The 126,325-nt window shown below is 34.1% G+C and overlaps 9 protein-coding genes across 11 annotated transcripts; 4 read left to right on the top strand and 5 right to left on the bottom strand.

Moving 5' to 3' along the window:
- Positions 1 to 3,812: 3,812 nt before the first annotated feature.
- Positions 3,813 to 51,757, top strand: LOC130447141 (calexcitin-1). Of its 2 annotated transcripts, XM_056783805.1 has the most exons (7): positions 3,813 to 3,998; positions 43,620 to 43,724; positions 45,340 to 45,412; positions 48,856 to 48,908; positions 49,125 to 49,244; positions 49,689 to 49,901; positions 51,321 to 51,757. In XM_056783805.1, the coding sequence occupies exons 2-7, from the start codon at positions 43,647 to 43,649 to the stop codon at positions 51,429 to 51,431; spliced, it is 648 nt and encodes a 215-aa protein (XP_056639783.1). In that variant the 5' UTR covers positions 3,813 to 3,998; positions 43,620 to 43,646; the 3' UTR covers positions 51,432 to 51,757. The 2 variants fall into 2 exon arrangements, with proteins under 2 accessions (XP_056639783.1, XP_056639792.1); XM_056783814.1 differs by lacking the exon at positions 43,620 to 43,724 and having other exon boundaries at positions 3,847 to 3,998.
- On the bottom strand, positions 36,250 to 40,021 carry LOC130447130 (leucine carboxyl methyltransferase 1). 2 transcript variants are annotated; one of them, XR_008910211.1, is made up of 3 exons: positions 39,838 to 39,995; positions 38,214 to 39,750; positions 36,250 to 37,982 (listed from the first exon to the last, which is right to left on the bottom strand). XR_008910211.1 is itself a non-coding variant. In XM_056783791.1 (2 exons), the coding sequence occupies exon 2, from the start codon at positions 39,741 to 39,743 to the stop codon at positions 38,799 to 38,801; it is 945 nt and encodes a 314-aa protein (XP_056639769.1). In that variant the 5' UTR covers positions 39,744 to 39,750; positions 39,838 to 40,021; the 3' UTR covers positions 36,250 to 38,798. The 2 variants fall into 2 exon arrangements, 1 of the variants encoding a protein (XP_056639769.1); XM_056783791.1 differs by having other exon boundaries at positions 36,250 to 39,750; positions 39,838 to 40,021.
- Positions 51,758 to 52,634: 877 nt separating the features above from the next.
- Positions 52,635 to 55,523, bottom strand: LOC130451964 (retinol dehydrogenase 12-like). The gene is made up of 4 exons (XM_056791323.1): positions 55,347 to 55,523; positions 53,822 to 54,180; positions 53,637 to 53,766; positions 52,635 to 52,972 (listed from the first exon to the last, which is right to left on the bottom strand). Exons 1-4 carry the CDS (start codon positions 55,465 to 55,467, stop codon positions 52,635 to 52,637), a joined length of 948 nt encoding a protein of 315 aa, XP_056647301.1. The 5' UTR covers positions 55,468 to 55,523.
- An 8,878-nt stretch (positions 55,524 to 64,401) lies between these two features.
- LOC130443103 (DNA-directed RNA polymerase II subunit RPB2) lies at positions 64,402 to 72,344 on the bottom strand. Its single transcript, XM_056777573.1, has 11 exons — positions 72,198 to 72,344; positions 71,712 to 72,140; positions 71,000 to 71,648; positions 70,252 to 70,371; positions 69,868 to 70,199; positions 68,588 to 68,757; positions 68,264 to 68,522; positions 67,460 to 67,904; positions 66,354 to 66,570; positions 65,924 to 66,142; positions 64,402 to 65,140 (listed from the first exon to the last, which is right to left on the bottom strand). Exons 1-11 carry the CDS (start codon positions 72,214 to 72,216, stop codon positions 64,472 to 64,474), a joined length of 3,528 nt encoding a protein of 1,175 aa, XP_056633551.1. The 5' UTR covers positions 72,217 to 72,344; the 3' UTR covers positions 64,402 to 64,471.
- A 378-nt stretch (positions 72,345 to 72,722) lies between these two features.
- LOC130445773 (uncharacterized) lies at positions 72,723 to 75,261 on the bottom strand. Its single transcript, XM_056781630.1, has 4 exons — positions 75,007 to 75,261; positions 74,788 to 74,938; positions 74,205 to 74,297; positions 72,723 to 72,989 (listed from the first exon to the last, which is right to left on the bottom strand). Exons 2-4 carry the CDS (start codon positions 74,866 to 74,868, stop codon positions 72,771 to 72,773), a joined length of 393 nt encoding a protein of 130 aa, XP_056637608.1. The 5' UTR covers positions 74,869 to 74,938; positions 75,007 to 75,261; the 3' UTR covers positions 72,723 to 72,770.
- A 287-nt stretch (positions 75,262 to 75,548) lies between these two features.
- LOC130453039 (rac GTPase-activating protein 1-like) lies at positions 75,549 to 79,832 on the top strand. Its single transcript, XM_056792630.1, has 5 exons — positions 75,549 to 76,150; positions 76,210 to 76,393; positions 76,925 to 77,106; positions 77,165 to 77,536; positions 77,979 to 79,832. The coding sequence occupies exons 1-5, from the start codon at positions 75,649 to 75,651 to the stop codon at positions 78,587 to 78,589; spliced, it is 1,851 nt and encodes a 616-aa protein (XP_056648608.1). The 5' UTR covers positions 75,549 to 75,648; the 3' UTR covers positions 78,590 to 79,832.
- A 4,592-nt stretch (positions 79,833 to 84,424) lies between these two features.
- On the bottom strand, positions 84,425 to 97,556 carry LOC130452009 (zinc finger protein 568-like). The gene is made up of 9 exons (XM_056791371.1): positions 97,501 to 97,556; positions 95,604 to 95,977; positions 92,716 to 92,808; positions 91,677 to 91,859; positions 91,507 to 91,616; positions 88,842 to 88,984; positions 86,345 to 86,571; positions 84,701 to 84,898; positions 84,425 to 84,444 (listed from the first exon to the last, which is right to left on the bottom strand). The coding sequence occupies exons 1-9, from the start codon at positions 97,554 to 97,556 to the stop codon at positions 84,425 to 84,427; spliced, it is 1,404 nt and encodes a 467-aa protein (XP_056647349.1).
- Positions 97,557 to 101,823: 4,267 nt separating this feature from the next.
- On the top strand, positions 101,824 to 104,250 carry LOC130452359 (uncharacterized). Its single transcript, XM_056791572.1, has 2 exons — positions 101,824 to 102,003; positions 103,488 to 104,250. Exons 1-2 carry the CDS (start codon positions 101,950 to 101,952, stop codon positions 103,824 to 103,826), a joined length of 393 nt encoding a protein of 130 aa, XP_056647550.1. The 5' UTR covers positions 101,824 to 101,949; the 3' UTR covers positions 103,827 to 104,250.
- A 6,434-nt stretch (positions 104,251 to 110,684) lies between these two features.
- Positions 110,685 to 122,373, top strand: LOC130452366 (glutamine-dependent NAD(+) synthetase). Its single transcript, XM_056791584.1, has 11 exons — positions 110,685 to 111,032; positions 111,090 to 111,345; positions 111,506 to 111,614; positions 111,666 to 111,952; positions 112,800 to 113,003; positions 113,888 to 114,038; positions 114,100 to 114,268; positions 115,870 to 116,196; positions 117,661 to 117,936; positions 120,369 to 120,516; positions 121,390 to 122,373. The coding sequence occupies exons 1-11, from the start codon at positions 110,887 to 110,889 to the stop codon at positions 121,501 to 121,503; spliced, it is 2,187 nt and encodes a 728-aa protein (XP_056647562.1). The 5' UTR covers positions 110,685 to 110,886; the 3' UTR covers positions 121,504 to 122,373.
- The last annotated feature ends 3,952 nt before the right edge of the window (positions 122,374 to 126,325 follow it).

Below are 126,325 nucleotides of genomic sequence, written 5' to 3' on the forward strand. Positions count from 1 at the left end.
CAAATTTCCTTGTATATACATGACACTGTAATCTCAAACTCGATGTTTTAGAATGGATTTTTTCTGCTCATTCAATTTGTCTGTTTCTATGTGTTTTTCTGAGAAAGCTCCCAGCAGTATAATTTTTTAGTTCCAAATTAGTTTCAAAATCTCATTTTTAACCCCCTAACTACTATACATTTTATTTCATTATGAGAAATTTACTCTGCGTTATCAAATAATTATTTGAGGAATGAAAATACAAAAATCTGGACTTGGCAACTAAGGAAAAAAAGGCTCTTTCCATAACGTTTAAATCAAAATCGTCTGCCATATCAAAAATTTATTTTCGTGAAGGACTTTTCTCACGAAGAATTTGCTTCAACTTCATTCTTGTAAATGTTTGAAATAACATTATTTAAATTAATATCAAAATGCAGTTTTTTCATCTTCTTTTAAATGGACGTTGCCAACACAAATTACAAGTTTCTTCAGCTAGCTGATATGTCAAAAATATTAAACTTGAAACCTCGTATATGTAGCGATGTACCAAAAACAATTAATTGAAGTAAACTCTGATTGGCCAGCGTAAAGAGACATGTTTATTTTAGCCAATACATTCGTGGTGATCATGCTTTGATCACGCGTTAATTGTTGTTTGGATCACTCTGTTTGTTGGACGGATTTAGTTTTTCGAATGATTTGACCCGAGTTATAATATGTGTGATTTTGTGAAGTATGGAAGTTTTTCACTCAATAAATAGCAAACAATTTGGTCAATTATCACACGAAACAAAAAAAAATAAAAAAGAATATACAGAGTAGTAATGAAAAAAAGAATTTTGAGTTTTCGGTCTTGATTGAACATTACTTTTCACGTTAAGAAGCAATAGAAGAAATTGAGGAAAATGTACGTGATTATTGTCCTGAAAATGCTGCATCCTTCGGAAACGTTTTTGATGTTTCACAAATCACAAAACAAATATCGACATTCTATTAAATCACGAACATACCTGTGTATATATATCTCGTAGTTAACGCGTTTTATTTAACGATAATGTAGCTGACTAATTTCATCTTTAGTTTTTTACACAGTGCTGATGAACACCTTGTTTTGCTGGAGAGATGTTCAGGTCCTCTATTATATCGTTTAGTATAGTAAAGATGCCTCTGAAATGGAGCATGACCACGGAACTTTTCATTAAAATCATTAATTAGACGCAGAGAAAAGCTTCATTAATTTTAGTCGGAGCAATCATTCTCTTACCTAGATTACATAACTATTGACGAAGCCGTAAAGCATGACATTATTCTTTTTTTTTTTTGTCGAGTAAGATAATCCATGACCTAAAGAGTATTCGAATCGTGGAATTATCTTGTGTACGAAGTATGTGTGACGAAAAATAACGTATCAATCTCAAATTTCTCGTTAAAATGAAAAAAACTCCGATTGAGTGCTATAAATTATTGCAAGAGGCCTTGGGGATAATTCTCTATCTCGTGCGCGTGTTTTTGTGTGGTGTAAGCGCTTTAGTGATAGCACTGAAGATTACCAGCACCCAGGTCACCCTGTGACTGTTCAACTCCGGAAACAATGACAAAAATCAACCAAATTGTGCGTGCAGATCATCGAATAAGCATCCGAAGGCTATGAAAGAGCAAAAGAGATGATACCGATGAATTAACAATTAATGAAGAAATGAGAAAGGTGATTGAAAAAAATTGAATAAACAGTTGAAGTAAAAATATTTCATACGCAGATAACGTAATTATAAAAAAGAATGTTGAAGAAAATGTTAACAACGAGGGAAGAGATACAGAAAAAATAGATTAAATCACCTGGGGCACCTTTTCGAGACATTTATTCGAATAAGTCAAAAAGTAGTTCGCAAAATATTCTGTAAAAAATTACTATTATTACCTCGAATTTAGATAATCTAGTAATAGTAAAATTGTGACGAAAATTGAGTTTCGGTGTACACAAAACTCTTTGAGCTGCTCTTCGATCATACTTATATATCATTAATAACTGTAAGTTCAATATAAGAAATATTACGAAGCGCTAATGCCCGCTATTCAGTTTGGAATATAAGTATTTTGATGGATATACCTACAAGGAACAAAATTAAATGAAACCTTATCAGAAAATTTCCATTTTATTCATCACATCAACAAAAAATACAATTAAAACATTCTGGTTTTCTTTTCTTGTTGTCAATTCACTTAAATGCATAATACTTTTTATATTCAAGTCTCGATTTCGACAGCAATAGCTTTTCGTTCACGGTATTAGCATAATTCGTGATTTCAGGAGGAGTATTTCCATTTTCACATCGAAATCACTTGATTTTTCAGTCCCTCTGTTCAAATTTCGTTAGAAAAACAGCATCGAGTTTCACAATCCATCTGGCAAAGAGATGATAGCTTTTTAATATAAAAAAAAATTAGTAGAACGCAGAAAAAAAATTTTGTTAAAAGCATTCAATGATTAAAAAATGTCTTAAGACCTTGTTTTGCATGCTACAATTAAAAAATATTCAATAACGTGCGTATTTTCAATTGAAAACATGTCATTAGTTAATTATAATATCTACAATGTTTTTAATTATTATAAACCGACCAAAATGTTTCATAATGTAAAAATTTATATTCATAACGTCATCCTATCAAAATAACTCTAGTTTGACAAAAGTTTTTTCTAAACTTTTTATCCGAAGAGTAGTGAAATGGGCACTATCAGTTCCCTTACAAGACAGATCAGTTACAGCGCTCCGGTGCTTTTTTTTGTAGTTATTTCACCATTTCACAGAATGGCCGTTCATCACTCAATTTGCATTTGCTCTATTTAGCCATCATTCTGTTTCCTCTTTAACTGTTGCTTTAAGTAGTTCAGTCATCGATCAAATTGTTTTCTTTTCATAAAATTATTTCTTCATACTCAGCTACAGCGCTCCGCTTCTTTTTTTTTTTCGTGATTAGTCCAGTATTCCATAGAATAGCTGTTTATCACTCAATTTGCGTTTGCTCTATTTACCCCTCATTCTGTTTCCCCTGTAACTGTTGTTGTAAGTAGTTCAGTCATCGTACAAATTGTTTCCTTTCCATGTAACAAGTAACAATGTCTAATTTTCCTGGTTTAGTAGGTCGGATCAGAAGTACCTGTGAACCAAACGGTACTTAGTTCACCTCCCCGTCATTTCTCTCTATCCTCTATTTTCTATCTACCCTTTGGAAAGTGGTAATAGAGGCCTATCTCGTATCGTATCTCTGCTGCCACTGATCCATGACCTCGATTTCTTGACGATCTCATCGACTTTTTCAGCGTTTCGTGTTCTCTTGTACATTATTTTGCGTTGGAGTGCTAGTATGATTCCGGCAATGGTTCAAATAGCTGGTTCTGATACGGATTCCTATGCACTGCATACTCTAAGAGCAGCTCCGCTTCCCATCCTGGTTAATATTTCGAGGTGTTTCTCTTTCTTCACTATCTAACTGACATCAACAGTCTCTGCCAACAAAAACGAAGTAGTTTCGATGTTTCGATGCGAGGGGTACGCCCTCGCACAACAACGGTTTTTTTCTACATATCTTTAGTGGTTCCCATTACGATAAGCATCATTATCTTCATTTGAGCCGTCTAATGTTGAATTAAAATAAAAATATATTTAATTATGAATCTCTAAATCTAGGGAATCGAAAATGTTCAATCAAACAGACCAAAGAAAATCGTTGATTGTAAATTTGAATTATTGCAATTTCATTAAGCAGCATTCTAAAGGATCCGGCGCAAGCCAAGAATCTAGTACTATAACGGACCGTCGCATTTAGCGTCCACAGTCGTCTAGAATTTATTCTTTTTCCGCTTCTGATCGCAATATCTGACGCGCTACCGCCCGGTCTGGTTATAACCAAGCAGTGAGTTGTGTGGAAAATCTCTTTTCGGCTCGCGCATCCTCGTGGTAGATAAACCTCCAACTCCCACACAAGTTTTCACCCAAACTTGCCACGAGATTTTAAGGGTAAGTTTGATAATTTCATAAAATAAATTAAATCACCAAAATATCAGAAAATTCTATTTAATTTCATAATATTAGCTTAATACTATTCGAAATAATAATTAAAATAATATTAGATACGAGGTGCGAGTGAAAAATAGTATCTATGATATATAACACCATCGATCTAGAAGAGCCGGAGATGATTTGGTTACCAGGTCAAAAACTGTGTTCCTTGTGCATTAGGAAAAACGCTCATAGTTGTTTACAATGGAACAGAGAAGGTCAAATGTGGTGTTATTACCAAACAGAGCTACAGAATGAAAACATTGTAACAAATCCGGTTCAAACCATATTTCAGTAAAGCCGCCGGCAATGATTTGGCAGATAGGTAAATCTCAATTTTAGAAGAAATCTTGATAAAAATAGAAGTAAAACTTATAATGATGATTGAACACCAGACAACAGAACAACTGGTTGAAATATTTGCCGATAAAGAATTAAATATCAAAACAAATTTGTTACTAGTTAATTAGAGCTCAATTTTTTTCAATAATTTTTCCTAATATTCTTGGCAAGAAGTGAATTGAATTTCGACAAATATTTCTATTCAAATTGAGGTCTTCCCAAGATTCCCTCTGTCCTTTTTTTCACCAACCCCCTCCATATATTTTCAATGGGATTTATATCTGGACAATTTGTCGGCCACGGTAGTTTATGGTGTTGAGAGCTGGACTTTGAAAGTCTTCAGCATGCGTAAGGTGGAAGCTTCTGAAATGTGGCTCTTTAGACGGATCCTTAAAATACCATGGACGGATCGGGTGACCAACGAAGAGGTGCTAAAGCGAATGAGCAGAGAACAAGAACTATTAACCATTCTAAAGAGGAGGAAAGCTTCCTACTTTGGCCACATTTTTAGAAATCAAAAATATGCCTTGTTACAGCTGATCATGGAAGGGAAGATAGAAGGCAGGCGCGGCCTGGGTAGAAAAATATTTTCATGGTTGAAAAACCTTCGAGATTGGTTTAATACGCATGACTGAAGATCGTGAAGAATTCCAACGGATGATTCATTGGAATGGTAAATGAAACCAGGCCCATCAAAACTCATTGAAGCCCAAATATTTACAGAAAATTTTTCGGACTTTTCCGTCAACATATTCAACGAATGTTTTTCCATCTGCGAAGACAATTCGTTCCCAAAACTCCAGATTATGATACCTGGAAAGCTTATTGCATATACAGTATCTCCATCTCTGCTTAGTCGTTTATAACTACGTGACAACACGGAAGATTTTTTAAATGCGACGCCCCGTATATTGTTAAATGTTCACTAGCTGATTAAGACAGAAACCATCGACGAACATGTATAGGAGGAGCTAGAAACCAAATTTATAATGTTGTTTTGAAATTGTGTATATATAATTTTGTCTTAAGCATACATCAATTATACAGAGCAAAAATTACTGGTTTCCCTGTTTGTTCTATGCTTGTGTTTCTTGCCAATCGTTTATCTTATTGTCTTATTCTCTGCGCTTGGTTTGACTTCAAACTCTATGGAACTAAATCATCTTCATTCAGGGATCCACCGATAAAGTAATAATAAATATCGAAAGGTCTGCTTCTAATATATTCCTTCCTAATCTGTGTGGTGACTATCGATCGTCATAATCTTTTCTTTGTACGTGCCAATCATCATACACAAACTGATCGGCTCTGCCTATGGAGCAAAACACACTACAATAAATAAAACATGACAACGCTATAATCTTTTATCTCATCATCGTTCTCTTCTTAATGTAGAAATGGTTGCTACATAATTCATTATGTAGATGATTTTCCTGTTCTAAAAAAACATTTTTCCTTGGAACAAAAACCAAATATCATTTGGGTGTTAAAGAGAAGTGTGTGTAAAAGGGAGGACATGAAAAATACGTACATCAAAATAAAAGCAAAATATATTAAATGCGTCGATGGTTCCACTTTTCCTATATAGTATGCTGCTGTTATCAGAGGAAAGCTTTTAACAGAAGAAGATGTTTACACAGATACGTCGCTTTTAAAATGTATACAAATGGACTGACTGATTGAAATCCATAAATACATTTACACAAAGAAATTTTGTTGCTTATATTGTATTTTTTAAATACATAAAACACTCTCTGGATACAAAACGTTTACTTGCATCTAGAATATATAATTAGAAATATCATGACTGAAGGCATCTTAGAGCGAGCAATAGATAGTCCTGGAAGTCAGCGAGTATTGAGGATTCTTACCTTCATTATTAACCTCTCGCTGATCGCTACGCTTGTTAGCAATGAAAATTCTATTCCTGGTCATCCTGAGGAAACAAAAACTCTCTGGATACAAAACGTTCACTTGGATCTAGAATATTTAAACAGAGATATCCTGAACGAAAGCATCTTAGAGCGAGCAATAGATAGTCCTGGAAGTCAGCGGTTGTTGAGGATTCTTTCCTTCATTATTAACCTTTCGCCGAGTGCTACGCCTTTTGGCAAAGAAAATTCCATTCCTCGGCATCCTGAGCAAAAAAACTCTCTGGATACAAAACGGTCACTTGTATCTAGAATATTTAAACAGAGATATCCTGAACTAAGGCATCTTAGAGCGAGCAATAGATAGTCCTAGAAGTCAGCGAGTGTTGAGGATTCTTTCCTTTATTATCAACCTTTCGCCGGGCGCTGCAGTTTTTAGCAAAGAAAATTCCATTCCTCGGCATCCTGAGGGAAAAAAACTCTCTGGATACAAAACGTTCACTTGCATCTAGAATATAAAAACAGAGATATCCTGAACGAAGGTATCTTAGAGCGAGCAATAAAGTCCTGGAAGTCAGCGAGTGTTGAGGATTCTTTCCTTTATTATCAACCTTTCGCCGGGCGCTGCAGTTTTTAGCAAAGAAAATTCCATTCCTGGTCATCCTGAGGAAAAAAAACTCTCTGGATACAAAACGTTCACTTGGATCTAGAATATTTAAACAGAGATATCCTGAACGAAAGCATCTTAGAGCGAGCAATAGATAGTCCTGGAAGTCAGCGGTTGTTGAGGATTCTTTCCTTCATTATTAACCTTTCGCCGAGTGCTACGCCTTTTGGCAAAGAAAATTCCATTCCTCGGCATCCTGAGCAAAAAAACTCTCTGGATACAAAACGGTCACTTGTATCTAGAATATTTAAACAGAGATATCCTGAACTAAGGCATCTTAGAGCGAGCAATAGATAGTCCTGGAAGTCAGCGAGTGTTGAGGATTCTTTCCTTTATTATCAACCTTTCGCCGGGCGCTGCAGTTTTTAGCAAAGAAAATTCCATTCCTCGGCATCCTGAGGGAAAAAAACTCTCTGGATACAAAACGTTCACTTGCATCTAGAATATAAAAACAGAGATATCCTGAACGAAGGTATCTTAGAGCGAGCAATAAAGTCCTGGAAGTCAGCGAGTGTTGAGGATTCTTTCCTTTATTATCAACCTTTCGCCGGGCGCTGCAGTTTTTAGCAAAGAAAATTCCATTCCTGGTCATCCTGAGGAAAAAAAACTCTCTGGATACAAAACGTTCACTTGGATCTAGAATATTTAAACAGAGATATCCTGAACGAAAGCATCTTAGAGCGAGCAATAGATAGTCCTGGAAGTCAGCGGTTGTTGAGGATTCTTTCCTTCATTATTAACCTTTCGCCGAGTGCTACGCCTTTTGGCAAAGAAAATTCCATTCCTCGGCATCCTGAGCAAAAAAACTCTCTGGATACAAAACGGTCACTTGTATCTAGAATATTTAAACAGAGATATCCTGAACTAAGGCATCTTAGAGCGAGCAATAGATAGTCCTGGAAGTCAGCGAGTGTTGAGGATTCTTTCCTTTATTATCAACCTTTCGCCGGGCGCTGCAGTTTTTAGCAAAGAAAATTCCATTCCTCGGCATCCTGAGGGAAAAAAACTCTCTGGATACAAAACGTTCACTTGCATCTAGAATATAAAAACAGAGATATCCTGAACGAAGGTATCTTAGAGCGAGCAATAAAGTCCTGGAAGTCAGCGAGTGTTGAGGATTCTTTCCTTTATTATCAACCTTTCGCCGGGCGCTGCAGTTTTTAGCAAAGAAAATTCCATTCCTGGTCATCCTGAGGAAAAAAAACTCTCTGGATACAAAACGTTCACTTGGATCTAGAATATTTAAACAGAGATATCCTGAACGAAAGCATCTTAGAGCGAGCAATAGATAGTCCTGGAAGTCAGCGGTTGTTGAGGATTCTTTCCTTCATTATTAACCTTTCGCCGAGTGCTACGCCTTTTGGCAAAGAAAATTCCATTCCTCGGCATCCTGAGCAAAAAAACTCTCTGGATACAAAACGGTCACTTGTATCTAGAATATTTAAACAGAGATATCCTGAACTAAGGCATCTTAGAGCGAGCAATAGATAGTCCTGGAAGTCAGCGAGTGTTGAGGATTCTTTCCTTTATTATCAACCTTTCGCCGGGCGCTGCAGTTTTTAGCAAAGAAAATTCCATTCCTCGGCATCCTGAGGAAAAAAAACTCTCTGGATACAAAAATTTCACTTGCATCTAGAATATAAAAACAGAGATATCCTGAACGAAGGTATCTTAGAGCGAGCAATAAAGTCCTGGAAGTCAGCGAGTGTTGAGGATTCTTTCCTTTATTATCAACCTTTCGCCGGGCGCTGCAGTTTTTAGCAAAGAAAATTCCATTCCTCGGCATCCTGAGGAAAAAAAACTCTCTGGATACAAAACGTTCACTTGCATCTAGAATATAAAAACAGAGATATCCTGAACGAAGGTATCTTAGAGCGAGCAATAGACAAGTCCTGGAAGTCAGCGGTTGTTGAGGATTCTTTCCTTCATTATTAACCTTTCGCCGGGCGCTACGCCTTTTAGCAAAGTCCATTCCTGGGCATCCTGAGGAAACATACAATGGCTATCGATAAAAAAATTTTGTCAGTACGGCTTCCAAAATGAGTTGTCGTTGGTTTCATACGTAAGAAGAAAATTAATTGTGTAGTTTTGATTTAAACTAAACATAATAATGATGAAATCGACAGACACCAAGAAGCTAAAAATGAATATGGCTTAAAATATAACCGAAGGAATTAATACTGTCGACAAATTATTTTTATTATTAATTTTACGAAAAAAGTTATTCTTTATAAAAAGTTGTGCATGGTCCAAAACCTAAAATTCAATCATCAGACGTTAAATTTTTTCACTCGTATACGAGGTTTGTCAAAAAATGTGACAATATCGAAAATTGTTATGAAGAAAAGATATTTGGAATTGAAAATATCCTTCAAATATTCAACATTGTCTATTTAAATTAAAAAAATATTTTTCTCTACATTTTCTCTGCGATTATGTTGGAAATTTCAGTTTGCACATTAATCCATTGCATTTATTAATTATAAATTTGATTAAGCAATTCTAAATAAACTTTTAAAAACAATTATCTCTCAATTTTTATCGAAGAGAGATCATGAAACACAATAAAATTGTATGAAGAGTGTTCAGAATTCCAAAATAATATGCGAACATTGTTTGAATGCCATGGATGGCGTTTATTTTTTTAAAGCAAATTAAATCATCATTAAGAGTGAATTACGCCCTAAATCCCATTAAATAAATTATTATTATGGGTCTTCAAGTTCCAGTTTCATTAAGCATCCTCGAAATGATACTTTGGGATAAAATCACATGATTTGCAGTAATCATCTGTAATCGGGAAGTATCTTCAATAGTTAAATATCGTCTGGGTATTTGGAGAATTAACCAATTCAATTAAAAGTTTTGTAATTTTTAATTCAGTTGATCGAGAAATATTATTAACTTTTGAATAGTTTTATGGGTCTTACATCATGATCCTCCATTAAAATTATGTTCCTGTTATTTTCGACGAAATCCCAACAAGCGATTTCCTTTGTCAGCGATTCCCGACTTTCTATGAGCAAGTGGTTTGTTTCTAAATTGACAGTAAGTCTTTCTCATAATCGGAAATTGATGATTTGCAGTAACGTGAAACTTTTTAATTTTTCAACAAAAATTTTGTCTATTTCAGTTTTCATACTCCTTTTTCTAGGTGTTATCGCAACCAGCCTTAATTTCGTGTCCTTCCTCTGGTTGAATTAATAAAATTCATGTACAAAAAATTTAATTATAATAATATAATAATTTTGAATATGCTTAAAATAGCAAAATACGAATATTAATTTATAAACCTAAAAAATGATGTAAATTGAAACAATAATAAATTAAATCTTGACCCCAATCACTATAAACAATTAATGAAATCAAAATTGGTACTACAATATTCGAATAATTCGATATTTCAAGAGATAATATTCTGTTATATTCTTCCGCTGTTGTAAGTTTAATTGTGTCAAAGAATATTTATGTCTATCATAATCATATAAATTTAATAAAATTGTAATATCGCTTTTCAAAATGTGCGTGCTAGCAAATATTAACTGAAAATTTGCACATTAAAAAGTTGTGAGCAAGATGGGTGCCGCGTTTGCTCACAATAGAACAAAAACAGCGTCCTGAAGATGTTTCGTAACCATGGATGAAACGTGGGTCCATCATTTCACACCCGAAACCTAACCTAACCTAACCTAACTCGAAACTGCATGCAAGATCGGTTTTTTTGGATGTGCGTGGGATAATTTTCATTGAATGTTTTGGAAAAGGGAAAAACGTCCGCATTTGGTTAACAAAAAAGTATTGTTTCATCAAGACTTATTGAACATCGCTGGGAAAAGTGTTTGGAGATTACTTCTGGGACAATCCTCGTAGATGTAGAAATAGCATTTCAAATTTTCCTTTACCGGAGATAAAGAAAAAAGGACGTTTACCTCTATGGTCGACATTAAGTTATATCGACCTTTGAAGTAAAGGTTTTGGGGGATTTACAAGCCAACTGTTAATTTGTATCGGCTCTATTTGATCTCCTAACTCAATCTATATGCCTACTGGATTTCAGGATTGATTCAACATACCACGTTATATAATTTCAACCTGGGTAATTCGGAGAATTTCAAATATTCAATAATCAAGAGAAGTTTTCCCGAAATTAAAAATATCTCACATAAAATATTTCATTATAATATTATTTTCAATTTGAGAGGGTATTAAATCTGCTCGTTGTTATGTAGCATAAAATGATATATGACGCATTTCACGATTTTTACGATTACTGCACTTAACTTTATACAGGAGTATTTTTTATCAAGTTAACCATCAGAAAATCAGTGTAGTAATTAGCCAGATACTGGTGACCCTGAATAAAGATCACACTTACAGAATCCAAAAAATGTATGACTATGACCTAATTTACGCTTTATTGTCTTACTGGCACGTTCTTAAGACGTAATTTATTTGCATTACATTTGATTATATCTAAATATTAATTTCAAAAACGAACCATCTTTTATTTAGCAGTAAGAAACAAGTTCCTTGTACTAATTGTGAAGTTGTCTACCTAGGACAGACATCTCAGTATTTAGAAAACAGAGTTAAAGGTCATCAATACTATATAAATGATAAAACTGCATTGACCAACCATGAAATATCAAAAAAAAACATTTCATTATAAAGATTCACAACGGAATTTAATACACGAAAAAAAGAAATGGTAAAAAAATTATAATAAAGACCTAAATAATTTAGGTTAAATTTATATCTCTATTTAGGATTTATACTAGTATTTTCTTGTCTTAAAATTGTCTTTGTCTTGTGGTTCTTGAACTTTTCAGTTTCCTGCTAATATTGATTTCATATGTCGCAAATGATTTTGAACTAAGTCGCGGGCTTTTTTCAGAAAATTAAATTCACCACTTTATAAAAAATGTCCATTGATTACTTCCTAGTTCAACGACTGCAGGGATACGTACGTGGCAAATGTTTCATCGATTGCATCAACCCCTTTAGTTGAGTTCTCAATCAAATAAATTCAGTAAGTTATCAATAAATGAGAGAAAATTAAGAAACTTCTTGAAAATCCATCCCTTAAGGGTGCAAAATGAGGAATATACAAAGGATTGTACAAAACTGTGCAAGTAAAGCCTTGAGCAAGAGTTAGTTGTAAAATTAATGATGAAGGGATGATTATAAATTGCGATAAATTACCATTGATTAGGGGGAAGTTATATTTATTAATCATTTCGAAAAGAATATTTGGGCTGGTATAATGAATGACAGAATAATTAGAGTTGAAATGTTGGGTTGTTTCGCTTAGATTTCTCATCAAATTAATGCAAACGAATTGTTCCATTGTAGACATTTTGTAGGAAAACGATCGATAATTTCGAAATTATGAAAATTATCCAAAATAGTTATGATAATAATATAAACTGTCAATTCTTGGTTTGATTGAAGATGGTTTTATACTATTGGAGAATATTTACGTCCAATTTATAACTAATGTTGTGTTGGCGTGATGTTTACTCGTGTGGGGATTTGTTCTAATGGCTTGCAATGCAATACATTGGTGGTTACAGTCTTTTTTATTCGAGTTTTTTATATACAACTAATTCAGTACGAATCAATCGATCCAATAATTCATCAAACGCTTGTTTGACGCTGTTGATATATCCTGGACGCAAATCAACATTTCACGATAATGCTTTTGACGAGGAAATCCAAATATGCAAAAGGAAAATCCAAAATATGCGCATAAATATGCAAATCATTTAGTCAAAATATGCTCAATAAGCAACAAAATCTGATATATTTAATTGATTCACTATAAAATAAAGAAACTTCTTAATTTTTTACTAAAAGTACTAAACTTTTATATATTTATGCGATTTATCTTTTTTATTTTTTGTTATTTTTTTCTGTCATTATATATGCAGTATAGAACTATCGGAATTTTTGAGGCTAGGTGTCATTTTTGTCGTTACATGCTATTCATTATTTTAGATCTCACTCTTTGGTTTTAATTCTTACTCTGTTCTTATGTAACACGAAATAAATAATCTTCGATTGACGCAGAGCTGAAAAGACAACAGCAAACAGAGCGACAGAATGTTTTGAGAGCAGCTGAAACTCCTCTTCAGGTACGAGTTCGTTTAGAAAGACAAGCTACGCTGCAGACAACTAGAAGAGCGATAGAAACACCAGAATAATCGTAGGCGAGAAGAATTCATGTAGAAATGCAGACCACGAGCCGTTGATTGTTATTGGCTTAATAAAAAATGTCACTATTGTAATGTACTTAAATGGAAAGATGAAACTGTTGGAATGTGCTATTCCTGTGGTAATTTCCTTTACTTGGTTAACCAAAAGAGCCTTTGAAAACTTTATTGTTAAGTTTTACAGATGATTTCTTAGCAAAATAAGAAATTATAACTCTTGTTTTCAATCATATTGATTCATTCAATCAAAATCGAAGGCCATAGTTAATTTTCAAGAAAAAAACTTTTTGTTTTTATTATTGATTTTTCTTTTACAATTATTATTCGTTGTGATTATGAGAAAATTTTGTCAACTTTTAATGTTATGACTCAAATATTGAACTTTGATAAGATGATATACGAGGCATATTTTTTAAGTAAATACCGTTTTGCGATTCCGCCGCCGCAACCCCAAGGTCGGCGTTCCGCACATGCGCGCTGGTTACCTACATCTCTTGTCTACGCACTGACGCCATTACAGTCTGATTCTTCATTGTGTACGTTGTTTACTGAGTGTTTAAGATGCCTGCGACAATCGCGAGTCCCGCCGATTATGAAGTACGGGCTGTTATACGATTTGTTAGTGCTAAAGGCGTAAAACCGATCGATATTCATCGTGAGATCTGTGAAGTTTACGGACAAAACATTATGAGCGATGTAATGGTAAGGAAATGGGTGAGAGCATTTAAATATGGGCGCACAAAAGTGCATGATGAAAAACGGTGGGCGTCCTTCGGTCGTTAATGAAGACGAAGACGTGCAGAAAATGGACGAAAAGGTGAGAGAAAACGGACGCTTTACAGTTGCATCATTTGCGACTACTTTCATCAATATTCTCGTTGTGTTTTGTATCGCATTGTAACCGAGAACTTGAAATACCGGAAATTATGTTCCCATGTGGCTAATCGGACCAAAGATCTCATCAAATCTTTTCAATGGGAAACTCTAAATAATCTTCCCTACAACCCTGATCTGGCGCCCAGCGACTACCATTTGTTCCTGGTCGGTCAACGTCTTTAAGACGATAACGAAGTCAAAGCAGTTGTGATACAGTGTTTAATAAGTCAGGCGGCAGAATTTTATGAGGAGGGTATTCAAAAACTGGTGCCACGTTATGACAAGTGCCTCAATATTCACGGAAATTATGTAGAAAAGTAGATTGAGGTACAGGCTTTCATGTAAACATAAAATTATTACGATATCTTTGCACTTCTTTTTTTAATTCCAAAACGGTACTTACTTAAAAAATATGCCTCGTACATACCCCTCCGAATTTTTTTACTGTGGAGCGATGTGCCTGAAATTTTGGAATTAGGCTCATCTTGCCCTTAACTTTAAAAGTGAGAATGATCTGAGCTCAGACTATTAGTTTTAAGGGGTGTAAACAACCCCTTAATGGAAAAATTGACGTTGAGCTATTTTATCGACAGAAAACTTGTTTAATTTATGAAATCTTGGTAGAATTGTACTTTACATAATCTATCAGTTAATTTGGTGACAATTTGATCGATTTTTCACTTAAATAGTTGAAAGAAACTGATTAAATTAATACGACAATAAGCTTAAAAATCTACCAGATATAATCCGGGCAATACACATACTTACCTTCATTCAAATGTGTTAGATATACATATATGAACGTTGGTATGTATTCATACCTACTTTTCTAAAATATATGTGCCGTAACATGTATATATATATACATAAGACGATAGTTTTGGGTCTCTATTACAGTGTATTTTCACTTTGCTTCAAGGCCCGTTTACACGAGTTTAGTGAGCAAGTATTTAGTACAGGTACTAAACACTAAAATGTCTGTTCGCACGGCTTAAAATTAACTAAACACTCAACTAAATACTTGCTCACTAAACTCGTGTAAACGGGCCTTCAAATATTCACACTCCGAAATTTTCAGTTTACTAAGTAGAAAAAAATACGATTAGCTTTTGGACCATAACTCCTTCAATTTTGATGCTATCTCAACTTATAAAAAACCACAACTTTTTTTATTACAATTTATAGTGAAAATTCTTTTATTTTAAAACGGTGAAGGGTCAAAGGGCTCGAGAGAGATTGTAATTGCGCTGCCGCGCGCTCTTTAAACAATCATATCTCCGTTAATTTTTGTGTGACAGAAAAAAAGCCAAATTTCAAATTTTTATTCAGAAAAATACCTACATTTTTCATCATTATACTTTTATACGTATCTTTCATCATTTTTGAGATATTATGAAAAGAAGAAGGTTTTTTTAAAAATTCGAATTTTTTTTCTTAAATTTTTTTTGAAAAATAGGTGTCCTAAAGAAACGAAACTTCTAGAATCCATCAAACTCTTTATATTAAAGTTAATTCTAAACGGAATACGATTAATTTTGATTTTGGTGGAAATGACACTTATGAAACCCAATGATTTAGAAGAAAGACTTTTAACAAAGCTCATTTTAAAGCTTATTTCAGGTACTATAAACCCATATTTTATTAGAATGCATAAAATGTATCTGCTCTCTTTTAATATTGCACTTAGAACACTTTATAAAAATCCGATTTGTTCAGTTTTTTACCTGTTACAATTTTTTTGTCACAAAATTTTCGTTAAAATGCTTATTTTTGGAGATATCTGCAAAAAAACGGTTGAAACCTGAAAAATTCCGAATTTTCAATTACCAATAACTTTGTATTGGGTTTTTTGAAAAATTTTATAAAACATTTTTTCTCAAAATTAGGCCTTCTATCGATATCCGAGGTTATTTTTGGAAAAAAATACACCATCGAGACAGCTGATATACTCAAATTTAAAAACTTGAATTGACTATTAATATCTATTAAAACAATAGATTAAAAAAAAACAATTGAAATAAAACAAAAACATTTTTTTAACCAGTATACATAGTCGTGGGCTCTTTAACTATTACAGATATTCAAAATCGTTTAAACATTTCTATTCTAGCACTAACGGTTTGTTTGATCTTTTTTTTTTTTAATTTTTTATTATACAAAGTTATTCTGAATAATTTAGTCATTTTCTGAATAACTCATCAGTAAATATTCTAATTTACGTGATGGTTCGCAATGCGTAACGACTTTTGGGACGTTTCCAACCCTTTTAAGGTCAACTTCCTCTTTAGAATTCTCGCCTTTTTATTATTATTCATAATGACGTTTTCATATAACATTATAATTCATATTATGTGTCAATAATCTGCTAATAACACTCGGTGTGATAGGAAAGTTTCGATTTTTCAGAATAATAAATTGATTGTTCACCATTAGTGGCGTAAACCGGGTGGGCAAATAAAAACGACCGTCGGCCATATCTCAGAAACTAATTATATCTCAGCTTCGGGGGAGACAATTATATAAAAATGCCCCTAAAAACACGTATAAATGATTTTTATAATTTTAAATTAACCAGTAATGGTAGTATTTCATTTATTCTATCTGTTCAAATAATAAATAGGGGAGAGTGGGATTTTGTTATAAAAAAATGCTAACAAGTCCGGTTCTGCTTAGCCAATTTTTATAAACTTGATATTACGTGGAAGAAATTTTGTCTAGTGATACAAAATATATAGATTCTTAGCAATTTAATTAGGAACGTTAAAACTACAGAGCGTTGTTTCACATATTCTAGGTATTGTGATTTCTCTTGATAAATTTCAATGAAAGCGTAAAATATAAGTAGATCTTTTAGAAATAAACTAAATGAATATCTAAATAACGAAAACCGTATGTCAATATCTTTTTCCAGTCCCGAGATATCTCAAGAAATGTGTAAACGAAGAGAAATTTTCTTCGCGCGCTTATTAAACTGGTTCGCCCCAACGGAAATTAAAAATTTATACTGGATGGAAAGTTCTTTTATTGCAGAAATTTAAACTTATCCCTCATTAATATTATTAACAATGAAAACAAAAATCGTTAAATAAACAAATCCAAGAATAAACAATTTAGATTTAGAACCAAATAATTAGTGGCGCGTCTCTGCAGACGATAACTTGGTTATCGAAACGCCAACGTTCCAGAACTTTTAACTTAGTTCTTTCGATCAGATCGTCTAGTGGTGAGAGAACGAAATCTAAACGAATTAGGTCTGGAAACCAAGGTGGCAAATACCTACATGAAAAACGATTATGTTAATTGGAGTTCAAGAAAAGCAGGCTTTGTGGAATATGTCAAAATAAAATTAAAAGTTTGCAGTGGGTTAAAGATGATAGAGAGTTTTATGGAGTGATGAGTCAAAGTTTATGGTTTTAGGGTTTAAGAGAAAAGGTTTATGCAGATGCTAGATCTGTGTGTGATATTAAAGCACGACGGAGTTTCGTTGATGATTAGGAGATGTTTTGAAGCAAGGGCGATTGAAAGCTGGGAAGATTTTGGAGGAAAAACTCTATAAAAAACTGTCAAAGGAAATTTATTACGTTCTGGCCAGCAAAAACTTTATCTTTCAGCATGAAAACAATCCCATACATTCCTCGAAGCTGTGCAAATGGTATTTGAAAGAAATAATCTGCTAGAAGTAATAATTTGGCCATCACAAACATCCGATTGTGTTGTTGTGAATATATAACAATTACAAAACAGTGTGGGATATTACGCTCTATTCGATAATACAGCATCGAACACTTTAGTTTTAGTTTTTTAAATCGCTGATTACAATATTATGTAGGTAGAAATTTCATCAATTTTTATCGCGAAAAGTTCAAATATACATATACGAGGAGCATTATCGAAATGAAAACGTGGCGAGCTTCAACAACGCACCTTCGTACATCCCATGTTGTTTAAATGAAACAAGAGGTATAAAATTTTACGATCTACTCTTTTAAAATAAAACCTACTTCCATTCTACCTCAAACAACAATTTTAGAATCGTAATGACAATCCGTTTAGAGTTAATAGAAGATATAAAAGAGAAGTAGCGATAAGTCCTAGGATAAATTACTCAAAATGCGTTGGAAAAGCGCGATAGGAAGGAAAAAGCATTCACTAGATTCAATTAAAGTATTTTCTATCAATTAACTGTGTGTGTTTTTTTTTGATAATATGAAGTTTTTCTAAACCTCATTAATATAAAAGTTCCTTCGTAACAAACCCAGATAGCCAGATATTATTTTTGCACAATTAACAAAAGAGATTTCTTCATCACTTTAGCATACCATTATATTAATGTACTGTAAACTTTTTGCATCCAACAATAGTTCATGTTAGATTATTTTAGTCCAATTATTTTCGTAGTTATTTTGATCTAAGATTGGTTGTCTGGGATCTATTATATTTTAAACGTATTATCCTAAGTTATTTATATAGTTTTTGCCCACATTTCGCAATAACTAATAAGAGTTAATAATAAATCATGTAATTACCTATTATAAATCAAAGTTCTCTCCCACGTCTGCCTGTTTGTTCGCATTAATCTCAAAAATTACTGCACATATTTTCACGTTGTTTTCATCAATAGATAGAGTGATTCATTAAGAAGGTTTAGGTACAGACTAAACCGAGGTTTTGTCTAAATTGTTTGAAATATGACGATAATTGTCGAGACTGAATTTAAAGCTTTCATCGAAAATCCTTTTGAGATGTAATGAAACAATGCATTGAGGGATATTTCTCCATCGTAGATCCACATAATAACCACGATAATATATTTTTTTCCAGTATACTAGTTGTCAAACATATACAGACAAAGAAAGGACTATAAGTAAATGTAGTCTTCTAGGAGAAAATTTACCGCGTCTAATAATTTCTGAGAATAAATTCGATAAATATTGATATGAATCCTGAAATATAATGAAATACTGAAAGTTTAGAGACTGTTTGGATCAATTGAAACCGACAATGCATGATCGTTTTCCTTTTATGCGAAACCATTGGACATTATAGACTTTTCTAATATGAGTAACTAATAGGAAGTTCATGGAATTCTTCTAGATTACCAAATAAAAGTATTTCGTTTGTAGTCATCAACTATCTAGTATTTATTATCTTTCCTGGATGAATATAAACTTAATCTTAACATTTTCCTGATGACACAGCAATCTATCCAGACAGTTCATCAATACGTAACATAAATTATTGAAGTGAGCGACTAAGCTGGGCTTCTAGAAGAGTTTGTTTTGATATCATTGATTATTCCCATCGCAATTCGATTGCAATTAGTTGTTATACCTTTTCGTCAATATATACATACAAAATTAATAGCCCATTCTTCTAAAACAACAGCATTTCAGTGTCTTCTAAAACAACAGCATTTCAGTGACCTTTGTTCTATGCTCTAAGCTGTTGAAGTTTTTGGTCAAATCTGGATCGCTTATAAATCTTCTAATCTAAGATTTTGGGCCGACTTTTCGACAAAGGTACTTTCACAAGGCTGAAACTTTTTCTATAAGTTATTTAGTATATTTAAAGTAGAAAAATCAACTTCACAAATCTGGCTTTCGAGTATATTTTTAATTAGACAATGTTTAGTATAAAAAAAAATTGCCAGATGATTTGCTCTATTGCAAGTTATCTGTAAAATGGATCGAAAGTTGTTAAGACGGCTGGTACGATCTTCCAAATCTAATTATAATAAAATATCATGATACTGGTAATTTCTTCAATTACGAAAGCTTATTTGTTTAATTACAATACTTAAGGAATTTTTTTCCCGATAATTAATCATACGTGTCCCTGGAAAATCCATTTTACAGAGCAAATCATCTGGCAATTTTTTTATACTCAAAATTGTCTAAATAAAAATATACTCGAAAGCCAGATTTGTGAAGTTGATTTTTCTACTATAAATATATTAAATAACGTATAGAAAAAGTTTCAGCCTTGTGAAAGAGCCTTACTGACCAGCTCTCCCACTATTGAATCCAGCATTCTTAAGGTATGCTGGGTTTTGCAGAGGTTCAGAAGTTGTTACAGATTATATGAAAAAAGGCTTCAAGCTTTTGTGAAGCCGTGTTAGCTAATTAAGCCATATTTTATGTATAGATAGAACCAAATTCTGAGCTGCAGTATCAGGCTACTTTACAGAAACAGCAACCTGGGTATTTGCTACATTAACCTCAATCAGACTGCGTTTCGCGAAAATTCCACGGTCCTGTCTAAGAATGTCACACTCTCTGGTAATTACCCATTTCTTTTGAGCTAGATGATTGCGAATCTACTTTCGGTTAGTCATCACGTTTAATTCTTCTTTTTTTCCCAAATGCTTCACAGTTTTGATATCTAGTGGTGCTATAATCATAGTTCTGGTACTTTCCCAATCGGTTAGAAAGATTCTTCCATCCTTTGGAACCTTTCTTTTTTTAAGTAGCAATGTAACGCATTAACGCACTCCAATTTCTTTTCATAACCTCTTATCTTCTGTATGAGTTGTTCAGCTTGGTATCACATCGAGGATTTACATGTTGGAAATTGTTTAACCTACTTTCCAACGCGTTTTTTTATATTAATGAAAGAGGCGGGTTATTTTTTATCATATCGTGAGTTTAAAAAAGCTTAAATAACGTCTGCATTCGTAAAAAATACAATACATTTCTGTTGGGTAGCTAAATATAGGACAAATAAAAAATTTTCTACCTGGAAGACTGCTTGAACACATTCTATTTTAGTAAATTTGATTGTATTATCATCTGAGAAATAATATCTCAAGAAACCTCTTTTGTACCCACTATTTGACAATCTAATAAAATTTAATATATACGGGGCGGCATAAAATGAAAAGAAAACACTTTTTCAAACTTTTGGAATTTATTTCCACCACGGTCGTAATGAAATTATTAATTGTATTAAGTGGTGCATTTGAAGGAACGATTTAGGTCCTGGTTTCTTAACGACTGAATCTATTATCATGAAATCATTACCTTTAAGACAAAATCTTACCAGAACTGTGACAAAACGTTTCTGGATGATTTTTTTCAGGATATTTCTTGTAAGTATCACATCGTGTCAAATATCTAATTACCCGAAAGATTACGTTTTTAATGATTCTTTTAAATGGAGTAACAAAAAAAAACGATTCGTTATATTAAAGATTACATAGTTAAAAACACATTTCTCAGTCCTCAATTCGCTTTTATACGAAAAATTATTACTTTGACTGTATTGATCGATAACTGAACCCGATTTCGGTTGATACCAAGTTTAGGTATGGGTAATAAATATTTATATAGGAATCCAGGTCAGTATTAAGTTGGTGTGTGAATGAAATAAAGTTAATTTCTTGTTTACTATTCTCCAGCGAGAATAATTCTTTAATACTACCATAAATTATCCCTTCATGTTCGAAGAATAATGAGATGGTTTAGAATATTGTTACTAAAGAGGAACTACAGGAATTGCTCCTTCTTCCTGTTCAATCAAGTTTAATTGATATATAGTAACATAGCATAATCAAAATATTCTAGAAGGAAATTTATCACGACGTAATAAATGTCAGTTTTATTGCTTGGTGTAACCCTTTCGGATATTTCGCAGACGCATCAAATCTCCCCTTGCCTCTACCCAAGCGACTTTAATCTCAAACGCAGTTGGAGTAAACGATGTAAAACAAAACACTAGTGACGAGAAAATTAACAAGATTTCCTCAAGACCTTCTAGGATTAAAACATTTACTTCGAAGTTAGGACGATGCTCGATATTTTTTGTAGGATAATATGAAGATCAAGGATTTTTGTATGACTGTCCTCACGAATTTGATCAATGTAATAGTTCAGACAACAAATAGAATGTGGATATTCTCTATTCAATCTGACGCATTGGAAACTGAGAATTAAGGACGAGAGAATGATTGTTTTCCTTTATTGCATTAGTTTGGTTCCTCCAATAAAATTAATTTGCTCATCACCTATTATCAGAGTTTATAGAAAAGCTCACAAAAAACTTTGGACCAGATGAACTCAATCCCATTTAGAGCCAAAGCTGAATCTAAATAAACTCAAAAATTTGTAGATACAGCTTTTTTTATAAAAATTTTTTCTATATTCTATAATTTAGAAAGTAATAAAACTTAATTACTTATTCAAAACTTAATTTTCATAAATTTACCTGAGCTATTACATTTTTTCGTGCTTTTATTGTAACCATAAACTGTACAGAACAATATTATAAATAGATATTTCAAATTTTGTTTTATTTTAATTGTAAGAATCTCTCCTCAACAAATTTCATCTAAAATGCGATTTTACATTTTTTCATATAGTAGAAAGGTCCAAGTTGTGAAACTTGACAGTTGACAAATGACACTTCTGATGCACAGCACTTTCAACTTTGTCATAGTTAATCCATCTCATTCATCAGATCTGGCTCCTGGTAAATTTTTTTTGTATCTTTACTACTAAATTTAAAGACGTTATCATACGCGTAAATTGTATAAGAAAAGAGAGAGAAATGATTTGTTGTCAAAAAGCTTGTAGTCCATGTTGTGTTTCCTTGACAGTTGACATATGAAACTTTTGACGCACAGCACTCTTGCTTTAAACGCTGTTTTTATATCTTTACCACGAAGTTTAAAGACGTTATCACATGCGTAAATTGTATAAGAAAAGAGAGAGAAATGATTTATTGTCAAAAAGCTTGTAAACCAGGTTGTGTTTCCTTGACAGTTGACAAATGAAACTTTTGACGCACAGCACTCTTGCTTCAAATACTGTACCTCAAAACGTTAAATTACCGTCTTTGCTACATTGCCATGGCTAACATAAACTTATTGCACTTCGAGTTAACTCCATCTCATTCATCGGATCTAGCTCCTGGTAAAATTTTTTTGTGTCTTGACTACGAAGTATAAAGACGCGTTATCACACTAGTAAATTATATAAAAAGAGACAGAGAAATGATTTATTGTTAAAAAGCTGGTAGTCCAAATTGTTTTTTCTTGACAGTTGACATATGACACTTTTGACACACAGCACTCTTGCTTTAAATGATGTAGCATAAAACGTTAAATTGCCGTCTTTGCCATATTGCCAAGACTAACATTCACTAATTGCACTTCTATTAAATGGTAATTTTTTTTGTGACTTTACCACGAAGTTTAAAAACAAAGAAATGCTTTATTGTCAAAAAGTTTGTGAAAACTAAAAAACAAACAAAAATAACTAAATAAAGATTCAAATAAAATAAAATTTCCATATACAGAAAAAAACCACAATGAGTAACAAAATATAGATAATAATTAGTATATAAGTCATTAGCAAAAATTAAACCAGTATGTAGCATGCCCAGAGGTCGTTTATAGAGGAAAAGACACTTTCCAGTAAATACGCCCTCAAATTATTGCGAAATGCGAGAAAACATAATATCGGTTCGATTTCAATTGGCAAGTGATTGTGCATTTTTTTTGTATTGTAAAATATTGAGCCCTTAACTAATTCTGAACGTGCAGTAGATAGGTGAAGATCGTGCTTCGCGTTCCTGAGTGGATAGCCGTGCAACGACTTTTCTGAAATTGGATTAATAAGATGAATAAGGAAGTAAGAGTCAGAATTTTCAATCTTTGAAAGAACTCTCTGCAGAGAGACCTGCTATTAAGTCCTACAGCTCTCTTTTGTAGTTTAAAGATTAGCTCAAATTGAGTCGCACTACACGTACCTCAGAAGGGTATATTGGAGATGCGACTCAATAAGAGAGGTGGATGAGTTCAATTCTTTGTGAGTATATCAAGAAGGTAATTGATTTGACGCTCATCCTCCACGTTTTGATTGAAGTCATTCATGATATCACAAATGCATCTTGTAATGAGTCTACTGTTCCAGCAAATAATTATTTCTAATATATTCTAACCCACCATCCTCACTATATAAGACGTTATTCCTTCGCATTAGTCTGAAGCTATGAAAATTGATTTTGGCAGAGCTTCAATTCTCGTTCTCTTTCATCCCGATCGTCTACAAAATGAAGTTGAATTTTGTTGCAAACAAAAGACTTCTGAACGATGAAATTGATGACCTGGCATATTTTTAATGATTTATTTTCCCATAAATACAATATTCATGAGATAAATTTTAGAATATAAAGACATTTGTCTAGTCCCCGTAACGGTGACAAAACTTTACGGTATACGTCAAGAATATACTCTATAGCAGGGATTTAGAAAGTGGTCCGCATCGACTCCTTGTGTCTGGAATCTGTTTCGACAAGATAAAAAACTCTCGTGTCGTGATATACGCGATCTAATACGAACAAAATCATGGCAACTGTATTGTTGTTTCTGGGATATAACGTTGTACCCCAATTATGGTTTTTTTCAATACCTAAAAGGCTGAAGAAACACTTGGTTATCAATTTTTTTCTCAGTGTAGACATAAATTATTACTCCATGAAAACAAAATCATAAAATGACAAGACTCAGAACATCTATGATCAAACTAACATTATTTTATAACTAACTAATTTTATAATAATTTTAGATACCACACACTATAAGCAATTGATGAAAAATCACACTGTACAGATAATTCTAGGTATATACAGTATAATGTGTAATGTGTTTTGTCTACGCCCATGTTTGTAAACGTCAAAAATCGCTCTGTCAACATTCCTTGTAAATGACATTTGACAATAACATGCGCATGACGAGATCTCATAATATACACGTGCGTTTTGAGAAGAAAATTTAAACTTTTTGGTTTAATTAAATTAGAATCAAGTTTATATTAACGTAAAACTTTATTTGGTCTATTTACACAAATTTAGGCAATTGAAAAACATAAAAACTTCTAACATTAGCGAGATATATTTAGGATTCAAAGAATGATGCCCCTAAATGTAGGCAATACATTATACAATTTGTTATAATAAAGTTTTAATAATTGCGATGTTTTTTATTTAATGGAAAAAAATGGGCGTAGAAAAAGTATAGTACGTTACAAGAGTTGTTACAAGCCCATCACGCATTCATGAAATTTATTCCAAACTTCATCGAAACAACACATACGTCTTTGGCTTAAATTATTATTGACACCACGATTATCAGTTTCTTTCGAAATCGATTGGAAATTCTAAACTCTCTCGCAAGCTAGATTGCTATATTGCCTTGAGCTAAATTGTTGCTAACTGGCTGCTTGTGTGCTACGTCTACCTTTCGAGTAGATCTTGCAAATACTGCTCCAGGTGAGGCAACTTTTGGATTGAGTCGAATATCCTCAAGGTATGTTTAGGAGACGAAATCCAAAGACCGACGAATTTGGGTCTTGTAGAAGCTATTGCTGAGTATACAGCATTTGGTCTTAAAGATGGCTTTAAGTTTATGTGAACTGCTTTAGCTAATTCACCCACGTTATTACCAACTTCAACACCCAACAAGCGCATTTGTAGTAATGGTGATATTTTATGTCTAGAGAGGACCAAATCCTAACCTGTAGTGCCGGCTTTTTTGTAAAAACTGCAGTTGGTAATATTGTGCAAATAATTAGTGAATTCGTACAAATTTGGCATAAATTCGCACACTGGGAAGTTAGCACACACTTAATTTACCTTTAATTTTTGAAGACGATAACTTGGTTATCGAAACGCGCGTCAAACAGTGTAATTGTGAGTGTTGGTGTAAACAACTTTACACAGATACTGGATACTTCATGTTCCGTTCGTAATTATAATAAAAGCGTGTAATTAAAAACCTTACATAAAGAAATTTCTTACTACATTCCATAGTTTAAATCAGTATTTATGGAATATGAAATCTGATATAGAATAGTTCAATATCTCAGTTCAAGGCCCGTATTAGCATATTCCCATTAGCTCCTTGCAATATCTCGAATCATTGAAACCAATTAAGTCACTATTGGGCCATCCAATCAGTTACGTGACCTATTAAACCTAATAATTATGGAGCCAGGGTCGACAATGAACTAGACATTTAGCGACGAAGATTTCTTGAGAAAATTAACTTCGCAAATGGAAAGGGCACTGTAGTTTAAATACATTATAAATTTTCTATAAATTGCTTTGTTCAACACATAATGACATCTATTATATCTCCTCTCCCAAGACTTTTTAATGATATGTTATTCCAAAGTTTTTCAATTTCATCATTACCAATTGATCCAGCGAACTATGTTCTTCTTTAGGTACTTTAGAGCGTAGGAATTACTCTGGATCTAAAACTACTATGGCACGAACACGTAAATACCAATAATAAGATGACATGGTCATGAAAAATAGCCTAGGTAGATAGGTATCACAGGATCCACGGTACGATCTCAATTAGTCCATTTTAGAACTAATGACACAAATCTAAGTCATATAGGATGTAGCAACGAATCGCAGATTGTAGCAACAACCAGTACCAACTGGCGCCTGTAATCATTGAGCTTAGGAACACTCAACCTATGATATTGAATAAAGAAGCGACATGGTACACAAATTAATGAGAGCAAGCTTCTACAGAGGACATATCAAAATACATGCTACCCCCTTCCAAGTCAAATATTTCACCGTAATGAAATTTTCACGTGTGATACTTGATCCCACTTACTTTTATTAGACGATTACTGAGTCTAAAGGCACGGATTTTATTGATTATTTTGATAGTAGTTACAGAAAATGATGGTTCCGGATGTTTAGCTGTATACGTGTTCTTATGAACACTCACAAGCATTCCATTGTAGAAAGTATAATATTTTTGTAACTTTTCTTCTGTTTCTTGCATTTTCTCCAAGTAACCAATATTTATTTATCACTAGATAATTAATAATTTGTGTAAAATTGGATAACTAACATCATGTCGAGGTGAACCTCTACAAAATCACTCTTCAATCATTTTTCCTGCGTTCATACCAAAACTACAAAGATGATATAAGAAAATCTAGCTCAATATAGATATGTTCAAGTGTGATACTTGATCCCACTTACTTTTATTAGACGATTACTGAGTCTACAGGCAGGGATTTTATTGATTATTTTGATAGTAGTTACAGAAAATGATGGTTCAGGATGTTTAGCTGTATATGTGTTCTTAATAACACTCACAAGCATTCCATTGTAGAAAATATAATATTTTTGTAACTTTTCTTCTGTTTCTTGCATTTTCTCCAAGTAACCAATATTTATTTATCACTAGATAATTAATAATTTGTGTAAAATTGGATAACTAACATCATGTCGAGGTGAACTTCCACAAAATCACTCTTCAATCATTTTTCCTGCGTTCATACCAAAACTACAAAGATGATATAAGAAAATCTAGCTCAATATAGATATGTTCAAGTGTGATACTTGATCCCACTTACTTTTATTAGACGATTACTGAGTCTACAGGCAGGGATTTTATTGATTATTTTGATAGTAGTTACAGAAAATGATGGTTCAGGATGTTTAGCTGTATATGTGTTCTTAATAACACTCACAAGCATTCCATTGTAGAAAATATAATATTTTTGTAACTTTTCTTCTGTTTCTTGCATTTTCTCCAAGTAACCAATATTTATTTATAACTAGATAATTAATAATTTGTGTAGAATTGGATAACTAACATCATGTCGAGGTGAACTTCCACAAAATCACTCTTCAATCATTTTTCCTGCGTTCATACCAAAACTACAAAGATGATATAAGAAAATCTAGCTCAATATAGATATGTTCAAGTGTGATACTTGATCCCACTTACTTTTATTAGACGATTACTGAGTCTACAGGCAGGGATTTTATTGATTATTTTGATAGTAGTTACAGAAAATGATGGTTCAGGATGTTTAGCTGTATATGTGTTCTTAATAACACTCACAAGCATTCCATTGTAGAAAATATAATATTTTGTAACTTTTCTTCTGTTTCTTGCATTTTCTCCAAGTAACCAATATTTATTTATAACTAGATAATTAATAATTTGTGCAGAATTGGATAACTAACATCATGTCGAGGTGAACCTCTACAAAATCACTCTTCAATCATTTTTCCTGCGTTCATACCAAAACTACAAAGATGATATAAGAAAATCTAGCTCAATATAGATATGTTCAAGTGTGATACTTGATCCCACTTACTTTTATTAGACGATTACTGAGTCTACAGGCAGGGATTTTATTGATTATTTTGATAGTAGTTACAGAAAATGATGGTTCTGGATGTTTAGCTGTATACGTGTTCTTAATAACACTCACAAGCATTCCATTGTAGAAAGTATAATATTTTTGTAACTTTTCGTCTGTTTCTTCCATTTTCTTTACGTAACAAATATTTATTTATCACTAGATAATTAATAATTTGTGTAGAATTGGATAACTAACATCATGTCGAGGTGAACCTCTACAAAATCACTCTTCAATCATTTATCCTGCATTCACACTAGAACTATAAAGATGATTTAGCTCAATATAGATATGTGAAAGGTCCTTGACACTGCCACACGATCAGCAGATTCCAAAGAACAATATGTAGTGAGCGGATTCCAAAATACGGATCAAATAAATATAAGTTCATTGCAATAAATCGAATTCATCCGTTATTTTGTTTATATTCATTGTTAAAGTATTGATTTGTCTGTAAAGTTATTTTCTGTAGAAATTATAAGTTTGTGTGTGTACTCTAAATACTTTTTTGACTCGCTCGACTCCGAATAGAGTGAATGATTGTGGATGGAGTAGCACAAATAAATAAATCCTCTTTAATCATGGTTTTACTCGTCCAAATACTTCATGTAGGGATTTGAATTTCCACTATTCCAATTCTATATTTCTGCGTTTTCCCGGACCTAATATCATTTGTAAAAGGCTTTCGAAATTCCGATGCAATGGTCTATAGCTATCCGTCAGTGTCGATCCACCTTATTGTAGCGGGTTTTTCAAAAGATCTTTTAACTTCCGTCAAAGTTTTGGTCCTAATTTGTTTTTAAGTAAGGAGAGTTTTTCATGTTTCGAAAGTCATTTTCGTTTTAGAAAAGTCCTCGTTGAAGTTGAAATGAAACGAATTTGTCTTTGACATCTAGAAAATTCTGCTAGTGTATTGAAAACGTTTTTCATTCTTTTGACTTGTATACGGGTGTATAGAGGAAGTCGGACATCGTTTCATGATAAAATCGGTCATTCAATATGAAATTAGACCGAATATATGATATGTACAACTCAACTTTCTCAAAAATTTGCGTTTTGGGTACTATTCTTTCTTTATTATACTTAAGATTCTACAGAAATCTACTACACACAAAACTAGAACAATAATTGAAACTTTTAACGCCATGGGACTAACTTCCAAATGAATAGTCAAAGAAGTTGAAAATAAGAAAACGAATTATGATTTTTAAGACTGCTAAATCCTACAAAAAATTTTTGTTATAACCTATCTTGATGGTAACAATCTCTACAATTTATTAATAGTAAAATTCGGATAAAAAATTATCTCGTAATTTCAGAATAAAACAAGAATTTATTAATGAAATTAATCACAATTATTAACTAATAGAAATGTGTGAAAAATGAAAATACAATTATATACAAATCTATCATAGAGTTTTTAATCAAACTACTAACAGCCGGCTTCATAAACCCACCCTTATTGGTACTTTAACTTAAAGTTCCTTTAGATCAAAGCACCCTTTAAGTTAGTTTTCAAAGTGAATATTTAGCTGTCAAAAAGATTTAGATATCACATATTTTGACAATCGTTCAAAAAAAGCAAAGAAATGGTGGAAAAATCCAATCGCAATGCTTCAAAAGACCTCAGTATGGATCTTTCAAGACCAGCGAAATCCAACAAGAGTTGTTCGAGCACCTAGAAGCAAATGGTCGACTGTTTTTTTAGAATAAACCAGTATTTGTTTGTGTGTGATGAATCGTTCGACAACGCGAGCTCCCACACATCAGTTCAAACAAAAACCCATAGAGGAAAGTTCCAATAGCCCAAGCTTCGCCCAACTATGTAGAACTCTGGGCCAAGCTTGTAAGCCAGTCTTGGTAAAACTCTGGAGTGATAACGATGGGCCAGGCCTGGTCCAAGCTTGGATAATCATTGGAATGGCCGAAGCTGAGTTAAGTAGCTTGGCCTACGCATGGGTCAATAAAGATACGTCGAAGCTAGGCTTCCCAGGACTGGCCTCTTTATTAACTCTGGGGTTTCCTGTATGGGAAGGTTTTTAAATAGTCAAAACACCGAAATGACGGGTCACCTGCCGTTTAACACCCAATTATTTGCGAGGTCAACGAACCGATTGATTCGAATCACAAATTTTGGAGGGGCCTGCATCGAAATGCAAAATTCTATTGATCTGAATGGATTCAATTATGAATATTTGTTCTTTATTTCTTTGTACATCTCAAAACTTAAGTAGCAACCCTGGTATAATAGGTTAAATACCCTAGAATTACATAATACAATAAGTTAACAATTTATTTAGTTATTCGAAATCGTTTCAAAAAAAGTCGTTGTATGTTTTAAAATTGTTTTGTCTGATTGTTTGAAACTCATCAGTTTTTTATTATTATAACCAAAATTTCCAATTTAAAATTCCATTCGCTCTAATCTTAAGCTTGAGCAAAATGCGACACCGTTTTTTAAAATCTATTAGACAATTACTTTTTACAAGTTCTGATATAAAAAATTATGGTGCCACATTAATAACTGCTAGGCATTCAGTTTTTGCGTTTATATCCCAATTTTTTATAAAGTTTTTATTCGTTTCCAAATTTATAAGCTTTAAATGCGAGTAAATTAACTTCGTGCTTCGCATCATGGTGCAGGTGAACAGGTCAACAAAAGAGTAAACTACGCAAATTTTTATCGTTAATTTCGATTTTTTCATAAGTTTTGAAAATACGACCTCCGAAAGTAGTTACATTCTCAAAGTGATCTACAAAAAAATAATTTGGGAGTCTCTGGTTTACACATTGAGATTAGATCATTTATTTTATTGCCATAGCACCAAACATCGAGAACATATCGAGGGCTTTTGACATGGTTTGGCATGTCAACCTTCTAAATAAATTAATATCGTACTATTTGTCTTTCTCGCTTATCGACTGGTTTGATAGCTTTCCCAAAGATCGATCCATCCAGGTCGCAATCGATGGATTAGGATAGGTTTAGGGTGAATTCTGGTATTTTCCTGTGATGCCTGATTTCTTCTAGCTTCACAAAAACTTCTAGTTTTCTATAAGGCCCAGATTCGTCGAAAACGAGGAAGCTCGATTCTATATGAAACAAATCGACTCGTAGGCGATGCAGAAATGACCAGAAACATGGAAGGCTTAGAACATAGAAGAAAGGTCTGGACTGGACTGGACTCAGAAGTTCAAGATCAATATATACAGACAATAATGTTCCACCTTGACAGTGTGCCTTCCCACATAACAATTTTAGTAAGCTAGTTCTTGCCTGGACGCCTTTTTCTCGTCCCTAAATTCGATACTAATCATGTTAGAACATTAGAAAACATTTAAACGTTTATAATCTATTAGTTGAAATGTATCGCAATATCCGAATTCCAGCATTGAAAGAACGTTTCGTTTAGGAGAAAACACTTAATTGCAAATGTAGGCACTCAAATCAAACTAATTGAAAAAATCAGTTCCATGACTTAATTTCCACCGTTGATATATATTTAAAAGTGTTATTGTTTATTGTAAAAAGTGGACTGGATCTCTGACCACAGTAACTAAAATTTTTATCTGCGTACTGCTGAAAGTAACATCGATCGATCTCTTTCCTTTTCTGAGAGATACGCGTGAATTAGGTCATCATCTGGTCCCTTTATTCTCGACCGCTTATGATCATTTATGGTATCCATAATCAATTCTTTCATATCCATGTTCAATTTGTGAATTAGGCTATAGTCAACTTTGTCGGGAACAAAAAAACGCAGCCATGGAAAATAATTTGATAGTCTACCTTAAACAAAAGCGCCCCTATTTTAATTTGAATGAATTTGTGTGGAAAAAACTGTATTTTTTACAGAATCGAATTTTGAAGTCTACTAATTTAATGTTATTTACAAGAACTAACACAATTTAAAACGACATTTATTATTATAATACATATTTCCTATATTTTAGCCCAAGACGATGAATACAAACTATTAGAAAGCTCGGAATATATTAAAGTTAGTGCACTTTGTTGTTTAATTTTGCCACAATCCATCAATCAATTAATTTTTGAGATGTAAAAACTAAAGAAAAATCAATTTTTTATGTTAAAACAGATTTCTATTTTGATTTTATGTTTATTTTCATGTTTTAGGTGATTTATTGATTAATATAAATACGCAAATCATATTTCGATAAAGCGTGAAAGTAGTCAAAACTTGAACATATATAAAAAGTGTAATAAATAAGAAATTGAAGCATAAAACCTCGCCAAGGAACCAGAGAGAGCGCCTCGTTCAGGCGTTTGTAATTTCTGGGGATCCATTTCTTTAAGATCGTAGTAACCCTCTAACGATTTGCCTTCCGCTCGGATTCACGGCCCACTTTTTACTAAAAAAGTAACCCTTCTTCACACAAAACTCGTATACTATACCTTGCAAGTTGCAACTTAAGTAAACTGTTAAGAATACAACAACTTGGACCTCTCTAGTAAATGGAAAAACCTTCAATCGAATAATTTTTTGACGCTGAAGATAATGATGAAATTTTTACCAGATTAGAATTGGGTATAATTAAGTGAATGTCCAAACATTTTCTTCTTATAGGGTAACTTGAAAATAGATTCGAAGAACTCCAGAAAGTCAAATCATACCGAAGATGCGATTCGAATAACGAGAAATCAGTTGTTAAAGCAATACGAGAATCAAGCTGCTAAGACAAAGATTTAATCGCAAAACAATCAGAGGATTATTTTTTGCCAAGTTTTCTACATATACAGATCATTAAAGGACACTGTCAATATGTAGACCAAGAAACTTGATCAAAGTTTTCTCACTGTTTAAACAGATACAGATCCAAGTTACACTGTACCCAAAATTGAGCCCTGAGGTACAGCATTGCTAACTGGTAATTTACTTGAAACTATTTGAGTAAATAACTATTTACCTTCTGTTACAAGCAAGGTTAAACTAGTATTTTATTTACATATCGTTTTGTAATTATAAATTTAGCGCGTTTCGAAATAATGTATATATTTCCTCATTGTTTTTTCCTTTGGAACAACAAACATAATCGAGGCGCAAATTAACGTGTTTTACGATCCAAAATATATTTGATAATAGAATATCGTAAAACAATTTTATTAATCTATAAAATTCAAATTAGAAACAGTTGGCATATTTTATTGTCAACCTAGTGTCTTAAATCGGTTTTCGTATTATGCAAATTTATCGTTATAACTGAATTACAAATACACGTTGTACCTGCAGCTAAATCCTTCGTCGCATCCAAAAAAACCTTAATCAAATATGACTAAAGTGGGATCGTGTTTAGAAAACACAACTTTTTCAATATAAAATGCTCAAGATACAAACAGTCGAGGGAAAAATATTGACGCTGATAAGACAACTGCCACGTGAGAAAAATAAATATGTAAGAAAAGTCCTCTCGATATTTTAAACGATTCCTGAAGGTGGATATCTGACCAAAAAAAAAACAAAGAGATTGCTTGCGAGGATAAAACATGCTTTGAATAACGAACTAAGTTCGCAAATTTTATTTCTAGTTTGATAAGAAGTTTAAACGTATGTCTAAATAGTTTTGGCACAGAATATTCAACTTTATAAAAGTTTCTTTAATAAAAATATCATATTTGACATAATTAACGACTTAGTAACTAACAAAGTTAATAACTTATTGCCCATTTTTGGTTTGCTACCGTTCATCATACACTTTGCGAGATAAAAGTGCCCAAAAATCCTCGGGGGCTGAAGTTAGGAGGTCTATCTATCAAATAACGAAACTGGTTACGAAAAAGGGTTTTATTATAAAAATTATTCTACATCGAACGCTCCCCTTCAATATACTCCTCTCCTCTCGCCACGCACCTTTCCATACGTTTTTTCCATTAATCGAAGCAGTGATAAAAGTCTTTGGTGAGGGTCTTCAGAAGCTCTGGTTCACCGCTTCCAGCGACTCAAATCGGGTCCCTTTCAAAGCAGATCTTTTTCTAATCTTTCAAAGAAATCTGAGCAGACCCTTTGACCAAGAGCTTTTGGTTAGGAGTCAGATTTTTTGGCATCAACTTCGCACAAACTTTTGTTGTGTAAAATTTTTTTAACCGTTTCTTTATCGGCCTTTACAGCCTCGGTAATCATCCGAATGCTCAATCGACGATCTGCACGCATAATTCGGTTGATTTTGGTCACTGTTTCCGAAGCTGAAACAGTAACAGGGCGACCTGGGCGTTGGTCATCTTCAGTGCTCTTTCGGCTCGCACCAAAGCGCTTACACCACTCAAAAACACGCGCATAAAATAGAGAATTGTCCCAATAAGCCTCTTGCAACGATTTATAGAACTCAGCTGGAGTTTTTTTCAATTTAACGAGAAATTTGAGATTGATACGTTGAAAATTCGAAAAGATGGTGGAAGACTTTTGTCGTTTTTTACTGCACCCGTCTAAGGCTCCCTCTAGGCGTGCAGTCTCGTTATTTAATAGCCAGACCTCGTATCTTAATTTAGTACAAAAGGGATGTTATTTTGATGTAGCCAATTTTGAGTTGATTTTTCAGAATGGCTCTCTCCCTCTTGTCGAAATCATGCACCAGATCAGAACTTTATCAGCGATTTTGCGTTTTCTTTATATTTTGTATTGTTATATATATACACGAGGATGGTCTCAGAAGTACCTGATCTGTGACGGTAATTGTTTGTACGAATAGTTCGATAGAGAAACAGTGAGACTCGATGGACAATTTTTAGGTGAGATAAGGGAAATTTTTTATGGGAGGGTTTGTTGGAGTTGATCCTGATAGAGGAGTTGCTCCTCTGGAGGTCTGGGGTTGTGGTGATTGCATTGTATTTTCCTGGCTGAAAAACGGACGACCAATGTCCAAAAGAAGATAGAAAGAAAGCTTCAGTGTAAATAAAAACGGTTTTTCTCAGTTTACGGATACATGTTTTTCCATCTAATTTTGGCAGGTGAATCGGTTCACTAAGTTGCAGAAAAACCTGCAGCACCGATGATAAATAATTCGATTGCTAAACCTTCCGCCAGACCGATCCATAAGTGAGAAATGATTGGACATGTTGGACGTGTACAGACGACAGTTTAACATTTCCAATGTGCCCGTTTTATTTAAAATGTCTTCATTCAATATTTTCGATTTATTGGATTTTTTTTAACGCGCCAGCAATTTCAATCTTTTACAATCTTTTGGAATCATCCTTATTATGCAGAATCAAGACTTAGTTTCTCGTCACTTTGTGTAGTCAAAATTGGTATGGAAAAGGTATTAAAATAAACAAATAAATGAAGAATTTATTGATTCACAAACACGCTCGAACACTGTAAAAGTTACATGTATAACATATTTAATATTAAAAAACAATTTCATTCAGTTTTTGTTTTACAATACTGAGGTTGAAATTCAAAAAAGAAACTTCTAAATACACCTAATTATCACAGACTTCTTAACAATTAGTAACATGATACATTGAAATTCATTATAAATAATCTAAAAAAATATATAGATACCAATTCAAATAAATCTACGAGTGTTTTTTAAACGAATCTACCCATTAAATATCTTAACAAAACACGAGGGCGTTTTTTTTTCAATCTCCCATAGGCTATAAATAAAAGACAAGTTCATATTAAACAATAATTTTATTAACAAAAGATTGATACACATAATCACCGAAGAGATTGAGACATTTGTCATATCTGTGGACAAGCTTTTCAAAACCCTCTTCAAAGAAAGTTGCCGTCACCAGGTCATCTGCGTCCTTGACCCCATTCATCATGTACATCATTGCGGCTATTTTTTAACTTTCGACACCATTTACGCACAACACCATCACTCATGAAGTTTTCCTCATACACACAACTCATTCTCCGATGGATTTCTGCAGAAATACGGCCTTCAGCCTGTAGAAAACGAATCACACTTCGCAATTCACTTTTGGCGGGAGCTTCAATAATGGCGGACATGTTTACGTGATTGTAGCACAACGCCGACTGGCGCCTGAATGTCAATAATGGCGGAGTGTGCGTGCAAGAGTTTCGCAGTTGATCGGAGGTTGAAAAAAAAACGGCCCTTGTAAATATATTTTTACCAACAACAAAGTGTTAATAATATTTATAAGAAGACGAGTTTTTCGAACAATTAAAAAAGTATTTTCAACTTTCCCTTAGTCGCGCCGCTGTCTGTTAGACGGGACCATTCCTTTTAATTTTGTAAACACTAAGATGCGAATCATATTTGGCTAAAATGGCTTTCAGCAGTTGCTGCGTGATTTTGAGTCTGGTCGCCTGGTCTATGAGAGCGACTAATGTTAAAAACAAAAATTGGCGCGACTACCGAAAGCTTAAGCATCAATTTATAATCAAAAAAATGATGATACATAATTAAATTTATAATAAAAAATAAAAACAGATAGATATGTTTACATAAAATATCTTGGGTATTTGTATATAAATTAATTGAATTGAAATTTAAATGCAGTAACTCACACGAATAAATCCTTTAGCTGTTTCGAAAGTGAAACCTTGGTAATAAACAAAAAAAAGGATGAATAGAATAAGATATAGAAAAACTAAAACGGGAACCAATAGAAAACGAAATAGTTAAAACATGTTTAAACTGGTTCGTTAGACCTATAGATAAAGACAATAAAAGAATGGTAGTAAATCAAGGAAGAGAACATGAAGGACGATTTAATAAAGAAAGGACAACAAATAGATTGAGTGACCATTTTTGATTTTCGTTTAAAAACAGATAAAATCTTGACCTTTCGACCTACTTTGGTATGATATTTTGATAAAGACTAAATCAATATTTTATGTTTATAAACGAAAATTCAATTAAATGAAACCTAAAATCAAAATAAATAATCACGAAATATTGAATAGAATGGTTTTTATTTTACGTTTACATCTCGATTCTGGCCACAATTATTGTATAAAACGTAAATTCGTGTATATGTAATTTGAAATCAAATTTTGATATAATTTAGTGAGATAAAAAATTGTTACATTTAATCTCATGTTTGATTGAATGAATAAAAAACATCAGAAGATAGTAGGAGAGTGGAAGATTTGATAATAGATGGTAAAACTTTCGAAGGTGTCAATCAATTTAAGTATTTCGAAGAAAATATAAACCGAGCGGAACCAAACCATGTAAAAAAATAATATAAAGTGGTAAAAGAGCTTTTTTGCAAAGCTGAAGATTCTAAAAAACAAAGTAATAAAAAGAAGAACAGAGTTAAAAATCTACAGGACCAAGAAATGTAGAGGAATTAGAAAGAACTCAGTAGAAAGGAATTTTTAATAATAGAGAAATCTATGAAATATTAACCAGTGAAAAGAAAAAGAGGCAGATCCCGTATCAGACCAAACCGTGAGTGTTGAGGATGGGAAATGTTGGTAAAGAATGGAAAAAGTTTGGAGGCATATTGTAGAGGAGATCAAGGTTCACTTCAAGCTGTAGTGCCAATTGGTAAGGTAAGTAACGGCATGATTCATTGAACTAAATCCATTAAAAAAGAAAAACATGAGAAAATATTCTTTTTATTTCAAACACAGAAAACCATGATCTGTAGATAGGTGAATTAGTCCAGTGAATTTAGTCTTTGAAGTTACATAAATTCCCACCAAGCTGAAAATCAGTGAAATTGTTTAAAATATGATTAAAAATAAAATATCATTCCTATCTATGCAAAAAAATTTTATACAATTTCAAAGGTCTAAAAAATTAGTTTTTCGTGATTTTCAACATAACAGTTAGATTTATCATAAAAATACCTTGGACGAAAATTGTAGATCATAAAATCATCTACAAAAAACGTATCAATAGTTTTTTTCCTACAAGCCACCGTTTCTGAGATATAATGATTCAAAAATTTACACCTTTTACAAGTTTTTTAATCATCATATATCAGAAACGGTGGCTCGTAGGAAAAAAGTATTGATACGTTTTTTGTAGATTTTATGATCTACAATTTTCGTCTAAGGTATTTTTATGATAAAACTTACCTTTTCCCTGAAAATCGCGAAAAACTAATTATTTTTAACTTGATCATGAATAAAATTTTTTCTATACACGGGAATCACGGGGAACTTTCAAATTATATGTTGATTATATTTTAAACAATTTTACTATTTTTCCGCTTAGTAGTAATTTATATAGCTTCACTCCTATTTTTTGGTATAATTTGACCGGACTATTACCGCGTTAACCAATTTGAATTTCCGCCATTTTGTAAACTCCAATTGTTTGTTTTGATGGTAGGTGAATTTTGATATTTAAATGAATTCTAGTAAGATTTTACTAAGTCTTAAAATTCTTTATTTTTTTTATTTAACAAAAAATCCTCACTAAAGTATCTCCCACTGTTGCTCTTACTTTACAAGCAAAAAATTATATTTAAAAGTTATATTATGAGAATTTTTAGCCCTGATAAATATTTATGTGAATCTGTCTCTATACATTGTTAAATTAGACATTGGGGTGTTATCTACAGTGAAATATTGAAATAAATTAGTAATTGTATTTATAAAAATAGTAATTTCATTTATAAATACCCAAGAAGTGCAAAGGGAAAAATTAAATAACAAAAATTAGAAATTAGAATCAACACTACAAGTAAATTCAGAAAATTCAATACTTAACCATCCTATACAGACACAATAATGTTGAAAAAGTTGTATGAGAAGTTCCTGTTCATCTAAAAACTCAATTTTTTCAATCCTATGTCTTTCGCTTTCAGTAAACGCATAATAAACTTGAACCATATCCCATGCTTGAGACCCCATCCAACCGTTATTGAGAAATCGTGCTTTCTGCATATCCAAATTTTTACAATGTGAAATTCCTGCTAAATTACACCCTCTTGCTCTCAAATTTCCTAACATAACTTCACCAAAAGTATCATTCATGTTACACATTTCGTAATTAACAAAAAGTCCCGAACTGAATTTGGATGAAATCCATTTTAAAAGTCTATTTACACAATCATTTTCGATATACACTAAAACACACTCTGCTAAAAAAAGAGTTGGTCGCTCGAAATTAACTTCGGCTTGTTGAATTTTCGTTTCCAGTTGGGGAATATTCCTCATGTCGACCCCTATACAATGATAGTTTCCGGCATGTAAGTCTGTTTGACTAAATTTGATTTCGCCGTCTTGATTATGAATTCTATCCAGCAACGGTTTATTGCGTTTTATCAAATAACACTTTTTTGATGTAATTTGCGGAAAATCGATTTCGACGTAATTCGCTATCTGTATACCTTCATCTTTTAATTTCCAATATAGCGTATCGAAACCCGATCCGAAATTTATGATTTGCGCTGAACTACCCGCTTTATTAATGAATTTCTGTATGAAATTTTCGATTCCTTTAACTCTGGCGTAATATCCCCTGTTGATTTCGGGTGCTCGTTTTTCTACTTGTCTCACAAAATAAGAAATATAATCATCGTTCCAGTATCCTAAAAGAACCGCGCCTCGTTTACATTCACTCGCATCGTCGTTAGTTGCCATAACAGGTTCATCGCCCATTTTCTATCTAGAATAAAAAACTGAGGTTAGGTCCATTGTAATAGAATTGCACAAGATAAAATCAATATTGTAATGTCACTCGCTTTATACTTACATGTAATGTAACGGCAGTTGTATGGAATTAATTTATGACGACAACTTTTTGTGCACTTGTAATTTTATAATAAACGATATATTAGATAAGACAAAATTTAATGTCGATAATCTGCTAACTTCGTTCCGTTCAGTAGACAGCATAATATTTTGGTAGGTCGCCTCGATCGTATGCAACACACTGAGCAGTCGCGAACTATATTTCTGTCGATGCGATCTGCAGAATATACAAGGGTTGCTATTTATGTTTTGACATAAATGTTAACAAAACAAAGTTAGTAAACACCTCTTTCCTACATTCATGCAATAAACACAACTTTATTGAACTATATTTACCGGAAAAAGTGAATCTTTATTGCACTAGTGCAATAAATATTTACTGCATTCATCTGTCATTTTAGTACAGAGATTTGTGATCCAGACAAACATAAACATAAGCGAAATATTTATTTTATTTTATTATCGATCATATTTCGTAGGAAATAACTAGAAAATTAATTTTTTTTCTAAAATGCCATATGATCCCAATTTATAAACAAAAACTTAAATGCCTCAAACATACGCGATCACGACTACTAGGATTTAGATGTAATACTTCTAATATGGACAGTTCGTTTTTTGCTTTGGTTGCTTGTGTTATATGCTTTGTTTAGTTTTTATTTTTACTTTATGCCGACTTGGGACTGGTCCAAAGTCTTCTATCTAAAGCGACACGTTGAAGTGTTTTTAAAAGCTAACGGGCTTGAATAATTAAATAAAGGACAACACTAGTTCTTTTGAAAGCGAAAAGTGTTTAAAAGCGGACAAGCTACAACAATAAGATAAAACAATAACACAGATAAAGTACTAATTGGCCACTCCGTACATCCATATGCTGTGATATAAATATACAAACGAACGTACATTATACGCAGAAGACAACCAGAGGCGGATCTTATATTATACAGTGTTTCCAACTCTCTAAAATTTATCTCCCTAAAGCGCTAATTAAAAAAACAATAATCTCTAGGGATAGTCCCGAAAATATATTTATAAAATGAAAAATTGAATATTTTCAAATAGATAAAATCAAAATAATAGAATACCATTAAACAAATAATAAATTGCAAGCAATTAATAAATAATTTAATTCAGTAACATCATTTTTTTGAATTATTTATTCTTAAATTATCGAAAACTTCTAGTAACAAATCATTGCCGTCAGATTTTTTAAATCGATATTCTGTTACTTAATTTATTTTTCACAATGGAATATCGGAATTTCGGAATAACTTGAACTTATAAAATTATAAAAATATCCCATCCCACATTTTCTCCCTAAATTTGGAGGGAAAACATCTAAGTTGGTAACCCTGTATGTCTATAAGTACTCTGATTGTTACTTTATTCAAAATAGTATCTTAAACACAATCAAACATCCATGCTGTCGAGCATCGTGTTACTCACATAAAGAAAAGAAGTGAAATTATGAAATAAAAGCCAAATAACTCCCGAACTATCTAAACGTGTAACATCGTATAATCTCTTCAAGCTTAAGATTTTTTTAAAATTGAACCACTAATCAGTTTCAATCTAACAACCTCAAACAAACATTAAATAGCACAAACACGAAACGTAATCACGAAAAAGTATGATTTTAAGGAGCTTGCGGGTAATTCTTAAGTTGGGAAAATCCATTTTATGTTTTAGAGAAGGGCTCAAGATCTTTAAGGGCACCTGATATAGAACCTCTATATACGGACATAAAGTAATACCGATAACGGGCCAGTTGGGAAATCCCAACACGAAGTTTTTCATTTGCCGTCAAACCAAATAGTCTGTTAACAGCTTTACGTTTTTTTTATAGATATATAGAGGACAAGCTTTCACCTGCTTTCACAATAAAAAGTTGTAAACATCACATATATAAGAAGCTAAATAAACTGGATCGTAAATATAATGATTTATTAAATAAATCTATATAAAAATTGATTTTTATTAAACAGAAATTCATAGTACAAAGAGAATTACTATTCAATGAATTTACCTCCTATAAAAGTAATTCTTGGGGTTCACGAGTCAAACGGGTTGCATTTTTTGCCCCTGTGACGCGAGCACCATCTAGCGGTCAGATACGATAACTGGACGTTGGCCATATTGTTAATGCGTTCGTTATATTTCAATTCTTTCAAGAATTACTGAAAGATGGTGAACTGTATTCATAGTATTTCGTTTTTCAGTCTTTTCGAAAGCCTAGATTGAGGGAAAGAAGTGTGAATGATAGTACCAAGGAAATTGTGAGCTTCTAAACTCTTGTAATTTTTCATACCTTGTTTGGTCATATAACTAGGTACTCCAGACTGTATCATTCGATCACGGGTGGTCACTGACCCTTACCTTCCTCCATATTTTCGTACCACAGCTCAAACGAGTCACAACCACACTTTTGAATTTTCTTCTGATAGCGTTCATAATCATGTGTAGTTAATTTCTGACTGTATCCTCTCAAAAAAACCATACGTCATCAAACAATAATCACTAGCATTGCTTCGGTATGTCCTCTCTCCTCGAAACGCATCAATAACATGACCGACGCCATGTTGTCATGATTGCTCAAGATGGCGTACGCGTCGCGTCACCCTGCAGAGACCTCGTGCATCCCAAGGATTATAATCAATTTAATTAGACATTCTTCTACGTTCAGTCCCATTGGCAGAATTAATTAAACTCAAAACAAACGTAGAATTTGAAGCTAAAGTGAGCTTCTTTGATTAATGTAGAATATTACGAACAAAAACTATATCATTTCATATAAGTGTTTTAAGTCAAAACAGTGGATTACAAATGGAAAATCTGATCCAAAATAAGAGGAATTGATCGGCCGGAAATGAGATGGCGACCGTTTTGTCTCATGGGACTGCTTATTCGTCTGCTGTTGCAGAAAATTCGCTCAGATTTCCTCTGATTACTTCTTCTCTCCACACTTAAAAAAGACAAGAAGTAAGCGATTTCGGACAAAGGTATCTACAATGAATTCTTTGGCAATACACTCGATAGTTATTGGACAATGTGGGCGAGCGATAAACCTTGACATTAATGCTGGTACTGCTAACTCCATTATGCACATCATTATTATCTTCAAACTTTGGTCTTCAGCCTGTAGAAAACGAATCACACTTCGCAATTCACACTGGGAGTATCAATAATAGCAGACATGTTTACGTAGCTGTAGCACAACGCCGACTGACTCCTGAATGTTAACAATGGCGTAGAGTGTAGTGCGAGAGCTTTGCAGGCGTCTACAGCGCATGCCCACTTTCTTTTGCCTGTAGCGTTTGCACGGAGCTATCTCTAAACCCTCAATTTTACGAAAATTGTTGAACAAGCTGAAATTTTTTTGTGTTCTAACGGTATAGATATGACCGGCGGATACGTAAATCTTACTCATGATCCAAAACTAACTCAAACACGTACAATTTTTAGTGAACACACTGTTTACACTATCCCTACACCAACACTTACAATTACACTGTATGACGCGCGTTTCGATAACCAACTTATCGTCTTCAGATATTGAAAGTTCACCTTTCCCTTCAGTCTCCGAAGATGATTACTTGGTTATCGAAACGCACGTCTTATAGTGTAATCGTGAGTGTTGGTGTATGCAGTGTGTTCAGTATGAATATCATCAACGGTTCCAGAAATTCCAACAACAATTTACGAATATTATTTTATTGTTGCTATCAGTGACGGAAATTTAACTTTGCAGTATGATCTATATAAATTATTACAATTTTTTTATAGGACAACAGTCACACGAGAATTATCTACATGGATAGTTTGAATAATTATGGAAAGACCATCCTACGTGACGTGATGAAGCGTTTTGTACCCCGAAATTTTTTTGGGGTATGTAATGTAAAAGAAACTACGCTTAGAATAGCCGAATGGCTTTAATTTCGAAACATAGTAGTTTGATAAAAGGCAATTTATTTATCAACTTCGTATATATTCTTTGCTTTATAGTATTTACTTAGTAATCGTAGAATGCTTTTATTTAGTTTGATTGTCGTAGCTCTAAGTTACTAGATACTGCATAAGATTTAAGTGCATGCTAATATAAAATTTTAAAAATTTGAATAACGTGATATTTCGTTAAATTCAACAAAACAATTTCCTTCACCAAACATCTTTTATACAATTTTCTTCGACTCCTGTTCCTTCCATGGATAACTATCTGATTGATATTTCTGCTGGAGTCAGATCTAGTGTATATGGTGTCAAAGCAGTCGAGAGTTTATTAATCAAATTCCTTTTTCTCGGTGTAACTAGCGTAGTTATTAGCTTTGGACAAGTAGAATGAAAATGCACCTATCTTGTAAAATTAGCTTGATCATTTTTCAAGCGTGTTTGAAATTAAAATATTAAAGACATTTTTGAAAAAATATTTATAATAGATTTAGTAAGACAATTTAACTTTAGTTTCTCGAGTTTTTATTCGAAGTAATAGAAAAAAGGCAAGCTATGACGGGTGGTCTATACAGTGATTGAGTTTCGGGCCAAAAACTCACGAACAACGAGCTACGTGTGAGCGGGCGTATTATCGTGATGAAGAATACATCTGCTACCTAGTGCCAAATTCGGTCGAACTTAGACCACGCGATCTCTGAGACGCCACAAAAATCAACATTGTCTTTATGTTGGACCGGGCTTTTCACGGCCATTTTTCCTTTCCTCTGCTTCCAACTAATCGTCACAGCTCTCAACAAGCTTTCTATTCTGGATTTTCGTACACAATTTCTTCAATTCAAGTTTTTGTATCAGAATTGCGTGAACTATTGTTTTGGAAATTGACAGCTTGTCAGCTATCATTCCGACTGTCACTGTCGGATGGACATGGCAGGGCCATGCTTGCTTAGCTTTGCAAGAAGCTTGATCTTGATGCGCTATTCCTCAATCAGAGAGAGCTTCATGTCGAGGGCAGTGGAAAGAGGGAAAACTTTCAACAAGCATCCGCTCACTCCTATTTACACGCAGAGCGCTCTGACTCGAACTGAGTATTGATGAGATTGACTACAGCAGCAGACGACGCCTGCGATTTGTAATATAAAGTTATTGTTTAGCATTTTCATACAAGGACATCTTCCGAAATCATTTTTTTTAAACTAAATCAATTTATATTATATTTAATTTCAAAAATAATAAGAATTCCTTTCCTAACATATTTCTTTATAGTTGTTCCATTTATAGTTAATAGCCCCACTTATTCTTTTACTGTCTCTGTTGAATTTGACATTAAAATTTTATTGGGTCACAATAAGTTGAAGTCGTTTGTTATATAATCCGCAATAACGAGATACTGAGTCGGTTCTTTCAGACGCTTCGTTATGATATAAATTATTTCGATTGCTTTTAGGAAACTTGTGATCAAAAATTTTATTAGCACAATCTAGGACCATAATTCTTCAATCAAAATTAAAACTATTAAAAAAATTGTGATAATCCCATTATTTCATTGTTGCAGAGTCCTTTACGCAACATGCCCATATCAGAATTTAGAAAGAAGAAACTTCTCTATGTCTTCCATGTTTTTTTCGGTAAGTATTTATATTTTGTATTGTTTGGATATTATTTTTATCTGTTATTAACCAACTTCGTAGTGCCTCAATCGATAAATAAAAGTTTTATTATTATTTTCGATTAATTACACATGATGTTACTTACTTACAAATTCTGGATTCAAACTATATTTTTTGTTTTGTTTTGTGGTGCGTAAATAAACAAATATGACTTCCAACGATTGTCCTTGCGATTTATTTATGGTTATCGCAGAGGCCAGACGTACCGGAAATTGTAAAGTTTAAAATCGAATAGTAAATCCGTTGGAATCATCGGTATACGCGAGATCAAGACATCATCTCCTTTGTATTGTCTTGTTCCATTGCACCTCACTAATTGTGAAGTGGTAATCCAGGCAATTTCAGTAAAAACTCCGTGGGATAGTTGACTACGTCATCCTGGTTTATAACGGTGTCGACTGATTTCAAGAAAACGAACTGTCCCAGAAGAAAATTCTGAATGGTCGCATTGAGAACCTCGACATCACCCAGTTAATTATGGTTATTTAACTGTTGCGCTATATCTAGGAAAACACGCTGAATAAGCTTTTCTTTTGTGTCCGTGATGTGAAGGAAATCTGTGGGTCGAAGTGTCCTATCTACTTCATTGTCATTCACTAAAGAACGCAGACTATTTTCTTGATCTTCCTCTCTCTGGTGATCAGTGCGGTTAGAACTTCGCACATTTGATTGTCTGCGATGACCTAAGTCAGGTCGTCTTCTCCTCGGCATAGTAAATTGTAATTAATCAAAGTGAGAAAAGTTCTGGCGCACTTAGCAGGAAAGTGACACTATCACCAAAGATCAATAAAAAAAGCACATAACTTGAAATATCACTATCACAAAGGATCATCGAAGTAAAGAAAATTCTCGTGTACGTAGCAGTAATCATTACTCATAATCGTCATTCACAAAAATTCAATAATGGTCTCTTTGTCTGAGGTATTGATCGATAAAGAGGATGGATCGACATATTAGTTGGTTGTCAAATGTCAAACATTACAATTGCGTTCATAAATTTAATTTTGTGACAAAACTAAAGATTTTTCAATCTACGTATAGTTGGTTGTCAAATGTCAAATATTACGGTTGCGTTCAGAAATTTAATTTTGTGACAAAACTAAAGATTTATGAATATACATATAGTTGATTGTCAAAAGTCAAATATTACGGTTGCGTTCAGAAATTTAATTTTGTGACAAAACTAAAGATTTATGAATATACATATAGTTGATTGTCAAATGTCAAATATTACGGTTACGTTCAGAAATTTAATTTTGTGACAAAACTAAAGATTTATCAATCTATATATATATATATATATATATATATATATATATATTTGATTGTCAAATGTCAAATATTACATTTTCAGTGTGAATAAAAATTACAATTGAAAGAGAAATAATTGAATTGTTGAAATGTTTAATAATAGAATGATATACACAAATTCTATTTAAATTAGGTGAGCAATCATTTAAATTTGACGACAATTAGGTTCCGCCCAACGTGTTGTAATAGGCAGGGAGGTTTTTACTTTTAACGTATCCTGCTGGGTTCCAGTGATGGATTTAAGCCTAGGCACACGATGCCCGGGCCTAGGGCGGAGTCATTTGAGGGGCGGCAAAATTTTTTAAATGACAAATTTTTAGAGACGAAAAAAAAGTAAAGAGAATGAAAATGAATCAAATTAATTTTTTAAAAGATCAATACATATAGTTGGTTGACAAATGTCAAATATTACGGTTGCGTTTAGTAATTTAATTTCTGACAGTACTAAAGATTTATGAATCCATGTATAGTGGGTTGTTAATGTCAAATATTACGGTTGCGTTCAGAAATTTAATTTCTAACAATACTAAAGATTTATGAATATACCTACATATAGTTGGTTGTCAAATGTCAAATATTAATTTTTTAAAAGATCAATTTTAGTCTTTATTTTATGATGTTCTTAACTTTTTGTTTCATTACTGAAATTAATCATATGCTTATAAAGCTCTTAAAGATCATCAAATTTTTCATTTTCACATTGTGGAGTAAGCCACGAGCATCAAAAAGACAGTTCGCAATGATTTTAATGCCTAAAAAATCAACTTCGGCGCTGATTCATCCCAAGTCACTCAAATGATTTAACTGCTATTTAGTCTATGATATGTGTGGTGAATTCACGTTCCGTCTACGGCAGACGTGTCAAACATACGGCCCGCGGGCCGCTTCCGGTCCCTGGGCATTATAAATAAGGCCCGCGATGGCAATTTGTCACAGAAAGAAAAATCATGTTTTTTAGAGCTTTTAGGCTTCATTCGATTCCTCATTTAAAATCATTTGGCACAATAGACCAAAAAAAAAAATTGGATAAAAATTCTCAACTTCTGCAAAATTTCATTACAGAATTCAACAATCGTTTTGAAGTTTTTTACACTTTTCAACAATCCATTCAATTTTGAAGCTTCACAGGCATTAGTTCATTTGCAAATGGAGTTGATAGATCTTCAATCGGACAGTATTTTGAAAGAAAAATGTTGTAATAATTCAGTTCATTTTATTTTATTTTCAATCTGGCCCATCTACGAAATCAAAATTTAATATATGGCCCTCTGCAAAGTTGAGTTTGACACCTCTAGTCTACGTTGCCTAAATTGATGAAGATTTTGATAGAATATAAGATTGTTTTGGACTGTATTGGTTTGTTTTAATCCCCAGAACGTGAGATCCCTATTTAATACATAAAATTGTTAAAAATGCATCTCGAGAGATTTGCCAAGCAGTACCACTAAATCAACGCGATCCCCATTTTTCCCAGAATTTATGTACTCGTTTCTATATTTCGGTTGTTAATTATATTTCATGAATAGATAAATTATTATTTGATGAAGAATATTTAAGTTTAAAAGTTTAAAAATGAAGATATCTGCAACAAAAACGAAATGCACGACCATCTCAAAAACACCGTTATCAGATGCAAATTGGTTGTAGATGATAGAATATCAGGATAAGGTGATATCGAAGAAACCAAGCGGCAAAAGCAGCACGAGCCTCAACTTACCTGAACGATACAATTTTCCGAAACAAATCGGAATCGAGACCAAATCCCGAATCTACAAGGCCGTCATCTGGCATATATTAACAGACCAGACACATCGAACACGAAGAGAATATTAGAAACCATCAAAATGAAAAAAGTGCGCAGGATCGTTGGAAAAACACTTTTTGACAGGGAAAGAAGCCCTTAGGGCGCCGAAACGAAAGAGATGGAGCGACAAACTCTCTAATAATTAAACGGCAGAGGATACGAGGAAAAACAAGCGTTTTGCTTACATTAAAGAAAAAAGAAAAAGATTTCAATACTGTATTTAAAATTACTTAATATTAATATCGTATCCATTCAATTTCTATTTTGATATTTATTTTGTTCACAGATGTAAATCAAAGCGGAACTATCGACAGGAAAGATTTCGAACTCGCTATTGGAGTAAGTAAATGTTTGTTAATTCTACAGATCCGGAACTTGACGCAAAAAATTCGGGAGTGAGTAGATGACATAAAAAATTTCCGGGCTCGTATTATAAATTCCTTTTTTATGTCACAACATTATTTTCAAGTCTTCTACTCACTCCCGAATTTTTTGTATCAAGTTCCGGAATACCCTGTAGAGAATGTTCGACTAACGAATTTCGTCATCTTTTAGAAAATATGTTCACTAAGAGGTTGGCCACGTGATACACCCGAATATAGAAAAACTTTCGACAGTATGATTAATATTTGGGAAGGTTTAAAACAGAGAGCTGATTCCAACAAAGATGGACAGGTGAGTGAAAGTTGCCGTGTACTTCCCCAGTAGAATATTCGAGTTACAACTGCAACTCCTTCCTGCGAAGTTTACTATCTTTGAGTCCTAGGTATTCCTCTTTCCGTTTTCCACTCAACGACTTACCCTTCTAGCTTGATGGGCTCGAGTTTAATTTTCTTACTTTCTAGTGAAGGAAATTAATTCGGGTTGACGTTTATCCCCACCTTTTGATCTAGCTGAGACCTCTTTATTCAGTTAAGTCCTAGAGCAACCCCCTTGCGTAGATGTCTATGAAAAAAACATTTATGAACGAGCATTTATTTACTATTCCAAAAAACGACGTCAAATTAGAATTATTTAATTTTTTGTGTTGTCCTAAAGACGGTCTTCGAGGTAGAAATCATTTTATTGTCATCTAGAAATTTGAAGTTGATATCAAAATGTTGTTTCAATAATTTTTAGGTTAGTGTAGAAGAATGGGCGATAATGTGGGACGAGTTCTCCAAAGATTCCTCAAATCCTCTTGAATGGCAGACTCAATACATGCGTTTTATGTTCGAAATGGAGGATTCCAGTGGAGACGGCGCCATCGACGTAGACGAATTCAGTGGAGTTTGTTCCTGCTACGGATTAGATGAGTCCGAGTGCAGACAAGCTTTCGAAAAAATGGCACAAGTAAGTACAAATGATTTGAAAATTATCTTTCTCCATTTGAACAGAAAATAATTTAGGCTCTTTGGTTTATGGTATTACGAGCTACAAACTGACTGTCCTACTAAAAAATTCTGTAAAATGAGTATCTTTTAATCAATCGTCAGATTTGGAGTTGATTATTTCGTACTAGACATCCACAACTTTCTCTGAAGTCACCTCAACGTTCTAGTTTAGGAAAGGAAACTTTTAATTAGCAGTTGGAAGTTCACAGCGTTGTGGAGATGTTTCCAACGAGTGTTTGGCAATGATATAGAGCCAAACCATAGTTGTAACGTGGTTCCATCACTTCACGCTCGAAACCAAAAGAACAATCAAAACAATGGACTGAAAAGGGAGAAACTGATCCGAAGAAGACAAAGATCGTTCCATCTGCAGGCGTCTGTTATTTGGGATGCGCGTTGGATAATTTTCCTTGATTATCTTGAAAAAGGAAAAACTATCAATGGAGAGTATGTTTGAGTGAAGAAATCAAGGAAAACTCCCGCATTTGGCTACGAAGAAAATGTTGTTTCATCAAAACAATGCACCAGCTCACATATCCGTTATTGCAATGGCCAAAATTTATTAATTAAACTATGCCGGGGTTAATCATTTCGTACTAGACATCCACAACTTTCACTAAGGTCACCTGAACGTTCTAGTTTGGAAAAGGAAAATTTTAATTAGCATAATGCTCACAATGGAAGCTCACAGCGTCGTGGAGATGTTTCCAACGAGTGTTTGGCAATGATATAGAGCCAAACCATAGTTGTAACGTGGTTCCATCACTTCACGCTCGAAACCAAAAGAACAATCAAAACAATGGACTGAAAAGGGAGAAACGGATCCGAAGAAGACAAAGATCGTTCCATCCGCAGGCGTCGGTTTTTTAGGATGCGCGTGGGATAAATTTCATAGATTATCTTGAACAAAGGAGATACTATCAACTGCGAATATTATGCGAACTTATTGCAACGTTTAAGCGAAAAAATCAAACAAAAACAACCGCATTTGGTTAAGAAGAAAATGTTGTTTCATCAATACAATGCATCAGCTCACAAATCCGTTATTGCAACGGCCAAAATTAATGAATTAAAGTTCCAATTGCTATCCTATTTGCTATATTTAGCCCCCTCGGATTATTTTCTGTTCCTAGACTTGAAAAAATTCTTCGGTGGTGAAAGATTTTCCAATAATGAGGAGGTGATGGCTATTTTGAGGAGCTTAACGATTCTTATTATAAAAAAAAGTATCGAAGTTATTGAACATCATTGGATATGGAGCTGAAAGGAGTTTTTTTACAAAATTTTTGTGTTTTCTTTGTTGTGTCAGATTAGATCTGGGACCCTCTCGTATTTTGAATTTGATAAACAAGTTTTTAAGTAAAGAAATTTTTTTTAGGGAAAACACAGTGTGAACTACGACGAGTTTGAAACGTTATGGAAACAATTTTTCATTTCGGAAAATCCATCCGATCCTGGAAACTTCATCTTTGGAAAAACTACTTTTTAATAAATGTTGATGTAATTCATCCATATTATCACCTAGTATCTTTTTTTATTAAATCCATAAGTACTATATTGATGTTGATGATAAGATATATTGGCAAGACGGAAAACTCCTTAAAAATAATATTATTGAAATAGTAACAGCAGGTACGACAGGCAATGAGATGATTTCTGACTGATTTGGTCCTGAATAAGTTAATAATCTTTATAAATCGTGTATCCTACTTAATCTGCATATTAAATTTTATTGGAATGTATATTATAAATAACAGGATTCGTGAGCTATATGTAAAATATTGTAAAAACAATAAAAACTATTCCAATAATGAATTAATAATTTATTTAAAAAAAAAGACCCAATTACAGATACCATCTTAAGTTATTTACAGTCATATAGGATAATTTTTATTAAAAAAACTTCATTTATTTGATTAAATTTTCAAATTTCACGTGCCTACATAAAAAGAAATGTATCGAAATCAGATCTGGAGAACTAGGTAGACAACTGCTGCACCTTCTCTTCCTCTCCCAAAACCCAAAACAACCTTAAGTGTATTTTCCACAATCCCGTTTAAGCTCCATCAATTCCGATGGTCCACAGTATGGAAAAAGTACATATTTCAGTGACATAATAGTGAATTATTCCCTGGAAATTTATTCCGGAAAGTACATTCGTCTGCGGATAAAACAAATTTGATCTGCAACTCAATCAATCGCCTTCAAGCAAACAGCTTTTTGATGGTAAAAGTCTTTGTGCTTTGTAGCACTTTCTGGTACCTATATTCGGATCCTAACAACAAAAATTTATCATCTCCGTTAATAGTAACTGTAACTGTCGTCGTTTTTGCTTCGTCTAAGCAACACCAAATTTTTCCAGGACACTTTCAATACTTATCATTTGTAGATGGATATTTTTGTGCATCTGATTTAGGTCGTGTTGTCCAGGGTATTATTGGAATAAAACAGTTCGGCTGGTTAGATGAAAATAATGGTGATATAAACGTAAAAAAATAAAATAATGATTTATACACAGGAGTTTTGGATTCAAGCGATCCGTCGTCTTTACGTCTGGAAATCGTCTTCATAGAATATAATAAATCATCAATGCTCTCGTCTATTCTTATGTGACCCCTCATGTTGAGTGTTAATAAAATAAAAATCAATTTCATCGACTATATTTACTATACAATTTATTTCACAATAACCATCATTTAAATGGATTATAATTTTCTTCCAGTCCCACCATCTTCAAACTAATATTCCATAATTTTTTAGCCATTTCTTCGTTTTGGGCAGCAGCAGACGATTTGATTATTTTACAATCGGAATAATATAAACCAGATTCGTTTGCACACTTTTCATCGACAGAGCAATATATTTGAGTTTGAGCTCCTTGTTCAGGAGTTTTGAATATATAAGACGTCGCAGTTTCTACAAGCCAAAGTAATCCTGGAATATAAAATTGTTTGGCGACGTGTCTACCGAGATCTGTTTTCACACAACCAGGATGGACACTGTATACATTAACATCGTTTATTTTATTCTCTAAAAAAATATTCATTTAATATAGACGACAATGAAAAATGATTTGTATAGGAAACAGTACAAAATATAGAGGATCTTTCATAAGTAATATGATAATTCCTACACCTCAATTCAAATATACCGTGACTTGTTAAAATTAGTCACTAAATCTAAGGAAAATGCTTCATTTTCTTTTAATTAATCTTTCTTTGATTATTGACAACGCTGTACGTTCTTAATACAAATAGTTCGGACCACATTCAGCTAAAGTTAAGTGAAGTAAGATCGAAGATTTTTGTGGTGACCCTGCACCGTCAGATTACTATTCAAAACCATAACGAAATTATCAAGTGTGAAAAAATTCGAGATCTAATCCTAAAGAATGGTTTTACCAAAGTATCTTTGCTGAAAATTGCTGAGTAACCGAACATCTGGAAAGATAATTTTAGTTATATGGAACAATCGTAGAAAAAGACACCAGCATTTTTTGCTTAAGGAAACCAATCGTAGAAGACGAATCATTCTCCACCAAGATTATACATTTTGGAACAAGGTCATCCGCCGTAAAGTCATCAATAATTTGAAAGACAATAAATCCATAACCAATTATAAATATTTGTTTTTATTTGTCAATCTCAAAACGTCAGTAACAACCCTCGTATCTACATTATTTTCTCGTACTTACGTTTCAGTTTAGAATCCAGTTCTTTGGTAAACAATACGTTGGCCAATTTACTTTGGCTATAGGCATACAGCGGGCTATATTTCTTCTTAGACCAATTAAGATCATCAAAATCAATGGATGAAATAAATTTCTAAAATAAAATTCGATTTAAACTGGTGACGTAACTAAAAAAACGATGATCTCACATGGGCCTCTGACGAAACATTAACAATTCTTGCAGGTGTACTTCGTATCAATTTAGGCATCAATGATAATGTGAAGAGAAAATGTCCTAGGTAGTTGGTTGCAAACTGCAATTCATACCCATCTTCGGTCAACATATACGGGCTCATCATTATACCTGCATTATTCACCAGAATATTAATTTTTTCTTCGGATTGTAATAATTGTTTAGCACAAGCTTTAACTGATGTTAAGCTCTGAAGATCCAGATGCACAGCCTCCAATTGACCCAAATTTTCTTTATCTTCACATTGTTTTTTTATATCATCTATAGCATCAGCAGCTTTTGCTAAGTCTCTACACGCCAATATCACACGAGCACCTGAGGATGAAAATTTGAATTGTAGGTTGGTGAAAGAAATATTCACTGTCAGTTTAATCATACCAGCATCAAGGAAACTTCCAGAAATCAAGACAACATTTAAAAGCCAATTGGACCACATGTGCTAAGCAAAAGGACTTACTTTATAAATTTTAGTTCATGTTTGTCTACTCGGCAGGTATCTCCAACACCCTGAAGAACCTACTACACTGCCGTAGCTACCAGGACCACTTAACCGGCGATGGTAACATTAAGACTTGAAGAAGCTATATAACGAAATGAGGATTAGTGCAGAAGACGTGGAAGATCGGCAACAACGCGGAAAAAACCTAAGCTATATTGTTTAACAAGATACCAGAAGACTAAGTGAACATCGCAGGAAGAAACTCAAATCAAAGAAAAGCATCAGCCTGACGCTTCTACCCAAAGTAGAACCCATAGAAGAGGACACGAGGAAAACGCAAAAAGGAAATTTGAAAGCTAAAAACTCACCACGGAATCCAACTGAGGAATGTGACAGACTATACCAGCGAAAGCTACGCCGGACAAACCGAGAAAACATCTGGACTACGATCTATATAGTGAGGAAAAATATAAGAGAATCTGTAGGCAATCTAAGGATATGTCCCTTCTAGAAACTATGAGAAACATACACCCATGGTGAACGTCAGTACCTAAGGAAGAGGAAGCATTAAATTCAAGGTAGGAATTAACCCATGGAAGTAGGAAGGGAAACGAACAGCAGAGAAGATTGACAACACCATCGGAAGAGATATGTGGGTGAATTCGTGATTGATAGATGCATTTTGGGAAGAGTGGGTTTGGACTAGGTGGGTATGAGCCTTATATGTCGTTATATTGTCCTTGGTTGCTCCAATCACTTGACGCAATATCATGCAAAACAATATACCATAGTTGGACACAAAAAATTGAACCGATGGTAAAAAAGATTGATTTAAAAGTGCAATGTCACTCGCTATTTAAGACTGAATAAATGATTGATGTTGATTTGCAGGAGGTTAAATTTTTGGGTATTAAATTCTTCATCCTGCCAACTGACATAGTTTGTAAGCAGGTATTCGTGTTTGAGTTTTAAGTGAAAGTTATATTCACATTTAGTAATTACAAAATAATGATAAATAACATCGTTTTTAGTTGCCACTTACCTCTAATAAAGAAATTTTTAACAGTTGCTTTCCCTATTCCAGTATTTCCACCAGTAATTACAACGATTTTATTGTCTAATCTGTTAATCGAAGTACACGAAACTGTATAAAATATGTTCATGATAGCATCGAGTATAAATCGAGATTAAGATGAAACTAAATGAGATTCGATAGAAAGTTTTTAAATACGTTTGTAGAAGTAGAAATTGTATAATGCACCTCTCAACATTCAGATTGTGCAAATATTAGTCTAGTCTTCAAGTTTAATAACGTGAAAAATATAGATAAAGGTTCTAAAAATATTAGAGATAACTTATTGGATTCGGAATCTCCTCCAGAAAAATGTTTTTGAAGGATTTTAGTGCAGGTATGAAATGTTAACAAAATGGTATTTAGTTTTTCGTTAATAACTCGAAAAATATTAATATTTATTCAATTTTGAAAAAAGCTCGTTAAAGAGAAGGAAATTTAGGATAAAAAAGTATCAGCTCCTGGAACTCTTTCTCTATTATTTATAATTTTAATTTGACGTTGAAAATAGGGCTCTGCGCGGCTTAATCAAATCGAATTGAAAGAATCAAGCTCCGTAGAAAAAAAAGTTGGTAATTATCTAGATTAGGTTATTACACCCCTCCGATTTCGTTAAAATTTCAGTATGTTATAAAGAAAATTACGCTGAATAAGTATATATATATATATATATATATATATATATATATATATATATATATAGGGCGCGGATATTATCCCTAAGGGTACTTTTTTGCATTCAAAGAATCAAATAATTGTAATGATTTTTCAGTGATTGTAATATTTAAATTAATCGTTGAAACCTAACCTAACCTAACACAACCTACATACTTCTCTACAAAATGAAATGAAATGGGTTGCTGTTATCGAAAACTCTTCCATGATTTTTTCTTGATGAATGGTCGACAATAAATAAAATAAACGATGATTCTACATACAGTTTGTATATTAATTTGATTTGATTAAACCAAGTGCCATTTAATGCACTTATTGCCCAATTGCACTACACGGTTAGGTTAGGTTAGGTTTCAACGATTAATTTAAATATTACAATCACTGAAAAATCATTACAATTATTCGATTCTTTACACGCAAAAAAATACCTGAAAGAATGATTTCCGCGCCCTATATATATAAATATTCTTGTTCAGCGTAATTAGTCATTTTCATCATTTTCCTGAACACGATTATGATGGTTTTTCGAATGTCTGTAGTTGATTTATATATCTGTTTAAGCTACAATTCTTATTTTCGTCTCTCGAGCAATTGCTATGGGTCCGATTTGGTTCAAAATTAGCATACATGGCTTTTTTGGCGGCGGATTGATGTTATTAGAGTTTGGTTGAAAACAAATGAATATTTCGAGGGGTCGCAGTGCAAAAAAAGTGGTTTTTGACCTTTGCTCACCTCTGCAGGTCAAACGAAAAGCGAGTGAAAAATGAAATTTCACATGTAGGTTCAATTAGCTGCGAGATGATTTCCTGTCTAAGGTCGAAACTTTCCATCTCCACCCCTCTCCATTTTATGGTAATTTTTGTTAAATTTCCTTATTTTTTGGCCAGAAAAAGTTTAACTAGAGGGTTCGCATGCAAGTAGGGGTGATGTTGAAGAATTGTCTTTCTCAAGTTCAAAGTTTTCTTCTTCAGTTCTTCTAGCACAAAACGCCCGAAATCATTTTGATCGTTGTAATTGTTGAACTGGACCGCCTCCTATTTAATGAATAATACGAGTATGATCGTTGCTAGGGTGATTTTTTTTTACTTCCCATTTTCGAAATTTCTTGTCATTATGACAATTTTTCCTTTGTTGTCAATTGGAATTGAACTAGAGGGTTCGAGACCACCGCGTCTATTGAAATTATGAATTTTCATTCGAGAGAGTTAACTTGTGAAATGAAAAGTTATTGAAGAATAACAAATTTTCCATATAAAGAAATAAGATTAAGAATTGATATCATTTCCAAGAAATTCATTTTATCGAAAGATTTGTTTGTGTATTAGTTAAATTCTTCACTCGACGAAAAATTCGACTTTCGTGATGGAGCTCTGCTGCTCACGGCTTTTTTTTTCTTTATAACATACTAAAATTTTAACGAAATCGGAGGGGTGTAACCTAATTTAGATAATTACCAAAAAGTTTAATAACTATTTTTCGAAAAGTTGTTCAATTGTTAAATAAATAAGTAATGAGATGAAATGTATAAATAATTGGTCTACAAATTTTGAACTTGGAACGTGGAACCCTTTTGACATATTATATACTTCATAAGATAAAGCTTATTATTTTGTTAATTATGATTTTTTTAAAATAATGCAAAATTAAATAACTAGAAAATGTGGATTTTTTCAATTAATATTTAGCTACGTTTGTTTTCATATTCAGCAATGACAATTATTTACATAGGTTATGATTTTTTTACGTTATTTGTTCATAAAATTGGTTTAATTAAATAAAAAAATTCAATATTTATCAATTTTTTTACTCTTTGCTGTCCAGTAATTAATTTTTAATTGATTAAAATCGATTTTATCATATTTCGAATTATTAATTAAGAAATATTTATGTTTTCAAAGTTTAGCAAAAAACCTTTTTTAATAATTATTCAATTGTTAATTATAGTTTAACAATGTGTTATAAACGAATACTGATCGACGTTATATTTTTTTATGAAGCAGAAAAAAATTATAAAAAGTTATATACAAAAGAGTACAAAAATTTTTTGTCCATTCATTCCATACTTTCTAATATCGTGTTATAATGAGTGAAAAAAATGTTTTTGCACTCTTTTGTATATAACTTTTTATAATTTTTTTCTGCTCCAAAAATAAACGTTGCTTTTAATAAATTTTTATAATAATAAAAAGTATTTTCAATGAATAATTACAATTTATGTTAATTTTCTTCAGAATGTCTCTTTATGGCGAATGTACTACAATCTAAAAATCTAAATATCTCATAAACCATAAATTTTATCGAGTTAAACATAGAAACTAAAAAAATCGATTGAAAAATTTATTTTTACTATCTTTAAATTGTACAGGTTGTCCCTGTAAAAGTTAACCATTGGGCATGACTCGCTCCTGAGCTTCAGATAGTAGTTTGGAATTATTTATTCCCTCATGAACATACGTACTCATCAATTAAAAGTTTGAAAGTATAATAATAAATAATAAACACTGATTTTGAAACTTTAGAAGCGTGTAACTCAGAAACGAAGGAGAATTTTTTACAGCATTATTCTCACGCCATCTACGCACTCCCGAACTTATTGTATAAAGTCCTGGAACACCCTGTATATCGCGACATGAAATGGTAACTCCATAAAATAGTTTTAACAAAACAATCGTTTTTTTTTTTCTTTCGATATAGAACTAGAAGGATATTTAATTTATTAATTATATATTATACTTACTTTTTTCATAAAAATATTTGACTGTTAATTTACCGATTCCTGTATTGGCACCAGTAACTACAGCTACCTTTCCAGTAAGACCCTTCATGTCACTTATGTCATCTTGTTTTTTTTTTGATTAATAAAATTCTTAGCTCACTTAACCATTAGATTGGTTCATATACTGAATTATTATAACGAAAGAATACTTTCGAAATAATTGGCATGAGGATAGTGGTCGCCACATAACGGCTCTACTGCCAACATTATTTTATTCTATCATACAAAGAGGTCATTGCACCGAATTTATAAAACGGTTTGGAGAAGAACTTTTGAATAATAAATTTTATAATTGACCATTCGACGTTACTCGAATTGGCGTTTATTTTATAACAGGAAAGGTAATGGAAAAATTCTATTAGTCTTTTTTATTCTATTCATATACAGGGTGTTTATAAATTCATGCGACAAAATTTCCTCAGCCCAGCCCTTTCCAAAATATCGCCATTAATGTGTGGTGAGTTTTTATTTATTTTCTTTTTCTCAAATTTCAGTAATAAGAAGTCTGGCTATTAAATAACGAAACTGGTTACGAAAAACAGTTTTATTATAAAAATTATCCTAAAATCGAATGCTTCCCTTTAATACACCCCCTTCCCCTCGCCACACACATTTCCATACGTTTTTCCCATTGATCGAAGCAGTGCTGGAAGTCTTTTTTGAAGAAGCTCTGGTTTACCGTCCCTTTCAAAGCATATTTTATCTTTGGAAACAAAAAAAAAGTCGCGCGGTGTTAAAACTGGTGAGTACGAGCACTGCAGTGCCCTTACTACGACCAATAGCGAAGAAAAAGTAGTAGAAAAGAAAACAAGCAGCAAAGAAGATTGATAACACCATCGGAGAAGACATGGAGATGAATGGAAGGTCTTCGTAAGGGCAAACCAGAATCCTCATGATATTTTAAAGCACATTGAGTGACATTTTTTGCCTCATACATTAAAGAGAATTTTTCGAAATGATCTTCATGAACTACTGTCAATATCGGACAAAAAAGTTGTTTATGCACGATGGTGACTGGAGCACCATCGAGCATAAACCACTTTATCATCAGTCGGACTGCAATAACCGTTGAACTGATTGAGCAAAGCTCCAACATTGGCCCCTACATTGCCGCTAACTTTGGTGACATAAATTAAAATTAAAATAATTTCCAAAAAATATCTGTACGGTGTGTTTATTTATGTAATAGGAATATAATTATTTCGAGAGCTAGTTGTACTTTAAATATTGATAAAAAAAAATCGCGTCTGATGTTTGTTTTAAAGTTGAAAAGATCCACAAGACGTTTCTTTTTTGTCTAATGAAAAGAAAATACTCTCGTCGCTAATACTTGAATTTATACGACTCATAGTAGGTTCATTTGCAATAAGAACATCTTCATAAGTGTGAAGTGGCTAAAAGAAATGAAAAAATAATAATAACGGATACAATAATTCAACCGATGATCGTTAAATAAAATTTAATTATATTTGAATCTCTAACACTCTGGTGACGAAATTTGAGTAGGTAGATCGAACCACAAAACCTAATATCCTGTAGCGAAGTGCGTCTACCATCAAAACCGATCTTAAAAACATTTTCAAATGAAGTGGAAGCAATTGATTGAATCAATGCACCATAAACTTGGTGCAGTCTTTAATATAAAAAGGTATACAGTTTCTAATCCTCTGTAAGGCCCATATTCGAAATATTGCTCGCACATTTGGAGCTCGGTTCTTGAGGATGATCGACTCAATACAGATGAGAGCAATTCGACTTATAAGCGATCTAAAGTTGACCAGAAACTTGGTTAACTTAGAACATAGAAGATGGATCGCCAATCTGACATAATCCCACCTAGAGCAGTATCTCCAAGACCTATTCGACAAGTACACGTGGTTCATGAACATCGACTTCACCTGCAGACGCCCAGGACGTCAATTTATTTAGATTCCATTCTTTTAAGAAGCGCAAACTTGTGGAATCAATTACCAAGGCACTTTTTTCCCAAACCCTTCAAAGAGCAATATCCACAGGCATCTCCACACGGCAGATACCATCCGAATTACTCGTGTGCTTGATTTTTACATAAAAAAATTAACACTTTTCGCGCCACACCCTAAACATTTCCTTGGTGGCGAAATTTGAAATTAGAGTAGGTAGATCGAACCTCAAAACCTAATATTTTGTAGCGAAGTGCGTCCACGATCAAAACCGAGCTCGAAAACATTCTCGAGTTCCTAAAAATATCTTGAGGATGCTCGACTCGATACAGATGAAAGCAATTCGACTTATAAGCGATCCAGAGTTGACCAGAAACATGGAGCTTCGAACATAGAAGATGGATCGCCAAGTACACGTGGTTCATGAACATCGAATTCTCCTGCTGACACCCAGGATAATTTATCATACTTCCCCAGTGTCCACCCTTTAATACTTTCATTTTATGTTCTAATATTTTTTGTTGGTTTCGAATATCTTTTTCCACTTAATCCCTTTCAATTTTTCAGTATTCCACTTCCCAGTTCTGAAACTACGACCTTTTTTATTATCTTTGTTTCTTCCTCCTCTTTTGGCGTCAATTACGTCGTCTACTTTTTTTTAAATCTAATTGTTTCGTTATTACTTTTTCTAAATCTTGTTTTGTATATTTTCTCTTAAGCCGTAGATCTTCTTCTTTCTTCTTTGGGTGCCCTCTTCTAACAAAGATCGGCGATAACCCCAGCAAAGTAATTTCTGTCTTTGGCCCTTCTTATCAACCTCTAAGAGTCTAAACTCGCGAATATTCTTCAGCCATGAAGCCTGTCGTCTACCAGGACCACGTTTTCCGTCGATTTTCCCTTCGATCAGAAGTTGCAAAAGTCTGTATTTGTTATTTCTATTTATGTGTTCCAGATACGAGGTTTTTGGGTTTTTATTGATTCTATTCTATTCTTTGCGTTACTGATATGAGCGTCCAGGGAATTCTCAGCATCTTCCGAAAGATCCACATTTCGAAACTTTCTATACTGTAGATAGTAAAGTTTATTTTCATCAATTCCTTTCAATTCATTTCTTTTAGTTTTTGATTTTCTAGCTGGAAGTATCACATTCAGGGAAGCAATAAATATTTCAGCTACATGATTTAACATAACTTTAAATTAACACCCTGTATATAAATTCGGTTTAGGTTGTCGCTGCTATTTTGAATTTTTGATATTGGAAAAAAAGTTTAAATTTAAAAAAAAAAATTACTTACGACAAATTTTTTCAATGGTACCAGAGTAGTAGGTGGTAATTTCGTGAAGGGGTTGAGAATTTTTTTACCCTGAATCATCAGTAATATAAACCACATATAATCACTTCTGATTAACATTTCTTCGACATTTTTGTCCATGTCGTATAATTTGTCCAACCATATGGATATTACTCTTCTATCTTGAAAATAATAAAAATTTACTTATACCGATAATAAATTTATAAACAACGGAATTAATTATTTTAATATCGATTTGAATTTAATGAAAAATAATTTTTGAAATTTACCACTGGGACATAAAAATTGTTGTAGTGCTTTAACCATCCTGTGATTATAAAGAAAATGTTCGTTAAGAGCTTTTAGAGGATTTGCCATTATGGAAATTTTTACGAAAATGAAAATTGCAATGACATATGTATCTGATTTTTTTTCCAAATGTCAAACAAAGATTTATTTACTAATTCATTCAAAATAAGTATTTTCCCACGACCACTTATGAAAATGATACGATTGCACACTCGTTTTTACAAAAGAAAGTAGTTTATTTCACACATGTACTAAAAAATAACAAAACATGTATTGAAATGCTTCTTTTTCTTATGTTATATATGGTCTCGAACGATAGAGGGAGTACGCGAACACAATATGAACCTGGCTGGGTATCGGATGGTAAAAGACCAAATTTAAGAAGACTGAAGAACTAGACAATATGATTTTTTGAGGTTTTATTAGTGTTTACAATAAAAATTCAAATATTGTATCAACTAGTATCTGCAAAATAATTTCAACGTTAAAATTAAGTGGTATTACAATTACTGGATAATGTATGAAATGGTTAAATGGAAATTTATTGTCCATAGTGAAAGAAAATATTCTTTTCAGCACACGTGTTTACATACTTTTCATGTATTGATATTGTTTAATTGACTTTCTCATTTAAAAAAAAAACACGTTTTTAGAAGAATTTTTTACGTGGTCGTAGGAAAAATAGTGTACACAACTCGTTGGAAAGTTCAAAGCTGATTATGTAATATACTATTTCCTCTTTTTGTCAATGTAACATTGTCAAATCAATGATTAAAAATGTCAAAGTAGATTAAATAAATTTTGAAAAAGTCCATTTTCTATGTTCTATGAAAATTGCAATGACCTATGTATCTGATTTTTTTCCAATATCAAACAAAAATTTATTTACTAATTCATTCAAAAAAAGCATTTTCCCACGACCACTTATGAAAATGATACGATTGCACACTCGTTTTTACAAAAGAAAGTAGTTTATTTCACACATGTACTGAAAAATAACAAAATATGTATTGAAATGATTCTTTTTCTTATGTTATATATGGTCTCGAACTATAGAGGGAAAACGCGAATACCATATGAATCTGGCTGGGAGCCGGAAGGCAAAAGGTCAAATTATAGAAGACTGAAGAAGTGTACAATATTATTTTTTGAGGTTATATTTGTGTGCAAAATGATTTAAACATTAAAATTATGTGTTATTACTATTACTGAGTAATGTATAAAGTAATTAAATGAAAATTTATTCTCCATAGTGAAAGAAAACAAGGCCAAGTGCCTTTAAACACATAAACCTTCTAATAGAGCCATCTTGCTGCACTTGACATTACTAAAAGGTGTTGCCCTTTGAAACGCCGATAATGTGCTTTAGTTTGAACCTTTGGATGCCATTAGGTAAGCTGCAGCAGCACTCCAGGTCGTCCACGATGTTCATACAGCCAAGATGGCGTCTTACTAAATATTCACCAGCTGCAAAGCGCCAAACAATGGTTAGACTTTTGAAGATCAGTAAGATATTGAAAGTTCATTTATTTTTTCCATTTTTGACAGTTCTGCTTCAGTGACGAAGCCACGAAACTCTGCAGAATACAGCTTCCATCGTCATGGAGAAAAGGATCATCCTGACTGCGTCGCAGTTCATTCTTCCTTCTCACAATTTGACGTATACTGATGATCCCGCATCTTCTTCATAAATAACCGGATATGCTTATGCTCCGTTAGTAATAGTTTACGTCACTATACTTTCTGCTCAGTCCTTCACGTTTCTAATTAGTCAGTAGATCATCCATCGTCTTCTACTCTGCTATCTTTGGAGAGTTTCTTCTCTTTACTACTAAGTTGTTTTGCTGGTTGTGTTTCTGCATTTTTGTCATCATTTTACCGGTTTTATATGTAGAAGTCTGGCAATAAATGTATTTAAAACAGACCGTGGGATTGAAATGAAGACGATACGACGTTTGATATCAGGATAGAGGAAAATAAACAAAAGGATTTCTTTAAGCCTCCCAAATCTTCCTCTTAAGTAAGAGATTTGGTTAACACTCAACAAAAAACGATTTAATTTCAATTTGTATTTATTGGAAATAAAAAATAAAATAATACATTCTTAGTCATAAACTCAAGTTACAATACCATAAGACGCGGAGCTATATTCATAGCCATCAATTCTTGAAACAGCAATTTAGCCGCATACGGTAATCTAACTTGAGATATTTGCGTTTTATTTTTACAACCTTTACATTCGAAAGTGTTATTCCTCAAATTTGCGATGGCTATCAATCCGCAAAAATTACAAATGTGTATTCTATACGGGTCGGATACTTCGAATAATCTCTCCCTCAAAAATTGCGCGGCTCCGTGCGATATTTGACAATCACGTTCCATTTCACCGAAACGTAAACCACCGTCTCTGGCACGACCTTCCATGGGTTGTCTTACAAGGATCTGTAAAGGACCTCTAGCTCTAGAATGTATTTTATCGTCCACCATGTGTTTCAATCTTTGATAATAAGTCGGTCCCAAGAAAATTTGAGCGTTGATTTTTCGTCCGGTGTGTCCGTTGTACATCACTTCGTTACCTCTTAATTGATAACCGTATTCTTGAAGAAGCGTCGAGATTTTTTGTACGTTGACGGCGTCATTAAAAGGCGTCGCATCACCTATTTCTCCCTTATTCGACGATACTTTTCCTTGAATGCACTCGATCAAGTGACCGATTGTCATACGAGACGGGATAGCGTGAGGATTGATTATAATATCCGGGGTGATGCCTTCGCAACTGAATATCATGTCCTAAAACAATTTAAAATGGAAGTTTAGCAAATTAATCACGAAAAGAAGCGTACTGTGGAAGTTAGGTTAGGTTAGGTTAGTTTCAAATTCTTCCGTATTTTTTATGAATGGTTTAGTAAGGAAAAATATATTAACGGGACAATCTTTATATTGGTTTTTACCGAACGATTCTTTAACTTCTCGATGCCGTGCTTGTGGAAATATTTGTGTTTTAACTCAAAATAGGCTTCAGTTTTATCAATTGCTTCTTTATTTGACTTCAATAGTCATTGGGAGTCAGATCTGGACTATATAGTGGATGAAGAAGCATTTTAACTATCGATTTGTTCATCGGTGCGTTATCTTGGTGAAACAGTGGTTTTTCTTAGACATATGATCCAATAACTAGTATTCGTTATTGATTGTCTTTCTCTTTTGGAGATAGTCGATGAAGAACATTCCAAAATACCGAAGCCATAACCTTTCTAGCTGATTTTTGGAAGCTTCGGAGGTGGTTCACTAGCTGCAGTTGATGATCTTTTTGATTCCAGAGTGAAATAATGGATCTGTGTTTCATCCATTGTCGCATATCTGATTTATTACGTGTAAACATGACCAAATACTGCTCTGTATCATCAACACTTTGTTGTTTTTGATCGACTGTGAGTAAGTGTCGGATTTGACCTTCTGTGTGTCAGTTACATTACATTCAGTAGTTAAATACTTGTTAAACTGAGCAGAAAAAATTGATATTAACAAAAATTTATGGTGAAATTTATCACATGATAAGAAAAAATGTCTCACCTCTTGTCGATATTGGATACCGCAGGTTCCTTTTTGTCCATGTCTTGATGCGAATTTGTCTCCGATTTGTGGTATCCTTACGGATCGTACTCGAATTTTACAAAATTTGTAACCTTCCGAATTTAACGTTAACATCACTTGATCGACAACGCCAGTTTCGCTGTTACGGAGAAAAGTTGAGGCGTCTCGTTTTGTGTAACGTTTCGTTGTACCGTCCAACTACAAAAATTTTGTAAGCATTTATTTTAAATAAATTTATTGTTTAAAAATGAATCAAAAACTATTTATATATTATATTTGTTCATAGTCAATATAAATATGACTTAATATTTTGTTTTATTAATTCTTTTTGTGTTAAAAATTGAGTTAAAATTTCCAAATATTTTCATTAAATTATATTTTTCCCAATTAAAATATCAAAATTGGTTACCTCGTCGTCATTTTCTGGTAACGTCATCGTTTTTCCAATCACAACGTCATCACCGGAAACACGAATACCCGGTGATATTATACCATCATCATCTAATTTATCATACAGAGCGTTTCTCATACCTTGACAAGTTTGTCTGGTAGGTTTTTCGAACTGTTCTTCTTGATCACCAATTCGTTTCGATTCTGCATCTTTGTACGAACGATAAAACACCGATCTAAAACGCAACTTCGCCGTCAATAAAATAACAAATTTAAACAAAGTCGAGTTATTGAACACAATGTTTACACCACCACTACACCAACACTTAGATTCGGTCTCTGAAGATCATAACTCGGTTATCGAAACGATCATATTGAACGGTGTAATTGTGAGTGTTGGTGTAGTGTGTTCACTATGAATATCAACAACGGTTCTGTAAATTCCAGCTTACACTGTCATTAAGTTCATTCGAGAATAGTCAAGAAATTCAAGAATATTTATAAGAAAAACTATAAATTTTTTCCAAAATTTCTGTCGCATTTTTTGACAAAAAAAGATCCTCTAAAAAATCCTCAGTTTTTTTTATTATAAATTTTTTTTGTATAAGAATGTTGAGTTGATTTTTTAATGTCAGGTATATTTGAGAAAGATTAAAATTTGGAAATGGTATAGACAAGAAAAAGTATTCAGACAAAAAAATTAAAAAAAAAATTAAAAATAAATATTGAACAAAAGTATACAAATAATGTTGGAAATATTTGGAAAATATCTTCCAAATATTTTTTCTAATCATAATCACAAATTCATTTTTGTATACGAGTTGTAGTATCAGGTAAAATAAAAAAAAATGTATAAATAATTATTAATTATCAAAAATTTCTGTCAGGATTATTCACTATTTGAACCAGTAAATAATTATTATTGAAAAATCAACAGAAAAATTTTTTTTATATATAAAGATTCCAAACTAATCGTGTAACGTTAGATGTATTAATAAGAAATCAAAAAAAGGGAAACTAAAAGAAATATCAATGAGTTATTTATATTTTTAATACAAAAAATCCGCAATAAGGTCAAATTGATTCAAGAAAGATCGAGAAACAAAATAAAATGAATAGTTTTACCTAAAAAATCCTCTTTCCACAGCAGAAGCATTCAAAATAACGGAATCTTCTTGATTATACCCGGTATAACAAGCAATCGCTACTATACTATTAATTCCTGCGGGTAATTCTCGAAATCTAAGGTACTCCATCGATCTAGTGGTCACCAAAGGTTTGTGGGGATAATACAAAACATGAGCCAGCGTATCCATTCTAACGTGAAAGTTCGTTATGTAAACCCCCATAGCTTGTTTACCCATAGCACTTTGATAAGTATTCCTGGGACTTTGATTGTGATCCGGAAACGGAATAATCGATGCGCATACACCCAATATCATGGCCGGATGGATTTCGCAATGGGTGTAAGTTGTACAGTAAGCGTATTCTTTATCTTGTCGCAAATCTTCTGGATTCATTGCAATCATTACAGTTTCTTCTTCTAACGTATCGATATATTCGACGACACCTGTAAAATTGATCAATTTTGACAAAAAATCGAATGGTAAAAGGTCAGTAGTGACATCTAGAATATTCTAATCTGATATGGAAAGTTGGTTGAGGATAATTAGGATAATTTATAATAAATAAGAAAATACTAGAAACGGGAATGTAAGAAACACAATTGGAGGTAGTGTGAATTTTTCATGGTGGTAGTGACCCTTCAGGCTTATCTTGAAGGGAACGCAACACCGCTGGATATATCCACTACTTCCCTAGATTTTCATCAAGATTTTTCCTCTAACTATATGATAGAGATGAGTAATGAAAATACAGGTGAAGATATAATTATGGTGTAATCGAATTCTTGCACTTTGTTTTACTTACCGGACGCTACTAGTACTTGCCAACCGTAGTTATTGTATTCTCTTTCTTTCAACATATCGATATGCCTTTTTTTAAGTAATAATTGACCGTTTTCAACGATCAATAAAGGTCTGCAGATTCTTCCGGCATCTGTATAAATTCTTATCTCTCGATCTCGAATATCTCGTATCATAGATACTTCGGATACTATAATGTCCATCTGTCTTCGGAGTTTTCTTAGGGTCGCCATTAATTGTTCGGGATCTCGATGAATACCGACCTGAAATAGAAGAAAGATTGTGTATTTTTTTTTTTGGTAACAGTTATTTTGAAACTTTTATTTACCCAACAGCCATTGACGAATATTTTAGTAGCGTTGGCAATTGCGGAGGGCGCTATTTCCTCCAAGTTTTCCATAGACCATTCTTCCAAGAACTCTAATATAGGAGAGGGTTGAGATCCAACAGAAATGTACGCCATCAAGGCCAAATTTTTCACAAGACCTACAGCCGCCCCTAAAAATATGATTTATGAATTTATAATTATTTTATCAAATGTTTAAATAATTGCTGGCATAATATTTCACTTCTTATAGCCTTTTTTATATGCTTAATTAAACATATAAAACAATTTTTAATAGAAAAAATGAAAAATCTTTTTTAAATATTGATTATTATACTACCACTAGAAGAAATGAAAAAATTTGTTAATATTCTTTATATATCTTTCAATGATTCGTTTAAAATTCTGACATATAGAATTTTTTTTATTGGAAAACCATTTTTAAATGTTTTTTCGTAATCGAATAGTTTAAATAACCAACCAATAATTTTTATCTTTCAAAAATTCTTAGAAGAGTATCAAGTAATAAAAAAATATTAACAATGGCATTGTTTATAATAATAAAAACAAATTTCAAATTTGGTTACATCAAAAAACGACAAAATTTTCGAAAAAACTTGATAGAATTGAAAATTTTTTGATTTACATTCATCGCTCTTTCACTTAATTTCCAAATGGTCGTGAAAACTCAAAAAAAAACTTTTTTTCTCAACCAAAAATGATTCACTTTTTTGAAAATTGGTAGATAGTTTTAATCGTTAGTTAAATGAATCCTTTTTTTTTTTGAAAAATTTGAGGAACAAAAATTAAACGAATAAAATAAAAAAAGAAATACTACTGGGGTTTGTTTTCTTACATGTACATTAAATAATTTAATCATTTTTACGAAAATAAACAGAATATGTTTCAAAAAAACCTTAAAATTCACATTTTGTTCACTAATTTTCTTCACTTTTGTAATCTAATAATTAAAAAAAATATATATCACATAGGTCCTTTAAGAGATAAAAATTGAAATAAAAATTTTTTTTCCAATTTTGTTGAAATCTATTTTTAATTATAAACAGTTCATTTTCTGTCAAAAGGTGAATCAGAGCCAGAAGGTATTTTAATTTTTCCAAATACTTTTGACCAAACCAGGGACATGCCTCAGAACAAAATACCAAAAAAGTTTATTGCCCAGTATTTCAGCAAGAAAGGGGGTCGTGGTGTACCCCAATATACCCATACATACATAATTTTAAAGATATAATTAACAAACATATATAAGAAAATGTAATTACCTTCAGGAGTTTCAGCAGGACATATCATTCCCCACAGAGTATTATGTAACTGACGTGGTTTAGCTAATTTACCATCTCGACCTATAGGCGAGTTTACACGTCTCAGATGCGATAAAGTCGAAGCAAATGTCAATCGGTTCAATACTTGAGACACTCCAGCTCTAGCTTGATGAGCTTTTTTCTGATCACCCCAATTTCCAGTAGCTAAAGAATATCTCAAACCGTCAGTAATCAGTTTCGTTTTTATAGCCAAATCTAAATTGAAATCCTTGCCTCTATCTATGAATTTTTGGGCATACATTCTCACTTCCTTCATCAGATTCTTGAATAAACTGAAAGAAACTTTAAATAATTTTTGTCTTGTGGATTATTCGGTTTATTTACCCTCTGAAAAGAAAAGCTAATAAAGGTCCTGCCAAATCCAATCTTTTGTTTCCATAATGATCCCTATCGTCCAATTCTCGACGACCTAGAGCAGCTAGAAGTAACCGATGGACCATGTATCTAAAAATGCAGTAAATAGAATCTTGAAAAGCAACAAATTGAAGTCGACTACACAACATGTCTACATTCATATACTGGGGTTGTTTTTTTTTTCAACCTCCAGACAGTTGGTGTCAAAAATTTGAAGATGGTCAAGCTGATGTTCATGATGAAGGGGGTCGAGGACGCAAGTCTATCACTACAGAAGATATTGTTAGGTGAGTTGACCAAACCATTAGGGAAACTCGAAGATGCACCAAAAGTGAATTATTGATGCGATTACTAGAAGTTTTAAGATCTGCCATGTACTCTATCATTACTGAACACTTATGCAACAGGAAATATTTTTTCTTTTAGAAGATGTATAATCATTTATTTTTTTTAAAGTATGGCACAAAATTAATTTTTACACTTTTAGCAAATTATGCTACACATAATAAATTTTATTTCAGGATTTGGGTGAAATAATTAAAGCCAATTATCTCGATTTTTGTAAATGTGGCCTTATTTCACCAAGCACTTCATATTACAATGTTATAAATTTACAATGTCATGACAAAAATTAGAAATGATGAAATTTTTTAAAATAATAATGATTCCTATTAGAATTTTTTATCTATTATAATAAAGAACTTTTTGTCACACTTACCCCAAAAAATAGGCTTTCTTGGTTTCACAAAAATCTGATACCCCTACGTGAGGCAACATTTCTTTTTGCAAAATTTCCCTGGCATATTTGATACGTTTCTCTTTTGTGACACCAGGTCGTGCGCCTCTCGCTCCAATAAAATTCAAAGCAATATTTTGTTCTTGAATAACAAAAGCTTCATCCAATGACGGTTTAACCATTTCCATCAATTCTGGATCGTCAAAATCGTAAATTATATGTTCTAATATATCTCTGTCAGCCACGAAACCTAAAGCTCTGAATACTATCATAATTGGTATTTCCTGTTTTATATATGGTAGAATAGCAATAATACGTTGACCGATTGCAGCTTTTTTTATGGCTTGTCCTCCTCGAGCCATCATATTAACCCACAATGTAGACGTCGGTCTCGAGCTGTGTTCTAAACAAGACCTTATCTCAGATTTGTAAGCATATTTTCCATCTTTCATTGAAAATACATAAACTGTATTAGTTGCCATTTTTTCTTGAGCAATTAGTACTTTTTCTGAACCGTTTATTATGAAATATCCCCCAGGATCCAAAGGACATTCGTTCAATTCTGTTAAATCACGATCCGTCAAACCACTTAATAAACAATATGTCGATCGCAACATTATAGGAATTTTACCTAATTACCAAAATAAAAAGTTTAACAATTACCAAAATATACAAATTTATATAATTAAATTACCTATAAATGTTTTTTGGTGTTGGGTTTCAATGGGATCCTCTCCTTCTTTAACGATAGTCTTTGTAATATCCACATATAAAGGAGCAGAATATGTTAAATTCCTTAACCGAGCTTCATTAGGCATCATAGGAGATGGTGCACCATCTTTTTCCCAATGAGTAGGTTTTGATAAATAGATCTGTTCAAATTTTAATAGATATCTTGGAGGATTTTCAATTTCCCCGGTTGTATGTTGAGCTTCGGCTTGTAAATCAATTTGTGGGGAATCTTCTACGATTCTTTGCACAGACATTTGAATGAATTCATCGAAACTATCCAACTGTTGACGTACTAGACCTTTCTCATCAAAATAAGCATTGATAACAATCCAACAGGCTTCTTGCCATAATTCAGCACTGATTTCTTCAGTATCCTCATCATCAAATTGATCTAAAATTAACAAGTAAGAATATCCTTCGTATTTTGGGAATATTTAATGATAGTTACCATCTTCTTGTTCATACATTTTGATATTTTATATTACTTATAATAGAAAAAAATCAAAACAAGCTTTTATTTATTTATAAAATGGAACTACAACGAAATACTTATAGACCACAGACGAACTACTTATAAACGACACTACAACATATAAAAATATATGACAGTTGAAAGCTGACGTAACATTTTCATTGCCTCTACTTCTGTGCTTCGGTAACCAGGATACTTTTTGATGAAAATATTCTTATTCTTTTACACATTACAAAATATTAATTTATTGAAAATAACCTCTTTATTGCTAGTTTAAGGCTCATATTAATAATTTAAAAATATTTAACTTTGGGAATATTAATAAAATTCAAGATTTTTCAGGTTTCGTCTACAGGAATTCGAATTTTTTCAAATATAAGGAAGAGGGAAATTGGTGGTCTAACTTGTGTAGTTAATTAAATTTACAATACTTATATTTCGATGGTGAAGTATGGCTTTTAAGGTAGAAGCGGAATACAATAAAAAAGAAGAAATTCAAGTTTAAAATACTTTTATTTTCAGCATACTTGACATTTTACATAAAACTTTTCAGTTTCTGTAGCCCGAATTTCTCATATAACTCATTAAAGCGCTAGAAAGTTCGGGATTTCGTTTTATGTTCGGTCGACCATACAACATGTTCAAAGCACTACTTATTTCAGAATTTCGCTTCTGCTCCATTGGATAATCAAAAGAAAAAGAAGACTCTTCTGTATGTCTAGCGTTAAGTTGCTCCGCATCTAACCAACAAATACGTTGATGTTCTTTCTGTAAAAAAAAGATGTAAAACATATTAGTACTTTCACAAAGTTTTGATAAAGCAAAATTAAATTCAAAGTTGGCGCCGAACAACAAACACAGAGCACGAATCAAAACGTTAAAAAATGGCTACTATTACTACATCGTGATCGTAAATATTTTCACTATTTTAATATCTGGTTGTAATAGTAAACACACATTACTGGTTATGCGATTTCAATTAAACAATGTAACATCACTTTTTTCACGAAGTGAGGAATACAGATAAGACGTATTTCGTCTAATATTGCCACGTTTGTTTACAGTAAATGCACAATATTTCTGTTACATGAATTTTAAAATATCTCAACAAAAACAAAGAAAGGTCACACTAACGATATTCAATTTTGTGATTTAAATATGTTAAAAAGATGTCGTTACTTATCAGGAAAGGTCAAAATATAACAATAGGTCACAGAACATACCCTTCTTCTTATAGTCCATGACATAACGATCATCTGCCATATTGTCTAGGAGAACAAATATTGCATTATTCACATTAAAATAATTATTATTATTAATGATGTTTTATTTTTTTTGCCGAATAACTCCATTTAAATGAAAAAAGAGCTAAAAACAATCAATTCTCTATACACAAATGTAATAAAATCTCTTTATCCGCCACGACAATATGGCCGACGTTATCATGTTTAATGAGGTTATAAGGTATGCAAAGAATTGTATATTTTTTCAATGTAAAAAATTTTTAAATAAAATGCTTACTTCTTCAAGAGATTGAAAATTATCATTCGAATTTGAATGAGTTTGGGTGAAATTATACATTTAATATTAATATTTCAATAACCTTATCAACAATCAATGTTTTATTCAAATTAAATAATTGCACGCAACAGAATACAAAACGCAATTTTCGCCACGTCGCTCTCTGTTACAATATGAACGTTTTTCGTAGATTTGAACCATTTTTTTCTAGTAAATTCATACACAAGTTTTTCGTTTGTTAAAATATGCTGAAGCCAGCCACCCGATATGAAAATATAAAATATTTGTCGCTAATTCGAACGAAAATCGCTAAAAAAAGTCTGGCAACATTGTAACGATATATAAGGTTTGTGTTAACATGTTTACTCTTAGTGATGTATAATGTTTTTGTTAGTCATAACCAATATAAAAGTTTATTTTCGAACATATGAATAATTAAAAAAAATAATTGAAAGATCTCACCTCTGAATCTTCACATAGTATCGTAAAAGGCAGAGACTGAGTAATGGTTAATAAGCAAGCGAACACAACTACTACGTGCTTCATTATTTCAACCTAAAAATCCAGAAAGATTCCTCTTAGAAAGAAATGTATCCGGTATAATTCAATATTCATTGCAATATCTAAATCCAAATATTTCGGATTTCCCAAATTTTAGCTTAAATTTGCCAATAATTTGCTTCACGATATTCCCCGATCACGTACCGATTATCGAAACCAAGATGTGAGCAGAGCATTTTGTTAAGAACAATTGATCGTCCTTCCTACAGTACCGATCTAGTACCCAGTGACTATCATTTAAAAAACACTTTAGTGTTTACTATATGTAATACAACTATAAGTGGAGTGAAAGTGAAACGTGCATGAAGCATGCGCAGTATAAATAAATTGTCTCGAACCAGAGAGAAAATGAATATTGTTTGGGTGGTTGCCAATAAAACTAGAGCCTTAATATCGGCGAAAATGGAGTTCTAAATATAATAAATAAAAACGATTTAGAATCTTAATGCTATTTATTATAAAAATAATTTATAATGGAACTTACCTGTACCTTTGGTATGATATCAATAGCAAAATCATTCATTTTGGTGTTCTTTATATATTCTTGACACAGATGATTGATCATAATTAAAGGTTTTGTTCGGCTTATCTATATTTCCCACCGTACATAGCGGCCTTTTTAACAATTCAATCATCTAGAAAATAATAAATATCCCTTAGTTGCTCATTTCAATATAATCAATTGATAATTTTATTTACTTACATGTAGCACCACATTTTGATTTTTAATATTCTATAAGATATAATCAGTGTTTACTTCGTACCGTGATGTTTTTTTTTTATCTTTGAACATGGTTGAGCTACGATTACCACAATACATAATTCCAGAAAAATCACACACACACTCAATTGGATTATTGCGACAGAATACACTCAGAGAAAAACTCAAATCTTTACGCTGAGAAAAATACCCGGGCCGATTCCCACCTTTCCCTACACGCTGTTTCCCTAGAAAGACGGTCAACCGCTCTGTCTTTCCACCAACGCTTAGGTGTCGCAGGTTTTCGGATAGGACTCGACAAAAAAGTATCATATATTTTGACGCGCTGATCAGATTATATCAGCACAAAGATTGAGGATAGGAATAGCTTCCAAAATTTTATTAAAAAAATTATTTGTTTCTTAGGAATTTCAAAGTTTGGTTTGGCATATTCCTGATCTAAGTATCCAACAGATTTATTATTATCTTATTATTATCTTAAGTTGGCGACTTTGCGGAACCTATTCCTGTATTTATCTCTTCTTATTAACAAGTTGTCATATGTCAAAGTTCGATTTGAAACTTACCGTTTAAAACAGTCGTTTAAATGCCATTCATTTAAATTTGTTATATTAAAGCTTTAAAATGTGTGATACTCCATTTAAGCCATATCCTCACAAAAAAGCGAAACTAACAAATTCAGATAGTGAACAAAGTGTAATTTCAGATACAGGTTCAACAAACTCCGATCAAGGCTCAACAGGAGATTTAACTATAGTGGCTTGTTATGATGAACTAATACGGTTATATCAGCAAAAAATCGAAGATAGAGATACTCTGCACGAAAGCTTCTATAATTTTGCAGAACAAACGCATTTACTTTACGAAGAATGGAGGAAAAAGATAGCAGAATGCGATAGACTCCGAACCGAAATAGATGAAAAAAACGAGGAATTAAATGAATACAATAGACGTCTTAAAAGTGCCAGAAAATTGTTGGATGAAGAAACTAGGAAAAGAAAAATTTCTGATAACGAATGTGCCGTACTTAAGCATCAAATTGCCAAATTTTGTAATTCACTTGTTAAGGATGGAAGAAATAAACTTGCCGACGATACTAAACAACAAATTAGTAATCTTTACTCGGGTAAATATAACTTTTCATCTGATTAACTTTTAGATACTCAAGTTTATTAACTTTTTTAGGTAGAATGAGCTTTGGGGATGCAGAACGTCTTAGTGCCATCAAAGAAGTCAATTCTACAGGTTCAATACTCTCTGACTTCAGTTATTCTCGTTCAGAGGATGATTTAGATTCTTCCAGAGTTAGTAAGGAATGGAAACGCCAAAGAAGTGATGAACCAGAAGAACCAACAAGCAAAAAGCGAAAGTAAGTAATTTATGTATGTGTCTATTTAGTGTCTAAGTTAATAATCAACTTTCCAATATTAAATTTTTCATGACCAGACCTTTCATTTAAAAAATTTTTGTGGGCTTCTTTTTTTATTTTAAAGATTTAGAAGTAGATGGTTAACCATCTATTTAGAGTTATTTTTTTTAATCTTTGTATTTTTAGAGAGTAGATATTTTCCTGTATCTGGCACCAATATTGAATTTTTTTCCTCTTCTGTTGTTTTGCTATTATCTGGAGGTGTCCCTAGTTGATTTTGGATCAAATATATTGATGTTTTTAATGCTGGTTTCTTCTTGTTTAATGTCTTACTTTTTTATGGATGTGGGGTGTTTATTTGTGGAAATTTGCACATTTCCATATATCTGACCCTGATATAGGATCTATTTCTCTGCATAGTTTCCTTATTAGTATTTTCTGTCATTTGCAGTAATAGTTATGATGTTTCAGTTGTACAATTTTATCTAAATGTTCAAAATTATGACTGTTTTACATAGAAAAATTGTTTAGATCTTCAACAAAAGCAGTTGAAATTGGAAATGCGGATACTGTTAGAGCCACTACTACTCTAACTATAAATAAAGATGGCCCCATAACTGCAACTTCAATAATTGAATCTATCCCGAAATCTGAGGAGGACTTGGCGCCTGTAGTTCCTCCTAATTTGGTATTTGAATCATGGGATCAACAAGGTATACTTAAGATTTCAAATATACTTCATTGCCTTACACACTTTTGTATCTATTCCAGATAAAAAAATAAATTTTCCTCAAATAGATGGTACTAATTACCGAAAACATTATTTTCAACAAAAAACTGTCGTGATGCCGAACATATGTATGGTTTGTGAAAAACACATCCGCTTTGGTAAAACTGGTTATAAATGTAAAGAATGCAAAATGTTTTGTCATTCAGAATGTAAGGATATGTTACCGACACCTTGCGTACCTGTCATAAATACACCAACCTCAAAGAAATTCACAGGTACTGTTGCCGATTATACGCCTACAAGTCCTCCAATGGTGCCATCTTTAATTGTACATTGTGTCAATGAAATCGAGTATAGAGGATTGAAAGAATTGGGGATTTATAGGATTCCTGGATCCGAGAAAGATGTTAAAGGTATGTATAATATTGTTACTTACTTATCCTCAACTTCTTCTAGGTTTAGTGCGTTTCCAGTTCAGTTGCCTTTTTTTAAGTCTGTTTACTATTTTTGTATTCCATTTTCATCTGGTTATGCCTCTTTTTTATGTTGATTTTACATTTGATTCATTATAAAAATTAGTTTACACCAAATAACAACAATTTGTAAAATTTAATTCTTAAAAATTATATCCTATCTATGTCTGATTACACTATTGTAATTATTATGATTTTTTACTAGTTATACTTCAGGATTTTCTTATTTACTTTTGGTAACCACTCTCAACAACCTTTTTTCCCCCACCTTTTATAGTCTTTTCTAACGATTGTCATTTTTTTAATTATGTTCTATCACGATGTCGGTTTGAAATATATATTTTTGTTCAATTTTCGTTAATTGTTTCTATCTTTATTGCAGGGTTGAAAGAAAAATTTTTAACCAGCAGGATAGCACCTAACCTCAAAGAAGTAGACATCCACGTGATTTGCGGTTGTATAAAAGATTTCCTTCGCTCCCTCGCCGAACCTCTAATTACTTATGCCCTCTGGCAAGATTTCGTTACGGCAGTTAGAGCTAAAGACCCCAACGACGTGGCTCCAGCGTTGTACGAAACAATTTCAAAATTACCCCAACCAAATAGAGACACCTTAGCGTTTGTGATTTTACATTTACAAAAAGTCGCCCAAAGTCCCGATTGTAAAATGCCCGCCGATAATTTGTCCAAAGTTTTTGGTCCAACTATAGTCGGTTATTCTTCTAATCACCCCGAGCACAATAAATTAATCGAAGAAACTAAATATATAGTTAACGTTATGTCTCATCTTCTGAAGATACCTTCCGATTTTTGGTTTAATTTTATCAACGTTTGTCTCACTCCGTCGACCAACAGGCTACAACAAACACCCAGTACGGATTCTTTATTGAGACCGACGGCTACGAAATTTTTCACTCCGGTTACCAGGAGTGAAGGGAAATTTAGGAAAAAGAGAGAGGGGAAGTTTTTCGGAACCCCGCCAGCTTATAAATAATTGTTTTTGTAATTTTCATACAAGGATATTTATTTTTATTATTATTATCATTGTTTGAGATATTTTTATACAGCCTGTATAAATATTATGCAGTTTATGTGTTATGGATTAAGTGGTAAGTGGGACCGTGGGGCATTATGAAAAATTGAATTGTTCAACACCTATGGGGACGAGTGATAAAAAACAAACAAACAAAAGTGGGATAACTATTGAGCCCTGTGGCACACCAGATATTATTTCGCTAGCCTTCTTCGTTTCCAGTAAGACAAGCAATATAGAGAGTAGCTAGAGTCGACCATCTATCAGTCAGCTTCTCTCAGTCCTGTTATCGAGAATGGAGGCGTCGTATTTATAATCTGAGTCGTAAAATTTTGAAAAAGAAGAAATTATGAGTCCATCCTTTTATATCAGAAAAGATTTTACCTAAAAAATAATAGATTAATGTTATTTGTTAAGAAACTGAAATGAACCCAGACCTCCATTTGGCCCCAAGCCCCATTATACCCTACACTCAATACCCCATCCCTCAGAACCAAAAAAAATCAACTAATCAAATGTTGAACGAATTCCTATAAACAACCATATCTAAATAGATAACACCAAAGATCAAAAAGATATAAATCGAATCATTATACTTACTCCACCCTCATAGAGTCTTGTATATAATTCCTGGAGGAGGGCGATTTAGAGGCGTTGAAGCGGAACTGATCCAGGTAGGGGTTCGACGTTGGAGGCACCGACGTTCAGGACAGAAAGAATATAGATAATTTCCTTAAAATAATGACGTTTAACCTTATAAAAAATGAAATCGACGAATCGCGGTTTCTCTCGCACTGACATGTTTTGTCACTCATCCTTTTTGTGATACCACGAAATAACCTCTAACCTATGTACTTAACCTATGTATTTAAGAAAAAACGTGGTAGTTGATTTTATAATTACAATAAAATCTTTGGCAAGTTAATTATATACATTTTATTCTCCTAGCTAGTTTTGAATTGAAATTATAATTTTAGATATTCGGAATACATTTTGAATGTGTGTCAAAATTATTTACGCTATTTACAAACGTCTAGTTTCTTATATGTGTGCTACCCCATCATGACCCCTTTCCCCAATATGCATAATGTCCGGTTATTATAGATAATAACGCCCACAATCACTTGATTTGTAACATATGATGAATTCAGTAGTTTACTTTGACTTAATATCAAAATACATGGAAATTTAACTATTCAATAAACAATTTGTTTTAATAATTATAACCTTAAATTCCCCAGCAGGAGACTTTTCGCCTCAGTTAAAGTATTTAAATAACTGTTACTAAGATGAGGTGAACAATTTATATTAAATTGGACGCTACCAGCTTTTTAATGAACTTAAACTATTCCCGGACACGATTATCCAAATTATTATTTGTTATTAAATAATAAGTACCAGTTGAGTCCTTTGGGTATGGTTGGAACTACAACCTGGCACCTATAGAATAGTGAATATAAAGAATAAATTCACCACAAATTTACTTTGATTTAAATTGTGGGTAGATAGAGGACGATTTAGCATACATTACGAGGTTTTAGTGAATTTTTAGAAAGGAGTGGGATGTTGATGGCGAATTAATTTCTTCAAAAACTAGAATGTTAGAATAAATGAATCCGAGTCGACTACTGTACCACAATACGTGAAAAAAGAAATATTCAAAATGTTTGCCGAATGGCATGTGACATAATAATTAAATTTGAAGTGAAAAAGTTGTTTTAATAACGAAATTTATTTTCAACCGAGGGATAATAATCCTGAATTTATCTAGAACGAATAAAAGTTGATCATTGTATTCACCAGATTTTGACTTCAGCGACTTTCTCCTGTCTTGAAGGCAAAGGATTTGTATTATCGCATAGGTAAATAGATAAAATTCTTTGGTCACGGGAAATAAAACACATACAATAATTTTTTTATTGTACAAAATAAACAGATTCAGGTAACTGATGGATAAATATTTTAAAAGAAAATTTGAGGTTAGATTGTTTTAATAAATGAAGGAAAAACATAATTTTAATACGTTTAAGTGAAACTAATACAATGATAAGTTTAAACTCTTAAACTAATTATAGTAGCATATCAAAAAATTCTATATAAACAAATAAAATTATACAATTCAAAAAAAAAACAAATATAAGACGTTTAGTTTGAGATCCAGACTCGACACAGAAACTGTCACGCAAAAGACCTTTTTGAATCTACGAAAAATAGAAAATTAAACATTAAAAAATGATAAAAGACTATCTATTAATTTTACATAAAGTATTGTTACGAACTAGTCCACTGATATAAACCGTGAAGCCGGATCTATTGTAATATGTTCTAATGAATGGCGGATGTGCCGCGGATTTCATGTTTCATTTTTGTTACCATTTTTAAGAAGACGTATTCGACAATCTAGAAATTTCAAGAATTCGAAGGTTCCAGAAAGTGGTTTCAATATATAAAGCAGTTAATCATCATTTTTATGAATCTAAAAGTGAAATAAAAAGAATGAAGGCAGGATACAATCCCCAGGTCACTTTTTGTAACGATCCCGACAGAAATCTAATAACTGATGGACCAGCAGCTGAATCAGGCCACCCCCATTTCATATGGGACAACTGTGAGCATCTACGACGACTAGATCAAATTGGCTGTCAGATCAGAGGAAACCTTTGGCATCATCAGAAAGCTGAAAAACAACAAGTCCTCCGGTGTAGATGACATTCCTACGGAGTTCTTCATATACGGCAATCTAGAGATTTCAAGAATTCGAAGGTTCCAGAAAGTGGTTTCAATATATAAAGCAATTAATCATCATTTTTATGAATCTAAAAGTGAAATAAAAAGAATGAAGGCAGGATACAATCCCCAGGTCACTTTTTGTAACGATCCCGACAGAAATCTAATAACTGATGGACCAGCAGCTGAATCAGGCCACCCCCATTTCAAATGGGACAACCGTGAGCATCTACGACGACTAGATCAAATTGGCTGTCAGATCAGAGGAAACCTTTGGCATCATCAGAAAGCTGAAAAACAACAAGTCCTCCGGTGTAGATGACATTCCTACGGAGTTCTTCATATACGGCAATCTAGAGATTTCAAGAATTCGAAGGTTCCAGAAAGTGGTTTCAATATATAAAGCAGTTAATCATCATTTTTATGAATCTAAAAGTGAAATAAAAAGAATGAAGGCAGAATACAATCCCCAGGTCACTTTTTGTAACGATCCCGACAGAAATCTAATAACTGATGGACCAGCAGCTGAATCAGGCCACCCCCATTTCAAATGGGACAACCGTGAGCATCTACGACGACTAGATCAAATTGGCTGTCAGATCAGAGGAAACCTTTGGCATCATCAGAAAGCTGAAAAACAACAAGTCCTCCGGTGTAGATGACATTCCTACGGAGTTCTTCATATACGGCAATCTAGAGATTTCCAGAATTCGAAGGTTCCAGAAAGTGGTTTCAATATATAAAGCAGTTAATCATCATTTTTATGAATCTAAAAGTGAAATAAAAAGAATGAAGGCAGGATACAATCCCCAGGTCACTTTTTGTAACGATCCCGACAGAAATCTAATAACTGATGGACCAGCAGCTGAATCAGGCCACCCCCATTTCAAATGGGACAACCGTGAGCATCTACGACGACTAGATCAAATTGGCTGTCAGATCAGAGGAAACCTTTGGCATCATCAGAAAGCTGAAAAACAACAAGTCCTCTGGTGTAGATGACATTCCTACGGAGTTCTTCATATACGGCAATCTAGAGATTTCAAGAATTCGAAGGTTCCAGAAAGTGGTTTCAATATATAAAGCAGTTAATCATCATTTTTATGAATCTAAAAGTGAAATAAAAAGAATGAAGGCGGGATACAATCCCCAGGTCACTTTTTGTAACGATCCCGACAGAAATTCTAATAACTGATGGACCAGCAGTTGAATCAGGCCACCCCCATTTCAAATGGGACAACCGTGAGCATCTACGACGACTAGATCAAATTGGCTGTCAGATCAGAGGAAACCTTTGGCATCATCAGAAAGCTGAAAAACAACAAGTCCTCCGGTGTAGATGACATTCCTACGAAGTTCTTCATATACGGCAATCTAGAGATTTCCAGAATTCGAAGGTTCCAGAAACTGGTTTCAATATATAAAGCAGTTAATCATCATTTTTATGAATCTAAAAGTGAAATAAAAAGAATGAAGGCAGGATACAATCGCCAGGTCAGTTTTTGTAAAGACCCCGACGGAAATCTAATAGATGATGCACCAGCAGCTGATTCAGGACGTCCCCATTTCAACTGGGACAACCGTGAGCATCGACGACGACTAGATCAAATTGACTGTCAGATCAGAGGAAATCTTTGGCATCATCAGAAAGCTGAAAAAGAACATGTCCTCCTGTGTAGATGACATTCCTACGGAGTTCTTCATATACGACAATCTAGAGATTTCCAGAATTCGAAGGTTCCAGAAAGTGGTTTCAATATATAAAGCAGTTAATCATCATTCTTATGAATCTAAAAGTGAAATAAAAAGAATGAAGGCAGGATACAATCCCCAGGTCAGTTTTTGTAAAGACCCCGACAGAAATCTAATAGATGATGCACCAGCAGCTGATTCAGGACGTTTCCATTTCAACTGGGACAACCGTGAGCATCGACGACGACTAGATCAAATTGACTGTCAGATCAGAGGAAATCTTTGGCATCATCAGAAAGCTGAAAAACAACAAGTCCTCCGGTGTAGATGACATTTCTATGGAGTTCTTCATATACGGTAATCTAGAGATTTCAAGAATTCGAAGGTTCCAGAAAGTGGTTTGAATATATAAAGCAGTTAATCATCATTTTTATGAATCCAAAAGTGAAGTAAAAAGAATGAAGGCAGGATATAATCCTCAGGTCACTTTTTGTAAGGTCCCCGACGGGAATCTAATAACAGCTGGACCAGCAGCTGAATCAGGACATCACCATTTCAACTTTGGACAACCGTGAGCATCGACGACGACCAGATCAAATTGACTGTCAGATCAGAGGAATTCTTTGGCATCATCAGAAAGCTGAAAAACAACAAGTCCTCCGGTGTAGATGACATTTCTACGGAGTTCTTCATATACGGTAATCTAGAGATTTCAAGAATTCGAAGGTTCCAGAAAGTGGTTTGAATATATAAAGCAGTTAATCATCATTTTTATGAATCCAAAAGTGAAGTAAAAAGAATGAAGGCAGGATATAATCCTCAGGTCACTTTTTGTAAGGTCCCCGACGGGAATCTAACAACTGCTGGACCAGCAGCTGAATCAGGACATCACCATTTCAACTTTGGACAACCGTGAGCATCGACGACGACCAGATCAAATTGACTGTCAGATCAGAGGAAATCTTTGGCATCATCAGAAAGCTGAAAAACAACAAGTCCTCCGATGTAGATGACATTCCTACGGAGTTCTTCATATACGGCAATCTAGAGATTTCCAGAATTCGAAGGTTCCAGAAAGCGGTTTCAATATATAAAGCAGTTAATCATCATTTTTATGAATCTAAATGTGAAATAAAAAGAATGAAGGCAGGATACAATCCCCAGGTCACTTTGTGTAAGGACCCCGATGGAAATCTAATAACTGATACTCAAAAAATGGATCAGCAGCCGAATCAAGACTCCCCCATTTCAACTGGGACAACCGTGAGCAATGACGACGACCAGAGCAGTGATCAAATGCCAGATGAGTGGAGCGTTGTTTACCATTTATTGTTTTTTTTCTTTGATTTAAATTTTTCAATAAAAATAATTTTTATATTAATACCTTTCACCCATAACTAGATTATATCCAAAATACAAATAAATAGTTCAAAATTTTCTTAAGCTTTACACACTTAATGACCAAAAAAGAGAAAAGCAGAAGTTTCAGGTATATTCAGTCCCGAATAATTGACAATGTGGATTTTTGGACAGGTTTTTAGTTCATCGGGCTGTGGGTGGGTTTAAATGGATAACAATTCATGATCCCGCTTTCAGATATTTTAAAAATATTCAATACGAATTTAAAAATATTGTAAATTATGATACACTAACCTGAAAAAGTATTTTCGTCATAATTTGTAAACGTGGAACCGTTGGCGAAATTATCTACTTTGAAAGATATTATTTCAGAATGATTTCCGAAAAGTTGATTGGGTCCAGGATTGACAACTGATATTGACAATTTACCTCCAAAATCGTTTTGCTGGACAACAGTTGCCACTATAGGTATCTTCACTTGTAATTTGCCTTCTAGAAAATGTTTCGTATATAATAAAAGTTTTCCGAAAAAATTTGTATCGCAATTTTGAAAACAACATTTTTTTCTCAGTTGAAATTATACTTCAGGAGCCATTTTCTTCTATTGCACTTTTTCTGAACGCGTTGCATCATTTGATGATTCTCAATTTTCAACTCTATCATACACTATTCTACTCTCCGATAGAGCGAGTCTGGGAAACATTTCGGAGATTATCTTCTTTCTTCAATGTCTTGAGCCTCTAAGTAATCTCTGGTTATTCTGGTGGAGTGACAAGAGAAGATCAATCAATAAATTTTGGAAAACATCTTTCTTATAAGGACGTGAAATGCCTACTTCGGATATGGCGCACAATGGCGACAATTTTCTATGTCACCCGCGTAAAATCCATCATTGTGTGTTCTGTGTGAAGTGATGCAATTGATCCTCATTTTTGGACATTTATCTTTAAATTTTGTCTCTTGACTAAGCGGGAAACCCAAAATCGTCGAGCCCAATTTAAGTTGACGTTCCTAATTTGTATTTCGCACATTCCACCAATCTATTTGACTGAGCATTAGCCAAAGTTAATGAATGTGATCAACCATCTTAGCCCGAAGATACATTACAAGTATAAAGTTATGGTTCTCTATTTCAAGTAATACCTAATACAGTTTACTACACACCAAAAAAGACAGAAGAAACTTTTTTTGTAGAGTATTAATTTTTCTTTGAAAATAAGTATTCCGAACCTAAATATTGGTGAATATGGTAATTTCAAAAATCAAAATAGAAACGCAAAATTGATCAAACAAATCAATGTTTAAAGCACGATTATAAGGCACCGGTTTGTTTTATATTAATTTACTAAGAAAACTTTTTTTCAAGGAAATTTAAGAATTTGCATCGTTAAAATTTTTCATATTGATAATTGACCAGTTTTGAATAAAAAAAAGCGATTAGTGTTAGAAAAAATCAATAGTTGTTAGGATACTTTCCTTAATATTATTATTAAAGATTCAAATTTTCACAATAATTTTTTTATTATCATGAATGATAATTTTGCCGACAGTTTACACTCGCAGGCTCGCGCCGAGCTCACTGTATAGTTCACGCTCTTGAGGCGTAAGCACGTCTTGCTATTTTCTCAATCAAAGTTCATTTGTAGTAGGTATGGACAGTAGAAGCGACTGAGCAACCTGGGGGAACCCCGCATAACGAGCCGCGAAGAATATGCGAATCGGATCCACACTCATGCTTCGCGGACTCTTCGCGAATCGCGCGCGAGTGCGGACGCGGCTTCACAATATCGTTTTTAAAAAAAAATCATCGAATATTTATGTAGTACGCCAAATGTGTTTTCTATGGTGGTTATTTGATAAAAAATTGATTTTTTTTCCGAAAACATTTCTTAGTTTAAAAATTACAAGGAAATTTAAGTGACGTCGGTGGAAACTTACCGACAGAAGTTTTGTCGTTTTTGCAATTATTCGATAAAGAACAAAGACTCTTTAAATCTTCTACAGAAGCGGGAAGCAACATTTGTTTTTCGCCTGCAGGTACTACAGTTACCAATACGGGTACTCCGTTTTCAGGACAAAAAAGAGCGAATGGTATAACGTTAGATTCGATGGCAAGTCTCATGGCTTCGGTGTTTATTGGTTCAACAAAAATGGCGTTTGTATTACTACTGTAAATAAAAAAACATTTTACACAACTAAACCGAACTGAATGAAAAACTAGTCTGGAAATATTTTAGGACCTAGAGCAAAAATATAAATAGTGTAGAGTTTTCGCATCCTCGGTACCAAATACAATTAAAAAGAAAAACTTTACATTGTTTCTGATTAATTTTATGTTCAGGTGGGATACACAAATGGTCAGAAAGCCGAATTTGCGGCTTAATTACCAAGGAAAAATTGTCTCAAATCAAAATTTTTGTATTGGTCCGACGGGAAAACAAGAATTTCAGTTAGGCCAATTTTTTACTCTCCCAGACGTCATAAGAACTATTTCGTTGGCGGTAGTAGTTGCATTCATCAGTATGCACCCTACCTGTATAGGTGAAAAATCAATTTTTTAAATAATTTTAAGAAGTTCCTTTTTGTTTTTATTATTTTTCAACATATATCTATTATTGGCAAACATTTCTTTCAAAATCTTTTAGTATAACTAAATTAATTTGCCAAAAAATAATTCGATTTTTAAACCTTCAGTCAGACCGAATACTTGCATTAGAAGTTTTCAATTTCTTCCATATAAATTTCTATATGTGAATTTTGGGAAGTATTATCTGTTGAACTAGATGTTCCATTTCTGACAGAACAGTTTTGTCGAACAAATGCTGAAGAATTGACGGTTCTACGTTGCTCTAATGGAACGATACCGAATACACTATTTACACCACCACTACACTAAAGCTCACAATTACACTCTCTAACGCGCGTTTTAATAACCAAGTTATCGTCTTCAGAGATTGAAATTAAACGGTGGCGACATCTCCAGTTGTTTCGAAAGAACAGGCGAACTTTTGTTTTATTTGGCTTGTCTTGAAAGACCCATACATTCGATTGTTGTTTATATTCGGGTTCATATCTATAGATCTATAATTCGCCATGATCTAACAGACATCTTCTGCACCATCGCGATTAAAGGTTTTCAACATTTCTTTGCATCAATCGACAAGAGGTTTTTTTAAGCGATTCCCAAATAATGCGGTATTCAAAGTGAACAAAGCCAAATGTTCATGCAATATTGAATGTATGCGAGTGGAACTAACAACCGATTTTAGACGACCTTCATCTTGTAGCGATTGGAAAACCAGCTCGAGATGGTGCTTCATCACCAAAAGTCGAAGCGAGTTTATCACCACATCGCTGTTGGTTTAATCGACGCCCAAAATAATAGATATTCAAAATTTAATTGAATATTTCAAGTATCTGTAAAAGATTCAAATAGTGACAAAACGTTGTGAGTACGTTCGCCATTAAAAATGTCAAACTTTATGTCAGATTTGACATATTCAGTGTTGCCATATCTCAAAATTTAAACCTCGTAGCACTAAAGTTTATCTAGAGAAAGTGACGTGTGAAGATTATCTGTACACATTTTACAATTTATTCCATTCATATCTTGACTAAACCTTGTGTCAGCGATTTATTTCACGTCAAAATATTTACTAAGTTCTTTTTACTAATGAAGATTATCGAAGCATATGAATAACTATTATATAATAGCTCCTCGACATTTCCAATGGAGCTAATCGATCATTGTTTGATTGAATCAATTATTTTACCAAACTGGTGAAACTTCTTCCGGATTTATTTGACCATTTGCCATTACGATTGAAATTCTAACAATGGTATATGCATGATGAAGCACTACTTCATTTTAATGTCAATGTTAGAGATATCCAAATAATCTGATCGGACAAGGAAATAATTGTCATCATCGAGATTCGCCTTCACGTTCATTGGACCTCAATAAATGTGGTAAATTCCATTGGAGGCATACAGGAAATCTCCTTTAATATATTTCCATGCTTCTTCTATAGTTTTCTTCACAAAAAGAAGTGTCCTTAATTATCATAGTTTGGACTTCCCTGTACGCCTCTGTTCTGTGTCAGTTCTCATGAAGGACGATCTGTATACATTGAAAGTTGGGATACCGTTTATTAACCACGATTTTTTTGATTTGATGGTGGTAAAAAAGATTTTTTTCATTTCAAAACCAAGGAAAACATACTACAAAAGGGCATTATAAATCTTTTCCGGGATAATAATTAATTTGAATCGGAAAATGGCAACCAAAAAAGTATGAGAATCATCGATGTTTATATCTAGGTCCTGTGTGGGAATCCTAGAGACAGAAATGAAGGATAAAATTGAAAATAAATAAGCGAAAACACAATTTTTTGGTTTGTTAACGAAAATTACTTACGTCAGATTATCCAAATGCTGTTGTTTGTCTTCTGTTGATAGTATCGATGTACTAATCATCTTGTGGCAATACTGTTCGTGCAATTTTAAAATTATATGTTTGGCATAACGTTTATTGCACACTTGACATATATATTTCGGTTTTTCCGTTATCTGATGCGCCTTGAAAATCACAAAATTTTTGGAACGAATTGACTTTTTTTTAAAACACTTTAACCGTATCATGAATTTTCAGTCACTAACAGTGTATCATCCGGTCTCTGAGACCAGCAGTAATCAAATCTTTGTAGCACAAGCAGTGCACACTTTCCTGCTGCATTCCAGGCCTATTGGCTGCTCACATTTTATGTCTTGGAGCAGGATTTCCTTATTTCTAGCTTGCCACCTGGGTTTTGAGGATCTTCGTTTCCAACTTATGGTAACCGTGATGTCACGTGGTAGGTTTGAGGATTTTCTCGAAATAAAAGATATAAGATGAATGAGTTGATACAACTAATATCTAACATTTGATAGAATATTGCGAGTAGCCATCTTCTGATTCATCGACTTGACGAATATATCGCAAATTTCATGTCTAGCGAGTCCACCCCTGCTTTCGTTTTATTGCAGTAACAAACTATTTTAAGTTTGTTTTATCTGTCCCTTTTTTCAATACTGCGGTAGTACCAAATTATTCTTCTTAGACAGCAAAGTTATATTGTCTGCAAATCCATATAGAGTTGATCTTACTTTTCTGCTTGGAGATGGTAAGTATTTAGGAGGTATTTCGATCTCCAAGGGCATCAACACACTCAATACTACAAACAATAAAATACGAAATGGTCTGGACGACGGCTCACAGCCAACTGAAGATTACAATTGGCGGGAAACTACTGAGCGGGAAAAATCGGACGAATCATCAGAAATGCCAATTTCGAAGAGCCAAATTTCCCCTCGGGTCTCAGAAACCGGTGATACGGTCAAAGTGTTAATATCGGCACGTTATCTATGATCATAGAAATGAGTGAAAATATTAGCATCTAATTGAAATGTCGCTAGATTGTACTGAATTGATTATTCAAATTTTTCAGTTTCATTATTTTATTTCCTAAATATATCCAATGATTTTTTGGAAAATATTATTTTTTAAGTTAAATTTTGTCGACAATTCCGCTATTTTACTTAATTCTTTCAAATAATTTTCTCTTTTTGAATTCTACTTATAATATTGGCATAATCACCCTTAAGATAAGGGTGAGGTTACAATTATTTCCATGAAACTATAAATTGGGATGATCGTTGGGAATACTATTAATAATTACGTGGGCTGATCAGTTTGTTCTACTCCTGACTCATTCAAAATCAAAACAATCATTGATCATGATCACATTTTAAGGTTATGTACGGAGATGATCCTAGAAGTAGCGGTACTGGATGATCGTCGACTGAAAGTGCGACAGCTGATAGACATAGTAGGCAAATTAATTGAAAATTCGGCCATGAGGAAGCTGCGCGCAAGATGGGCGCCGCGTTTGCTTACAATATATCGTGAAGACGTTTCCATCGAGTGTTTGGCGATGTTTTACACTTCTGCGCAGTTTCATAACTTTGGATGAAACGTGGGTCCATCCACTTCACACCCGAAACCAAAAGAACAATCGAAACAATGCACTGAAAAGGGAGAAACGGATCCGAAAAAGACAAAGATCGTTCCATCTGTAGATAAGGTCATGGCGTCGGTTTTTTGGGATGCGCGTGGGATAATTCTCATTGATTATTTTAGAAAAGGAGAAACTATGCGAACGTTTGAATGAAGAAATCAAGGAAAACAGCTAAGAAGAAAATGTTGTTTCATCAAGACAATGCACCAGCTCACACATCCGTTATGATTAATGAACTAAAGTTTGATTTGCTACCCTATACGCCAAATTTAAGCCTCTCGGATTATTTTCTGTTCCCAGAATTGCAGAAATGGTTCGGTGGTCAAAGATTTTCCAACAATGAAAGCTATTTTGAAACATAAATATATTTTTCTCCAATGTTTTTGAGCCAGTTACTTCTGGGATCATCCTCGTATATACAGAGTAATTAATTAGTGTGAGAAAGTTCAATATCTCCTTTGTCTTTTCAAATATCAATTTGAAGGATTACAGCCATCATGAGTCTTCAAATTTTAAGATTATTTCACAGGGTGTTTCAGAAAGCTATGCTACATCAAACATACATTTTTTTAAATACCCCAATATTTTATCGCTTATTTGGTATCAGCTTGACTTCCCCATAATAATAATATAGGATTCTGATGTATTCTACGGGGTGTTTATAAAGTTAAAAACAATTTACCATAAGAATCGTAGAATGTTGCGGCCAAAGCATTCGAATAATAGTAAAAATTATTTATTTCATCAATATTCATTGAATATAATACAGGGTGAAACAAAATATTAATATATGATGACCCTGTATCGAAAAGTACTACCAACATACTTTTTTTCCCTACATTCCCTACACCTACAATTATTGGTTCTTGAGATTGTTTGATTCCCCATGTATTATGTTAACGGAATAGCTGATTTTCCGGAATTTTTAGATGTTAAGTGAATAATTTAGTGCGTTAGTGTTAGTAAATAGTTATTGTATAAACAAAACAGCGATATTTCATCCCTTATTAATATACTGGTCTATTTTCAACCGTTTTTACTCACTTTTATTTTGTGACACATCAAATTTGACATTTGATTAAATCCCTTTTCGCAAATATCGCATTTGTGCGGTCTGGCATTAGTATGAGTGAAAATGTGATTCCGTAAATTTCCTATAAAAATTGTACGGTGATTTTCTTACTAAAATATTTTTGGAAAATGGGGAAACTCACCTTTCTGGTGGAACGCTTTGGTACACAAATGACACGCGTGTGGTTTGAGACCGGTATGCGTTTTTCTATGGGAAATCAAAGTAGAAACGCGGTTAAAAGTCTTTTTGCAAATTTCGCATATGTAAGGTCTCTCCGTAGAATGGACTGCTCTGTGTTGACAGAGAGTCGACATCTGGTTAAATGCTGGAAGCATAAAAATGGGATTTCAAGACTGGTATTTGTATATATACAGTTTGGAAATTTATGGATTTTAAGGTACCTCTACATGTTGTTCGAATGATGGAGGATAAATCAAAAACGTGTAATTGAAGCCGATTAACAAACACGTACCATTAGAAACGCGAACCAAAAAATATACTGCACTGAAGCAATCAATGGTCAGCACGTATTTGATAGACACAACATAGAAAAAGAATACGATTTGTAAATAAAAAGCGACATGAGAATCTACAAAACGAGCGTAAAACCTATTGGTCATATCATGATACAATGGGCCAAAAACCAGAATCTAATCGCACATACGACACTAGGCAAGCCACCAAAAAGGTGATAAGAGGTCTGTAGCTCAACGTCTCAAGAAAAGTTTACTCAAACTCAAACTCAAACAGGTCAGGTACCTTGAAAGATAATAAAAAGGTCTATAGCACGTGGTAAATGAAAGGTATATAAAACAAAATTTGATAATGAGGTGCAAACCATCACATACATAACACTAAGGAACTAACAAAACCAAAAATATTACATTACTCCCAATATAATTTTGAGATAACGGAGCTCTTAATATATCGACGGCACACCAGAAGTAAACCTTGTAGGTCCCAAAGAAAGTCATATGTGACTTTTAAATCCATATCTTGGCTAGGCGATGAGTTTTTGTAAGTTCCTTAAATGAATAATTTGAAGACAAAAACTGTATAAAAATATAATTGGCGCAGTCAAATTCATTAATTGAACGTTAGTTAGTTTAAAGCAGCTAAAATAACTTTTCATAAATAACATATTATCCTACCGACTGCGCCAAGTTAACATTATACTATACCTTTACCACAGGTTATGCACTGGTACTTCCTTTCATCTTTGTGTGTCGTCAAATGTCTCATTAAAGTATAATGATGAATAAACACCTTTTGACCTTAAAAAAATAGTAGTTCTTTTAAATAACTTTGAAATGAGGATTAGTGGAGCTCTCTAGCATGAAAAACTAGAAAGTTATGGTCGAAATAAAATCGATTTATATTTTTTTTTGTAGAAAAAAAAACTCAATTTCACCGTTAGCAATAGTACCCAAATTGCAATAAAAATATAATTCAGTGATGATTTATTTCAATCGCGCCCTAATAATGATTTCTGGTTTGAAGTTTGAACGATGAAAAATGCATTAATTATGTTCGACAAATTTTTACTTCTTTTCAAAATTTCTGAAAAACTATAGGATATACATAAAAATTGATAAGGTACAAAAAGTCAGTATTTTTTTTGACAAATATTTTGGACTTACCAAATCTTTGGTAACTTCTAAAACAACTGAGATATGACTTAAAATCGTACCCTCACGTATGACTGATACCATTTTCGAACCCTTTAAACGTTGCCCTTTAAAAAATAGAGAGCTAAAGAAATTCATAAACTCATCATCATCATCTATCAGCCATCTTCCATCCACTGCTGGATATAGGCCTCCTCTAGTTTAAACCACCTGTCTCTATCTTGAGCTGTATGTATCCAATTTCCTATAATTTTCTTTATATCGTCACTCCATCTTGTTGGCGGCCTGCCTCTACTTCTCTTATCCATTCTTGGCCTCCACTCCAATATTCTTTTCGTCCATCTATTATCCGTCATTCGGGCTACATGGCCTACCCATTTCCATTTCTTTTGGGTTATAATTTCAATAATGTCCTTAACGTTTGTTCTTCTCCTTATGTTCTCATTTGTAATTCTATCCCTTCTCGTAATTCCCAACATTGCCCTTTTCATTGCCCGTTGCGCCACTCTCATCTTTCCTGCAGTTTGTCTCGTGAGGGTAAGCGTCTCTGTCCCATAGGACATCACAGGTATAACACACTGCTCATAAACTTTTCTCTTTAGGCTTATTGGTAAGTCTGATTTCAAGGTACTACTCAACTTGCCAAAAGCTATCCATCCTAACTGTATTCGACGCTTTATCTCACACGTTTGGTTATCTCTTCCTATCCTCACTTCATAGCCTAGATATTTATAGTCATATACTTGCGCTATCTCACCTCCATCGATAATTATGTTATCATTTGTTACCAGATTTGTCATAAATTTGGTTTTGTCTAGATTTATTTCTAGGCCAACATTCATTGTGGTTCTTTTCAAATCCGTGACCATCTGCCAAGCGTCTTGCATATTGTCGGTGATTATGACGATATCATCTGCGAAACGCAGGTGGTTTAGATACTCACCGTCGATATTTATACCTTTCCCTTCCCAGTTTAATTTTTTGAAAGAGTATTCCAACACACATGTGAAGAGCTTAGGAGAGATAGTGTCTCCTTGTCTAATCCCGCGTCCTACATGTATCTTATTTGTTGGTTCGTGGAGATTTACATTTAGAGTTGCGTTTTCATATATGTGTTTAATGAGCTTTGCGTACCTGTAGTCTTTCCTACATTGTTGCAGGGCTGATAAAATTGCTGGAAGTTCAACTGTGTCAAACGCCTTTCTAAAATCGACAAATATCATTACGAGGGGCCTATTATATTCTATGGATTTTTCCATCAGTATCTTAATCGTTTGCAAATGGTCGTTTGTTCCATACCCTATTCTGAAACCCGCCTGTTCTCTGGGCTGATAAAAGTCTAACTTTCGTTCCAAGCGTTTCGTTACGATCTTAGTGAACCATTTATAAAGGTGAGAAAGCAAGCTTGTAGGTCTATAGTTTTCAAGGTTCGTTATATCCCCTTTTTTGTGGATGAGAATTATCGTCGCATTTCTCCACTTTTCCGGGATTTCCCCCTTTTGTAGACATAGATTGAAGAGGGAGATTATTTCTTTTAAAAGTTTCTCACCCTCAACTTTGACAGCTTCTATCACAATTTGGTCTTCTCCTGTCGCTTTCTTGTTTTTCATTTCCGTTAGGGCATTTTTTGACTCTTCAATTGTTATTATTGTATTGTTATAAAATTCCCTAGAAATCTACGTTTCGAACGACTAATTTGCTTGAAAATTAACCGAAATATGGCAAAAAAACTAAACATACTTTTTTTAAATTTTGGAGCAGGTATATTTTGAAGTATAAGTGTAAGTATGCATCGGAGGTGTGAATAATTTTTTCATTTTTTGTCATAAGGGATAATTTATAGAGGTTAAAAATTTTAAATACAAATTATTAAAGTCAAAACAGCTAAAATAAATAAATCATCAAAAAGAATAAATACGTCTATATATATTTTTTTCGAAAATAATGGATGATTTATAAGGGTTGAACATTTGGGATGCAAAATATTTGATTTGAACACAAACAAAAAAGTCAATTTAATATATGTAAGGTACCACAAAGTAATTATTTTCTTTAAATATTAAATTAACCGGGGGTGTTTTATAAGAAGTATTAAATAACTTTTATTCAAACCTTGAAAATATTTTTTTATTCATTAAATGCTTATAGTTATAATTTTATTGATTTTTTTTAATAAGGGTTAGTTTTCACCTCTAAGAGCAATAAGCACATATCGGCGTAAGGTAGATTTTGAAGATGAGGATGAGTCAAGCTCAATTCCAAATTTTCATGAAAATCGTACGATTGTATAAAAGAAAACTGGGTGCTAGAAGGTACAAAGACTTAGTCCCGTATTAAAAAAAAATTATTTTCTGCAGTTTCTTTTACTTCAAATACTGCGAAAATGTCTTTTCTAAATGCGAATCCAATTCCCATTTTAATAAATTAAGAAAAGAACTTACAAACATTACACATCCACGACTTGACGTGTTTTCCATTTTCGATTTTATACCATACTTGATACAAATTACTGCTTTCGTCTATATGTTTTTGTATCATATTTCCATTATTTATAGCATCTTGTACGCAATTGTTCGACGCTTCTGGTATGTGCGAAGTTAATTCTTGAACGTTATTCAAAATAATATTTTCATCAAGAATTTGTTCCGGTTCTGGTAATATATTATTTGAATTTTCTGATTCGTGCGAAGTTAAATCTAGGTTATGTAACATTGGTATATCATAAGTGTCGGCGGCTAATTGATTCGTTATATTGTCCAATTGGGCCAATAGAAACAAATCATAATCGTCCAACGTGTCTTCTCTATGTATAGAGCTGAAAATTAATTTACATATCTTACAAAAATGTCTGTCTTTCTGAGACCATGTAAATCATATTTCTGCGAACAAGTAGAAATAGGTCAAATTTGGGCGGCAAGTTTTAAGAAATAAATGTATGAACAATGTTAAAGACTTTAATTACATTTTTCTTGCTCTCTAAACAATTAATCTAAGAGCTAGTTGTTTCAAGTGTCTGATTTAGATTTGATGAGCTAATGAGCCTCGTAGTTGTCTTTATTGCCTGATTGATCAGGCACTCAAACTAACAAATTCTTTTAGGAAACATTCCAACACAATCGTAAAGCACGCTATTTCTCTTTAGTTAGCTCTGGTTATCTTGGAACTATCAGTGCACCAGATGGCTACATTATATAGTATTGGCGGTGCCTCTAAGCCATTATTATTAACGATTAGACACCATTTGGTTACTATACATGAGATTGATGGGTCAATTGTCTGCAGTCTATATCAGCTGTTTGCCACAGTTTATAATTCGTTGTAATATAGCCCAAATGTCATCTTCATGGCTTCGAAATGTATCGTTCCATAGGGGGAGGATCTAGTAGAGCTTCAAAAGCTTTTACCGCTGCTGTACGCATGCATATTTTACTACAACCTGACTCTGTATACAAGAATAATCTTTAGCAGCGCATCCACAATCCTCAGTGGATGATAAAACTCTAGACTCAGTTTCGATACGTTTTTTATGGACGTCAATCTTATTAGTGGAAAATATTTGACAATATTAATACAGCAAATAGAGTTGATGCTTCTATTTTTGATTGGTAATAGCAAGGAAGTTTACCGATATCAATATAGACCTAATTCTGATACCAAGTCCAATTTTCTACTACCACACAGTACCTATACTTAAAAATCAAGAGGAAACTTTCTTATCTACCCTTTCATCTACTAGACACGAATGAAACCATCCTAAAAATCACCCTGCAGAGGAAAATTTTTCCTACATCAGTGCCATTCTTAAAATACCCTGTATTGACATCAAAATGTCACTATTTCAGTCAATAAAATCACTCAATTACTCAAGACTAAAGGGAATGCAACTCCGCTAACATAGTATGCCACTTGTGTTTGTTATATTAGCTTCCTGTTTTCGATTGGTATATAATTCGTTTTATCAAATAAACAAGTTCCAATTTTAAGAATTTTAAATTTCGATTGATTTGAGCGAGAATTTATATATTTTAGAAATATTGAAATAGAACCCATCTTCCAAACGCGCGTCAGACAGTGTAATTGTGAGTGTTGGTGTAGTGTAAACAGTGAAGTGAAAAAAACAAAACAAGTACATATCACCTAGTATTCAAAGTGATATAGTTTTCTATTCGGATTTTTTACAATTACAGCACTGAGCAATATACTACATATCTACATAATTTTATTTTCGTCTACACTTTTATCGAATTAACCGTCGATTTATATCAGTTAAGTATGAATATAATAAACTAAAATTACCCTAAATAAATATGTTAATTTTCTAACATTAGATTATCTTACCTTTCAATTGGTAAATTATTCATCTCACCCGTTTCTAAAAAATCTTGTTTTTCCATTGTAAATACTAAACAGATTCTTAAGTTCACAAATTTACCGAAAAAAATGTAAAATTATTTGTAATAAGTAGAAGTACAGAAGTAACTAAATTTGTGACTTACCCTAATGTCAATTTAATAAACGTCAAACCAAAGCTGAGCTACTTGATTTTATCATACCCCGAATAAAAACTTGCAACACATGATTTAAACTGTCAGGAACATTGAAGTTTATTACCAACAGTATAAAAAAATAACACTTTTTGTAACCAGCATCTATCTTCTTTTTAGTTTGGTATTATCTCTTTCCTACTGTTTCGATGTTGGTAATAATTAATATTTCATAGTTGGTAACATGTATTCCTCTGTCAACGTCAATCTAATCGCTTTTTACGTTTGATTATCAAATAGTTGTATATTCGTTAATGTGTTTTAGATTTTATTTTGCTGGTATTGTTGCGCGATGAGAATGCTAAATAGGTAGTTACAGTGCTACTACCGATATAATTCTTAAAAGAAGCTATCAACACAGGAATCAGAGTCAAACATTAGGATATATGATGAAGGATCAATACCGAAGATAATAATATTCACGAAAACACTCATTCAGAAAACTAGTGGAGTGATGACGAGTCATTGTACTATAGAAATGGGAACATTGTATCGGAGAAGAAGAAACGATCAAGCATTTGCTCTGCTGGTGCGCAACCACCAAAGAAATAGCGGATTTAGACAAAGAAAAAGTGATGTGTAGGAAATGCTTCAAAATAATCCATAAAAAGATGAGAGGAGGGTTGACTAGTTAACTAAATTTCCATATTGTGGAAAATAAAGTGTAGCATAATACAGAGTGATTAATGGATTCATTAATTCATTTATTATCAAACCGTCGTGGATAACAGACATAGTGAATTATGACATTATTCTATAATAATTGTGAATCTATATAAAAACAAAAAAAATTTTTAATTAGCTTTGAAAAAGTACGTTCTTATTTCCAACCTTATTTCCACGAATCGAAGCATGATAAAATCCTTTGAGGTATGACCTTATCTTGGGAACTAATAAAAGTTTCAGTGAGCAATGTCGAGGTTATGTTGTATGTGCGAGTCTTACAATGTGGAGTGTACGCGGGTTGCTAGTTCAGTTTTGTGATATGGCAACACTGATATGAATATGTCAAATCTGACATTGACATAATGAAGTTTGACATTTTTAATAGTGAACGTACTCAGAGCGTGTTGTCTTTATACAATTGCTATTTGAGCTGTTGAGAGATGCTTGAAACATTTATCTTTGTCAAAAAATTAAATGGCGAGCATTTTGGAGCGATGCGCCTATCAACCGGCTTCGACTTTTGGTGATGGATCACGCGTAAACTGATATTGTAAGATCCTAATGTGACAGTTCTACTCGGATACATCAAATGTTGCATGAACAATTGCTGTCGAAAAGATTGGGTCGCGATGGATACCGCATAATTTAACAATCGCTCAAAAGAAAAGTTCGACTGTATGGGTCTTCCAAGACGAACCAAACCTAACAAAAATTATTGGTGCATGGAGCACTTTAACGCAAATGGTCGTCGGTTCCATTAGAGCAACGTAGAACGGTCAATATTGAATGAAACACCAGCATTTGTTTGCCAGAAGTGTCAGGGAAACTAATCGACGAATCATTTGCCACCACGACAATGCGAGTTCTCATAAAGCAGTTCAAACAAAAACATCGAATTGATGGGTCATCCTTGTTCGTCTTTTTGTAAAGATTTTCGCTTTTGATGATCGGATTATAGTCGTTTGTGGCCGCAGTGACCTAATATTGGGAAACTTCTCTAGGCTCCAATTTCCGGAGATCCAATTTGGTTTGGGTATTCTTGAACAAGTTAAATGATCTAGAAAAGAAGAATTACCCAATGAGATCGGGACATACAGAAGTGAAGGGAAATATGTGGTATCTGCTACAGACGATTGAGAAAAGAAGGTGGATAAGGGAAAAAAACTATAACTAGAGAAGATCTGATGCTAGTTGATTCTTATTTTTTTTGTGTGACAATAATTCCAAAATCCATTATTTCAACACTCGAAAAAGTCGATACAACTCAAGAAATTTTAGACTACTCAAAAGTAAGTTTTTTTTTGGAAACGTTGCAGAATACCCCTTGAGTTTTTCACTACGAGCTGTCACATAACAGTCTCCGAATTTCAAAGCTCGCTCGTTTTCGAATTGAGGCTCAAGCTTAATTTCAAGTGTTGTTCAGTTCCAAAATGATAACGAGATATATCGATATTTATTTCGCAGAACATGTTGATTCATCCTTGCTGCATTTTCATAATAATTTCTTGTTATAAATAGAATATAATCATAAAAAAACATTCTATTGTTCAGACGTACTGACATGTGAAATTAACCGCTTGTACATTTTTTTTTTCTATTTAACTATATCTGACTCTTCATATCTGATATGCCCATGCTTCTTTTCAAATTACTACAATTATATTTTCACACATATTTGAATGAAAATTTCATTCTTAGTTTCATAATTCATTTCCCCATGACATAAATATTCAAAATTAATTACATTAAAATGCTCGCAATCATCTATTCAAGGATTTCATAATAACAATCATTTAAATAACGATGGCACAACTGATAAATACACTTTAGTTTCTGAATAAATGTCATTTTCCATTTTCTAAGAAGAATTGAGTAATAATATAGATTATTCATAGAAAACGAAGTAGCTTTATTACAAAATCGTGTATAGAAATGATATATATATATATATAAACGTTTATATATAATTAATAGAATAACTTTATCGAATTGATCTTTAACCCAACGCCACACCCAACAAACCCACAAAATGAACGTTACGAAGCTGAAACGAATCGGCAACATCGTCGTTGTTGTAGTAGATTTTGTTAGTAGCAAATACATATTACTGAATTCAATAATCACTAGCTCCACCATTTTTAAAAAAACTAAGAACTCCATCGAGAGATAGCAGCTCTAAAACTCGTTGAAAAAATCTTTTCCTAAAAGGCACATATCTAATAATATGAAAATTATCCGTAACACGAATTCTAAAAGCACACAAATTCCATCCTATCATTCTTACAAATTACTGGAAATTTTTCTGGTAGAAGATTGAATATCTGTAATATTTGTTTTATTCAATCAACAAAATGAAAACTCCGAAAGACCAATCGACGTCAAATGGACCATAAAGGAGAGGGAGAAAGATAAAAGACACCATTTTAAATTAGACAATATAAAAATTAATGTGCTGAATGTTCAGTTTCAAATATTAGTTGTTCACAGCTTAGAAGGCCATGAAATTCGTGTAACATGCGGAAAATATCTGATTTCAATTGGCAAATGATTGTACATATTTCTCACGTTGTACAGTATCGAGCCCTCAATTCTAAACGCGATAAAGATCGTGCTCCACACTCCCAAACAAACGGATTCAAATATAAAGAAAGAAGAGTCAAAATTTTGAATCCTCTAAAGAAGTTCCGGCAGTGAGTCCTAGTGTTAAGTCTGAGTAAATATCTTTTTTTGGGGATTGAAGATTCGCTCAAATTGAGTCGCAAAACACGTACTGTAGAAGGGATGGATGCGAGTCAAAAGGGACATAAACTATTATAGAGGATGATACTCGGAGCGCCAAACAGACAGAACTTTCCATTTCAAATGAGCTGGAATTTCGATAAACAAGTTAACAACTTCAGAGACTGAAGGTAAAGATAAACCTCCAGTCTCTGAAGACGATAACTTGGTTATCGAAACGTGCGTCAATGGTGGTGTTGAGACACAAAATATTAGAATCGCACTATGATTTAAGGGAGATTAGGTCACTAGATTTGGTCCTATGAAGTGGCTTGACATCAGGGTTGCTCCAAGAGAAACTAGTATTATCCGCAAAGAAACATTTGTCTAGATAGAAAATATCGTTGACAAACAGAACTTAGTAATTAGGATAATAAATTATCTTGACAAAATAAAAGTGAAGGATTAAAAAATCATGCCATTTTTCAGATACTGCACCCTGTATGTTTTTTCAAATCTTATTTTAAAAAATATTTATCATAACCAGTTAGTAAATAATCATTTATTCGATGTAGTTTTCGATAACTGTCTGTAATATGTAATTTCTATAAATTTGTAGGATCCCTTTTTAGAGGTTGAAAAAAATTTCCTTAAAACGACTCTGGAATAGTTCACGGACGTGTAAAAATGAAAATTATTATTTCCAACAAAGCAGAACAAATATGACATCTTCATTAATAATTTATGTAATTAAATGTTTAACTTGTGAGACAATCTTTTACTATAAAAGGTGTTGAATAAATCAAATTCAAGTAGTTCTACATCGTCTTTTACATTTAAAACACATAAATACATAAAAATGTTGAGTTTTAGTTTATTATTTTGTGTTGCTCTGGCTATAAGTAACGCTAAGGTAATTTTCAATTTTTCTAACGAAAAATATTCAAAAAAAAAATATAAAAAGTTAGATTATTTGTATAGAAGTTACATTAACACTTATATTTTCCCGAATTTTAATTTATTTAATAAAAAATATTTGGTAACAACATATAGAACAGTAAAATGGGATTATAGGGTGAAAAAATATTTTAACATGTTCAAACATTGACATCATCGTAGAGATAAAATAAAATAATGTTTCTCAACACCTCCAGTCTATTTTCCAATCGAAAGTTTTTAAAAACGTCACCCTATATATTTTTTTTCTCAAAATGCATCAATTTTCAGCATAATTTTTGCACTTTTGGCTATTTTTGAATTTGTTTCCTGTACTAATAAGTAACATGAACTCTTCTGGAAGCAGAAACATGGTAAAGGTAAAAAAAATTATTATAAAGTTATTTTAAGCGATACTAATTAAAATTGATTATTTATCCGAACTATCCGGACTCTGATTACTATCGAAAAGAACTATTTATTATTAGCTTCTTGGTCGTAAAGACACCGATGATGGTGAAAGTTCTGGTCGTCCAATTGAGGTAGTTACTCACTACTCTACAAATTTGATTATATCTAATCGTAAATTGAAATTGCGTGAGATAGCTGAGGTCATAAAGATATCAGAAGTCAATATGTTTACAATTATGCATCAACATTTGACCATAAGAAAGCTTTTTTCAAAAAGAGTGCCACGTTTACTCACAGTCGATTAAAAACAAGAACATGTTTGATCATCACTTCACTCCGAAATCAAAACGATCATCATCTGAATGGACTGCAATCGGTGAACCACCTCCGAGGCGTCTAAAGGGACAACAGTGAGCTGGGAAAGTTATGGATTCAGTATTTTAAGATGTTCTTCATTTATTATCTCCAAAAATAAGAGGTAATTAATAGCGAAAGCTACATAGGATTGTTGGATCATTTGAATGCAAAACTCAAGGAAAAACGACTTCAAACGTCGAAGGAATAACCACTGATTCACCAAGACAAGGCATCGAATGATTAAATTGAAAGAATTGCTTCCTAATTCACTGTATAGTCCAGATCTGGCCCTCAGTGACTCAATGAAGAAGCAACTGCTGAAACTGAAGCCTATTTTGAGTTAAGAGACAAATCCTTTTACATGTACGAAATTGAGAAGTTTAAGAATCGTTGGAATGATTTTATTGATCTTGAAGGATGAGTAAAATCAATTGCCTTCGTTTCCTGTACTAATAAGTAACATCAATTCCTCTGGTAATGATAGAGCTCCAATCAGAAGTATGTTAACGGCAATGGAAAGATTATTACCTCAACAAACCAAGTAAAATGGTACTATTCAGATGAGTAAGATCTATTTTAATAACGTTTAAACTTGTTTCTAGCTATTTTGAATCCTATTCAGTTTACGAAAATTGTTATATAAACGGTTATTTTCGGTAATAAAGCTATTAAAAAATTACATTGCTTTTTCAGCCTGTTTCAGACGACTTACAAAAGATGCAAGAGAGTCACGAGGCATGCTTGAAAGAAATAGGGATAGAAAAAGTTGATTTGCATAAAGTTTTAGAATCAAAAATACCCGAAGAGGTCCTCGAAAAGTATTCCTTCTGCTACGGTAAAAAATTTGGTTACATCGGGGGAGATAATAAAATTGACCTAATCGTGGCCAAAGACCAATTCGAAAAAATCATACCTGGTACAACAGAACAATTCATGAAGGCGTGCATCCCCGAAGGAGAAGTAACTGAAAAAAAGGCGTTGGAAATACAAAGATGTATAGTTAATAAAACTAAAGAGCTTTCAAAACAATAAAATTTTACATGTAGATCAATTTTATATCTGCGAAATAGTTTTTGAATTAGTTAAGTTATTAATTATTAATTATGTTAATTGAACAAGTTTTTTCGAATTTATTAGAAAAGTTAATTAGGTACAGTAGATTCAACATAAATTACGTTTAACCGATGAACTTTCAAACCACAGAAAAGTCCAAACCTGATTTAGAAGTTCGAAGTCCTCCTAGGAGTTTATAATTTATGAAGGATTTTGTTTTTATTTTATTCATTTGTGAATCTGTGGATGGAGACATTGACCAGATATTAGAGGAAGATGTTAAATCATTTCTTGCATTAACTATTAACTATTTGATATATTAAATTAATATGTATTGATTCTAAAAATCCAGTTAATAAATATTGTGCTCAGAAATCTTATAAAAGTCTTGTATAAACAAAAATATTTCTTTAATTCCTTATTTCTTAGACCTTTTGATATGTTTATGTTTCTAAATCTTCGTGATTTTGGGTCTCTTTTTTCTGTTTTTTTTTAATAATTTGACGTTTCGACTTAACTTCAGTTTTTATAAAGACTAATTTTAAAACAGAAAAAACCTAGAATCAAGAACATTTAGAAACATTAACAAAAAGATTGTTTCCTTCTTTTAAGGTGAGTTTAAATTTGCATGGACTAAGTTGCTCCAGTGGCTGCACCTGCTCTATTTGCAGGCCAGTAAAGCTTCACGCAAAAAATAATTTCCGTCATTTCCATTTTCAAAATTTTTTTCGCAGTGCGCACAACATCGAATGGACTTTCCAAAGCTTGGAAAATAGTCGTTAAATATTTATTATATACTGCAAACTATAAAAACCATCTTCTAATAACGAAGATACATTTTGTACTTTTCTTAATTGTATGACATCCCGTATTATAAAAAAGGGATACCCTCATGAGAGGTGCGATAACACCTAAATTTAAATTGGAGCTGACATTATTTAAACCTTAACTTTTGGTTTGAACTACAGATATCGTTTTATAGATAGCGTTTATTAATAAACTTCGGTTTAAACTTCGAATGAACACGAATCGGAGACTTCGAACCTAACTCCGCGGTCTGGGGGTGGTTTAAACTTCAGTTTAACACTAATCGGAGGATCCGTACTTAACACCGCGGTCTGGGGGTGGTTTAAATCTCAATTTAACATGAATCGGAGGATCCGAACCTAACTCCGCGGTCTGGGGGTGGTTTAAACTTCAGTTTAACATGAATCGGAGGATCCAAACCTAACTCCGCGGTCTGTGGGTGGTTTGAACTTCAGTTTAACACGAATCGAAGGATTTCGTGGTCTGGGGATAGTTTAAACTTCAAATTAATGCGAATCGGAGGATCCGAACTAGCTCCGCGGTCTGGGGTGGCTTAAACTTCAGTTTAACATGAATCGGAGGATCCAAACCTAACTCCGCGGTCTGGGGGTGGTTTAAACTTCAGTTTAACATGAATCGGAGGATCCAAACCTAACTTCGCGGTCTGTGGGTGGTTTGAACATCAGTTTAACACGAATCGAAGGATTTCGTGATCTAGGGATAGTTTAAACTTCAAATTAATACGAATCGGAGGATCCGAACCTAGCTCCGCGGTCTGGGGTGGCTTAAACTTCAGTTTAACACGAATCGGAGGATCCAAACCTAACACCGCGGTCTGGGGGTGGTTTAAATCTCAATTTAACATGAACCGGAGGATCCGAACCTAACTCCGCGGTCTGGGGGTGGTTTAAACTTCAGTTTAACATGAATCGGAGGATCCAAACCTAACTCCGCGGTCTGTGGGTGGTTTGAACTTCAGTTTAACACGAATCGAAGGATTTCGTGGTCTAGGGATAGTTTAAACTTCAAATTAATACGAATCGGAGGATCCGAACCTAGCTCCGCGGTCTGGGGTGGCTTAAACTTCAGTTTAACATGAATCGGAGGATCCGAACCTAACTCCGCGGTCTGGGGGTGGTTTAAACTTCAGTTTAACATGAATCGGAGGATCCAAACCTAACTCCGCGGTCTGTGGGTGGTTTGAACTTCAGTTTAACACGAATCGAAGGATTTCGTGGTCTGGGGATAGTTTAAACTTCAAATTAATGCGAATCGGAGGATCCGAACTAGCTCCGCGGTCTGGGGTGGCTTAAACTTCAGTTTAACACGAATCGGAGGATCCAAACCTAACTCTGCGGTCTGTGGGTGGTTTAAACTTCAGTTTAACACGAATCGGAGGATCCAAACCTAACTCCGCGGTCTGTGGGTGGTTTGAACTTCAGTTTAACACGAATCGAAGGATTTCGTGGTCTGGGGATAGTTTAAACTTCAAATTAATGCGAATCGGAGGATCCGAACTAGCTCCGCGGTCTGGGTGGCTTAAACTTCAGTTTAACATGAATCGGAGGATCCAAACCTAACTCCGCGGTCTGGGGGTGGTTTAAACTTCAGTTTAACATGAATCGGAGGATCCAAACCTAACTTCGCGGTCTGTGGGTGGTTTGAACTTCAGTTTAACACGAATCGAAGGATTTCGTGATCTAGGGATAGTTTAAACTTCAAATTAATACGAATCGGAGGATCCGAACCTAGCTCCGCGGTCTGGGGTGGCTTAAACTTCAGTTTAACACGAATCGGAGGATCCAAACCTAACACCGCGGTCTGGGGGTGGTTTAAATCTCAATTTAACATGAATCGGAGGATCCGAACCTAACTCCGCGGTCTGGGGGTGGTTTAAACTTCAGTTTAACATGAATCGGAAGATCCAAACCTAACTCCGCGGTCTGTGGGTGGTTTGAACTTCAGTTTAACACGAATCGAAGGATTTCGTGGTCTGGGGATAGTTTAAACTTCAAATTAATGCGAATCGGAGGATCCGAACTAGCTCCGCGGTCTGGGGTGGCTTAAACTTCAGTTTAACACGAATCGGAGGATCCAAACCTAACTCTGCGGTCTGTGGGTGGTTTAAACTTCAGTTTAACACGAATCGGAGGATCCAAACCTAACTCCGCGGTCTGTGGGTGGTTTGAACTTCAGTTTAACACGAATCGAAGGATTTCGTGGTCTGGGGATAGTTTAAACTTCAAATTAATACGAATCGGAGGATCCGAACCTAGCTCCGCGGTCTGGGGTGGCTTAAACTTCAGTTTAACATGAATCGGAGGATCCAAACCTAACTCCGCGGTCTGTGGGTGGTTTAAACTTCAGTTTAACACGAATCGGAGGATCCAAACCTAACTCCGCGGTCTGTGGGTGGTTTGAACTTCAGTTTAACACGAATCGAAGGATTTCATGGTCTAGGGATAGTTTAAACTTCAAATTAATACGAATCGGAGGATCCGAACCTAGCTCCGCGGTCTGGGGTGGCTTAAACTTCAGTTTAACACGAATCGGAGGATCCGAACCTAACACCGCGGTCTGGGGGTGGTTTAAATCTCAATTTAACATGAATCGGAGGATCCGAACCTAACTCCGCGGTCTGGGGGTGGTTTAAACTTCAGTTTAACATGAATCGGAGGATCCAAACCTAACTCCGCGGTCTGTGGGTGGTTTGAACTTCAGTTTAACACGAATCGAAGGATTTCGTGGTCTGGGGATAGTTTAAACTTCAAATTAATGCGAATCGGAGGATCCGAACTAGCTCCGCGGTCTGGGGTGGCTTAAACTTCAGTTTAACATGAATCGGAGGATCCAAACCTAACTCCGCGGTCTGGGGGTGGTTTAAACTTCAGTTTAACATGAATCGGAGGATCCAAACCTAACTCCGCGGTCTGTGGGTGGTTTAAACTTCAGTTTAACACGAATCGGAGGATCCAAACCTAACTCCGCGGTCTGTGGGTGGTTTGAACTTCAGTTTAACACGAATCGAAGGATTTCATGGTCTAGGGATAGTTTAAACTTCAAATTAATACGAATCGGAGGATCCGAACCTAGCTCCGCGGTCTGGGGTGGCTTAAACTTCAGTTTAACACGAATCGGAGGATCCGAACCTAACACCGCGGTCTGGGGGTGGTTTAAATCTCAATTTAACATGAATCGGAGGATCCGAACCTAACTCCGCGGTCTGGGGGTGGTTTAAACTTCAGTTTAACATGAATCGGAGGATCCAAACCTAACTCCGCGGTCTGTGGGTGGTTTGAACTTCAGTTTAACACGAATCGAAGGATTTCGTGGTCTGGGGATAGTTTAAACTTCAAATTAATGCGAATCGGAGGATCCGAACTAGCTCCGCGGTCTGGGGTGGCTTAAACTTCAGTTTAACATGAATCGGAGGATCCAAACCTAACTCCGCGGTCTGTGGGTGGTTTGAACTTCAGTTTAACACGAATCGAAGGATTTCGTGGTCTGGGGATAGTTTAAACTTCAAATTAATGCGAATCGGAGGATCCGAACTAGCTCCGCGGTCTGGGGTGGCTTAAACTTCAGTTTAACATGAATCGGAGGATCCAAACCTAGCTCCGCGGTCTGGGGTGGCTTAAACTTCAGTTTAACACGAATCGGAGGATCCAAACCTAACACCGCGGTCTGGGGGTGGTTTAAATCTCAATTTAACATGAATCGGAGGATCCGAACCTAACTCCGCGGTCTGGGGGTAGTTTAAACTTCAGTTTAACATGAATCGGAGGATCCAAACCTAACTCCGCGGTCTGTGGGTGGTTTGAACTTCAGTTTAACACGAATCGAAGGATTTCGTGGTCTAGGGATAGTTTAAACTTCAAATTAATACGAATCGGAGGATCCGAACCTAGCTCCGCGGTCTGGGGTGGCTTAAACTTCAGTTTAACATGAATCGGAGGATCCGAACCTAACTCCGCGGTCTGGGGGTGGTTTAAACTTCAGTTTAACATGAATCGGAGGATCCAAACCTAACTCCGCGGTCTGTGGGTGGTTTGAACTTCAGTTTAACACGAATCGAAGGATTTCGTGGTCTGGGGATAGTTTAAACTTCAAATTAATGCGAATCGGAGGATCCGAACTAGCTCCGCGGTCTGGGGTGGCTTAAACTTCAGTTTAACACGAATCGGAGGATCCAAACCTAACTCTGCGGTCTGTGGGTGGTTTAAACTTCAGTTTAACACGAATCGGAGGATCCAAACCTAACTCCGCGGTCTGTGGGTGGTTTGAACTTCAGTTTAACACGAATCGAAGGATTTCGTGGTCTGGGGATAGTTTAAACTTCAAATTAATGCGAATCGGAGGATCCAAACTAGCTCCGCGGTCTGGGTGGCTTAAACTTCAGTTTAACATGAATCGGAGGATCCAAACCTAACTCCGCGGTCTGGGGGTGGTTTAAACTTCAGTTTAACATGAATCGGAGGATCCAAACCTAACTTCGCGGTCTGTGGGTGGTTTGAACTTCAGTTTAACACGAATCGAAGGATTTCGTGATCTAGGGATAGTTTAAACTTCAAATTAATACGAATCGGAGGATCCGAACCTAGCTCCGCGGTCTGGGGTGGCTTAAACTTAAGTTTAACACGAATCGGAGGATCCAAACCTAACACCGCGGTCTGGGGGTGGTTTAAATCTCAATTTAACATGAATCGGAGGATCCGAACCTAACTCCGCGGTCTGGGGGTGGTTTAAACTTCAGTTTAACATGAATCGGAAGATCCAAACCTAACTCCGCGGTCTGTGGGTGGTTTGAACTTCAGTTTAACACGAATCGAAGGATTTCGTGGTCTGGGGATAGTATAAACTTCAAATTAATGCGAATCGGAGGATCCGAACTAGCTCCGCGGTCTGGGGTGGCTTAAACTTCAGTTTAACACGAATCGGAGGATCCAAACCTAACTCTGCGGTCTGTGGGTGGTTTAAACTTCAGTTTAACACGAATCGGAGGATCCAAACCTAACTCCGCGGTCTGTGGGTGGTTTGAACTTCAGTTTAACACGAATCGAAGGATTTCGTGGTCTGGGGATAGTTTAAACTTCAAATTAATACGAATCGGAGGATCCGAACCTAGCTCCGCGGTCTGGGGTGGCTTAAACTTCAGTTTAACATGAATCGGAGGATCCAAACCTAACTCCGCGGTCTGTGGGTGGTTTAAACTTCAGTTTAACACGAATCGGAGGATCCAAACCTAACTCCGCGGTCTGTGGGTGGTTTGAACTTCAGTTTAACACGAATCGAAGGATTTCATGGTCTAGGGATAGTTTAAACTTCAAATTAATACGAATCGGAGGATCCGAACCTAGCTCCGCGGTCTGGGGTGGCTTAAACTTCAGTTTAACACGAATCGGAGGATCCAAACCTAGCTTTGTCAAATTGTTTACATTTTTACAATATTATGAATGGTTTCAGTAGAATGATTGCAAGATTTGCAATTTATCTTTGATAAACTCGACGTTAATGATGAAGGAATTATTAACATTGTGGGCATGCCGAGAAAATAAAAAGTTATTCGTTTTAGAGCAAATCTTTATAAATTTATTGTAGTTCTATCAAAAATATAACCGTTTTTGTAATTTTTGTCATTAAAGTCCCTTGCCAACTCCTCCCAATTTTTTCCTTTTCCTTCCAAGTTAACGTATCGTTTATTTTGGCTTCGACTGTTTCTTTGCATTTCTTCACCATGTTGACAAAAAGCACCACTTCATAGAAATAACACGATTTTTTGGGTTTTTCGTTAATTTGTATTTTTAAAACTTTTCTTGGGTAATTCAACTTTGAAACAAATCTCGGAAAATATTTAGTTATATTTGTTTTTTTTTTCTTAACTGTGACCTGTAAAATAAATAAATCCTGTTTATTCTTGGTTTAAACTAAAGTTCAACCACCTTTGTTTGACCATAATAAACTCTATGATCCACAATCAAGTCGACGTTAACACTTGTTAACACAATTTAATTTACTTCCGCTCCGGTTTTCAGTGGCGCCACTGAATCCATAGATGTGTGGACTCTCCTCTACCTAAACGAATCTGTGATTTGCAAGCTCTTTATGTAAGGTTATGTTGTTGAATTTTGTTTTGATTTGGATTAATTTAGTTTTATCTTGGTAATCTCAGTTTGTGTAATCGATAAAATATTTTTTGTGAGGTGTTACGTAAAGTTAAGTAATAAGTATAAAAATGGGTAGAAGGGTAACAGTAGCGGCCTCAACTTTAAATCAATGGGCGTTAGATTTCGAAGGAAATCTCGATCGTATTTTACAATCTATTTTAGAGGCTAAAGAACTAGGAGCGACATTTAGGACAGGACCAGAATTAGAAATAAGGTAGGAATAACAAACAATTTACTGAAGTCTATACATTTATAAATGTATTTGTTCAAGTGGATACAGTTGTGAGGACCATTTCTATGAAAGTGATACGTTTCTTCATTCGTGGGAAGTATTACATGAACTTTTAAACGCACCATTGTGCAAAGACATTCTCATTGATGTCGGTATGCCAATAATGCATAAAAACGTTTCTTATAACTGTAGAGTTATATTTTTAAATAAAAAAATTTTGCTTATCAAGCCCAAAAAAATTCTCTGTGATAGTGGAAATTATAGAGAAAGTAGATGGTTTGCCAGCTGGAAGAAGGTAGTACTTATTTATTTTCGCTCTATTTTTATCTAGAAGTCTTTTGTTATAAAAAAATTTAATCACGATATCACTTCTTAAAGTTATCGAAATTATAAAAATTGAATTTTTGAAGAATATGGCTTTTCTGTAATAAAATCGGTTTTGAATATTATTTTAGACCAGATGTACAGAAGATTTCTATCTTCCCAGAATGATTACAAATATTACAGGTCAACGAATTGTACCAATTGGTGATGCAGTAATTTCCACATTGGACACTTGTATAGGTATAACAAAACTTATAAAAAAAATTCATCTATACTGTAGTTTCCTTTGAGGTTTTGAAATATGTGAAGAACTATGGTGTTCTAGTAGTTCTCACATTCCCATGTCTCTTGATGGTGTTGAAATAATATGTAATGGTTCTGGTAGCCACACTGAATTGAGGAAAGGTTATGTGATAGCGGATCTGGTTAAAAGCGCTACTATGAAATGCGGGGGCTGTTACATTTATAGCAATTTGAGAGGATGTGATGGACAGAGAGTTTATTTCGAAGGTGTATCATGCATTTCACTCAATGGGAAGTTATTGAGTAGAGCGAAACAATTCTCACTTAGCGAAGTTGTAAGTTTTTGTAAATTAATTGGTACATGTTGATTGATTTTTGAACATATTTCAATGTGTTATTTAGAGATCGAATGCATAATAATACATTTTAATCAAGATTAGAACAAATTAACTAAACAACATACAAATTTGTGTTATTAATTTGCCACTTAGAAATAAGTTTTACTACATGAGTAGAAAAATAAAAAATGGAATGACCACGACTTGAACCTGGGACCTACCACCTTGTATTCTATCCACTACACTAAGGAGACCTTAATAATATGTTTTTTTACGCACTACTGCTTAAATTACGTACTAATGAGTAGAGTTAAAGTTTTACGCGCTCAAAAGTGTGTCTAAAGTATGTATTTTTCGCACAAAAGTGGCCTCTACACACGAATTGCATACAATATCTTTTCTACTAGTGAAAATTTTATCAAAATAGGAAAAATTAATGGTTGCAGCCCGATTTAAACCTGGGATCTCCGTTCTTTTCGGCACACATAAAAATAATTATTGACTTGAAGCTGGGACCTTCCAAATCTCAACCTCGTACTCGAGTCACTTCGTCACGGAGACCTTAATAATAAGTTTTTTTACGCACTACTGGTTAAATTATGTTTCTTTACGTACTAGTGAGTAAAGTTAAAGTTTTACGAACTCGAAAGTGTGTAAAGTACATAATTTAATCAAGGAAGTAGAAAAAATATTTTCTATAATGTGTATAAAATTATGATTAATCTTTTCATCGAAAAGTGTCTATAATCGGTTGTTTACCGTAAATATTTTTTTGGTTCTTTTCTGGTAAAATTGTCAAAACATTTGATTTCTTGATTATTTTCCTTTCGATATTTTTTTATAGGAAGTTATTGCTTCTACTATAGATCTAGAAGATATCAGATCATATAGGAACAATCAAAGATCTAATGCTAATTTAGCCTCTTCTAGCTCTAGTTATCCTAGAATAGTCGTAGATTATTCTCTTTCATCGGAATACGATGTTATACTTCCAATTGCACAACCGATTGTTTGGAATTTTCTTCAACCGGAAGAGGAAATTGCTCAGGTAAATGTAAAAGAAAAAAATTTATACGATATACGAATAAAGTGCGTTTTATTAATATTTTTATTATTTATATCACACATTTGTTTATTTTCAATTTGTTTTATCTAATCTTGAGTTTATTTTGAAAGTTTTCAATTAACTTACTCAAGATTTGCGGATAATTATCTATAGGGCAACCTCGATTCCCCCCTCGAAGACCTGTTGACGTTTGTGAGGGAGCCCAGTGACCACATTCCTTTCTTTCAAAAAACTTCAAGGGCCCAGCAACAGTAAGGACTATGATAAGTCCTACTGTTCCCCCCTCCTGGGTTCTGGAACCCACTACCCCCAATGTATCGGTTTCTACCGATGTGGAAGCTCTGACCGATGCTTTTGATAATTCCCGGCTCAAACGGTGGTGCGGAGAGAATATGAGAAAGAAGACCAGGGCTACCAACATGGTTCATTGCTTCAAGGCATCGTACTCTAAGGTTGCCTCGATCTCCGACCCTCCTCCACAGAAAGCATCCAACCTGGAGGCTCAAATAAAGCCTGTTAAGAGACCAAGACCCCATAAAACAACGATTCGGTTCCAAAAGCCGTAAAACTGCACCCACAATCCTCGAACTTCGTTTCATACTTTACCTTCAACATCCAATTTTTCAACTGAACCAAGACTACTACCAAGTGCAAAATCGTTTCTCTATTGGTCTCCTAAACCCCCGGAGTTGTGTCCAATTGGATATTAATTGGTGGAAGGTTAAGAAATTTACATCGACTTTCCGAATATCTGATGGCTCTTCGACGGCGAATGTGGAGGTTTGAATCATTCGTATTGTTGGTGACCAGATTATTTTAACTAATTGGAAAAAAAATGTATTAGTTACTATTTATTTGCTACATAGGGACCTGCGTGTTGGTTATGGGATTATCTCAGGAGATCTGGACAAGGTGGTTTCTTTTTGCCATTAAGCGGTGGTGTCGATTCTTCCAGTTCTGCCGTGATCGTATATTCCATGTGTAATCTTATAATGGAAGCTATTCATCAAGGAGGAGGTAATCACTTTTACCGCAGGATAAACCGCGAAAAAATTTTTTTCATTATCGAAATTTTTAGATCAAAAAGTATTATCAGACTTACGACGAATATTGGCAAGTCCTGAATATACCCCTGAAAATGCGCAAGAATTATGCAATAAACTATTAGTTACTTGTTACATGGGAAGTGAAAATTCGTCTAAAGAAACAAAGATAAGAGCTGATACTTTGGCGACATCTATAGGAAGGTGAATACTAAACATACAATTCCTCAAACAACTCATTTTTTTTTTTTGACTAAGTTGTTGTGTGTCAATGCTCATCCACTCTGTTTAAGTGGACTTGATGAGATAGTTTCAAAGGTTCGATTAGGTTTGGTTGACTAGTGCATGAATGGTTCTAAGGTTTATTTTTGGTTTACCGAAGTTTTAACGATCAGTATTTAAGCTGAAGTTCTAAGGCTACCTTTCATTTTTGTTTTACTCAGGTTTGGTTGACTGGTACCCAGCTATAGTTGTTCAATAAATGTTTGACTAAAAACTCAGTTCGCTTTTGGTTTGATGAGGCATGATTGGACTAGAATGCAGGCTACTATTTTCTATCAAACCTCAACTACTCCGATTGACTCGTGAATGAGTAGTTCGAAGGCTACGGTTGTTTTTTGGTTCACTTATGCTTGGTTGATTATTCTTCTAGCTACAGTTATGCAATCAATAATCCACTACTGTGATTTGGTTAACTAGTGTATGAATAGATTTTATCGTTTAGTGAAGTTAAATCGACCAAGCTAAAGTTCAACTACTCTGCTTTGGTTAACTGGTTACTGGAGCTTCATTGATCAGTATCCAAACTAAGGTTGTTAGCTGATAAGCTCGCTAAAGCGGAACACACAAGCCTTCCATGTGACTTGAACCCTTCGTGGTATCAGCTACAGAACAATAGAAAAACTGTTGGAAAAGAAGATAGGATAGGAGCAAAATCAAATATTTGGACAATCTACAAGGGCTGAGACTCTTCTGGGAAACTATAACCAGCGAAGATCTGGTGAATGTATCAATCTAAGAATACTAACAGGAGCTCTATCGGGGCACTGTTTGACTTGTAATTGTCTAAAAGTATTGTTCGTTAGGGTCTGGTGGACTAGTGCACAGTCTATGACTTTTCAGTCAATATTTGACTACTTTGATTCGATTAACCGATACATGAATGGTTTTAAGTTTTCTGATGTTTTATTGACCACTACTATGGCTACAGTTTTTTATTAATGCATTCTAAAGCTACAGTTTACTTTTGGTTTACTAAATCTTCATCGACCAGAACCCCGCTAGATTTTTTTAGGGAAAGTGTTAATTACTCGGAACTGGTTGAGAAGTAACTCAATTAATTGTAAGGGTACGATTCGTTTTTGGTTCACCGTAGATTGTTTGACTAGCATCCAATAATTGAATCAAAGTTCAACTATAATACTTTGATTTAATGGTCATGAATGGGTTCTAAAGCTTCGAATAGAACTCAAAATAAGATTGCTCAGTCGAAGTTGAACTACTTTGAGTTGGTTTGAGTATTAGTCGGCTCAAAGGATATGGTTGGTTTTTGCTTTGCCATAGCTAAACTGAGCAGTACCTAAAGTACAGTTCACTGGTGTATTAATGGTTCTAAAACCTTTTTTGCTTTTCTGTTGCTTGATCGGCCTGTTAGCTCAACTACTCCAATTTAGTTGCTTGGTGCTCTAAGTCCGTGTTCGTTTTTGTTTCCTTGGGGCTGAATCAGTACTTAAACTACAGTTATCCAAGTATGTACTGTAAAAGTTTTTCTTTTTTTTTTTAAAAAAAATTACGTTTTATTGTAGTTATCATATGAGTATTACAATAGATAGAGCCGTTTCATCTTGCATAGAGATATTTACTCATGTAACTAACATGATCCCAAAGTTTTCTGTAAACGGTGGTTGCCCGAGACAAAATCTCGCATTACAAAACATCCAAGCCAGAATTCGTATGGTATTTTCTTATCTGTTCGCTCAATTGATGCTTTGGACGAGAGGGCGACCTGGAGGACTTCTGGTTTTAGGTAGTGCTAATGTTGACGAATCTCTTAGAGGTTATATGACGAAATACGATTGCTCCAGTGCTGATATCAACCCCATAGGTGGTATTTCAAAAACGGATTTGAAGCGGTAAGTATTCTCCGTTTATTGAACTTTAAATATTATACATTTTAATTTATTAAATGCGAAGATCTTTCAATTTAAGAAATTTCCACTGGAAAATATACTTCTAAATTTATATTCAAATTTGGCGCCAAAATGTTCGCCATTCATCATGGCGTCTGCTTGTGAGGTTATGTTTTAGAATAAGAAATGAAGGTTTTCACATTTACAGGGAATTGATTAGAAAAATCTAAATTATATTGAGGGAAATTAAATTCTAAACGTTGATAACCATGTAGCATCGGTCTTACGTGATGTTTTGTTATTAATCCTGTCGCCTATCTACCTTTTTAGGTGTAATATATCTTGGGATTGAGTCATTATCTGGGCTCCTTTTTTCGCAGTTTCTTCTATTCATGTATACCCCTTTGTTTCATTTTCTTCCTGTCCTCTTTATTTCTTCTCTCCACCTCTGGTGCTCAATATATCTTTTAATCGTCCATCTACTATTTTCGTTACTTGACCAAAACCTTCTCCAAAACCCTTTCTCGATTTTGTTTTCTTTTTTTACTTCGGAGTGGTACCAACATCTCATTCCAATGAAACCTTATATTTAAGGTGTGCTGGAGACTGATAAATCGAGAAAAGAGGGTTCTAGGTCCTTAGCTCGAGGGTATTTTAGACTTAGAGTGTAGTGACGAGACCTATACGCAACGTGGGAACCACGAATCGAGTGAATCTTGTCTTAGTACATGAAAATCGCATCTACCTAACCTAACTTAACCCAAACCAAACCTTGTCTGAATCTGACACTTCCCTGATGGATGAGGGAGCTCGGGTCTGATTGAAATATATCTTTCAGCGTTTTAACAGCCTCCAGGATAAACACAAACTCAAGAAGCTGATCGGGAAAAACGTGACTTGGTAGTTGATTCTACAGGCTTGTATTTATTTAAAGAAAATGAGTCCCGATGAAATGACATTATTGGCGTCTGTAGGCGAACTCGGTGCTGGTAAGCCACGTCAGAGTCGGGCCTGCGATCTTTTTTCTACGTTCTAAGCTATCCATGCTTTTGGTCAACTATGGATCGCTTATAAGTCGAATTGTTTCCTTCTGTATTGAGTCGAGTATCCTTAGAAGCCGAGTTCCAAATTGGCGAGTAATACTCCCATCCCAATGTGTTCGCGATGACATTGGATTATTAACGGACCTACTGCGTCTATAAAAGACTTATTTATATACACTTTAATCATATCAAGAATGTGCGAAATCTCTGATTTGCCTCAAACAAATGAAAAGTCTTTCTTACAAATTGATTCTATAAAAACGGCCATAACATATTGTAAAGACCGGCTTCAAGGTCTACGTCAGTAGACGAATGAATTCATAACAGTTAGAATATGAATAATTTGAATTTTGCAATTAGTTAATATTGTTCGCCAGAATGAGAAAGATGAATCAGAAATACTGATCGTTTTTTTATGCCTTAGATTTATGAATTACGCCAAAAGCGAATTCAAACTTCCGATTTTGAAAGAAATCATTAATGCGCCACCTACTGCCGAATTGGAGCCTTTGAAACAAGGAACTATTACTCAAACTGACGAACAAGATATGGGTATGACTTACGAAGAATTGAGCCAATATGGTAGATTGAGGAAAATCGAAAGTTGCGGACCTTATTCTATGTATTGTAAATTAATTCACACTTGGTCTGAAAAGCATACTCCTAAACAAGTAGCAGAGAAAGTTAAACATTTTTTTAGGTAAGTTTATGCTTTAGAGGATCAAATTAATAGCGTTGTAAGGTTTTGAAAGCTAAAAAATCTTCGTGATTTTTAATGTAAAGGGTTCGGCAACGTAACGGGACGATTTGGAGTGGAGTTTGCGGCGCACGGTGAAATGGCAGGGAAGACAGTCACTGCCGGGACCCGACTGGCTTGCCATTTAGTCTAAATTTGACGCGTGAGCATTGCGATTATGTAATTAAGGCTCTTATAGGTGAACAACCTCGAACAAACTGGATCGACGTCTAGAAAAAGAGGTGGAAGTGCCAGTATAACGATTCGAACCTCTGAAAATACCGAACGTGTCAAGTGTCAAGAAGTCCACGCCTTCAAATAAGTGACAGATTGTTGAGAAGGATACTCCATCAACATCTTCGATATCACCCTTATAAAATCCAGGTTGTTAAATCTCAGTGATTATCAACGGCGTCACAGAATTTGTGAGGTTATGCTTACCAGGTTGGAAGAAAATGATAACCAAATTAACAACTTGTGGATTGGATGTGGAAAATTTCAGGTAGTGGGCTTTATGAAACGCCTCATCATGCTCATAAAGTGACAATATGGTGTGCAATGTCGGCAAAAGGTCATCACACCTCTGAACTTTACCGGTTTCCAGTTAATGAAAACACACTTTTGCAACAAGACTGTGCAATTTCTGGAAACGAGGATATCGCTTGGCCCCCTCGGTCGCCCGAACTTACTATCTGCGACTTATTTTTATGAGATTATCTAAAAACGTGTTTGGAACTGATCTACTCAAAACAATCCTCAAACAATGAATTCGTGACGAATTTGGAGCAAATCTGTTGATAAGCTGCGAAGAGTTAAGCAGAACTTTCGACTCGATTTCATGAATGTTATGGTGTCTACGGAGGACATTTGGCAGGTGTAATTTTCAAAAAAATGGTTACTCTTTCATTTACCATTAATCCATTAATAATTGCGAGGAAAAAAATATTTTTTCAACAATAAAATTATTTACGCAATCTTCTCGTTTCTTTGCCGAACCCTGTACATATTATTGTACATTTTTTGAAGTATGCCAAAAAAAAATTTCAAATGAAAAATATCTATAAATAAACCGGTTAAAAATTGGTTTTACGGTGAACACTTTAATTCGTTACCGCATCATTTGAAACAAAAAAATTGATAAGGATTTTAAAGTTGATATATTTTTCGAAATAATAAAAGAGTTTTTATTGTACATATATATTTTGCAGAACTTGAAAGTGAAAAATTCGATTTTAGATAAAAAAATCTCGGTTCATTTGTTATTAAAAAAAAATAGGAAAATATGGAAAACAAAAAAAAAACCTCTTCCTGATTACCCTTTGATTTATGTGAAGAGCTAATGTTCAAATTTTCTAAAAAATCGGTTCATTATATTTTGAGTTCTAATATTCACAAATTGCAAAAATGACTTTTTGGGAAAATCGATTTTTTATACGTGAAAATTCGACATAATTTGATCTGGTAGCGCACGTAATAGAAAAACATCTTTGGCAGCTAGAGACATTTCACATCCTGAATTTTTTAAAACGAGCGGAAGTAATAGATTAGCTTTGAACATTCAGTATTCGCAGGGCCCCAGCAAGAAAAGGGGACCCGAAAATACATTCTGTATTACGTTTTTTATCAAATTTTATTTAATATTACGAAAAGTACCTGGCCCAACAGGAATTTTGGAAAAAAAATATATCCGAGGGGACTAAATAGACATTCTATTCGCCAGATTTAGTCCCATGAGGAAATAATTTATTATTTTTTGCCATTGTAATAACGGATGTATGAGCTTATGCATTGTCTTGATGAAACAACACATTCTAAAACAAATGCGGCTGTTTTTCCTTGATTTCTTCGCTCAAACGTTGCAATAAGTTCGCCGCTGATAGTTTGTCCTTTTCAAAATATTCAATGAAAATGATCTGCATATGGAACGGTCTTTTTGGATGCCACTTTGGAGCCGGTTCTCCCTTTTCATTCCATTGTTTGAAACATCTCCACGACAAGCAAACACGGCATGCATCTCGTGCAATTTTCAGTTAATATGCGATGTATCGCACTTTTTGAAATGCCTATCATGTCTGCTAGCTCGCACACTTTCAGTCGACCATCATCCACTACCGCTTCGTGGATCTTCTGCAACATTTCTGGAGTCGTCACCTCATTTGATCGATTACTGCGATGCTTTTATATTGATTGGGCTAAAGCCTTTCCAATAAAAATATTGTATCTCATAACGATGTATACAAATTCACTGAAAACGTTCGTTATTAATGGCTGTCAAACAAATTCTAAACAACATGGCGTCTTTAAACTTCAAGTAACTACCGCCATCTCTGGATCAGGTCAGGTACTTCTCGAATAAAATAAAACGTTAAATTTTTCTTTATTTATTTCTTAACCAGGTGTTATGCGATAAATAGACATAAGATGACAGTAATCACACCGTCTTATCACGCTGAATCCTACAGCCCGGAAGATAACAGATTTGATTTACGACCATTTTTATACAGGGCGAATTGGTCATGGCAGTTTCGCGCCATCGATAAACACGTTAGTATTTGATTTATTTTTTAACTTGTTGGTAATTATTATGGAAGGTCGAGAGAGAAAGGAATGAAAAAGGATACGTCTAAATGTATTAAGTAAAGATGGCGCCACGTTAGCATCTGGGTAAATATTGCTTACACCCTGGGGAACTTTTCACTCATTTGGACAATACAAGTTGTTGAAATTTTCAATGAGAACTATGGATGTTAAATTTTTTCAACCTTCATCTACATTTCTAGATCCATACCATACCCTTTGTCTACATCAACGCCATTCTGGAAGGTTTTCTTCTTCTCCTCTAGAACTCGTTATGTCCTTTCGAGTATGAGGATTTTAGTTCTCTTCATTTATTTGCTATATTATTACCACCTTCAATTCTTCTTTCCAGTTTATTCCTCGTTCTTTCAATATTTGAGTTTTAACCTTATCCCACGATTTTCTTGATCCATCTCTTTGTTCGAACAGATCCTTCTTCGTTTCCTCTATACAGTGACGACACCATCGACCTAATGATGGCATATGAGTGGTACCCGATGAGTACATTAGCAAAAATCTTAAGTAATTAAATAAAAACGCGGCCCGTTTACTTCTTTCTCTTTCCTAGAACCCTTCACTTCTCTCTACCTTCGACAATAAATAATCATCCGATTTCAAAGATTTTTTAAATTTAATAACTTTTTTCAAAGTTTCAAAATTTGAAACACCGCGATTCTCGAAAGCAAGGAAATATATTACAAATAGTACACTTTGGTGTTTAGTTTTGCCACATCCCACTACGACAACGCTTACGAGATATTTAAAGAAAATCATTGAAATCAGATGATTTGTTACAGCCGGGAGTCAGTATAAAATTACTGAACATTAAATATTTTTTAGGTCGAATACACCAATAACATTAAGAGGGCGAATTCCTCCGAGTCTTCTAATAGTTTAAAATCCAAAAAAAGTAACGACGCTTTCGGTAAAATTCGAACCGGAGTTACTGTTTGAACAGTTAAATTACGTTTTAATTTTCTCTATCCACAGTTTTTTTCACCTGTATTGCCTCCACGTGCCTCTATTACATATTTCATAAGACATATCATGATCTTTTAGAGCCATATTGTCGTCACAACATATCACCTGGTGATCAGTCACCAGATGTCATGACTGCCACCAGTATAACGAAAATTACCCCAATCACTAGTATCTGATAAGCAAATTGCTTCACGGTTATGAGTGAAGAGATTAAATCTCGGTGGTTCGTCATGGCTTAAAAACACCTGGACGGGAGTCTTTCTCTTGGGGAGCTTCTCCTACGACAGAAGTGCAATTATAGAGAAAAATTCGGGGGAAGGATTAGCAGTGAAACTTCGATCCTACCTAATATGATAAAACAAAAGATATAACATCGAAAAAAGTCTATATAAAATTTATATGATTCCGAGACGCCGATGTTATCAAGTTCATTTCCAGGAACGTTTTTGTTTCTGCGTTTGTGGCTCCAGCTTGTTTTCGTCCGACTTCACTTTCACGTCCCTAATATAACAGTCAGGACGTCCTAATACTCGACGAACATCTTTTACATGTTGTCGTACGCTCAGTACCATTGTTGCCATTTCAATTGTCATGTCTCGACGTAATACAACACTTGCTGTAACTTGGTTCATAAAACGTAGGTAAGGAAAAGAAAAAATGTCGTGTGCGCATCCTTTCGTTAGCGAAAGGATTTTAGAAGGTGGCTTTGTTAACCTTATATTCTAACTTAGGGGAATTACATAATTAGAAGAAGATTTACGCTTATCCGATGGAATCACTTCACTGTGGAAAGACTTTATTTTAATTCTAAATAAAAATAACAATAAACAATATAATTTAAAAGTGTGTTCATTTAATCAGACTCATTTTGTTTTTGTCCTTTGTTCTAACCAAAAATCCTCCTTAGTACCTTCCTTTCCCACGTTTGTCTTTTGTTTTCTTCTATTTTATTCGTGATCCAGCACTCTCTACCATATAACACCGTTAGTTGTATAATTATCTTGTAAAAGCGTAACTCAGCGGCTCTTGAAATATCTCTTAATTGTGCTCCAAACGTTTTGTCAGTCTTCCTGGTTTCACCTCCTAGGTATTCGATCTCCAGGACATTAAATTGATTGGAGTTAATCAGATCCCTTCCCGTCTCCATATATTTCCCATCATTTATGGGTAGTTCGTACTCTGTTGCTGCCTTTTCGTGGAGTAGGAACGCATCATCTGCGTAGCATTGTAAATTATCCAATAAGACATCAGTAACCACGTACTTATGGACGATATTATGGAGAATAACGAAGGAAAAAACCAACCATACAAAAAGACTACCATAAACGAACAAAGAGAAAAAGAAATAACATCACAGCGCGTCTGAATGGCTCATAGGATGTATCCGGAAGGAATGGACGGTCTTGAGTTTCTCATAGTATTACATATAATAATAGCCAGCGGATCACAAAGACCTGTTAGCCTTCGTGGCTACGGGATGAATGCCTGCACGTTATTCAGTCAAGAACGTTGCCCTCGGGATACCTGGCGAACTCCCAGAGTACTCTGCAAAAGAGAGATAAGGTCGCACTACCTCGCTGGACATTCACTCGTCCCAAGTCGTGGGAACTATCATGGATGAAGAACGTACACCAGACAAATTAAGGACGCTGAAGAGATTTTCAGAAGAAAGAAGCAAGGACGAGACGGATGAGACAAGAGATGACGAATTTACACCAAAACAAAGGAGGCTGAAGAAACTCTCAGAAGGAAATCGGAGAATTTGGTGCACAAATGAAGGCAAAAAAAGGAGGAGACGGAAGAAACAAGAGATGATGAGCTTAAACCAAAACAAAGGAGGCTGAAGAGACTCTTAAAAGGAAAGTCAGAGAATTTGATACGGGAAAGAAGGCAAAAGAAAGGAGCAAGGAGGAGACGGAAGAGACAAGAGATTATGAGCTTAAACCAAAACAAAGGGGGCTAAAGAGACTCTTAGAAGGAAAGTCGGGGAATTTGATACGGGAAAGAAGGCAAAAGTAAGGAGCAAGGAGGAGACGGAAGAGACAAGAGATGATGAGCTTAAACCAAAACAAAGGGGGCTAAAGAGACTCTTAGAAGGAAAGTCAGAGAATTTGATACGGGAAAGAAGGCAAAAGAAAGGAGCAAGGAGGAGACGGAAGAGACAAGAGATTATGAGCTTAAACCAAAATAAAGGGGGCTAAAGAGACTCTTAGAAAGAAAGTCAGAGAATTTGATACGGGAAAGAAGGCAAAAGAATGGAGCTAGGAGGAGACGGAAGAGACAAGAGATGATGAGCTTAAACCAAAACAAAGGGGGCTAAAGAGACTCTTAGAAGGAAAGTCAGAGAATTTGATACGGGAAAGAAGGCAAAAGAAAGGAGCAAGGAGGAGACGGAAGAGACAAGAGATGATGAGCTTAAACCAAAACAAAGGGGGCTAAAGAGACTCTTAGAAGGAAAGTCAGAGAATTTGATACGGGAAAGAAGGCAAAAGAAAGGAGCAAGGAGGAGACGGAAGAGACAAGAGATTATGAGCTTAAACCAAAATAAAGGGGGCTAAAGAGACTCTTAGAAAGAAAGTCAGAGAATTTGATACGGGAAAGAAGGCAAAAGAATGGAGCTAGGAGGAGACGGAAGAGACAAGAGATGATGAGCTTAAACCAAAATAAAGGAGGCTGAAGAGACTCTTAGGAAGGAAAGTCAGAGAATTTGATACGGGAAAGAAGGCAAAAGAAAGGAGCAAGGAGGAGACGGAAGAGACAAGAGATTATGAGCTTAAACCAAAACAAAGGGGGCTAAAGAGACTCTTAGGAAGGAAAGTCAGAGAATTTGATACGGGAAAGAAGGCAAAAGAAAGGAGCAAGGAGGAGACGGAAGAGACAAGAGATGATGAGCTTAAACCAAAATAAAGGAGGCTGAAGAGACTCTTAGGAAGGAAAGTCAGAGAATTTGATACGGGAAAGAAGGCAAAAGAAAGGAGCAAGGAGGAGACGGAAGAGACAAGAGATTATGAGCTTAAACCAAAATAAAGGGGGCTAAAGAGACTCTTAGAAGGAAAGTCAGAGAATTTGATACGGGAAAGAAGGCAAAAGAAAGGAGCAAGGAGGAGACGGAAGAGACAAGAGATGATGAGCTTAAACCAAAACAAAGGGGGCTAAAGAGACTCTTAGAAAGAAAGTCAGAGAATTTGATACGGGAAAGAAGGCAAAAGAATGGAGCAAGGAGGAGACGGAAGAGACAAGAGATGATGAGCTTAAACCAAAACAAAGGGGGCTAAAGAGACTCTTAGAAGGAAAGTCAGAGAATTTGATACGGGAAAGAAGGCAAAAGAAAGGAGCAAGGAGGAGACGGAAGAGACAAGAGATTATGAGCTTAAACCAAAACAAAGGGGGCTAAAGAGACTCTTAGAAGGAAAGTCAGAGAATTTGATACGGGAAAGAAGGCAAAAGAAAGGAGCAAGGAGGAGACGGAAGAGACAAGAGATTATGAGCTTAAACCAAAATAAAGGGGGCTAAAGAGACTCTTAGAAAGAAAGTCAGAGAATTTGATACGGGAAAGAAGGCAAAAGAATGGAGCAAGGAGGAGACGGAAGAGACAAGAGATGATGAGCTTAAACCAAAACAAAGGGGGCTAAAGAGACTCTTAGAAGGAAAGTCAGAGAATTTGATACGGGAAAGAAGGCAAAAGAAAGGAGCAAGGAGGAGACGGAAGAGACAAGAGATTATGAGCTTAAACCAAAATAAAGGGGGCTAAAGAGACTCTTAGAAAGAAAGTCAGAGAATTTGATACGGGAAAGAAGGCAAAAGAATGGAGCTAGGAGGAGACGGAAGAGACAAGAGATGATGAGCTTAAACCAAAATAAAGGAGGCTGAAGAGACTCTTAGGAAGGAAAGTCAGAGAATTTGATACGGGAAAGAAGGCAAAAGAAAGGAGCAAGGAGGAGACGGAAGAGACAAGAGATTATGAGCTTAAACCAAAACAAAGGGGGCTAAAGAGACTCTTAGGAAGGAAAGTCAGAGAATTTGATACGGGAAAGAAGGCAAAAGAAAGGAGCAAGGAGGAGACGGAAGAGACAAGAGATGATGAGCTTAAACCAAAATAAAGGAGGCTGAAGAGACTCTTAGGAAGGAAAGTCAGAGAATTTGATACGGGAAAGAAGGCAAAAGAAAGGAGCAAGGAGGAGACGGAAGAGACAAGAGATTATGAGCTTAAACCAAAATAAAGGGGGCTAAAGAGACTCTTAGAAGGAAAGTCAGAGAATTTGATACGGGAAAGAAGGCAAAAGAAAGGAGCAAGGAGGAGACGGAAGAGACAAGAGATTATGAGCTTAAACCAAAACAAAGGGGGCTAAAGAGACTCTTAGGAAGGAAAGTCAGAGAATTTGATACGGGAAAGAAGGCAAAAGAAAGGAGCAAGGAGGAGACGGAAGAGAGAAGAGATGATGAGCTTAAACCAAAATAAAGGAGGCTGAAGAGACTCTTAGGAAGGAAAGTCAGAGAATTTGATACGGGAAAGAAGGCAAAAGAAAGGAGCAAGGAGGAGACGGAAGAGACAAGAGATTATGAGCTTAAACCAAAATAAAGAAGGCTAAAGAGACTCTTAGAAGGAAAGTCAGAGAATTTGATACGGGAAAGAAGGCAAAAGAAAGGAGCAAGGAGGAGACGGAAGAGACAAGAGATTATGAGCTTAAACCAAAACAAAGGGGGCTAAAGAGACTCTTAGGAAGGAAAGTCAGAGAATTTGATACGGGAAAGAAGGCAAAAGAAAGGAGCAAGGAGGAGACGGAAGAAACAAGAG

Source organism: Diorhabda sublineata, chromosome 1, assembly GCF_026230105.1.
Source record: "Diorhabda sublineata isolate icDioSubl1.1 chromosome 1, icDioSubl1.1, whole genome shotgun sequence".
NCBI lineage: Eukaryota > Metazoa > Arthropoda > Insecta > Coleoptera > Chrysomelidae > Diorhabda > Diorhabda sublineata.

Coding starts and splice junctions, on each gene's coding strand:
- LOC130447130 (XM_056783791.1), bottom strand. CDS start 39,743: ATGGGCGATGAACCTGTTATGGCAACTAACGACGATGCGAGTGAATGT.
- LOC130447141 (XM_056783805.1), top strand. CDS start 43,647: ATGGATAGTTTGAATAATTATGGAAAGACCATCCTACGTGACGTGATG. Junction 43,725..45,339: donor TACCCCGAAATTTTTTTGGG/GTATGTAATGTA, acceptor TCATTGTTGCAG/AGTCCTTTACGCAACATGCC. Junction 49,902..51,320: donor CTTTCGAAAAAATGGCACAA/GTAAGTACAAAT, acceptor AATTTTTTTTAG/GGAAAACACAGTGTGAACTA.
- LOC130451964 (XM_056791323.1), bottom strand. CDS start 55,467: ATGAACATATTTTATACAGTTTCGTGTACTTCGATTAACAGATTAGAC. Junction 54,181..55,346: donor TAAAAATTTCTTTATTAGAG/GTAAGTGGCAAC, acceptor TTTCATCCTCAG/GTGCTCGTGTGATATTGGCG. Junction 52,973..53,636: donor ACTGGATTCTAAACTGAAAC/GTAAGTACGAGA, acceptor ATATTTTTTTAG/AGAATAAAATAAACGATGTT.
- LOC130443103 (XM_056777573.1), bottom strand. Junction 70,200..70,251: donor TTAGCTTTTCTTTTCAGAGG/GTAAATAAACCG, acceptor AGTTTCTTTCAG/TTTATTCAAGAATCTGATGA. Junction 66,571..67,459: donor GTGGAAAGAGGATTTTTTAG/GTAAAACTATTC, acceptor GTTGCGTTTTAG/ATCGGTGTTTTATCGTTCGT.
- LOC130445773 (XM_056781630.1), bottom strand. CDS start 74,868: ATGATCAATCATCTGTGTCAAGAATATATAAAGAACACCAAAATGAAT. Junction 74,298..74,787: donor ATATCATACCAAAGGTACAG/GTAAGTTCCATT, acceptor CTGGATTTTTAG/GTTGAAATAATGAAGCACGT. Junction 72,990..74,204: donor TACTATGTGAAGATTCAGAG/GTGAGATCTTTC, acceptor TTTTTTTTACAG/AAAGAACATCAACGTATTTG.
- LOC130453039 (XM_056792630.1), top strand. CDS start 75,649: ATGTGTGATACTCCATTTAAGCCATATCCTCACAAAAAAGCGAAACTA. Junction 76,151..76,209: donor AATTAGTAATCTTTACTCGG/GTAAATATAACT, acceptor TAACTTTTTTAG/GTAGAATGAGCTTTGGGGAT. Junction 76,394..76,924: donor CCAACAAGCAAAAAGCGAAA/GTAAGTAATTTA, acceptor AAAATTGTTTAG/ATCTTCAACAAAAGCAGTTG.
- LOC130452009 (XM_056791371.1), bottom strand. CDS start 97,556: ATGGAAAAACAAGATTTTTTAGAAACGGGTGAGATGAATAATTTACCA. Junction 92,809..95,603: donor GTCGTGGATGTGTAATGTTT/GTAAGTTCTTTT, acceptor TATTTTTTTAAG/GTCAAAAGGTGTTTATTCAT. Junction 84,899..86,344: donor AAACGACAAAACTTCTGTCG/GTAAGTTTCCAC, acceptor AACATTTTCTAG/AAGGCAAATTACAAGTGAAG.
- LOC130452359 (XM_056791572.1), top strand. CDS start 101,950: ATGTTGAGTTTTAGTTTATTATTTTGTGTTGCTCTGGCTATAAGTAAC. Junction 102,004..103,487: donor TGGCTATAAGTAACGCTAAG/GTAATTTTCAAT, acceptor TTGCTTTTTCAG/CCTGTTTCAGACGACTTACA.
- LOC130452366 (XM_056791584.1), top strand. CDS start 110,887: ATGGGTAGAAGGGTAACAGTAGCGGCCTCAACTTTAAATCAATGGGCG. Junction 111,033..111,089: donor GGACCAGAATTAGAAATAAG/GTAGGAATAACA, acceptor TATTTGTTCAAG/TGGATACAGTTGTGAGGACC. Junction 117,937..120,368: donor AAAGTTAAACATTTTTTTAG/GTAAGTTTATGC, acceptor TTTCTTAACCAG/GTGTTATGCGATAAATAGAC.